Here is a 144179-nt window from a genome sequence, read left to right on the forward strand (position 1 = left end):
TGTGATTATGTTGTGGTCACTCACACTTCAAAAGCCTTGACATTGCTGTCAAAAATTATGGTCGCTTACCGCATTTTAAAAATCTATTTCTGTAACCCTTTAAAGTGGCCCTGTTTACAACCGAGGAATATATGTATATTAATGCAAGTATGCTATATATTTTGAGTGGAACAAATTTGGATTTTTGGTTTTTCCTTACTAAGTATATATGTACTATGTTTGGGATTCTTTTTAGCCGATGTGTATTTGTAAAATGTTTTTCATTTAATGTTTAGATATATTAAAGTTTCAAAAATGCTCAGAAGAGCCTTTTATAGTGGCAGTTGAAAATGCTGTGTTGTTTCTTGTGTTGAGGTTGATCTTCTGTGTTTCTCATTGTTTTGGCATGCTCGTTATATGCAATCATATTTCAACCAGCTTATGCAGTGAGAACAAATTAAATTAGTTCTAGAAACTGATTGACTGGTGTCAGTATCACCTATTGGCATTTCTTTAATCATTTTGTACATCTATTATCATCTCATGATGTGAGACCTAGTCCAGCTCCTTACTATTATCCTTTATCAATCTGTAAAGTGACCATTTTAGTTACCAATTCTAATAGCTGCTCTACTCGGTACACTATGTGTAACCTTTTACATACATGTTGGTCAACTATGGTTATTGGCTACAATTCATCTGTAAAATGAAGATACCTTTTGCCTGGTGCTACCTTGCAAATTTCCAGTTTTTGACTAATGACTAGATTTTTGGTAAACCATGGTCAGTGGCTACAGTTTATATATTGGATTGTTTTAGTTACTATTTTTGCTTTGGTGAGGCTGATAGTTTTCTAAAGGATTGTTGAAGTTGAAGTTGAATGTTGTTATTTAGTTCATTTTCTTGCTAAATATCCAGTTAATGTGACTCTTTACCATCTTTATATTTAATTGATTTTGGTCATGAATAGCATCACAAGATTAATGTTTTCTTGTTCACTGTTGAGATGTCACCTGCTGTTATACTGCATATGTAACTTGTTAACCTGGTTAATGGTTATTAGGCTATAAGTTATATGACCTATTTTAACCATTGATATTATTTTAAGGATTCAACTCCTATAAACTGTGGGATGCACCAAAGAGGGGCAGTATAGAGTTATAACCACTGATCTTAAAATCAAGAGAGTAGATTTTAATAACCTTGTAGTTTATTATGCATATGCGTGTATTTTTATCACAATTTCAATTGTTGATTTTCCAATCAATGGTTATAAATTATATCCACACTTTTCCATCAAAAGTTTGCAATCCTGTCTGTCACCTGAGGTCAGAACACCAATGAACCCTGGACTCCTAACTTCTTGAAGTTTCTGTCTTGCATCACTTCTTAGTAAGACCCATTGACAAAGAACTCAATGGAGCTTCCTCTTTTTTTCCGCTGTTCTTATAGTTTGTTGTTTATTTCTGAAAAAGATAATAGAAGTAACTTTTTGAGATATTATCTTTGACAGAGCGTCTCCTTCAATTTGTCATATATTCCTAATTTCCGATCTGTGAACTACTAATTAGAGAATGAAGAATAAAATCAAATTAAAAGAAATGCTTAAAGGTTATCAGGACCAAGCATTAATTCAGCCTTCAATTTCCCCCTGAAGTCATATTTCTAAACTTTCTGCTATATTATTAATTTACGGTTGAAACACAATTATGTGACATAAAAACTCAAGTCCACGATTACGGTGCAAAAGATTAGTCAAAAACCATTTTCCTATCATCTTCTATGGAACTGCAGTAAATCACAACCTTGATATCAACATGTTGCACAATATTTCCCTTTGATTTATGGTCCGAAAACATCTGAAAAGAGGTCTGTGAAGGATTACTAGTCTCTGAACATTGTGCAATTGTGAAGAAATCTATAACTAATCAGCATTAAATTGTGGAATTGTGCAAAAACTAAAGGTCTTGGGGTGAAATTCATTGAATGCTCTTCACGCTCGATTTTGGTGGTGTTGGGGTGGACTTTGGGAGAGAAAATAAAGGAGAGAGAAGGGATAGGTTGAAAATCTACTACAATGACCTGTGGCCCTTGTCAACCTGACGTTTGAACAGGGATAGGTTCCATACCAAATGTGCAATGACACCTTGTGGTCTTGCCAATAAATAAATGAGAAAAGAGCTGGAAAGGAAACTAGGAAGGAAGGAGTGAAGCAAAGGTCCACATGATGAAACAATATTTTGTTGTCTCTGAAAATGAATGCTTGGTTTAGAACACCCATGAATTTCAAAAACAAAAAAAAATGAAATTACTAATATTTAAGCTTGAGGCCCTCCATGTTGTTGTGTTGATGTGTGACATGCTTGAATTGATTGAAAGATAATCTTGAAAGTTGCTGCCTGCATACACTGGAAAGTTCCTTTCATACCCTGTCGAATACTTATATTTTCCTTTCCACAAGTGATTTTTTTTTGTTGTGTGCTATTTATTCTATTGAAGTAAATTTGTCATCATTTAATTGAAAAATTAGTCAGCCATTACAAATATCGTGTCTGTCAATTATCAAAATCTAATGAAAATTTAATTGCTGCAGAGGAAGAGGACAACATCATAGTTTCAGCCCATGCAATCCACGGAAACAAATGGGCAGCAATTGCTAGGCTTCTTCCAGGTAGAACAGACAATGCGATCAAGAATCACTGGAATTCTACGCTGAAGCGCAGGTGTATGGAACTGGGAAGATATGTCCCAGCACATCCTGATGTGATTGAAGATGGTAGCTATGAAAAAGCAAAAGCATCCTCTGAAGAAACCATGTCAATTGGGGATATCAATTCATTGAATCCTGCAGAAATCAGAAATGTCTTGATGGATAATGAAAATAAAACTCCAAGAGAAAATGATGCTAAAGTTGAGGAACATCCTACCCTTTATAGACCAGTAGCACGTATTAGTGCATTTAGTGTTTATAATCCTCCAGGCAGGCCAACAACTGGATCATGTTCAAAGATATTCCCAAGGCAGAGCCCTTTGATAGTATCCCCCAAACCAGACGTAGGATCCTGCAAGTTATTTGATGGTATTGATTGTGAGCCCATGGTTCCATTGCAATGTGGTCATGGCTGCTGCGCAGCAGACTCAAGGGAAAGCCATTCACATGGTTCACTTCTAGGTCCCGAGTTTGTTGACTATTTGGAGTCACCTTCTTTCTCTAGTCATGCATTGATTTCAATAGCCACCGACTTAAACAATATAGCTTGGATCAAGAGTGGCCTTGATAATTGTAGTGCTGGAGTAACTGATAATACTGCAAACTTGACAGCATCTCAAGGGGTTGCCACTGCTTCGCAAACAAACTTCTTACGACAAGATCTTAGGAATGGCTACGGGCAATTTGAGGAGGGACCAAGCAATTTTTTGGGTGCGATGCAAGAAGTGTTATCAACAAAGATGGCTAGGCAACATTTAGCAATGCCTGCGGAAGTTTGACTCTAACTAAGCTTCCTCGTGGGATTTTTTGTTGTTGTTGTTGTAAGTTTTGAAAAAGCAAGTAGATTTCAATCTTCATCTGTAGCATTTTGTGGTGGGTGGATAGATCGATCATAGATGGTATAAGTCTGTTTCACTAGAGTCAATCGCACCGTATATAGAGCATCAACTTTATTGAGTGAATAGCTCTTTTCGGCTTTTATCGACTTGCAGAGTTTCCTTCAACTACTTCCTGGTAACTTAAATCTGAAAAAAAAGAAAGAAAAAAATAAAATAATATATATATATATATATATATATATATATATATATATATATATATTATATACCAATTTGATCTAGTAAATACAATTACCCTTCGATTGCTATGCCCGAAATAGCCAAGAAATAAAGTAGAGAGACAAAATAACGAACAAAAATAATTTGTAATTGCTTGACATCGAAGAAATTTATCAGAAAAAAAAAATGTGATCCCATATCTTTTTATTTCACATTTGAATAACACGTTACCAAAATGGTTACTCACGCGAAAAAGTTTTTATTTATTTGAATATATTTTCTTTGAAAAACAAGCTTTTATTCGAATATCTAGACTTTCATTTAAATAGAATTTAGTTTACTCAATTGAAAGTTTAGAATTTTATTTACTTAACTAGACGTATTATTTTAATCAATTTTTAATCTAAAAATATTACTTTAAAATTGTCTAATTTTAATTAATTATTTCTTTTATTTCAAAATATTATTTATTTAGTTATATAATTTTTTATTTAAATAATTTATAAAAATTAAATTTAAGAATATATTTTTTGCTTTATTATTTGTTTATTTCTCTTATGTTTTTTATATACTTTATTTTTTATCTATTTTTTTTTTCTATTTCTTACTATACATACATACATAATATTATTTTTCTCATATATTTTTTTTAACTAAACAATCAAATTTCTATTCAATTTTTTATTTATTTTTTTTTCATCTATTTCTCTCCACTCAAACTTTCACCTATTTCTTCTTTTTTTTACCAAATTTGGGTCATCTTGATCGCAAGCAAGGACGGAGCCAAGGGGGGACCTACGGGTGCCACGGCCCCCCCAACAATTTTAATTTTTTTTATATACATATATATTACTATATGGCACCCTTATTTTTAATATAAACTCATATTTTTAATATAAACTCATATGTATATTACTATATGGCACCCCCTATATGGCACCCCCAGTATTGAAATCCTGGCTCCGTCCCTGATCGCAAGGAGATTAAGTTTTTTATTATCCTCGAGCAGGTATATTGTTCAAAAATCAAAATGATTTAAAGTTTTCCTTAGCTAGTTTTGTTTTGATTTTTCTGTTAAGAAAAAAAAAACGGCACTAAAAACATGTAAATTAACACTGAATTTTATAAGATATTAATACAGTATAGAAAAGTTGCATGTTATTCTTAAAAAAATTAAATTAAATTAACAGTATTAAAAATAAACTCATATCAGTACGAGAAAAAAAATCGTATTTTATATAACATCTACCTTAAAAAAAAAAGTGATATGATAGTAAATGATTAATAGTAAAGATAAGGAATTTAGGAGTGTAAATAAAACTATGTAAAAAATAACTGTAAATAAATTGAATTATTTGAGCTTAGTCCATGCAATATTTATTTAAACTGTTTGTTTATAAACGAATTTGTTCAAGGTTATAGTTAACACTAAATATTTAAACCCTAAAAACGTGTAATTTAGTAGTAAGGGTTTATCTACGCTTAAGTAAGGTTAGGAGTTCGAATCCTATCTTGTGTATGCAGCCGCGTTAAATTTAGTTATCTCACCCTTTAAAGTGCCTTCAACCTAACGAAGAGGAAAAAAAAAAAATAATGAATATTTAAATAAATAGTTTATACATATTTGTCACACACACACGCCATTTACCTAGTAAATTTTCAAGAGTCATATTTTAAATAAATGATTATTTTTGAAAGAATTTCATTTCACTATTTTCATTATCATTTTTTATTCCAATATTAAATCATCTTTATACATACAAAATTATATAATATTACTATTTTAATAATTATTTATTATTAGTATAAAAAAATATACTCACAGTTCATTAGCGACTAATTCTGTCAAGAATCTTGAATACGAAAACTGTACTTTTCATCATGAGTGATTCTACGTCTTTCGAAAAATACAACAAAACATCCTCCGAATACACATTAAAAAAAATTATATTTAAATTATTATCTGATATACCGTATTGGAATATATTTCAGACAAAATTTTTGAAAGATGAATCATTTTTCTTTCATCATTTATGATTCAAGTTTTTTTATTCAAATTTTAAAGTTATATATTTTATCATTTAACTTTTAAAACTTTATATCCTTTATTACATTAATAATAATTGATTATTGATTTAACACTTGACATATTATATTGATATGATATATATGATAAATTTAATTTAATTTTTAAAACATTACTCTTTTTTGAATAGTTGTTATTAGAATCATGTTATTTAGTTAATTAATTATTTGAAAAAATAAATTAATCCTCAATATTAATAAAATACATTAATTAAGAGACTAAATTAATAAATACTTAATATTTTAAAAATTCATTATATAATTTCATTAATTTGAAAATTATTTATAAAAAAAAAAGATGATATTTTAAAAATTAAATTGATGATTTATTCGATGATATGACATAATATATTGCATTAATAATTAACGTATAATATTAATAATCAATTAGTAATATTGTAGTTAACTAATAAAGTAATAAAATAAAAAAAATGTGATAATAAAATACGTATACCTTAAAAAATTGGTGACGAATTTTGTAAATAGTAAAACAAGAAATATATTACTAAAAATGGAAAATACATAAAAAGACAAGAAAATGTATATAAATAAAAAAGGGAAAGTGAAAGCGGTGAATGTGGAAGAGGACAAGGAATTTTGTGCTTTTCACAGTTTGATCTGTTGGTGGCAGCGGCAAAAGAAAGAGCTTTTTAGGTGACCTCTATGGCTCTGTCTATCAATCACTCTTCAAATTCTTTCGCCCTTTTCCTTCTTTCTTGCATTCTCTGCTCTGTTACTGTTACTGTTACAGTAGAAAAAACCACCGTATTTTCTCGCCAAACTCAACAAGAGAAAGAGAAACGTGGGTCCCACTTATCTCATAACTCATTACACCATGTCACTTCACCGTTCACCCTCCCCGTGTTCAACAATCTTTCCCGTGTTAAGGTTTCTTTTGCTTGTAATTATGGTAACGACATCGACATGGAGAAAATAAGACACATATTAAAACACTATGCTTTGAGTCATCGAGACACTGTTAGATTTCCAAGACCCTTTTTTTTTAACATAGAAACAAACAAAAAAGAAAAAGGTTTTTTTTTGTGGATAGATTTCTCCCATCAGATCACTGCATTATTCATAATGCTGTTTCCCTTATATCATCTTTTTTGATCCATTTCTCTCTCTCTCTCTCTCGCTCAGGTCCTTTGTCAGGGACTCAGAAGAGAGAGATCGCATACCTTGCGCACAATTCACACAACTCGTGCTGGGGTTCAGAAAGACTGAAACTTTCTTCTTAAAAACTTGGTGGGTATTAATGTTCTTTGTCTTGCTCAGTCATTACATGAAGATTCTCTACTTGGGTGTTCAAAATGTTGGTCACTACTGAGGACAAGTCTCAATCTCATGTTGTTGTTGACATAGACAATGTTTGCTGTCACCGGAGCTCGGCCGTCGGCGAGGGGTGCTCCGACGCCGGAGACCGGTCAGATGAAGAGCAAAGGTCCTCCCATGGCTCTGGCACTGAGATTGTGGGAGTGTGTGAGAAGAAGAGAGGATCCTCTGCATCAGAGTGTTCAGTGGAGGTGGATCTGGAGGAGGGTGCAGCTCCTGAGGTTAAGGTGCATTTGGCTAATGTGGAGAGGGATTGTAGGATTTGCCATCTCAGCATGGATATGACCAATCATGAATCTGGAACTCCCATTGAGCTAGGATGTTCTTGTAAGGATGATTTGGCTGCAGCTCACAAGCAGTGTGCTGAGGCTTGGTTCAAGATCAAGGGCAACAAGTAAGTACACTTTCATGTCTTTGGAAAAGTATTGTCAATTTGTAAGATTGAAGAGTACTACTTACTAGTTACTACTCGCCATTTTTAAATTGTGTGTTTTTCTTTTGGAGTGAAGTTATGCATTTGGTACTCTGGTGGCCTTGCTTTAATCTCTTTTTTCCAAATCTGGTGCTATTTGACAGTTCGAGTTGCCTATTTGCTGTTTTCTTGCCCTGAGCAATTTAGCGCATGTTTATGATGCGAGAGGCTTTGGGTTAATAATGCGGGTTAAAGGATCACGCTTGATGAAGTGTCTTTTCTATTTTTGAGGAAAGAATGGAGTGTGAATCTGATTCTTCTTTTGCAAACAGAAGGACATTCTGTGAGCTAAATTTAGCTACATTATTCCAAAAATGGTTTAGGTAAAGATTAAATGCTTGAAGGAAAAATGTTGGAGGGGGGCTGAAAATATCCCTATTTGCAGGTCTGACTGTTCAAGCATATGTATCAGCTTTTCCAATATTTGTTTGATTTGCTCCTCTACCTCTCTATCCTGTTGCTGGTGAACAGATGGTATCTTTGGGATTTGGTGGAAAAGGGAAGGGAAAACAATTTTCATTTCTAATAAATATTTTATAATTTTGGTAATTTTTAATATAAAGAAATAAAATGATATCCTAATCTTTTGTTTATTTGTATAAACAATATTAACTCTCTTAATTAAAAAATATCAACTTTGCCCACCCTTTTCTTTTCCTCCAAAACTTCACTTGCACATGTCCTAAGTCAACTGATATAGTTGTTGCTGTCAGGATCTCTCATTTATTTTTGGGATAATTACACAGATCTTCTTGAGGTTAGTGTTAATCACATTGAATTGTTGAAACCTTTATTATTTGAAAACAACTCTTACCTTATTTGCTTTGTTATTTTTAATAAGACTGCATGAATGGTCCATAAATAAAAGTTGGAGGGTTATGAAGATTATTTTGTAAGTCAAAGTGTAAGGACAGTCCACATAGGGAGGTGGGTGTAGTTTTCAAATGAAGAAAGCTGTCGGTGCAATTAACGTTAACTTCAAGGGTGTTTAATATAATTATCCCCTTATTTATTATTGATCAGGACACCGTTATTCATTAATTCCTTTTTTTTCTTTCCTTAAAAGAAATCATGAATAGGTGAATCATTCACATAGGACTTTTGTGATACCTGTATTTCATGAAGCAATAGTTTCACCTATTGCCGACCAGCTCTAATAATTTCCAAATTCAAAACTTAACTAAATGATTATCAAACTGTTGGGGTGTGCCAAGAGAAAAATACTTTGAGAAATTAAACACAGTTTTATTATCATCTATGGGTCTTCTAGGTTCAACAAGTGGAAAAAGGAAATTTTTGAATGAAATCACTTTACATTAACCTTGGTTTAACAAAAATAAGAGAAAGTAGAAACACTGAAGATTGGTATCTTAGTGGGTAGATATGCAAAAACAGTTTAGTGTTTCGTACATCTATTTATCACAGGTGATTTTATGGTGGAATGCATTCTGAAAAAATTGCACTACATAGTCAATCTGTACTCATTACAGATCTAATTTGATCCTTCTTTTCACTACCGCTCAGCACTAAATAAATTACACTGCTGCAAGTATGAAACTTGGTTATATGATATTTTCTTTTTTCTTGTTCATTCTTCATTTGCCAAATTTAATTTCTAGTTATTCATTTTGCTCTGTGTTTTTTATCTGAACTGAAGCCTGCAAAATAAGCCCCCCTATCTTAGAACAAAAAACGGTAGCAACATCATATTTTCCTATTCTTGGTTCCTTTTTCACCTTCAAATGAAAAATGATGCTTGTTTAGCCTGTTCAAATTCTGATTCAGATAAAATCTTCTTTAATTTCCTTTTTTCATGGTTTTTTACTAGGTTTTAGTTGACCATATCATATACGCACAAAGTTTCTACTTGATCTTTCGTCTTATTTGTAATCTTTTAAAGCAGAAATTAGTTGCAAGATTTGAATTTCAATTGGGTTAACTTAAATGTTTTTAAAACAGTAATGCGTTAAAAATATTCATACATTCCGAGGGCATGTGGATTTTCAGGAAGACTTACAGCAAAGCCTGTGTCTCATATCCGTTGATCATTGGCTGTATTTCTTAGGCTGGCCAACTGTCATGTACAATCTGGACCATGTTAAAACTTAGAAGTAATTTTGCAAGGCTGAGTTTTGATGTCGTTTTTGAACTTTGGGATTGTATAAGCATAACTAAGTTTCTACTTTGTACAATTCCACTTAACTTTTAAAGCATGTGTTTGTTTTTATATCTGCATTAAATTTCAGAAAACCTGGAGATAAGCAAAATAAGCATAAATGTAATGGTTAAACCGTATGAAGAAACATGAAAATTTGTTGCATCTAGATTGTTCTCCTTTTTACTGTTATAAACTTGTATGAATCACTGGTGTTGTAAACTTGTATGACTTAAATGTTAAGTTGAGCTTCATACTTTCTGGCTTCAATTTTCCCTTGGCTGATTTTCTTAGTTAAGAATATTATGCTCGGAATTATCTTTTCTTATCAGACATGTAGTTTGTGTTGGATCAATTATACCGTTTTACCTTTATCTTTATGTTTGGAAATTCTCTAGTTATGAAATCAAATCAGGAACTCTGGCTTCTGGCACAATAAATCATTGTTGGGCATTGTTACAATTCCGTGTGTGATTGTTGATCCATATTTTCCAGGATATTGAAGATAATCTAATTTAGCTTTCAATGGATAAACTCTCATTCGTGTCCTTATCTTGATTGTTTTCCTTATCCTTTTTCCCTTGTGTACTGTTCCCTGCCCAAACACAGAACATTAAGAAGTGACAACGGCTGGGCAAATCAATTATCATTTGCTGTTATTTATGAGATTATATATTCTAAACATAGATTTGTTTTAGTGAACTGGGATTGCAAAGCATCTCAGAAACTGCTTTGTATGGCTTTCCCTGTTTTTTGCTAAAATGTGGCTCAAGATCAGTAATTTTCCATATATATATATATATTCATGGTATATATATATATATATATAAATATATATATATATATATATATATTTGCATTGTTTTTGGTGGGATTTACTGCACTGAGGCATTACTTGAATAGGCTTGTTAACCTTGCTAATTATTTGATTTGTATGCTTAACAGAACTTGTGAAATCTGTGGATCAATTGCACGCAACGTAGCTGGTGCTATTGAAATTCAAATGACAGAACAGTGGAATGAGGCAAATGATGGTTCCACGGTACCACCATCTGGACCGGCACCACCGGCAGAAATTCGAAATTTCTGGCAGGGTCACCGTTTCTTGAATTTCCTTCTAGCCTGTATGGTCTTTGCCTTTGTCATATCCTGGCTTTTTCACTTTAATGTGCCCTCTTGAATTCCTGTGTAACTTGAGGATGAAGCATAGCAGGTTAAGATGATGGGGGGTTATTAGGCCAACCTATGCCTCTTAACACAGGTATCAAACTCAATACCTGTGTCTTCATAGTTTATTGGGATATGTGTCTTTCGTTCCATATGATGTTCATATGTGTTGTATTCTTAATTTTATTTTGCTCAACTTAGAATAGCCCCATGGATGTTATTGAATTTTCTGAGGTAAATTTATATATCATTCTCGCTGCATCTTGTAGGTATGTTTGTTTTTCAGTTCAAAGTAACCCAAAAGCAACACATTATTTGCTTGAGCTTTTTTCATCGGAAAGTGAAAAAAGTCCGTTTAACTAGTTTTGAACGGATTTCTAAACACACGTAGAAATTGTACTGGAATCGTTACACAAACAAACTTGGAGGGTTTCTACTTTCTAGTTTCTACAATCTACAATGAACCTATCAATTTTGGGTACATTAGTGCACCACCTAGTTTTAACCATGTAGGGTGAGATCAGATCCTATGCAACACTTCAATAGAGACATTGCTCCAAGTGGATACAAGATAACCTTAGGCTACTCATAAGTTCCATCCATCTATTACTCCAAACATTGATTTTGAAGTAATGTGTGATTCATGTTTGGATGTTTTTAGTTTATACTTGCAACCAATCGAAAATTAATGATGTAAATACGACAAATTATCTTTCACCTCCTGTACAGTCTATCTTCTCGTTAAATATTTTAAAAAGTTATGATCAAAGTTTTCGTACACTTCCAAGTGAACTTTTCTCGATTGTTAGACGATTATAGTATGTTAGGGAGAGCGTTTGTAATGATATTGAAAGAAATTGTTTTTTATTAAAATTGATTGTAAAATTACATGATTTATGTTTGAATGTGTTTATGCTAAATATAAGTCAATAATTTTTTTTTATTCAACGTAAAATCTGTCTAATATTATTTCAACATAAAATTAATTTGGATCTAAAATCAAATTTCACCATAAGATTAAGCATATGAACATATATTTAAATCATGTTAGTTGATAATTTAACGTGATCGTAAATGATACATTCCAAACACTTACACTCATTTTTTTGTTAAGATAAAATCGATACTAGTGCTATGTTTTTTTATTATTTTAAAAATAGTCATTAGCATAGAGATAACTCACTAGTTATGCGTGTATAATTTCATTGCAGTGTCAATTTTTTGAGACACACTAAGGTTCTGTTTGCTTTATCATTGTTTTTGTTTGTTAATAAAAATAAACATTTTAATAATATTAGTTTTTATCTAATTCTACTTCAACGCTGTATCAAACTGATATAAATCCTTCGAATAAATGGTGGGTAATATAGTTTATTATGTATAAGAAAAAAGAGGTAATATAATTTATCATTATGGCACAAAACATAAATTGACAAATAATCTCACTCCTTAAGTATATGAAAAGAAAATTATTATTACATATAAAATTGAGGTTAGAGTTACCATCTCTAGCTTCATGCATATTAAAAAATTAGGGAGATTGCATTTACTTCTTTTAAAGTAAGTTTGCCTAAATGAGACAAATTATTCCTCTAATTTTTAAAAAATAAATATCTCTCTTAATGTTAATTCTATTTAACTTAGGTTAAATTATAAATAAAATTAAAAATTATTCAGGCAAAAAATAATAAATCTTTAATGTATATAACTTTTTTCTTTTTTGTTCATTAAGAGATTTTCTTTTCACTATTATTTATTCTTTTCAGTATCTTTATTGAAAACAACTCTTTAAGTTGTCTTCATTTTAATTTATGCCAACAGAAAAGTAGTTTTATAAAAGATACATAATTGTTTTTTTATGATTCCGATATATGACAGAGAAATATACTATTAAAACTATAAAGACATATTCTTTATTGATACATCTAGAATTATTTAAGTTTCTTAAACTTAATTTTTGATGATTAATATTATATATAGAATTTTTTAGATAGAAATAATTAATCACTTATGTCCTTGTGCAGTCAATTAGTAAATGATATTATTTTTATATTTATACTATGTCACAATGGATTGAAGCTAAGAGCATAAATACAATACTAATAATTCCCTGCACTTTTTCAACCATAGAAAATAGTTCAAATTGTAAAACATGTATATAAACTAAGATTATGGAAATGGGTGGTATGTGAAAGCTAAATTATAAAATAAGGAAATCCCAAGCGTGTGGTTCAGCAGTAGGGATTGATCTACGCTTAAGTAAGGTCAGGGGTTCGAATCTTGCCTTGTGTATGCAGCTGCGTTAAATATTGGGACCAGTTATCTCACCTTTTGAGGTGAGCAAGGACGGAGCCAAGGGGGGACCTACGGGTGCCACGGCCCCCCCAACAATTTTAATTTTTTTTATATACATATATATTACTATATGGCACCCCCTATTTTTAATATAAACTCATATGTATAATTAAATGAATAACCCAAATTTATTTTTTTATTCAACTTTTGGACTTCTGGTACGGCCTGCTATGTGGTATCACTTTGGAAATTTTTTTTTTTTTAAAAATGTAGCGCCTCATTTGATCATTCCAATTCTCGGCCCCCCAGTATTGAAATCCTGGCTCCGTCCCTGGAGGTGAGGTGTCTTCCACGTAGCGAGGAGATTAGTCACCACTATCGGTACTGAGTGACGAACAAAAAAAAAATATATAAAATAAGAGAAGTAAATGTCAACTAATAAAATAGAAGGAAGATTGGTGTCATTTTGACAAATCTCAAGAGAGGTTATAGCAATTCCCCCATAAAAAAAACTTTTTATGAAAGATTATTTTTATAAATAAATTTTTTGTACTTCAAAAAATTTATCCTTGATTTTCGACTAGAGGATATCTTGGGCTCACATAAAAAATAACATAATTTGATCACATACAAATAATAATATTTTTATTTCTTATTTATTTGTTTGTCATTATGGTTAAGAATAAAAATTTTCAATATTAACTTTTAAATTAAAATAAATAATTAAAATTAAAATATTATAAATAAAGTTATAATATATTACCATTATTGTAGTTATTTTTATTGTGATGGTAAGGTGGCAATGGTGGTGGTGGAGATGACAACGGTAACAACAATTATAGTAATAATGATAACAAAAATAATAATAAATACAATTATGATGATGACGTTACATGATAATTTTATTTGTAATTTTTAATTTAAATCGCTTATATTATTTTAAGAGTTAAGATTAAATAATTTTATTCACATATAAAAATGACAACACTAATATTTGAATTTAGAGTCACTACGTAGACATGCTACTTCAATCTCTGATCAATCTTAAGATTATCCCTTTCTTCCATAATAAAACTCATCTGCTTGTAAAAAAGATAAGGTATAAAGAAAAACAATTAATAAGACTTTAGCTTATAAAATATTAATAATTTTGAAAAAAAGAAAACACAAAAACATTGATAGATAGTGAATCAGGGTAGTATTTTCAAACATTGGTCCTTTCTTAGAAGAAGTACGCTTTCCTTAGGGGACTAAAGTAAATTGAATCCAAGATTATAGCTAGTAGGGACAAGATTTGTCCTTGAGCCTGAATAAAAAATTGGACATTTATAATTATGTTCAACATTGATAAAGACTTAAAAAGAAGGAAGAAAAAAAAATAGATTGATCGAGACTTTATCTTCTAAGATTCGTACAATGATTTTATTCCCGTGTCAAGTAGGACTAACTTAGGAGCATGGTTAACAATGAGTTTTTAAAGACACGATTCGATCTGCTGAATCTATAATTTTATTCATCTAAGAATATATAATGATGTTTTGGATGATTGTCACATTACTATTTCATCACTAATCATTTCATGATATAATGCTTTATTTTCTCTAGTGCTCCAAATATCATTATAAAGATTTTGAACATGTCGAACATAAAATCTTATTTTAATATTTCAGTCCCCCTTCTTTTAATTTTTGTCTTTCTGTTCCCCCTCTCCAACCCAGACAAACCATTTAGATCCATGTATACCCCCTCCACCAATAAATAAATAAATAACAAATCTATGCTAAATATATAGCTTTACCAAGAAAAATAGATGAGTAAGAATATTACAATTTGCTATCCACGATATTTATTGATTAAGTAATTATAATTAAGATAATATTAAAATAATTTTAACAAAGGTTTTGTTGCCTTTTGTATTTTATATATATATATATATATATATATATATATATATATATATATATATATATATATATATATATTTAACTATACCACTACTAGAATTTCTCTTATTACATGCGACTTTTCTTGCGAATTTTTCATAAAAATTCGCAGGAAACGTTGTTCTTGCAAATTTTCCTGCGAAATTTTATCTGCAGGTAATACCTTCGTGGATAATATTTTTTTGCGAATTTTAAAATTCGCAGGAAATTTTCCTGCGAAATTTCTTGCGAAAAAAATTCGCAGGAAACTTTCCTGCAAAAAAAAATTTGCAGGAAAGTTTCATGCAAAAAAAAATTCGTAGGAAAATTCGCAGGAAAGTTTCCTGCGAATTTTTTTTGCAAGAAATTTTGCAAGAATATTTTTTAAATTACTATAAATTCTATCAATAATTTTTCAACTTTCAAATGCTCACAATGAATTCATCCGAAGAATTTGTTTCCATGCCTCCAACATGTGAATGTGATACATAATCTTTTAAATTCTAAGATTGTAGATTATAAGCCTAACACTCAACCATATAAGTCAACTTGTAAGGTAAGTGTTGCCCCAACTTATATACTCTTTAATTGCTTTATTTTCAATCGATGTGGGACTTGAAGTTTTTTTTAAAATATTAAACTTATAAATTTAATTTTTTTTTAAATTTTTCTTGCGAATTAAAATTTGCAGGAAAATTCGCAAGAAAAGTTACCTGCAAAATTTTTCTACCATTTAGTAAAAATTACTTGCGAATTTATTTTTGCAAGAAAATCTGCAAGAAACAAAATAAAATTCTTACAATATTTTCTGCAAATTTTTATTACCATGGAAAAAAATTTCTACGATTATTAAAATTGTAGCAAAATTTATAGGAAATATCTATAAATTATTTTTCGCAAATAAATTCGCAAAAAATTTCTATGAATATTTTTTTACAGGAAAATTCGCAAAAAATTTCTACGAATATTTTTTTGCAAGAAAATTCGCAAAAAATTTCTGCGAATATTTTTTTGCAGGAAAATTTGCAAGAAAATAACACTTTTCTAGTAGTGTACCTATAACTAATGTAAAGTTTATTAAAAAAAAAACAAAGAAAAGACAAGAAAATGCGAAAGGCAATACGCATTATTTGAAGTGTTGAATGCCATGTGCTGAGTCAGTCATAAATTGTCCATATCATAAATTTGGTTTTAAGAAAAAAAATAAGGAACTTGAATATATGGGTAAATGTATTTTACATTTTTATGGTAACTATTTAATCACCCAACATATAGATATTTTAACATTGCACATGATATACCGCAGAGAATCTCAAGGACATAAAGACAGAATTAAAATGAGATTAAGAGCATAAACATATAATTAGACATAGAGATGAGATATATATTGCCGTATCTATTCACGATTTAAAAGATGGAGAAGTGATCGATAGATCTTTGAAAAAAAAAAATTTCGTGATATTAGATTCTTAAATTTTAACTCTTTAAATTTGGAAGGGAGAATAAATGTAAACATGATATTTAATTACTAATTATTTAAGAAATTAATAGAGTTAGTAATTGAAAATAATAGAAAGATTAATTTGTATAACAGAGTTAAAATTTAGGAACAGAGATGTCATAAAGAATTTTTCAAAAACTTATCAACCACCTTTACCATTTTTTAGGAATCAAATTAAGTGTTTACTCCATATCTATTTGTCAATTTTTAAGCAATCTTCAATTATATCTCTCCTCTATAAATTGTTTTACACAATTCACCTTCATTTATCAATTTTAACCTAAATTAACATATTTAATTTTTCATTTTTATATTGTCCAATTCTCATTTCACACCAATCATCATAGAAAATCCAAAATAGCATTCTTTCTTCCTCTTTTTTCACTCTTAATTTTTTTTCCTCATATATGATTTGAGATTTGATAATTCATTTTGCAAAAAAAAAAACAAGAAGAGAGAATTATATAAGAACCTTCGAGGCATCAAATTTTGGGACACAGAAAATCTAAAGTATATATTTTTTTTACTGTTTTCTTTTATTTTGCTTGTGACTTTTTTAGAATCTCTCTTGAGTGAGATCTCTTAGCGTTTGACTCGAACTTCTCTTTTAAAGGTAATTTTTCATCATCTTTATTCTCCTACTAACCATCAAATTTCTTCTAAAGACATGCATCTTTATGCTTTTTACTTGTATTTTCATCTATAATTGACTCATCTTTCACCAAATTTAAAGCAAAACTCTTGTCATTTATATAAACATTGAGCACTTCTTTGTTGTTTATATGTTTAATCAGACAATTTTTATCTTCAAATAACACTTTGTAGCCTTTTTCTAACAACTGAGCAACACTCAACAAATGTTGATTAATATAAAGAACGTATAAAACATCAAATATTAATTTAAAATCTAAATGAATTTTAATAGCAATTATTCCTTTGCCTTTTGTTGCAAGATGTGCTTCATTCCCCATTTGAACTTTAGAGATATTAGTTTTGTTGAGTTCTTTGAAGAGTTCTCGATCATAAGTCATATAGTTTGTGCAACCACTATCAATAATTTAAGCTTTAAAGGATTTTTTGGCCATAAAGCATGACATTGAGAGTCTTGTTGATTTTCAATAATGTTGACTTCTTATTACTCGTGAGATTTGCACACATCTTTCACATGCCTTAATTGTCCGTACTTGTAACATATTTCTTTAGGCCTCCATTAACATCTTTGTTGTGGATGACTGGTCTTTTTGCAATAAGGATATGATGAAAAGTTTTGAGTACTATTATTTTGATTGTTCTCTTGGAATGATTCCTTTCTTCTTGTTTTTGCCACCATTGTTGTTTTTCCATTTAGCTAAATATACACCCTTCACAACTCCTTCTTTCCTCATATACCTCATTTGTTTTATTGCTTACAATGCATGTAAGACCTCTACCAAAGTGATTTTACTCAAATCCTTTGTTTTTTCCAAGACTATTATTGAAACTTCATATCTCTTAGGTACAATTTCTAAAAAAAATTCAATTCTAGAATTAATAAATCGTGTTCCTAGTAATTGTACCTTAATTAGCAATGCCAATAAATTTCTTTGAGTATTGTTTGGTTGTCTTAGACTCCTTCTTTCTTTGTAACTCAAATTCTCATTAAATTTAGCACTTGCATGTTTTGAATCATTTCATCTTCAACATATTCTTCCTTCAAGCAATCCCAAGTTGCTTTTGGCAATTTGAGAGTTACAATCTTGATGAAAATATTTTGTGAGACACAACCAAACAAACAATTATTTGGCTTTGCTTTCTTGATTTTCTTTTCTTTGTGAATTTTGATTTGAGTTATAGTAGGATTGCCTAACAGCGTGAAAACATCATAATTGTTTTCTATGATTTTTTAGAGATATAAAGTCTCTAGTTATATTTGCATTCTCATCGCCTAAAGATCATATTTTTCTTAAATTATGATTAATATATTTATTATGTGATTTCTTTCTTATTTTTATTGAGTATTTTTTGTCCGATTTTTAACCATCAATTTTATTTTATTTAGGAATATTCATGTTTCGGGAATAATTATATAAAAAAAATTCTATCACAATTGGATATACAACAATTGGATAAACGAGACATATAGATGAAAAACCATTGTTCGAAGAATATTATCATATTTTTTAATACAGTTTAAAATAAATTTCTAATTACAAATTAATGATTAATATCTAATAATTGTTGATTAAATGTAATTTATATCAACATATTATTGATTATCAATTACAATAATTAAAGGTGTTTTATAACTATCGATTACTCGTTATCTCTAGATTTTAAAATTTTATTATGGAAATTGTGTAGAGAAATAAATATTTAGTAAATGTTTTATTGATTGAATACAATGTGTTTTGATTAAATTTTGATAAATGAAAACATGTAATTTAAAACAAGATAATTTTATATTTTAAATTTATAATTTTATAATATAACTAAACTTAAAAAGACTAACACATAATCTATATTCAGTAAAAAAAAATACACAATCTATCAATAAAATCTGATTTAAATTAATTATTCCAATCATGTAATTTAAAACTATGAAATTTTATCATTTGAGACATGAAAAATATTTGTTTTTAATCGATATATATATTATTACTAGATTTATTTTCTTATAATGTAATATCATTTTTAATAAATATGAAATTCATCTAATATATTTTCGATCCTATTGATATATCAAATAATTTTGTAATGCATAAATTAGATACAAAAATAAGCATTTTACAAATTAAGTGTCATTTAATTTTTTTCTTTTAAATTCAAATGTTAATTAAAGTCAACATTATATTTTAAAAGTAATGTATATATATATATATAACTGCCAATTCAATATTTAAATCCTTTAATACCTTATCATATTAAATTGATTAATTTTAGGAAATTTTACAAAAATATAAGAAGTTATAAACTCAATTTACTCCACTTTTTAACCCAAAAAGTAGAAGAAATTAAAATGAAATATCAAAATTTTGATGTGTGATATTTATTTATTTATCGTTTCGTGCATCAGACGTATGGTTAATATCTAGTTAGTGATTAATTTGAAGAGTGATTAGAATCCTATAATTAATAATAAATTGGAAGGGAAATTTAGTTGAGTCAGTGCACGAGTTGCTGCCATTAACTCGGCGCGATTAACGCTCATTAATCTGCATCATCTCAGTTCACCACGTGGAACTATAACTCCCTCATTCTTTTCCTTTTGCCATATTATTATCAACATTAATAGCTACAAACATTTAAAAGACTAAGGAAATAAACTCGCAATATTTGAACTCGCTATATTTTCACAGAGAATATTTAATTTAATCCGGTATGATTTTGAAATATTTGATTTATTAAATCAGATATAAAGATAGAGATAGGGATGTGTATATATTTATGTATTTATATTTATTTAAAATTTATATAATTTTTACTTAATTTTAAATTTATGTTAGTTGAATTTTAATTAATATAATTTTATAATTATTATTCTATGTTAGAATTCTTTTTTTTTATATATAAAATATTTAATTAATTTTTAGATAGATATGAAACGAATACGAATATATCTAATATTCGATATGGATAAAGATAATATAAAACTTGCACCCGTTCAGCTTGCTATTATCTATAGTTTAAATTAATATTCATGTTCTCCGAGTGAAAAGTAATTTTGTATCGATATTATCAACAACTTTTTTTTATTGATATGATGTTTTATATATTATAAATGGTGGTTTGTGATTAAATGATTATCATGTTGAAGTATCACTTATTTCTTTGTATATTGTTTTGTCCTACTATGAGTATTTTTTAGTGTATTAGGCAAAAAATTAATCACAATCACAATGTGTCGACTAATGCCAAACTCATGAATGTTGACAATTGCAGCAATGCATGTGTTGGTGATGTTGATAATTGTGGAATAGATATTAGTAATAATTTTGTAAGAAAATTTTCATAATTGAATTTTTATGTTGACCATTAATTATTTTTATATATAATTTAAAAATTGTAAATTACTCTTCTCATATAATTGAATTTTTATCTTGACCATTAATTATTTTTATATATAATTTAAAAATTATAAATTACTCTTCTTATATTAAAATATGCTCTCATTAAATATGTTTCTTATGTATTTGTGTGTGAATATATAGATAGATAAATAGATAATTAAATGAATCACTAAAATTGATCTAATGATCAAAGTGTTAAAATAACATGTAAAGTTTTACATTCAAATTTTGTTATGGTTGTTATAATTTTTATAAATTAAAAAATAAAGATAATTATGTTTGACTTTTTTTAGTTTAAAAAGTTATTTAAAACTTTTACCCTAGATGCAATAATATAATAGGTATGTAGATTATTATATTTGCTTTCTTTTTATACAAAGGATATCTCAACCAAGTTAGAGACGAATTTCATTGAAACATAAATATCACTAGATTGAGTATTGTCCTTTTTAATAAATTATTCTTTACAAGTCGACTGATGGGAAGAAATATTTTTATTATTCTAAAACTGTTATTCTAAAACTCTATGGTTCTCCTTTCTGACTCTAGAGGTAATTGAAAGGCTGGTAATAGTTAACCTTAAAAATAGCGCATCAATTTTGATTTGAAAACTTATATTCTATGTCATTCATTATTAATTTTATAAAATTCTAAAATTATTTAAACTTGTAGAAAAATACTAGCAGCTTTTTTGTATTGCTCTTCTTTTAAAATACACCCTTTTTATTGGATATCTATCTATATCACTGTATGTATTGGAATATCTATTTATCTATATAAAAGAAAATTATACTTGAGAAGAAATATTAATGTAATATTTAATAATATTAAATTAATATTAACTAAATTACACATTTGGTCTCTTAATTTTTATTAATTTACAATTTTAGTCTCTCTATTTTAAAATATTAAATTAATATTTAATCTTTTTAATTTTAAAAATAAAAAATTTCATTTTTCCATCAAATTAACATTTATTAATCATTGAATTTTAATGTTTATTTATATTAAAGTGATGTGACATTTAGTAATAAGATATTTAAAAAAATTATAAATAAATTATGTGAGTAAGATTTATTAATAGAATAAATAATAATCACTTAAAAATATATATAAACAAACATTTTTATATGTTATATTTTAATTTATACATTTATATTTCATGTTATTAAATATTATATTACTTAAGTGGTAACAGGTTATTAAATAACATAAAAATTTAAAAAATAACAAATATTAAATTAATGATAGGATCAAAATTTTGTATTTTTAAAAATAAAAAAATTAAATATTCTTATTTTAAAATAGGGTAATCAAAATTATGAATTAACAAAAATAAATAAATCAAAAGTACAATATATACTTCATAATTTTATTAATAATTACATATTTGAAAGTGCTTTTAATATTATTATAATCCAATTTAACTTTATTTTATCAACCAAACTTTTTTAAAAAATATATATATATCCAAACAAAATTATACTATATAAATATTTAACTTAATTTTTACCAAACTTGAACTTACGATATATTTTTAATTTAAACTTACATTTACAGATTTTAATCTAAACATCCAATATTTTTTTTTCTTTTCTCAATCTCTTTATTGTGTCTATGTCTAATCATACACTTCTTTCTTCATTTTATATGATCTCTTACCTATATAAAAAGGTATAAACACATTTCGTATTAATAAAATTTTCATAAATATAATAAAAGTCTCGATTGTTATAACAACAAAGTTACCCTCCGTGGCCAATCCATGTCTCTTACTACAGCATTTTTCATGAACATGCATGAAATGTTTCAGAATTGGGAAACGACAACATATATTTTGTCGCTTAATACCTTCCTTGTCAGCTTAACCAGACCAATAATCAGAAATAGGATGAGACCACAGCTCATGTGGCCCTGTTCATCGGAGACATGAACAGATTCATGTGATCCTAACCTGTAACCAGCAACCACCAATGGTGCCATGGCCATGGGCTACCATTATCAATTACAATTAGAATTAGAATGTTGGTCGCATCTTGCATATCTTATGTGGTTGGGATATGCATGCATCTTTATGTTCTTTGCATATATCATGTTGCCGACATAATCTCAAGTTAAAAAGTAGCGTATCCTCAATAACTATGATCTTATCCTTTTAACTGGTTCGTAATTATTGGTAATAAGACAAAGCTTATAAAAGTATAACAAAGTTTGAATTGTGGGGTAATCCACTCTCTTTGGAGCTCATCCTTATTATATGTTTCTCTTTTCTTTTTTGTTGGTTTCACTTTTAATGTAAGTTGTTTACCTCTTAAATCAAATTTACTTATTGTGTGTGTGAAGAGAAAGTATCTGAATTGTGTAGCGGACACACCAAGTATATATATTTCACCTCACAATCACATACGCTACGATGTCAATTTTTGTATAGTTAATTAATCATAATATTACTACGTGAAAAGGAAAGGACACCATATTGTTACATCATTAAATTTGTATGTATGTTTTTACTTATAAGTAAAAAAAACATTTTATATATTTTTGATTGATGGTTAGAATTTTTTTTTATGCATACCATCCAGTTTTATATTAGTATAATATTTGATCAAGTCTATATTGATATATTACATACCATCTATTTTTTTAATATTAATACTGTAAATTAAAGTTTAAAGTATCATATAAGTGGAATAACTGAATTAGAAAAATTTACGTTCGGCAAAATTAATTTACACCAATTTCACTGATATTTGACACATTAGAAAATACAGTCAAATTTCCAGAATTTAATACTCAAATCAATTCGGTGAAATCTAGGTGGTTAGTGATGAGTTACGAAAAAAACTTGGACTAATAATTCACTTAATTAAACATTTATGTAATAAATTCTTATATATTGGGAGTTTATTATTATAAGCTTGATTATAAAATTATTAAAAAAAATTTAAAAAAATTATTGGGATAATTTGTTCATAGAGAGTTTGTTAAAAAAATAAACTAGAAAAATATAAACTGCTTATATTAATATAAATTCTTTCAAGTGAGTGTAGTATATGTGGTAGTAGAATAATTAACATGTGAAGATTTGTTACACTATTTGCTATCGTAAAAATAGGTAGAAAATTGATGAGAGTAAAATTTGGCAGCAAATTAACAAGTTGAGTTGTTTAATAAAGATAAATTAGAAGGGAGATGATTTTAAGAAATATAACACCAATATCTATTTTTTTTTCATTTATCACAGCAAGCAAAAATAAATAAGAAATAAGTTATTTATTTATGTATGTGAGCACTTTAACTTCATCTCCAACACTCTATTGTGTCTTTATTGATTTGGTTTGAGACCAGATTAGTGTTGTTGGTTTGTTACCAAAACATTGCATATGTTCCTTTATTAATCATTTACAAAAAAAAAAATTATACGATATACACGTGCTTTTATTCTTCATTAAAATAGGCAGAAATAAGTGAAAAATCACTAGTAGAAAAAAGACTTTTAAAATCGGTTATTTTTTACTTTTAAAATTGGTTCTGTAACCGATTTTGAAAGATCCAATTTTAAAAGTTAGACTTTTAAAATCGGTTAAACAACCAATTTTAAAAGTCAACTTTTAAAATCGGTTGTTTTATAACCGATCTTAAAAGTCTGGTTGTGAAAAAAAATTAAACTGGAACGGGCCGTTCCAGTCGGATTAAAAGACCAAAAAAATCACTTGGAGAACGGTCCGTTCTGCAAGGAGTACGGGTCGTTCTCCTAGGAGTACGGGCCGTTCCAGCTTCAAAATTTTCCCAAACTGCACCTGCAACGAAAATTGAAACGAGAAAAGAATGAGAAACACAAAAAGAACATAAGCAGACGAAAATGAAAATGAAATTTACCTGGAGACTTTAGAAAATGAGAATGGAAGGGAATATAAAAGATTTCTGACGATACTTTTAAAATCGGTTAATTAAGAACCGATTTTGTATACCACATACAAAATCGGTTATGAGATAACCGATCTTAAAAGTGGCACTTTTAAGATCAATTCTCTCATAACTGATCTTAAAAGTGCTTTTAAGATCGGTTGTTTTGTAACCGATCTTAAAAGTACCACTTTTAAGATCGGTTCTTTTATAACCGATCTTAAAAGTACTTTTAAGATCGGTTAAATTTTAAACCGATCTTAAAAGTGTTCATGTTATTTACGAAATTGCCACCGCGTCACTTTTAAGATCGGTTAACTTATAACCAATCTTAAAACTCCGATTTTAAATCCAATTTTTGCACTAGTGAATGAATTACTCATTTATATGTATAAGTATTATAACTTCATTTCTAACACTTTGTTTTATCTTGATCGGTTTGATTTGATAATTAGATTGGTGTTGGTGATTTACGTTAGTAAAACTTTGCATATGTTACTTTACTAATTGATTACATATAGGAAATTATGAGACTCACGTGTCTTTTTTTTTTTCATTAAAACAAACACAAATAAGTGATAAATGAGTTACTTATTCACATGTGGGAGTGTTTTTTTATCTTTACTATGTTTTGTCTCTGATTGGTTTAATTTGAGAACCAAATTGGTATTAATAATGTTCGTTACTAAAACTCTGCATGTCTACCTCTATTAATCTATTAGGAAAAGAAAATTGTAGGACCTACATTTCTTTTTTTCTTCACTAAAACAAGTAATAAGTGAGAAATGAATTACTTATTCACACGCGTGAGCATTTTAACTTCATCTCCAACAATTTATTTTGACTTGATTCATTCGATTTGAAAATCATACCGATGTTGGTGATGTATGTTATCAAAACTTTGCATACGTTCCTTTGTTAATCAGTTATGGAAAGGAAATTGTAGGACCTGAATGTCTTTTTTTCACTAAAACAAGCATAAATAAGTGAGAAGTGAGTTACTTATTTACTTGCGTGAGCGTTTTAACTTCAACTCTAACACTTTTTTTCGTCTTGATTTGTTTGATTATTCAAGAACCATATTAGTGGTGGTGTACGCTACTAAAACTCTGCATAGCTACCCCCAACTTAGAAATTTGTTTGTCCTCAAACAAAAGGTCTTAATTGAGAGTATAATATAACTAACTTATCTATCCAGTGAATACTAAAAGTTTCACCCAAAAAATATGTTAATGCATTTACATGATTTCAAAGATTCCAATAAGGACTTGTTTGCAAAATCCAGTGAGTACATGCTACAACAAATGGTGCCCACATGATAACAAAAATTATAAACCTCAAGCACACTCAAGGGCAATATTCACTCATCTTCCATTGTTTTCAGTCAAGAGCACTAAAATTCCTCATCAAAGTGTATCTCTCAATGATATATTGTGAAGGGTGAGTGTTTCTCTCATTTCATGCACTAAAACATGCTAAGTCTGTTTTGTTATTCGTCTCCCACAAATCTATTGTTAAGACTACACATGGATCACTAAGGACTTAAGAGGGTTGTAGTGTGGCCTGGCTATCAGAGATTTGGTTTTTCTTTGGGAATCTGAAGGCCTGTTTGACAAGAGACATTCTCACTCATATGGGTTAATTCCAAATTCCTGCACTAGTTTAAACTCTCTTGACTCTTTTTTTTTTTTTTTGTTTCATCCCTCTTTTGATTAAGTTTGTTAGTTCCTTCCCTTTTAGACTATTTACAATTTGATGAACTGGTAACAAGGAACTTTGAGCATAAAATTAACTCTTGAAATTTTTATCTTTTTTTTTTTTTTTTTTTTTTTTTTTTAACATCAAGTAATTGATTCACCCAAGAAACAAACTTTGCCTGTACAACTCAGCTCCAACCAATGATTTCTTCATGCAAGCTACCCCCAACTTGGTTCAAATCCCACTTGTTTCATGAGAATGTCTCTTACCAAAAAGGCTAGGGACAATCATGGTTTTTCTTCTTAAGCTTAGGGGTTCTGTTTAGGCTCACATTGGCTGATTAAAGATCAAATATAATTCAAGGGTTGGCTATTTGGTTCCTGGCTAAGTAAAACAATTGCCTTAATGCATTCCAGGCTAGCTTAACTACAACTCATGGGAGACTCAAACAAAACTGACCGCATGAACCAGTGATGACTCTCAGAGATTGAATTTTAACTGTTTGGCTCACTCCCTCACACGACTTGGTTAAGTGCCCTAGACATCAACAACTTCAGACTCATTTCAACTTCACTTGAACATGCTTGAAGCACATACTTAAAGTCAAAAATGTACAATCACTTATGCAACAATGTAGATTTCCAGATTAGCAAACAATGCTCATTGAAAACTTGAACCATGAAAATGCTCATTCCAGAAAGATTATCAATTTGATTCCCAAAAAGAATTTTGTCATCACCACAAGTGGACACAAAACACATTAGATACTAATACAATATTTGCATGAAAGCACAACAGAAATCAAAAGAGAGAACTTAAAACTTACCTTGAATCAAAGAGAATGATGGTGTGTGTGAAAGAGAAGAAAGCGAGAGAAAGGGATAACTTCTTTTCTGTTCTTGGATTGGTCTTTCTCAAATTTTTTTTTTGAGGCGCTCAGCCATTTGGGTACAGAGAGCATTATAAAGAAAAGCGCTGAGCGCTTTGAAAACGCTCAGCCATTTGATGCAGAAATCTCAACTAAAATGTTTTGCTGATATGAACGGCTGAGCGCCTTGAAACGGCTGAGCCGTTTACCCCCTGTGAGGAAAATTTATCTACAAAGTAGACACTGCAGCCAAACGACTGAGCCGTTTTTAATGGCTGAGCCGTTTTGTCAGTTTTGTAAACTTACCTGGAAGAAGCACATTTTGTTCTCCTTTCACACTCCCACTTCCAGTTACCTTCAATAAACTATAAAAAACATAACACAAGAGAAGAGAATGTTGAAGGAACAAAACATTTGATAGAATGCATCATCAAAACATCAAATCACAAACTCAACTCTTCAAAAGCATAACTACATATGTAAAGTATTAAACTAAAATGAAAATGAGAATTCAAACCAAAATAGCTGGGTTGCCTCCCAGTAAGCGCTTCTTTATTGTCATTAGCTTGACACTTCCTGTATGACCATGGCTCCTTCAGATAAGTAATGGTGGTGAGTCTTTCACCTCGCCACCCAAATATTGTTTGAGCCTTTGACCATTTACTACCCAAATCCTTCCAGTGGCAGGATTTTCAAGTTCAATAGCCCCATATGATTTGACTTGTAAATATATAGGTGAGTCCACAAAACACAACAAAACAAATATATCTATATATTATAAATATTCACAAACTAAATTATTTACAAAATTACAAAATCACAAGAACAAGAATTACTAAATAACACCAAATCCCCGGCAACGGCGCCAGAAACTTGATGAAGATTTTCGCAATCTCTCCACTTGGCAAGCGGACCAAGTTTCGATGTAGTATTTAAGTATCGTCCTCAGGGATTTGAGAATTTAGTAATTCTTACTCTAATGATTAATATAGAGATGTTGATATGATTGGAAGTGAGCTAATGTGAGGCAAAATTAAAACGATAATGTAAAAGTTATAAGAACAATTATATGAAACAAGGATTGGACCCTAGAGCACTTGCTAACTCCTAAATTTCCTTAAAATAAATATGATTTCATCTTCATGACTTCCACGTTCATTTAGTAATTCAACAAGATCCCTCAAAATTGAATCCTAAAGTAATTAATCTAAAACATGATTCCTCTATGTTTTATGATTAACACTTTGCATTAAGAGCAATGACTTGAACAAGGTGACTAAACAAATCAAGTCTATTCCTAGAGCAAGAGATGTTTAGGTGCAAGATTCAGTTCGGGTTTTCAAAAACGTTTTCCAACCGGATTCAAAAACCAAAAATCATACAACGGGTGATCAAGCCGATATAAGCATTAAGAGAAGAATCAAACACAAGTAATGAAAATGAAATGCATATATATATTTAAGAAGAAGAAGAGTTAGTAGTTACATCTAGACCAATCCTCAAAGATTTAGCCCCTCATGGCCATTTACAAGATCAAAGGAGTGGAAGAAGAAATTACAAAGGAAGAGATGAAGAAAAAGGAGTTGATCCTCGTTCCCAAGTGATCCAGCCTCCAAATCTTCGTTCCCACTCTGTTCTTTCTTCCTCCTGTGCTCCCCGCTCTTGTTTTTCTCTTTGTTTTCGTCTCTGTTCCCCCTTTTCTCTCTCCCCTGCCCTTTTATAATTGCTAGAATTAAAACAGAGTAGGCAGGAAAGAGAAGAATCCGCTCAGCGCCTTGAAACGGCTGAGCGGTTTGAAGAATTCTTCACCATGAAGTAATCTGAATGGCTGAGCCATTCAAATCCGCTGAGCGCCTGAGAGATTCTTCATTGTTAAGCAAGCACAAGGGGCTGGGCGCTTCATATCCGCTCAGCGCCTAGGAGGCAGAGAGCACTCCTTCTTCCAGGGCCAAATCCGCTCAGCGCCTTATAGTGGCTGAGCGCCTCTCTTTTGCTGCATTTGTTGAGCTCTCTGGCTTGAAGGCGCTCAGCCGTTTCAAGGCGCTCAGCCGTTTGCCTCCAGATTTCAAAACCTACAAAATAACACAAAATTTGATCAAAAGATTCATCGCTTCATGTACTAACATAAATCAAAAGTCCCTATTTGATTCTAAGTATTTATAAACCAAAATTATATCAATATGTACAAAATTTGTGCTAGATAAGTGTCTCAAATTCATATTTAATCAGATTAGTTAGACACTTATCAAGCTAGAAACTTGATGAAGATTTTCGCAATCTCTCCACTTGGCAAGCGGACCAAGTTTCGATGTAGTATTTAAGTATCGTCCTCAGGGATTTGAGAATTTAGTAATTCTTACTCTAATGATTAATATAGAGATGTTGATATGATTGGAAGTGAGCTAATGTGAGGCAAAATTAAAACGATAATGTAAAAGTTATAAGAACAATTATATGAAACAAGGATTGGACCCTAGAGCACTTGCTAACTCCTAAATTTCCTTAAAATAAATATGATTTCATCTTCATGACTTCCACGTTCATTTAGTAATTCAACAAGATCCCTCAAAATTGAATCCTAAAGTAATTAATCTAAAACATGATTCCTCTATGTTTTATGATTAACACTTTGCATTAAGAGCAATGACTTGAACAAGGTGACTAAACAAATCAAGTCTATTCCTAGAGCAAGAGATGTTTAGGTGCAAGATTCAGTTCGGGTTTTCAAAAACGTTTTCCAACCGGATTCAAAAACCAAAAATCATACAACGGGTGATCAAGCCGATATAAGCATTAAGAGAAGAATCAAACACAAGTAATGAAAATGAAATGCATATATATATTTAAGAAGAAGAAGAGTTAGTAGTTACATCTAGACCAATCCTCAAAGATTTAGCCCCTCATGGCCATTTACAAGATCAAAGGAGTGGAAGAAGAAATTACAAAGGAAGAGATGAAGAAAAAGGAGTTGATCCTCGTTCCCAAGTGATCCAGCCTCCAAATCTTCGTTCCCACTCTGTTCTTTCTTCCTCCTGTGCTCCCCGCTCTTGTTTTTCTCTTTGTTTTCGTCTCTGTTCCCCCTTTTCTCTCTCCCCTGCCCTTTTATAATTGCTAGAATTAAAACAGAGTAGGCAGGAAAGAGAAGAATCCGCTCAGCGCCTTGAAACGGCTGAGCGGTTTGAAGAATTCTTCACCATGAAGTAATCTGAATGGCTGAGCCATTCAAATCCGCTGAGCGCCTGAGAGATTCTTCATTGTTAAGCAAGCACAAGGGGCTGGGCGCTTCATATCCGCTCAGCGCCTAGGAGGCAGAGAGCACTCCTTCTTCCAGGGCCAAATCCGCTCAGCGCCTTATAGTGGCTGAGCGCCTCTCTTTTGCTGCATTTGTTGAGCTCTCTGGCTTGAAGGCGCTCAGCCGTTTCAAGGCGCTCAGCCGTTTGCCTCCAGATTTCAAAACCTACAAAATAACACAAAATTTGATCAAAAGATTCATCGCTTCATGTACTAACATAAATCAAAAGTCCCTATTTGATTCTAAGTATTTATAAACCAAAATTATATCAATATGTACAAAATTTGTGCTAGATAAGTGTCTCAAATTCATATTTAATCAGATTAGTTAGACACTTATCAAGCTAGAAACTTGATGAAGATTTTCGCAATCTCTCCACTTGGCAAGCGGACCAAGTTTCGATGTAGTATTTAAGTATCGTCCTCAGGGATTTGAGAATTTAGTAATTCTTACTCTAATGATTAATATAGAAATGTTGATATGATTGGAAGTGAGCTAATGTGAGGCAAAATTAAAACGATAATGTAAAAGTTATAAGAACAATTATATGAAACAAGGATTGGACCCTAGAGCACTTGCTAACTCCTAAATTTCCTTAAAATAAATATGATTTCATCTTCATGACTTCCACGTTCATTTAGTAATTCAACAAGATCCCTCAAAATTGAATCCTAAAGTAATTAATCTAAAACATGATTCCTCTATGTTTTATGATTAACACTTTGCATTAAGAGCAATGACTTGAACAAGGTGACTAAACAAATCAAGTCTATTCCTAGAGCAAGAGATGTTTAGGTGCAAGATTCAGTTCGGGTTTTCAAAAACGTTTTCCAACCGGATTCAAAAACCAAAAATCATACAACGGGTGATCAAGCCGATATAAGCATTAAGAGAAGAATCAAACACAAGTAATGAAAATGAAATGCATATATATATTTAAGAAGAAGAAGAGTTAGTAGTTACATCTAGACCAATCCTCAAAGATTTAGCCCCTCATGGCCATTTACAAGATCAAAGGAGTGGAAGAAGAAATTACAAAGGAAGAGATGAAGAAAAAGGAGTTGATCCTCGTTCCCAAGTGATCCAGCCTCCAAATCTTCGTTCCCACTCTGTTCTTTCTTCCTCCTGTGCTCCCCGCTCTTGTTTTTCTCTTTGTTTTCGTCTCTGTTCCCCCTTTTCTCTCTCCCCTGCCCTTTTATAATTGCTAGAATTAAAACAGAGTAGGCAGGAAAGAGAAGAATCCGCTTAGCGCCTTGAAACGGCTGAGCGGTTTGAAGAATTCTTCACCATGAAGTAATCTGAATGGCTGAGCCATTCAAATCCGCTGAGCGCCTGAGAGATTCTTCATTGTTAAGCAAGCACAAGGGGCTGGGCGCTTCATATCCGCTCAGCGCCTAGGAGGCAGAGAGCACTCCTTCTTCCAGGGCCAAATCCGCTCAGCGCCTTATAGTGGCTGAGCGCCTCTCTTTTGCTGCATTTGTTGAGCTCTCTGGCTTGAAGGCGCTCAGCCGTTTCAAGGCGCTCAGCCGTTTGCCTCCAGATTTCAAAACCTACAAAATAACACAAAATTTGATCAAAAGATTCATCGCTTCATGTACTAACATAAATCAAAAGTCCCTATTTGATTCTAAGTATTTATAAACCAAAATTATATCAATATGTACAAAATTTGTGCTAGATAAGTGTCTCAAATTCATATTTAATCAGATTAGTTAGACACTTATCAAGCTAGAAACTTGATGAAGATTTTCGCAATCTCTCCACTTGGCAAGCGGACCAAGTTTCGATGTAGTATTTAAGTATCGTCCTCAGGGATTTGAGAATTTAGTAATTCTTACTCTAATGATTAATATAGAGATGTTGATATGATTGGAAGTGAGCTAATGTGAGGCAAAATTAAAACGATAATGTAAAAGTTATAAGAACAATTATATGAAACAAGGATTGGACCCTAGAGCACTTGCTAACTCCTAAATTTCCTTAAAATAAATATGATTTCATCTTCATGACTTCCACGTTCATTTAGTAATTCAACAAGATCCCTCAAAATTGAATCCTAAAGTAATTAATCTAAAACATGATTCCTCTATGTTTTATGATTAACACTTTGCATTAAGAGCAATGACTTGAACAAGGTGACTAAACAAATCAAGTCTATTCCTAGAGCAAGAGATGTTTAGGTGCAAGATTCAGTTCGGGTTTTCAAAAACGTTTTCCAACCGGATTCAAAAACCAAAAATCATACAACGGGTGATCAAGCCGATATAAGCATTAAGAGAAGAATCAAACACAAGTAATGAAAATGAAATGCATATATATATTTAAGAAGAAGAAGAGTTAGTAGTTACATCTAGACCAATCCTCAAAGATTTAGCCCCTCATGGCCATTTACAAGATCAAAGGAGTGGAAGAAGAAATTACAAAGGAAGAGATGAAGAAAAAGGAGTTGATCCTCGTTCCCAAGTGATCCAGCCTCCAAATCTTCGTTCCCACTCTGTTCTTTCTTCCTCCTGTGCTCCCCGCTCTTGTTTTTCTCTTTGTTTTCGTCTCTGTTCCCCCTTTTCTCTCTCCCCTGCCCTTTTATAATTGCTAGAATTAAAACAGAGTAGGCAGGAAAGAGAAGAATCCGCTCAGCGCCTTGAAACGGCTGAGCGGTTTGAAGAATTCTTCACCATGAAGTAATCTGAATGGCTGAGCCATTCAAATCCGCTGAGCGCCTGAGAGATTCTTCATTGTTAAGCAAGCACAAGGGGCTGGGCGCTTCATATCCGCTCAGCGCCTAGGAGGCAGAGAGCACTCCTTCTTCCAGGGCCAAATCCGCTCAGCGCCTTATAGTGGCTGAGCGCCTCTCTTTTGCTGCATTTGTTGAGCTCTCTGGCTTGAAGGCGCTCAGCCGTTTCAAGGCGCTCAGCCGTTTGCCTCCAGATTTCAAAACCTACAAAATAACACAAAATTTGATCAAAAGATTCATCGCTTCATGTACTAACATAAATCAAAAGTCCCTATTTGATTCTAAGTATTTATAAACCAAAATTATATCAATATGTACAAAATTTGTGCTAGATAAGTGTCTCAAATTCATATTTAATCAGATTAGTTAGACACTTATCAATATGTTCCTCTGTTAATTGATTATGGAAAGAAAATTGTAGGACTCACGTGTCTTTCTTCCTTCACTAAAACAAGCATAAATAAGTGAGAAATGGTTTACCAACTCACATGTGTGGGGGTTTTAACTTCATCTCTAACACTTTATTTTGTCTTGATTCATTTGATTTGAGAACCATATTGTTGTTGGTGATGTATGTTACTAAAACTTTGCATGTTGCTTTGTTAATCGATTATGGAAAGGAAATTGTAGGATCCCCATTTTTTTTTCTTCACTAAAACAAGCAATAAGTGAGAAATGAGTTACTTATTCACCTAGGTGAGCGTTTTAACATCATCTCCAACACTTTATTTTGTCTTGATTCATTCGGTTTGAAAATCATATTGGTGTTGGTGATGTATATTATCGAAACTTTGCATATGTTCCTTTGTTAATCAATTATGGAAAGGAAATTGTAAGACCCGCATGTTTTTTTTCACCAAAACAAGCATAAATAAGTGAGAAATGGTTTACTTATTCACTTGCATGAGCATTTTAACTTCATTTTTGACACCCTATTTCATCTTGATTTGTTTGATTCAAGAGTCATATTAGTGATGGTGTACGTTACTGAAACTCTGCATATGTTCCTTTGTTTAATTATGGAAAGAAAATTGTAGGACCCATATGTCTTTTTTCTTCACTAAAACAAGCATAAATGAGTGAGAAATGAGTTACTTATTCACATGCATAAGCGTTTTAACTTTATCTCCGACACTCTATTTTGTCTTGATTTGCTTGAATCGAGAGTTATATTGGTACTGGTGATGTACATTATTGAAACTTTGCAAATGTTCCTTTGTTAATCAATTATGGAAAGAAAATTGTAGAACACACATGTCATTTTTTCTTCACTAAAACAAGCATAAATAATTGAGAAATGAGTTGCTTATTCATGTGCTTAAGCGTTTTAACTTCATTTCCAACACTTTATTTTGTCTTGATTCATTTGACTTGAAAATCATACTAGTTTTGGTGATGTGTGCACGTTACTAGAACTCTGCACATGTTCCTTTGTTAATCGATTATGGAAAGGAAATGGTAGGACTCACATGCCTTTTCTTTCACTAAAACAAGCATAAATAAGTGGGAAAGGAGTTACTTGTTCACTTGCGTGAGCGTTTTAACTTCATCTTTGACACTCTATTTCATCTTGATTTGTTTGATTCAAGAACCATATTGGTGGTGGTATACGTTACTAAAACTCTACACAAGTTCCTTTGTTAATTGATTATGAAAAGAAAATTGTAGAACCTAGTGAGAAATGAGTTACTTGTTCACATGCATAAGCATTTTAACTTCATCTCTAATACTCTATTTTGTCTTGATTCGTTTGATTTGAAAACCATATTGGTATTGATGATGTACGTTACCCAAACTCTGCCTATGTTTCTTTGTTAATTAATATTGGAAAAGAAATCGTAGGACTCGCATGTCTTCTTTTCCTCACCAAAACAAGCAGAAATAAGTGAGAAGCGAGTTACTTATTCACATGTGTAAGCGTTTTAATTTCATCTCGAAGACTGTTTTGTTTTGATTAGTTTGATTTGAGAACCATATTGGTGTTGGTGATGTACGTTACCAGAACTCTGCATATGATCCTTTATTAATCAATTACAAAAAGGAAATTATTGGGCTCACATGTTTTCTTTTTTTTTTTCAGTAAAACAAGCATAAATAAGTGAGAAAACGAGTTATTCATTCATGTGTATAAGCATTTAACTTCATCTCCAAACATTATTATGTTTTGATTGATTTGATTTGAGAACCATATGTATATGTTACTAGAACTCTACATATGATCCTTTATTAATTAATTATGATAAAGAAATTGCAAGACTCACATATCGTCTTTCCTTATTAAAACAAACATTATTAAGTAAAAAATGAGTTACTTATTCACGTGTGAATAATTTAAAATCGTTTAACTTTATTTTCAACACTTTATTTTATCTTTGATTAAATTAATATGAAAACCAAATTAATATTTGTAATATAGTTTATCAAAATTTTGCATATGTTTATTTATTTATCGATTACAAAAAGGAAAGTATAGGACATGTCTTTTTTCTTTGCTAAAACAAACAAAAATAAGGGAGAAAATAATTACTTATTCATATGCCTAAGTGTTTTAACTTTATCTTTAACACTATTTTGTCTTAATTGATTTTATTTGAGAAATAAATTGATATTGGTGAGGTACAATACTAGAACTTTGCATATATTCATTAATAAACGGATTACCAAAATAAAATTGGTGTGCCTCTAAATTACTTGATAGATTAGTATCATTTTTTAATGAAAAAATTTTACTAACCTCCCTTAGAATCTTTTTAAATGAAACATCTCTTTAGTTTTTAAGTGAACACAATCTCCCTTATTTGTTTATTTAAGTGACATATACAACCTCTTATATAGATAATATTATTTATCTGAGATAACAAATTATTAATTCAAGTATTAACCATTGAATAAGATTTGTTCTCTTAGTCAATATTATATCCTAAATATCATACTTATTGTGATTTAAAAACTATAACAATTTCAAGAAACAGTTTTAATAAAATAAAAATTATTATTTTTAAAATTAAAAAATAGTAACAAATTTATAAAGTTAACAGTGCTATAAGTAGTTCAAAATAAAAGATGGACACATATATAATCAATTTTTATTTTTTCTCTTTTTTTTCACTTTAAATAATAATGTTATTTTAAAGGAGATAAGTGATTTAAAAAAAATTATAAATTTATACCGAGACATATAATTTTATGCTTAAAGAAAAGGAAAACTAACAAGGTATGAACTGGAGGACTTTTATAACGATTTTGGGCTTTCATTTTCTGCCAGATAAATAAAGATAAATGCACCAGACTTTACTTAATCTCAACAACCTACCTTAGCATGTCCCCTTTAGAAAAAAAAAATTAAATAAATAAGCTGACAGTGGAATCTTAAAATTATACTAGAAACAAGTACCTTAATTTAAAATGGAAACCGTAAGTTAAGTTGGGCATAACAAGTTATATAGTGTGAGAAGCGTGCCAACACGACGACATAGACAAGTGAGGGTCCCTTCCCCGTAGTTTGGTTGTTAATCTTTTTCCAAAGTTACATACTCAACACCAAATAACTATTACCAATACCAAGTTCCTTCTCCCTTTTAATTCAAGATTTTTCCTCCCTTTTTTTATCTCCAAAGTCTTTCTTGGGTGCATGCTATTTCCAAAATCCACCAAAATACGTTTTCTTTAGTTTCTGCTATGAGGAAACTCTGTCCCAATCTTACTCGCGAGGATGGGCTGGAAACGGTGCTTGAGGTTCCCATCCCAGAAGAGATTTTCACTATCAAGAGCGGACCCAGCAGAGCTTGGCATAACATGAAGTCATGGATGAAGCCAAACGTTGAATCTTCAAGATCATCTTCACTCTTCGGAGACATCCAACTCTTGCTCGGTGTTGTGGGAGCCCCATTGATCCCTCTCCCCATCACCTCTCACAACCAACCCATCAACGTTAAATCCCACAACATTGTTAGTAATGACTAACCCAACACCAACACTCTTTTTTTTTTCTTTTTTACAAAATTTAGATACATTTTCTTATGGTATTTTCCTATTAGAATTAAAGTTTCATCTCAATTATCTATGTTGATCTTTAACATAAATTTTTATTATCCTAAGTTTTTCCCTTTTTTTTTTTTATAACAAAGATTTATGATAATTTGAGTAGATATATGTGTATGTATCTGAATTTTAACTCTTTGATTGTGTGTTGTGAAGGAGGCTTCGATGGCGAAATATATAGTGAAACAGTACGTGGCGGCTGTGGGAGGGGAGAGTGGTTTGAATAGGGTGGAAAGCATGTATGCAATGGGGGAGGTGAGAGTAGGGACTTCAGAGTTTTCAGCAGGGGAAGAATGTGTGAGTAGCAAGAAGATGGTGAAGAAGGTGCAGATGAAGGGTGAAGTGGGGGGGTTTGTTGTGTGGCAGAAGAAACCAGAACTGTGGAGCTTGGAGCTGGTTGTTTCTGGCTACAAAATCAGTGCCGGGAGTGATGGGAAAGTGGCATGGAGGCAAACACCTTGGCACCATTCTCATGCTTCTCGTGGCCCACCAAGACCACTTAGGCGTTTACTTCAGGTAATCCCAATTTTAAATTCACCTTTCCTTTTTTTCTTCTCTCTCGCTTTAATTAAAGCTATGAAATATACCAGATGTGTGTGTCTAACGTGTGTTTTTATGTTTTTCATTATACAACATGATTAATTATGATTAGGATTTGGTATCATATATGTATATTTTGCCTGTGGGAACATTGGGGTTAAAGATGATTCGCCCAACTTTACATTTTTTTTTTCTTTCTCAATCTCATACTAAATTCCTGCTGTCGGCTAAGTTTGTTACGTTTGAACTGAGAAAATGCATGACTTTGGTTTTTTTTTTCTCTGTTTCTTTTACATTTATGAATGCGGCAAAGGGATTCAAAAAACCGTGTTCTTGTATCAATTCCGGTTACTTTAACCTGATTTACTCTGATTGTCAATTGAATGCATTCCCATATCATATAGTATGCTGCATTCCCACTTCACTCGTTTTTTTTATTTTTTGTTTATAGCATAAAGGTATAGATAGCTTCCGATAACACGGAAAAGCTATTTTGCATGTTGTCAGCCTCCTCAAACCAAACCAAACGCTGCCTAACCAAATCCACCCTCCCAAAACCAAGTGCTTCCCTTTTCAAAAACAAATAACAGGAAAAAAAATATATAGAAAAAGTCAATTCACTTTTCTAATTGTTTTTCATAGTAATTAATAACTTAACCCTCCCTGAACGCGAAGGTGTCTACTTCTAATAACAAGTCAACAATTTCATATGCAATGCAAGAAAATTTCTTCCTTATTTAGTCTATTCAGTCCGAAGCCAAATGTATAATTCCTCCAATTCAGTAGTTAACAATATTTATCGTCATTCCTAGAAGTCAGCAATTTGCTAGACCCTATAAGTCAACAATATTTATCTTCATTCCTCAGTGCATGACAACTTGCCTCCGTTTTTCAAAATACCATTTTTTTTTTCTTGTGTCCTCCCAAACCTTCTAATGGTTGACAACCAAGTTAATCGCATTAAGGCATCTTTTGCTTATTGCTATGACATGAAGTTTGGCTAGCAAAAAAAGGCTTATAAAGAAGGGCATTGGTGTCCTCCCCATCACTAATTTGATGCACCCAATTCCTTTGATAAATGATTTTTAAAATACTAGCTAATGTCAAATAATAACACATACACATTACTATATCCACATTATGAGTATGAAATATATAGATATATAAATAATGTTGCCTATTGTATAGATCTCTCAATAGTTTATGCCATTCGAACAGGGTCTCGATCCAAGGTCCACAGCCAATTTGTTCGACAACTCCGTATGCATTGGGGAGAAGACGGTGAATAACGAAGAATGTTTCGTACTAAAACTCGAAGCTGATTTCACTTCACTCCGAACAAGAAGTAGCAGCAACGTAGAGATTATTCGCCACACGGTGTGGGGCTATTTCAGCCAGAGAACGGGTCTCTTGGTCCAGTTAGAAGACTCTCACTTGCTCAAACTCAAATCCTCAACAAGTGACGCCATATTCTGGGAAACCAACATGGAGTCTCTAATACAGGACTACAAAACCGTGGATGGCATTAACATAGCACACGCGGGGAAGACTTGGGTGACATTGTCAAGGTTCGGTGAAGGCCCTGAGAGCCATTCCAGGACCAGAATAAACGAGGTTTGGAAAATTGAAGAAGTGGATTTCAACATCAAAGGGTTGTCCATGGATTGCTTCCTACCCCCTAGTGATTTGAAGAGAGAGGAAGAGAAGGGCTTAGCAGAGTGTGGGGTGGCTACAAACAATGCAAAGTTGCCCCATAAGATTCAATCTGCTTCTTTTAAGATCAGTGTTTCCAAAGTAGCTGCGGTTAACGTGGATGATTCAAGTGTAAGTGATCAAAGTGATCATGATGATGACGACGAAGAAGTGTGAATCTGAGCCTTCCATTTTGTATGACCATCCATCCCATGTTCCCATTTCAGGGGCTTGTAGGGGATATATGGTATATGTTAAGTGACTTAATTCCTTCACTTCAAGGTGATTTTCTTGCTACAAATGTAGAACGTAAAATTTATAACGCTCATTGGAAACTTGATGTAAATAAAAAAAAAATAAAAAGTGTAAATCCTAGGATAATCTAAGGGTATGTTGTGATCAAGTCAAACGTAACTTGATCTAGAATTTAGTTTGATGCTCAAGTCGAATTCATTGGGTGTAAACGCGTTAATTGAGATTTATCTTCAAGTAAAAAAGGACTTTTGATGCTATCTTACATTAATTGGAAGGGGAAAAAATGATGCAGAAGGTTTTCTTCTAATACCATGATAACCTACCAGATTTGAATGTCTTAGTAGCCAATCTTTTTCTCTCTGATGTAATTCCAAGTCTCCATATTTGTAGATGATCTACATAGATCCTATTGGTAATTTTAAAAACTTATATCGCCCATATACTGTTGCAGTTGCAGAACTCTTAACTAGAATATTAAGAATGTTGTGTTGATTAATTGGTGACTAGTATCTTGTATATTTGAGTAGCTGTCTCCCTTTGAGGAAAGACAAATGACGGGCTTTTTTCTTCTGCATCTGCCTATAATTTGTATGTGAAATAGGTATCATCCTAGAGTTCCCCTTCATAACGCCATTTGGCCTTGGAAGGGTGCAGACAGGATTGAGATCATTCCCTGGAAGATTGCTAAAAATGGTTTGCTTACTAACAAAGCTTGCTTCTCTGGGAAGCTTGATTGTTCGAGATATGTCTCATGCACCATGAAACTACACTTTATGTGTTCTGCTAATTCTGTGGTTGAGAGACTTGTGGTCAAATGCAGAAATGTCTAAATAGTAAATACTTATCCCGATAGGACTGAAATGAGAGATTTAGATAAAGCAACAACAGTTTATTGATACATAGGGAAAATCTTACAATAAGCAGTGGAATTTAAAATCCAGACATGACCACAATACATAAGGTGACATAAACACACAGAAGACACGATACTTGTTTAGAAGGCGGAACATGGATGCGGCAAGGGAACAAAAGATCTAACCAGAGATTTGAATAGACTTGACCTCAGGCTTCTTCTGTTCTTCCTTAGGAACAGTAACAGTTAGCACCCCATTCTCCATGGCAGCCTTAACCTGATCCATTTTGGCATTCTCGGGAAGCCTGAACCTTCTGACGAACTTGCCACTGCTTCTTTCAACGCGGTGCCATTTATCATCCTTCTCTTCCTTCTCTCGGCTCCTCTCTCCACTAATCTGCAGAATGCTTCCATCTTCCACTTCCACCTTCACCTCCTCCTTCTTCAGCCCAGGAAGGTCCACGTTGAACACGTGCGCCTCCGCCGTCTCCTTCCAGTCGACGCGCGTGTTGGCTATGGCACTGCCTTCACCACCCGAGGAAGGCGCGTTCCCAAGAAACCCCACGAAAGGGTCCCATACGTCAAGAGAAAAAGGGTCGAACACGTTGCTTCGTCGACCACCCAAGAGGCTCGGAATAAGAGACATGCTACTGAGATGTTATTTCGATCAATGCTTCTTCAGTTCTATGCTCTCTTCACAAGCACACGTAGCTTTATATACCCAACAAAATCAACTCTCTAGTGTTTTCCAGGATTTTCTTATGACACGTAACACGTTGCTTTCTATAACTTTCTACGTCTTTCCACTAAACTCTCTTTGCTTCCCATCATTTTTCATCCTCAACATTTATATACTAATATCTCATTATGAGTTGGTATTATATAACTAAAATTAGTTAATTAATAGCTAAAAAATACTTTTTATTAATGTGTTTAATTAAACTAAAAAAACAAAATGAGGGCACACCACCTCCACGCCTCTCATCTAAACATTTGTGTCTGATGTGGCGTTCAGTGGCAAAACGAATGAATGAGGTGTTGCAATGGTGGCACTGAGTGTTGATGCCACGTCCCAAAGGTCGTTTTCATCCATCACAACATGTTTGTTCACTCAGCTCCCAAGGAATCGTGATTTATAATATCATTGTATTAAGTTCTGATCATGAAATGGAAAATTTTTGCTACCTTTTTCCATTGAAATCTTACTTTACGTACACAAAATTTTATTGTTCCTAATCAATTGTTTTTAAATGATTTTATTTTAAAATGTAGAAATATATATCTTTATCAATAATTTATTTAAACTTTATATTTGTATTTTAATATTTGTTTCGTTATTAATTAGTTTAACGTTCAAACTTTAAAACAATAAATTTATATACAAATGTAAATATTTCTTTTACAAGTTTTTAATTAGAATAAGAAAAATTATAAAATATTTGACAAGTCTATGTGGATATAACACTTGTATTTCAAATATTCTATAGTAGATTTGGTAGGCTTACCAGAAAATTAAATACCAATATTTTATATTTAGAAAACATGATTTTCACTAATCAAGTATTTTTTTATATTGTAATGACATGATTAAACTTATTTTTTATATTGTGAGAATCAATCCTAGCACTAGGTCAACCCATTATCATGTAAGTAATTAATTTAAACATCTTTTAATTTACATAGTGTTTGGTTAAAGAGGAATGGATGGCAAGGAAGACAAAAAAAAAATCATTTGATTTATTTTTTAGGAAGTTATGATAGTGAGATCGTAGCTAGTTTTAGCCCTCACTTCAACATTGAGAGAATTTGGAGGGAAAAGATGAATTATAAAACATTGTTAATATAATGTCCAAAATATCTGTTGATTTTAAAAGTCTTTCTTCCTTCTTTATGAATAAGAAAACATTTACTTTTTTCTTAATTAAACAAAATATCTTACTCCTCTTCTTCCCTTCCCTTCATTAAAACCTCTCTCATCTTTTAATCAAACAAACCCCTAAACGCTTTTCATTCTTATTTAATGAAAAGAAGCCACAGAAACTGATAAAGTCAAGTGGATAGACACATGGGCATGGCTATGCATGATAATCTCAATTACGTAGATTTATCTTCTTCTTTTTTTCCTTATCTGATTGACACACATCAACTTTGATTCGGATTTTGGAGCCTAGCCATTCTCCATTGGGATGTTCCCCATGATTATTCTTCACCTATCTATTTCTCTCCCACAAAACAAAAGTTTAGACTTTAGAGGCTTCTACACAATGTTTCCGAATAGATAAGAGGATTCGAGAATGAGGGCCTTCTTCTTCTTTACAATTAAATAATACTGTAAAATGGCTGTTTAATTAAATTATTTTCTGAGGTGAACTAGAAAGATAGAATTAGAATTTACACATTTAAAAATAAATATGACAACCTATTGGATGGAAAGAATTAAATAACTTTTGTATACGTAAAGAAACATGTTAATCGAGGAAGGAGACAAAAAATTCCATTTCATGAATGCTATGATTTTATAAATCAGATGTTATGAGTTATGAGTTACCTTTCATTAACGGAAAAAGGCAGTCTCTGTTATTAAACAAAAATGTTATTTAAAAGTGTGTTTTTCTTTTTAAAAAAATTAATAAAAAATAAAAGTAAAATAAGATAATTATTTAAAAGGTGTAAGTAATTTATAATTTATAAAAAAACAATTTAAATGTAAAATTACCACTAAAATATATACCCAAAAAAGTCCTACTACTTTTATCATAACTTTTGCTACTGAACGCCACATCATACCCAAATGTTTAATTGAGATTCGTTTAGCTAAAAAAACAAAAAACGCCACATCATATATACGTTATATATGATTTAGCCCTTATATTTCCATTTTACAATAGTTCTACATTCTCACCAATTTAACAAGAAACAAAAGCAATTAAAACATAAAATGAAATTTTATATATATAAATTAGAAGAACGTAGAATTTTTAACATAGAGAATAAACAAAACAAAAATGAATAGAGGTATAAGAAACAAATAATTGATTAAAGCATAGATTTGTGATAACAGAAACAGACTTTCATTTGGGATCGATTAGCACTCACATGCCTGCCTTCGCAATTCCACGGGCTAACCCAGAATTAGTGTCTCTTAGTTGGGTTTTTCTTTCTGGGCCATAGGCTTAGGCCCTCCTCTGTACAGAAAATCAGGGCCCATAAAAAATTTAAATTAAAACGATTAAAGAAGTGTAATAACAGCGCGAATTAATTTATCTATCTTCAACCTTAGGAGTCTTTGCCATTTCTTTTGGGCCCTTCGGGGCCTATGATCCATTGTTCTGTTGAAAAAGATATATAATACGACCCACAAAAATTAAAATATTTTTTTAAAATTAAATCTAGGAGCATAATATTAATATGTGAGTTGGATAAAATTCAAACTGAATTATAAGGGAGGCGGAAAAAGATAATTATTAATCTATTTATTTTTTCTAAATCGTTAAAGTTTTATTTAAAAAGATAATAAAAAATTGTCCATTTTATCTATTAAATTCTTTTATGTATAAATCTCTAGTCATTCATTTAAAGCATATTTTATATTTTATAAAAAGTATACTTAATCCAATTATATTATAATTTAGTATGTTAAAATTATATACGTATAATAACTAAACTACTGACTTTGTATTACTACTTTTCATGAATTATCAAGATGTTAGATTAATGTCTAAAATCTTTAAGTTCAAATCTTATTGTCATCATTGTCAAAAATGTATTAAAAAATAGTTTTTACAGTTAATTGAAATATAACATTTTAAATATATTTTTTAATGAGAGAAATTTTAAAAATTATTTTTATCTATCATATATTTGAACTTGTATTTTTATTTATTCAAAAAATATTTATACAAATTTTAAATATAATTTTATTATATATATATATATATAAATTATAATAGTTATGCTGAAGTGTTATATTCATTTATCTATTATCTTTTTTGGGTATTAATTTATCTATCATTTAAGAATTGATGTTAAAGGTTTTTTCTTTCAAATCATCGTCCATGGGAAATAAATTGCAATACTTATTATCATTTAATTAAAATATATATCTATGAAATAATACATATATAAAATATTTTGAGAAAGCATTGAAAAAATTAATAAAAAAATATAACATGTTGATTCTGTTTTTATTAATTTAATTGAAATATATTGATACTATAAAAAAAAATTAATTTGCTTTCATTTGTTTAAATTTTAAAAATAAATATCTGTAAACAAGTGCTTTTTTTGAAAAAGTAATTATTTAAGTAGATAAAAGTTGTTTATTAAAAGAATAAAATTATTTATTAAAAAATTGAAAAACATTTTAAAAGCGTAAAAAAAATATTAAAAATAATAACAATTTAAAAAGAAACAAACGAACTCATAAATTATCAATTATCATATCATTGTTGACATTTTATAATATTTATTTCAAAAATCATATGTAGATAGATTTCCATTCTGTCAACGGTGCCATAATCTTTATACCGACTGTTCAGAAAAATTTGTCAATTTTGAATCTAAGCATAAATCACTGTAAGTGATAATAGACAAGAAGAAAAAAATGTATAAATATTTAAAATTAATCAGGGAAAAATGTATTTTCAAAAATAAAAATATTTAATTAATCTAAATTTTACTACGTACATCCAAAATCTTAGATTAGTGAGAGACAATTTTTAAAAAAAAAATTAATAATCATCACCATTATATATATATATATATATATATATATATATAATAATTATTGAATTTAATATATAAAATTAGAGACATAAAATATAATATTTTTAAATATCTATTAATGATTAGATTAAAGTGAAAGAATGAGTGCATTTATCCACCATAACTATAATGCAGGTTTGTCACCGAGAATCCAATTAAAATTTAAAATAAAACAAGAATGATTACCAATTTATTAAAAAAAAAAATAACAATATTATCAGGGATTATATAGAGTGAGAAAATTACTTATTTTTTTATCTTTATTTTATCTGTGTTTTACATCAAATTTTAACAATTCAATCATTAAATTAAAAATTTTTAATATATGGATCAAGTTTGGAAAATTTTAAAAATTATTTGATATTTCATTATATAAAATTAAATTAATATATAAAATATTTTTAGAATTATTCATCAATTTAAATTAATAAAATGAAGTATCAAACAGTTTTTCAAATTTTTAAAAATTTACAAATTTATGCATTAAAAACTTTTAATTCAATAAGTGGATCGTTAAATTTTTTTGTAGAACATGAGTTATTGATTCGAGTAAGTCAATTCCTCTTCTTGTTATATATAATTCAATTTTATATATATTTATATACATGTATATATATATATATATACACATATGTGCGTGTGTGAGGAGAGATCCATTTACTCTAAGAGTAAACATACCTAAACTTATTTTGTTTAATAATTCATACTCTATATCAAATATCAACAATTCCAACCGTTGAGTTAATAAAGCGAAGTATCAAATAATTTTTAAATTTTTTAAAATTTTGCAGATTTAATCTGTGTATTAAGAACTTTAAATTCAACGGTTGAATCGTTGAGATTTGAAATAGAGCATGAATTATTAAACGAAGTAAGTATATGTAAAATTATTACTCCTAAAATAAACGGATATATATATATACACACAAAAGAAGAAGAGATCTATTTATCCCAAAAGTAAGTCTTTTCTGTTCTGCATCAAAGTTAAACCATCCAACTGTTAAATTAAAAATTCTTAATACAAAAATCAAATCTACAAATTTTTTTATAAAAAATTGATAATTATTTGATATTTTATTTTTTTAATTCAAATTGACACATAATTATAAAATTATTTCATACGTTGATTTAAATTTATATTACAGAATATCAAATAGTTTTCAAAATTTTGCGAACGCTGTCTATGCATTTAAAGCTTTTAATTGAATGATTATATCGTTGAAATTTAATATAAAACATGAATTATTGAATGAAAAAAATATCTCTCTCAATATATATATATATATATATATATATATATAAAGACAAATTCGTTTACTCTAGGAATAAGTCTACTTATACTTATTTCATTCAATAACTCATGTTCTACATCAAGTTTCAATGATCCAACCATTAAATTGAAAATTCTTAATGCACAGATCAAATATACAAAATTTAAAAAAAAATTGAAAACCATTTGATGCTTCATTTCATTTTATGATTTTATGATTATTTGAATTAAGAAAATAAAGTATCAAATGATTTTTAAATTTTCTAAAAATTTGCAAACTTGATCTATGCTTTAAGAACTTTAAATTAAACTGTCGGATCGTTAAAATTTGATGTAAAACATGAATTATTTAAATAAAATAAGTTTAGGTAGACTTAGTAAACAAATCATCCTTCTATCTATCTATATATATATATATATATATAGTACCATCGATACAAAATCTTAACAAAAATATCCATCCGTCTAGAGTCGATTCCCCGAATCGCTGGGCCATAATTCAATTATCCATCGTTGCGTCTATAATTTGCATCTACATTATTGACAAAAGCTTTAGAAACCAATAACTTTAATTAAATAACTAAAAGATAAAATAAAAATGATAATTAAAAAAAGGCAGAAATCAAATATCGCTCATTATTGAGGAAAGCTAGAAATGCGATTACTTTCTCTCTCTTTTTAATCGATTAGTAGCTGCGAATGATTAAGTTATGTGCACGCTAGTGACTGATAAGGATCATGTGTGCATTCATCATAAACGATCCATAGTAGTATTAACAAAATTGAATCCATGTAGAATGTGCGTGGCCGTGGGCCTTCGACCAAATCAATCATTCCATCACTGTAGTACCTAGCGTCATCAAACTCCATTAGTATTGTTACACACTCTAATCAATGTAACCCAAACATGCACTACCTTAATTTGGTTACAATCATGTACAAATGTATTTTGTTTTACCTCGGTGTATTGTCCGTGTAGCAAAACCACTTGTTTTACGTACGTAGCTGTTGCTTAAAAGTGTATATATGTAGATGCAAATATATTAGTAACATTTTAATTTGATGTAATGTTGTTAAACAAGTGTTGCTAACTGTCTTAATGCAAGTTATGATGCTTGTAGATAGGATGAGCAGAAAAGTGTTAGAAAAATAAATGGAGCCATAAGAAACGTGATTGACGGCTAGATATGGGCCAGAAATTAAGCAATAGAGAACCCATCGTCAAAAGCCGGAAGGAAATAAAATAAAAAGAAAAGAAAAGTAAGAAAGAATGATGAGCCATGATACTATCACACACAGGCACAGCCACTCCTAATGGCATCTTTGTGACCCTCCACGTGTTGACAACCCATCTCTTCTTGCATGTTACTTTAAATTATTTTGCAGGCTTTGCTTGGTATCTTGGTAGCAAAGACAAGTCCATTATAGTGAATGAATACGCACAAAACTTTGATCAATACTATACTATACTATACTATACTATATATCTTTAAAGAGAAGGGGCTATTCTCCACCAAGATTGAGCCGATATGGGCGTGCAAGCGATAAAAATAAAAATCATAAATTAGTTGGAAATGATAAGTTATATGGTTCAATTAATTAATAGGCTTAAATGGCAATAATTGACTTTTAATGGAGACAGGAGTCGGGTGTTTTGTTTTGTTGCACCGTATGGACAAATCTAACACACCTATTGGGTTTGATTAAGAAGTGAGTAACGAAACAAAAGAAAGGAATTAATGGTATGCAACAACCGCCACCGACCTGGATCTATTTGAGCTTTTACTAGTACCATCTATCTATATCTCATAGTAACCAACTCATGTATTTGATGTAAAAGACAAGGACTAAGAGCGGCAATTAAGCAAAACGGAGAACAACAAAACTATGTATATATATCTAGTGTCTGAACTGTCACCAACTCACTCACTTCTTTGGATCCCCTGAAAAGACACCTATATGCTTATTCTCCCTTCAGTATCAACCACCTTAGCTAAATAACCTATTATGCTTCCTAACTCATTATTATGGCGGGTAAGAATAGTGAAATGTGTCCAAAATAACATAGTTAGTAGGGAAGTGTAAAAAAATATAAATATAAAAATAAAAAGAATTGGGTGTTGATCTAGCTAGGCACACGTGACATAGGGTAGAGGTTTGTTTTATTTGTTGCTTGCATAAGTTGCAAACACCAAATAAGTGAAGTGAAGATCGTAACCCCACATGGACGCACAGGCAGAGGCTGAGGAACCCTAATCAAAGAACCAACTCATCTGCCCTGGCTCTGTGACAAACTTTATAGCTGTACTCCACTACGCCACCACCAGTCAACCACTAGGATTAATATAAAACAAATCTTACGGATTTTTACGTAGAAATTCCATGTATCAATCACAATCACAATCACAATGACCCTTTTATTCAACTTCTTCGCCTTAATTACATTTAAGTCGTCCATAAATCTAACCAAATACTTTTTTATATACTTATGCCTTTACGTAATTTTAAGATTTATATCATCAAATATCAATACTCTTATTACTATAGTCACAACCATAATATACTATACTTATTATTAATCATCATGAATTATTATAATTATTGCTTTATTTCCCTAACTAGTTTGTTCCATCAAGGTTAACAAGCTTTTTTAACATCATAAAACATCAATTTTGGGCTAAATAAGTTGTAGACTTTAAAATTAAAATCTTTAACTAAAATTAAAATTTAATAAGAATGCACTTATATATGGTATAGAAGAAATTTAAATGGTAATTTAATCATAAATTATTATGTGTATTAGTTTATTAAATATTCACAAGGTAAAAAAAAAAATAGATGTTTACGCCTAATCATAATTGTCAAATACGATAAAAAAAATATATATATATATATATACATATATGTTCCGGTCAAGGGATGCACTAGGGTTTTCTTCTAGGTCGAGCCTCAAAGCAAAAGCATTCAAAGGTGTAATCTGGCCCCTCAACTCTAGGGTTTTGGGTTTTATAGTTTTTCGTTTACAGGCCTTATGGGTCCCGAGAATATAGGGATCTCTTTGGTCGTTCCAATCTGGAAAATACTTGATGAGTGAGGGTGGGACCTCGCCATTACTGAGTATCCAATCGGATAACGACCGAGTTGGCCTTTATGGGTAAATGAGGTCGACATCTGGTTGTCGTGTTACGAATCGGCTATACGCCGACTGACTCTAAGAGGGCGAGTCGGTATACGCCGATTGACTTTGAGAGGGTGAGTCGGCCAAGGTTACAGTCGGATGATTGCGTGAGGAGAGATCAGGTTGTGATTCAGCCTGGGTAGTACACGGGTCTATAGTCGGCCTCACAAGCATTGTAGCTCTTATCTTCCGAGACACCACTCGACCTACGATCGAGACGGTCCAATATATATATTGATTTTTGTAATAATTATTAATAATATTGATTGATTGACTGTAAAAAGTTAATTGCTGTAATCATATATGAAAATTAAACTCATAAAGTTAAACTAAACCAAATTTAATCTGAATCGGCCTAAAGTCCGAACAAATTACCTCGTGTATTTCCATATTTAATAGCATTTATTCCATGTTTCATACGTTTGTCCATGAAAGAAACAAGTTAATACACGTAATTTTGAAAGACAATTGCAATAAAAAAACAAATTATGCAAGAAAATATTTTAAATGTCATGAATTAGACATGTCTTTCCTTTATGCACAAAAATAAATAATAATAATAATAATATATATATATATATATATATATATATATATAAAATAAAAAAAATATTAAAATAAAAAAGAGAGAGAGAAGAAGAAGAAAAAAAAACTATGTACTGAAGGCTTCTCTAGATTCTTAAACAAGCAAGCAGAACAAGTAGTTAACTAGATAATTTATTAAGCTGATGTGTTCTAGATGCTAACGTGCCGTCCATGAGTCGTAACTACTATATCTATAAGTCGTTTATTTTTTAAAAACAAAACATATTCACAAGGTCACTTCCATCTTATTCAATCTATAAAGTAATGGTGAGAGTATTTTAAAGGTATCCTAATAATTGTCACATAGCTATATTTATTTTTTATTTTTGTTTTTTATTTTTTTTGTAAATCAATGTAATCAACACAAAAGTTATTATTTAAAATAAGGCAACTTGAGTGTACTTTCTTTTGTGAAGACAGGTTTCGCCTTGTTTACATGTTTTAGAAATTATCAAATTAGTTTTTTAGAAATTTCATTGTTTTTATTGAGTTTTTCATACATTTAAAATTATTTATATTCTTTTATTAGTAATTTTTAAATATATATATATATATATATATATATCTTTATACTTTAATCTAATTAAAAGGTGTTTTCTTAAAAAAAATTGATCTCTCCTGTTAAAAGAATTTATACTACTTTTATTTATAAAAAAAAAAACAATTTTATACTAAATTAATTGTCCATCTCATTTTAAATTAATTATTCTTTCATTATATTTTAAATTTTTCTTACTATAATTTCAATCTTTTACATGAATAAATTATACATACTTTCATCTATTATTTTCTTTAAATTTTTATTTTCCAATTTAAATTCGGGTAGAAAAAAACATCAGTACTGTACAACTTAGGGCTATTACTAAACGTGAGGGCACGATCTTTGGATCAACTTCTAAGGAACAAAGTGATCTGGAACTACTCTGTCGTGAAACATAAATTCATGAATATTCAGCCTTTCGGGTTTCGTAATGAAAATCAAGATTCCATTTCCTGTACAATGCCGGATTAGCAGATTCTATTAAGCAACAGTAATGCTTTTATAAATAATCAATACCAAAAAGCGATGGCCGATAGAGACACCACACTTTAGAAAATAAAAAACATTAAAATAATAATAATAACCTAGAGATACTGTTAAGTGTTGAGCAACAAATAATAAATTCTTTTTAAATTTCCATAATAATAACTCTTAGTTTTTTCTTTTATGATAAATATACAAAATATTATATATAAAAAATAGAGAAACCTAATTGAGAAATAAATTTAATACTTTTTTCACAAGTTAAATTATGCACTATGGAATACTTTTGCACTATTAAAGATATATTACCAAAAGAAAAAATTTAAAGATAATTTCTTGTCTTTTAATATATAATTAATGTTGTTTTGGTCATAATTAGAATTTAATTTGGATAGAATCTGTAAATATATTTATTAGTGAACCCTAAACTAAATGAAAGAACTTTTAATAAGAAGATAATAATAATAATAATAATAATAATAATAATAATAATAATAACTATCGCAAACTAAAAATAATTAAAAAATTAAAAGCCATTATCTTAGAAATAGACTAATAAAAGCGAGAATAATGTTTAGTAATGCAGATGAGTGGGGTTTGACCAAGTCAAAACCAGAAGAGAAATGCTCCAAATCAGATCACGACTTTCAAAATGACAACTATTTGGGTTGCTTTTTTTGATTAAATTAGAAAAGAAAAGAGCGGGAATGCGGATGAATGGGGCAGTAACCAAGAACAGAGGACACTGAGTTCAGAGAGGGACCCATCAAACGTACCCTCCAATTTCCACAATCCATCTCCAGAAAACAAAACCTGCCCCCAATGCCTACACTCTGCTTTTCTTCCTCTCTTTGTGCTCTATTCAACTCTCAATCACTATTCATTCCAGCGAAAATATCTGCCTTTATCCATTTCCCTATCTTACACTGTGCCCTACAGTATCATTAACTATTATTTTAGGTATTGCGTTAATAATTCATTTTTTTTCCTTTCCCAATTTAACTTTCAAAAAAAATCTCTAAAATTATTCTCAGTCAAACATATTCATGCACAAAAGCACTACCGAGTCATGTAACAATTACGCATAATTAACTTTGCTTATTTGCCCACCTTATCACCACACATTCCACAAGATAGTAATCAGCAAAAGCTTAAAATGCAATCCTTGAACAGGAAAACAGAGACAAGGAAAATTTTGAGGAATTACACGAGTTGCCTTTACTACATATAGTATAACTTATTACATACTATTCTATAACGAGTAAGGGCTTTTACAAAGAGTTATGGGCAATATTCCAACGCTTTCTTGCCAGCTGGACTTGAACCATCTTCCAACACAATAAGCCCTTTACCCTTCTTCCATCAACATTAATTTAACATGGAAGAAAACGAACCCCTCAACCTTATTAAAATTAATAAATATATTCATAATCCATAATAAACCCTTCTCCTAAACTACTATCTTTCACTGTTTCTTCAACTAATAACAGATCCCAAAAGCTGCATCTCTCACAAAAAACCGGATGATTTATTGCCACTAAACTACCCAAACACATTCTTGAATCTCATCTTTATATTATAAATAAAAGAAAAACTAAAAAAAAAAAAACAACTTCCCTATCACAAGCCTACTAATTTCACTAGCTTTCTTTCTCCATGAAGGTTTTTAACTTGTAGCAATTGAATCTTCTTTGAACATTTATCAGAGGAGTTAGTACGTCCATTCCTGAGGCAGGCGAAGAACTTCATAGTTTGCTGCCTCGTCTCGTCGCAAGCTTAACTTCTGCTGCAAGAGAAGAGCATTCCTCCTTGCTATCAAAGCATCTACAACAAAAAAATAAACCCAAGACACAAATTAGTCAAGAATTCCGCTAAAGAACTTTACTCTGTAACAAAATGTTTCTCTTTTGTTAAACACCCACTTACCATAGTCCACGCCAAAAGCACTAGAGAAACGTGGTTGGCTAGCTGCATTCAGGTCATCCATGTTCAGGTTCAGTGCATGAATAACCTTAGCCGGGACCAAAACAGGTGCAGCACAGCCTGTAATAACACATCAAAACAAAACACAATCAGGTAACCACCAAAAAAGCCGAAACAAAGGCTTAAAACCAAGGAAAAAAAACAAATTCGGCGATTTACTTGTTTTCTTGCGAGATTCAGGGGGAGGGGGCCCATACTGACGAGGCAAGAAAACCCCTGTACCACCGCAGCCCCTTTTCACACCAGATCCAGTTTGCAACCCGGGTCGAGACCCGGATCCGAAATTGGCAACCTGGTGATTCTGGTGCTTCACTTGAAGAGGGTGCCATGCAGAATGAGGCAAAGGACGAGCACACTTCAAACCTTCGTAGTCATACCCAAACTCACGCAAATCACGCACTCTATTCTGAACTTCTGGACATGGATGCTGCTGCTGGGTCACCCAACTAGCCTTCCCTTGCCTCCCCCAAACCGAACCACCACACTGCACCTGCTCCGGCCTCACCTGATAACGAACCTAAACAAAAAACAAAAACAAAACACCCCATTTAAACATGCAAGTTCAGCTACGCATTTTCACAAACGCCTTACACACGGTGTTCAAAAGCACACCTGAGAAACACCCTGGTTGACGAAAAACGCATTCTCCGCAACAACGGGTGGAGGAAGCCCACCCAGCACCCCTCTATTGTAAAAATCCATCTTCGAAGTAGCCTCGTTAATCTTCAACCTCGCAACTTGCCCTGCAGCCGCGGACAACACATCCCACGCGTCATTTCCACCCTCAAACGGCGTCGTCGTTGGCGAGGGAACACGCGAGGACCCGTTGGGACTCCCTTCGCCGGAGCCACCGCTCCGACCCGACCAGCTTCCGATTCCACTCAGTATAGACTGAGGCGACCCGGCCAAGGCACGGGTCATCTTCTGACTCTGCCAAACAAAACCAAACAATGTTAGCTTCACCGAAAACAAAACCACAAACATTGTTTACTTTACTATTATTATTACCTCAGTTCTGGCACTGTTGAAGATGGGAAGAGTGAGCTGTTCCTTTCTTGTCTCGTTGAGCGAGGTGTGGCCGAGTCGACGAGTCAACCCGGCAAAGAAGTCCTCCTCGTCGCTGCTCTCGGTCCCGGTCGAACCGGACTCGAGCGGTTCGGTTCCGACGGAGTGGAACTCGTAGGGGAACTCCGAGGGGAAGGCAAAGGCGGGGTCCAAGTGGGTGTTCTCCTTGTCGAACTCGGCGTCCTCCATGGGCAAAGGTTGAAGCTTGAAGGAAGGAAAAGGGGTTTAAGAGAAAAGGGGTGCGAGGCCGTTACGAGGGTAATGAAGGGAACAAGGAAGTTGAAGTTGCTGGTTGAGGAAGATTTAATAATGACCCAGCTGTGTGTTCAGACGTAGGGTCCCAGCCAAGGGCGAAACCGAAAAAGCAAAAGAGAGAGAGAGAGTGTGTGTGTGTGTGTGTGTGTGTGTGTGTGAGAGTTGGAGGAGGATAATAGAATGTAAGAAGACAAGTTGCTTTTATTAAGGTTTCAGGGTCCCTTTGAGACAGTTCAAAATCAAAATATTGGTATGAAAATGAAAGAGAGAGAATTTTTAAACAACTGGAACATTGGCCCAGTGGTTGGGGACATTTGTCCTTGCATGCAACCCACCTGCCATTTGTCTACACTATTGCTACTAATCTTTCAAATTAATTAAGCGGCACAACAGTTTTAGTGTTTTACATTACATAACATAACATATCATATGATTGCTAATGTTTCTTTTGGGATGGGATTTTTATTTTTTACTGCTTCTCATTCTTCTACTTCCTTCGCTAGGTCCTTTCTTTGTTCTCGTGTTTTCAAATCAGATTTCAAAATTTTGGACTCAACGAATTGCCATTCACTCACCTAACTCCACTCCACTCCTTTTTTTGTCCCTACTTGCTTTTGGTAATTTTTGGACTTTGCCCGGATTCACTTTGAAATTTAAATTTTGAGTTCCAAGTTCTGACCTTGTTTTAAAATTCTTTCTATTTTATTTTTGTGGTGACTAGATCTGCCGTTGATGCTGACCTTGAGATGAAGGCTTTATGTAAATATGGAAGACGGTGGGGTCGTTTCTGTAATGTTTCATAGGACAATTTTCAAATGTTGGCTCAGTTGCTAATTACTCATCTCAGTGTTTGTTTACACGCGTCTTCGAAGTTGGACGTGCGTATCCGCTCACATTTTTACATCAAAAATTTATATAAACATACCATACGAGTTACAGTATGTTGCTTCGGAATTGACATGGATTTTCTACATCATATGCTAAACCAAACATATGCTTACTGTGTTATAATACTTCTGATTTTCTTTTCTTTTTATTTGGACATTATTCATCCAATATTTTTAAATTAACAAGCAAAATTTAATCTACACTTAAAAAATGTAGCTTCTATTCATCAAACATTAATTAAATATGACAGGAATCAAATTTTAAAATGTTAACTTGACTTCTAATAACACAAAACAGATTTTACAATTACTATATTAAAAGGTTTAATTATTTCCTTATTATGTCGGTGACAAAAAAGGAATAAGTATATTTTTTGAGTTTAAAATTAAGAATTAAGTTCTAATATTTATTTAAGGAAATTAATTTTTTAATAAATATTTTTTCATAGTTAATTAAGATTCAAATTTTGACGAATAAAACTATCTATTAATCGTGTACTTTTTTATTAAAAAAATTCAAATTAAAGATTTACTTTGTTTGGTTGAAAAATGCATAGGGTGTAATGTGATAGAACTTGATGATCATCATGCGTGCATATCGAAGAAAACAAGTCCCAAGGTTAATTTTTATTTTTCAAATTTAAATTTCGAACTTGGCTTATTTAGTTAATTCAAGATTATTTTCAGTTACACTATTAACTTCCAAAAAAACACATAACAACAAGGCATCAAATAAGAGGGGATAAAAACTAAACGATACATTAGCAATTTACTCGTACTTACGCAAATCAATTATTCCCTAATTATTTTTCAAAATTGATATTATTTATTCACCTTACCAACGCGAGTATTTATAATTTGACTGTCTATAAGAGTATAACCATCAACATCTATTACATTAATAAAACAGAAAATAATCAAAAATTGAAAAAGAATACTATAAATTATTATATCCATTGATAGAACTAGTAGATTAATAAAGATAAATTATTTAAATTTAAATTAATAAATAGATACTATTTTAATTTAATTAAGTCCTATGTTTTAAATACAATATTTTATCTTACATTAGTGTTTTGTAGTTTTTTTTTTCAACAAAAGAGTTTGTAAAGATTTTTTAACTTTTATCTAATTCAATTTTTATTAATTATAATTAATTATAAATTAAATATTAATATTTTAAAAATATTTCAATAAATAAAAAATATCACAATATAATTTATATATTTAAAAATATTTATGTATACTAATTTTAAATATAATTTATATATTCAAACATAATATTGATGTATATATATAATTTATTATAAATTTTAATTATATATAATAAATATATTTGTAGGATAAAATACTTGTATAATTTGTTGGTACCTATCAATAGATAAGATATAATATACTATTCGTGCCTCCTGATTAATTTAAAACAAAATCAAATCTATTTATTTTATCCATAAGTACTTGAGTATGAATAATTACATGTGGAGTTCAAATTCTCCCGGTAAGTGTTTGTAATTACAAATTCTCATCTTAATCATGGTATACAAAACTAACAAACATTACATCATATATTAATAAATTCCCAAATACAGTATTTAAAAAACTTATGATTGGCAGTATATATTAGATAGTCAGTCGAAAATGTTTTTTCTTATATTTTCTTAAATATGATTTCGCAGAATTTAATGTCTTTATAAAAGCTTTTAACAACTTTTCTACCTTTGTTTTTTCATAACACCGTTGGTTTAATATAATATTGAAAAAAGATTACCCTCACATCTTGAAATTTTAACAGTCTTTTTAGTGCTTCCAAAATTTATGCAATAATATGAATTTTGTTGTGTGAAATATTTTATATCATAAAATTTTATTAATTATTGTTTTTTTAGTAATAATTGTGTATTTCGGTGTTTTAAGGTGTGGTGTTGAAAGACTCATAAAGTTAATAAATTCTTAATGAGTCTTTAAGTATTTTAGAGAATATTTTTTGACCGAGATCCAGTTTGACTCTTAAAAAAAGAGTATATAAATTGTTATTTTTTACAATTAAGTTTCATAAATTTAGTTTTCAAAATACCTTAAAGAGATTATAGAGAGAAGAGTTTTGGAGATTCTAAACCTTCTTTCTTTCTAGATTCCCTAGAAAGACATTAGATCTTTGTTGGTCAGCAATGTGTAGCACTCATTATCGCACTAGGCACACCTTCATGACCCCTAACATGATTCAATTAAGGGTATGCAAGATTGGTGGTGATGGACGTGAGGAAAAAAAATTATCTCAAGTTGAATTAGCATCGAGTGTTGTTTGAATGTCATTGGATGAAAGGTGAGATAATTGGCTTTGCCTCGATTAAAGGAGTAGCATCAAGCGTGAGGGGGGGAGAATCGTATCAAGTTGGTGTGAGGCTGGCATGGAATTTAGTCATGATAGGAGTGAGGGCTTGAAGGTGTTGTACATATATGATATTCCAAAATAAAATGAGATCTAGAAATATTGTTATTTTGATTACATTAAATTAATTTAATTAATTAAGGAAACCTTATCTGAAAAAGATAGTTTTTCATATTTCAAATTGAAATTTGATTCTGTCATTAAAATCTTACCGTTACAAATCCGAATTAATTTTCTTTAATTATCCAGATTTATTATTTTAATTAATTCGGGTTAATTACTTTAAACGGTCAGATCCTATTAGGGTTTTTGAGACTCTATACATACAGGACACGACAATTTTAATTAAGAGGACCCCGAATACTTTTCTCTACCTCTCTCTGAGTTCTCATAGTCTTCGACTGCCAGTTCTGCTCCTCGTTACTGAGACGACCCTGTTGTATCCTGGGGGGCTTGCGCGTATACCGCGAATAAGTCCTTAAGGTCAGTGCTATCACACGCCTCAGGGAGAATTTTACTAACGTCATTGTTTAGTGTTTCAGGTTCCAGGTTTATACGACTTGCGTCCACCAATTATTTACAACAGAAGGTTCCCTACCTCAGCCATGCCAAGTGCGAGTTGAGTTGTACCGAGCATGGGTGGCAAAAAACTCCCTACCTCAATGATATTAAATATAGGTTGGATAGCATTAGGATTTAGGAATATATTATCTTATTTGATTGTGTTGCTTATACTATTGTTTGGTGAGCATGTATATTATTGCTTTGGGAAACTTTCCAAAAAAATGTGCCAGTGGGGACAAAACATGCTAAAAAGTCTTGTGTTGATTTATGAGATTAGTCATTGATCCTAAAAGCGGACATACATCTAAAAAAGGACTACCCACATAGGGTTTTGACCAATGAAGAGTTATAACCAACAAGGGATTCTATGATAACATTTCTTTATTACAAGTGTTATCTAAATGGGTCCTATGACAACATTTATTTAAAACAATTGTTGTTTAAAAATGGTTTATAATAACACCTTTATAAAATAAGTGTTGTAAAGGGTCATACAATAACACTTGTTTATTACAAATGTTATCTATTTATATCCTATAATAACACTTTTAGTGTGCTATTAAAGGTAAATCCCCTTTAATAGCACGAACATTGACAACTCACAAAAATATTTTTTAAAAACCTTATTTAAATATTATTAAAGATCTTTTTTTTAGTAGTGTAACATTTTTGTTTTCTTAAAGTTATTTTTTTGGTTGCTTAGATAATCTTAAAGTTCCTCTTAAAAAAAAGAAGATAATCTTAAAGTTAAAATATTTTTATAGTCTTTATATTAAATACTCAATCTTTTAGTCTTTATAGTTTAAAATAAATATTTTTAATTTTTATATACATTTTTAAAAAAATATTTTTAGTCTTTATAATTTAAGGTAATTTTTTTAGAGCTTATGCTTATAATTTTTTAAATCTTTTTTTAGTCTCTGATGTTATTTTTTTAATAAATTTATATCTTTTGTGTTAACGTAAAAAAATTATTAATTTAACTTTGTGTATTTTATGTTGAATTTATATTATTAAAGTTATTGTAAATTAGATATTTCGATACTTTACACTTTTTTTATCTTTATTTACTCATTATTGAAATATTTTATTTAATTCACAAAATTGAATACTTGTACCATATCAACAAAAAAAGCTAACAATTAAGACTAAAAAATTAAAAAAAATATTGTATAAAAACTTAAAAATCTATTTTAAACTACAAAAGACTATAATAATCAAAGAAGATAAACAATTTTTTATAAAAAAATATTTTAAACTATGAAAAATAAAAGATAAAATAAATAAAACTATATGACTTAAAAAAAAGTATTTTAAACTAAAGTGAAATTAAAAAAAGTGGCCATGGCCATAGAGTATACATTGTGACGTGGGATTATTGCTTTAATTAGGCAACTAGTTTGGTGATAAACAAAAGATGAGACAAAATGATTGTGACATTTGACCCATAAGTATGCATTATTACTGTTTATTACTACTAGCTTTGCTTTATTGCTTTCTGGTGACATTGTGAAGGCAAGAGGGTCAAGACACAGTGACATGGTCAAAATCAGAAAATATCCTTATCCTCTTCACTGACATGCAATAATAAGTTGATCTTATTTGCTTAATCATAACATAAAGACCCCATCACCATGCATGCTATTGCGCATGCTCAGCTCCTCCCTCATTCCTCGACATGCCAAACAAAACTCACCTCTTGCATCTTTTTATTCGCTTTATATGGGTCAAGTATTTCCTTCCTTAATTCAATTCTTTGTTTTCCAAAATACAAAGTACAAATCACTTCTTGGATCAGTTTGGCAATTCCATCTACAAATTTTACAGTCTTAATAGACTGAAATAAGTTTAGTTTGTGAAATAAGCTGTGTATTTTTTTTATATTTATGCCTGCCCTTCTAAATTTCCAAATAAATGTGAGGGTTTGCACACCTCCATTAATAAAAATTTGGAATTAAAAAAAACAAAAAATTGTCTAATTCAAAATAAATTGTTTCTTTATTTTTTTTTTAAGTTATGAAAACATGAAAAAATAATAATAATTTTTAATATAAATTTATAGAATACAAAAAAATTTAACATGTTAATGTTTACATATTCTAATAAAAGCATTAAAATATTAATTTCTTAAAAATTTAAAAATCTAAATATATTAACTAAACATCTAAGTCTTAAATTTTAATATTTTAAAATTTTAAATATACTAATCAAATAGCAAGCCCTGACTATGGTGGACAACCCTACAAAATGGTTCACCTCTAAACCATGAAAGAAAATATACTATCATCTTTGTTTTTATCTTTAAGATTCAATTTAGAATAATTGTTTTTTTTATAAAATTAAATTTATATTATCTTTTATATGAATTATTTTTAGACTAAAATACCCACAATCAAAATATATTCTCTTAATTTAATAAATTATATTAATTACATATTTTTTAAAAAAACTTAAAAAACATGCACTCTAATTGATTAGGAGAAGGAAAATTGTTAACTAAAAAAGATAATTAATATAGAATATGAGTCTAATTAGTTAGAATATATATATATATATATGTGTGAATATTAATTAGGAAACAAAAATAGTATCAAAGTAGTTTTAGAGAAAAAAAAATATATAAATAGGACAAATTTGTTTCGATGAAGGATTCACTTCCTCTAGATTAAGTTTCGTTAGACTTTTTTTTTTTTTTATCAGCTAAAGTTTCGTTAGACTTTATTCAATAACCCATGTTTTATATCAAATTTTAATGATACAATTATTGAATTAAAAGTTTTTAATGCATAAATTATGTCTATAATTTTTTTTAATTTTTTAAAAACTATTCGATATTTTGTTTTATTAATTTCAAATTGATGAATAGTAATAAAAATATTTTATACATTGATGTGAATCTATATATTTAAAATCATATAATTTTTATTTATTTTTAAAAAATTATAGACTTGATCTATTTATTACAAATTTTTAATTTAACAATTAAATTGTTAACATTTAATGTACAATATCTGTTATTAAATAGAGTAAGTCTATTATGATTTACTCTTAAAGTAATTAAAATATTTTTCATTTATTGTTATCGATTGCATTAATTATTCTTCTTAATTCGAATGAATTAGATAATAAACAAAACTTAGGTACAATTTTTTAAATGTGGTTGATACTATTCTTCAATAAAATTTAAAATTTTACTTCGTTAGTATACACTTACATTTAATAAAAATCCCATTAATATACATTTATTATATGTATTATTGATAAAATTTTAATTAAAAGAAAAACAGTAATCACAACTAAAGAATAAAAAAATTAGTGATAAATTTTGTACTTAGCTAATTAGTCTTTTATGGAAACGGAGACAGTAATATTTTTCTGTTTATGTTATTTTTTATTTATTTATTTAAAATTGTGAAATGGCGGGGAAGTCTTTTAAATATATGAGTGTGGATAACTGGATTAGAGGATTTGTGACCACAACCACCAACAACTCCAACCACCTCACCGTGCTTCTTTACAGCAGTTATATTTTCCAGAAACTAAACCTATACAACACTTTCAACAATAACCACCATAAATATTATAATAACTCCAAACTCATATGGTAATTAACAACACCTCCGTCATTTTGAAAACATGAAAAGCCTCAAACCAGTGTGAAAGCACCAAATAGAAGCAATAGAAAATCACTATTCAGTATTCACAATTGAAGAACAACACTGCCCCGCCACTGTCCTATAACCTTAATGTCATAGGGCGAAAACAAACTTTTCCCTAATATTAAATTTTACCATGTCTTTATCTTCAACCTTCATTTTCTTCAAATATATCTAACTCTCTAGAAAAATTGCTTCACTGCTGATCTGTGTCTCTAAAAACATTTATCATTTGTTTCATAGATTCAAAGTACATTTTGCCTATATATCAAAGTTTTGATAACAAATATTATTAAGTAAATAAGCTAACCTGCGAGCTCCATAAATTAAACTTCCTAAGTCCCTAGGTTTTATGGATTGGATAAAAATGTATTATAATCATACAATTTTTTAAAACAAATAATGAGTCTATTTCTGCGAGACCCATGAGTTAAACGCATAGATCTGCGAACTTTGACTAATATACTGGCTTCTACTCTTAACTACTATTTTCTTTATAAACAATAAAATTTCATCAGTTAAGTATTTGGTATAAGGTGGAGTGAAACATGTGAAAAATAAAATATATGGAATTAAAGAAGTGAAAAGTAAATAATATATATATATATATATATATATATATATATATAAATGACATAATTGTGTTTTTCAAATTTGTCATAATTAATTAAATGAGAAAAATACTTTTAAAAATAGATATTTAATACTCTTAATCCGGGTAAACTTTCACATAATAAAAAAATCTTAATTTAAATTATAATTTATTTAAAAGAGCGACAATAAATGAGTATCTAACTTTACAAGAGTTTAGTGACTATACAGATTAAACCTCAAGTGTGTGATTCAGCGTTAAGGGTTGATATATGCTTAAGCAAGGTCAGGGATTCGAATCTTACCTTGTGTATACAGCCATGTTAAGTTTTTTGGCGAGGAGATTAGTCATTGCTATCGGGAGTGGATACTCCAAGAACGAACAAAAAAGTGACTATACAGTTTAGTGTAAAAAAAAACAAATACTCTTTACGCCGCTTTTTACTTGTCTTTATTTAGTAAAATTTTATTTTATTTTATTTATTATTATTTTAAATTTCAAGATAACATTAATTATAATTAATTAATTTATACATAATAATTAATATATATTTATTATGAAACAAAAATAAAATAATGTATAATAGAGTATCAATTTTTTCATCAAATTATAATTAAGGTAATTGAATAGTTAATGAAAACACAAATTAAGAAAGAAAAAGTTATAAAATTTAAATCAAAGTACGAGCTGGACTCATCTTGGGTGGGTAGAGGAAAGTGTAATAGTATAGCTGTTCCCGATAATTGCATTATGTTACAATACTTTTATTTTTATATAAATAAAAAAAGAAATACGTACGTGTGCATTTATTGCAGTTAATTTTGGGGTATTGATCCACAGAAATCCCGTGAATCAATATTTAAGAAGTGGCTGACGTGGACCATTCGTACGTGGCCATCATCGGATTTCAAGGCCATCATCCAATTTCATCTAATCCGTTTCCCGCCAAACCCATATTGCAATATACCATGCATTTTTCATTTCTCATCAAAATTCAACAAATTACCTATAAAACCATTATTATTATTTATTAATTACACGAATAACAATTTTTACTAATTTTATTCTTTATTTTATAAGCTATTATTATATTTTCTTTTTTTACATTCTGATAATTTCAAATCACTATACTTCTCTCCCCTCCCTCTTAATCCATTCTAATTCTTGAGCACCAAACACATCGTGAAAGTTAATTTTCACACTTCTTTCTTATTTGAAGCCAAAAAAATTGAAAACTTAATTTTTTTAATTCATGAAAATTACTAAGTTTTTTTATATTCGTAAGAACAACATTTATATATAATAATAAATATAATATTACATTAATAATATTAATTGATGATGTCTGAATTCATTACCACATCATAAATTTAAAGATTAATTATGAATTTTTATATTAAAATTTATCAAATAAACTCAAATCATTAACTTGGCATTAGTAGGTATAGGTGTCAAAATTGACTTAATTTAACAAGTTCTTTATTGTTAAGTATGAACAAAATCATGGAAAACAGGTCCAAATAGACCAATTAAAATTAAGTTTGAAGAGTACTAGGCTTAGGGTTAAAACAGGTCAAGTTGAGTCAAATTTATGAAGTAAGAGCTTGACTTGTGAAAAAAAATTATTTATAAACTTTGCTCATTTATTTAATTGAGCCAAAATAAAAACTTGAACTTTATTTATTATGAAGAAAAATTAAGTTTGAGTTTGACTAGTTTCACTCATTTATAATTTATTTATATATGTTTTTTTTTAACTTTATCAATATAATTTTTAATAGTTATTTTGATACAGGATAATTAGCTATACTGATAGAAAAATGTATTTAATATGTGATACGTGTAATTATTATTTTATGATTATTACGTTTTGTAATTTATTAAATAAAAAAGTATATCTAATTTACTATTAAGAAAAGGAAACTTCAAAATTAGTTTACATTTTTTACGAGACAACACTTCTTCATCTGGCAGAAGGTAGTGTTTTTTATAGTAAAATTTCAATTTGGGAGATTCGGAAAAAAAATTGTTTCGAAAAAGAAAAGGCCATAACGATGTTCAGTTACGAAGTAAAAAAAAAAACGAAAACAAAAACGAGAAGCTCAAAACAATTAAGATATCAATTGTTTTCACTCAGATTTTTTTAAGATTTAACTAAAAAATTTAAGTAGTAATAAAATATTTTTCTAATAAAAAATAATAGTAGAAGATTATGTAAAACTATTTTATAAAAGAAATATCATTATATATAATCAATTTATTTACAGGTCTTTAATATCAAACTTTTAAAGGTTAAACTAAGTTTATTTAAATAATAAAGTCTAATACTAAATTTGAGTTTGTTTATTTTATTAACTTGACGAATTTCAATGAATAACCGACAAATTTAAATAATTTACAAATAATTTCACTTATTTACATTTTGTCTAGACTTATTTGCTGATTTTTTTTTCTTTTTAAATTAGGCAATTGTTTTCGATAACAAATTTATTATATCTTGTGTCTATGATTAATTCATTATTGTGCCAAAACACGTATAATAAATGCTTGAGGCAATAAGTTGAACGAATAAAGTAATTATATTTCAATGTATTATATTATTTTAAAATAAGTGACTTATTTTACCTCAACTTAACAAATCAAGGGAAACACGTGGCCGAACTGCCCGGATTCTGACACCTAGTATGAGGAATCATATTAAACTCGACCATTTTCATAATTTTAATATATTAATTATTCTTTTGAAAGTTTTAAGATGTGTATTTTTACTTTTTAATGTATAAAATAAAAAATAATAAAACTATTGTTTTTGTGTCTATTTGGGAGTCCAATGACACGAATGATATTTCTACACTCTCAAGTACCAAATGAAGAAATGTCTATTTGTAACTTTTCATATAACTATATTTTTTCAAGTTAAACCACAATTTAAATATAACATTATTATCTCATAGTTTTGTTATTTGATTCAATAATCATTATTGAGAGTTTTGGGACATAAAAACACTCAGAAAACGTTGATTTTTAAAGGGTTGAACTATAGATAAGTGGACTCAACTCATAAAATGTATAAAAGGAAGTTGACAACCTAAGTTTTTAAGAACTTTGGATAAAAGTTAAAGAGATCCTTTCTTTCTTCTCCTTCCTTATCCGGGCTTTCTTTTTAAACTCTCTTCCTTAACTGATTCTAGTGTGTTATTAGCTGAAACCCGAGCTTGTGAAATCAAAAGATTCGAGTTAGTGTTGTACGAAGTTCTTTCTCTTATTCTCTTGCGAATTTGAGTCTCCAAAATGTAAAGAAAGTTGTGATTTGGATTATTGAGTATGTTGTGGGGGTGAAATGTTGAATATGACTTGATTCTTAAGTTGATAAATAGATTGGGTGGTAAACATGGTGAAGTTAAGTGGGTTCTTTTGTAACTTGAAGTGGTGCAAGAGAAATGGGGTTGAATTCTTGATGGATGCTTGTTGCATGTTGTTTCTGATAGTGTTCCTCAACTACATGTATTATTATTTATATGTTGTTTATACGATTGCATGTTGTTGGGATTACTAAATTTCAAGTTTGATTGGGTGAAATCAAATATTGTAGAAGTGTATAAATTAATATAAACATCGGGCACGCCTTAAAGGCACTGAGTGTGGTTCCAAAAATGGGCTTTTGTCTCACTTATGTTGGACATAGAATTGGTGGTATAAAGTGTGAGGAGAGAGACTCGTTTTGAATTGGAATATCATCGGGCATGATTGAATGGTGTCAGGTGTGAAAAGAGAAAATCATCTATGTTTGGGTTCATGTGGGGCACTAAGGTATGTGGCATTGAGCGTGAATCAGATATAGAGCTCTTTGTCTGATTGAGGTCATACGTGAATTTTGTCTCCTCTAGGTTCTATGTGGTATCGGTGTGTCGATAAGGCCAAGACACATGTATATAAATTGACCAATGGAGTAAAGTATCCAGGTTGAAGACTTAGTCTCTAACCTAGTATCAGAGAGTTGTGGTATTTGGAGGTAGCCTATGGACTAATCTCATGAGTGACTTAGTGTTGTAGATTAATGTTGTCGTAGACCCATATTCAAAATGTTTTACCATGACATAATACCATACTTCCTTGTTTAAGTGGTAAGACCCGAGAAATCAATCTAACTTATGTTAGCTGTTGTTTATGGTATTATACTAATCGTTGTGATTCGATAGTGTCAAGTTACCTAAACTGCTTAACTTTATATGTAGGAGATCTTCATAATTAATATGCGTGACAATGGATTAGATGATATAAATGTATGTATGTTGATATGATGAATATGTTGTGAGTTGTTAAGTTGTTATGATTATGATGTTATCTTGTTGTAAGATGAAATATTTTAATATAATGATGTTTTATTAGTTGTTATGTCGAATTTTTATCACTAACTTACCTTATGTTTTTATCGTAATTTGAACTGCGATGATCATACTTAATATGAAAGCAAAGTAGGATTAATAGGATGACTTATAAAGTTTGAAGGTGCCTAAATTTTTGATTGATGGCTACTTTTATGTTGTTAGGTTTTGTATAAACATTGTCTAACATTTATGTTTATTTTACAACTAGTATTATATTTTGTATATATATATAATATTAATTACTAGTTGTATTATACATTATAATTCTGATGTATGTTATCTAATTTTTTGCTATGCAATAATTGTTCAATAGCAAATATAGTGACATGTTGGATCGTTACATCAAATATATTATTTTTAAAATTAGAGTGAATTGAGTTGAACTCAATTTTTATCTTAACACACAATCTAAACTCTAAATATTGACATAAGCAAATTGGTCATTTTTAACACATGAGAAACCATATTACATTTGACTAGTTTCACAATTTCAAATATATTTAATTATTCACTTGAAAGTTTTGAAATGTGTATTTTTACCTTTTATTGCATAAAATAAAAAAAAAATTAGTGTTTTGTGTCTGTTTGTGAGCCCAATAAGATAAACAAGATTTCACACATAGGGATGACAACGGGGCGGGTCGGGTACGGGTTTCATGATACTCGTCCCCGTCCCCGCGAGTTAAACTCATCCTCGTCCCCGTACCCGTACCCGTCGGGTATGTGATTTTCATCCTCATCTCTGTCCCCGTCGGGTATCGGGTATACCCGTACCCGTACCCGTACCCGTCAAATTTTTTTTTTTTTTATTATAAAAAATATGATATTTTTAAATTATTTTTTTTTATTATATTATAATTATAATTAAGTTATTTTTCTATATCATTTTATAATAAATAATCACACATAAAAAAATATTAAATTTTTTTAATATAATTAAATTAAAAGTGGGTATTAAATTAAAAATGTAAACGGGGACGGGTACGAGACGGGTAAGTACATACCCGTACCCGTACCCGATTTAAAGTATCGGGTTTTACCTGTACCCGTACCCGTACCCGGTCAAACCGGGTATTCCCCGTCAAAGTCGGGACGGGTTCGGGTATTACCCGCGGGTACGAGTATATTTGTCATCCCTATTATCACATTCTCAAATATCAAATAAAAAAGTAATTATTTGTAATTTTATGTTGAACTAATTATTTTTTTTCAAATTAAACAGTAATCCAAAACACAATGTTTAAAATTAAGGTAAGTTGAGTTGGTCGTAACACATTCTATATTAGTTGGGATTACTAATTAAACTTTTGCTTTAGGTTTCATTTACACAATGAATGAATGTAATAGTTTATTTTGCCAGTGTTGATTATTGGATCCGATTAATAACATTGGTTAAAGTACTGTTTGTGCAAATTGCGTATTGTTTAACAAAATTAAGAAACACACTGTTTTCATCGTTTACCATTGTTCTAACATAAGTGATTTTGAAGTAATCGAGTTAAAGAAAAAGGAGAGGAGTGGTATTAAACAACTAAGATAGTATTGTTTTTGCAGAGAATTGGCGCGAAAGATGGTTGCCTAAAAAGAAGAGAGTGCAGTGTGCAGTGTTCTGATATCATTCTCTTAGCTATTGCCTATTCCTTCATTTTCACTTTCACCAATCACTATAAAAGCCTGACCACACCATACCACACAACCACGCCTTGCATTTTCTTGTTTTTCGATGACTCTTCTGTGTATTTATTTTTCACATTTATGTTTTTTTTTAATATATATTAATTAATAATTTTTATTTATTTATTTTTACAAAAATTGTTCCTACTAAACTAAAATCTTGGATCTACTAATGTATTTGAGCATTTCAAAATGTAATGTATTGTCGCACTCACTAATATACGATATTAAGAAAATTCTAAATAATTTTAAAAAATTCTCAATTATTTTATCTAAGTCTTTAAATTTTACCACAGAAAATTATTTATATGGCGATATTAATATTTGTACTTAATTCACATTTTTCTCCTAATTTAAGACTAATCTGATTAACGTATTACATCTTCAGTAACTTTTATTAAAATTATACTTGAATAACAATTTTTGGTAAATTTTCTTTATTATTTAATGAAAATCAATCTTGATTATGTAGTTTTTAATAAATTTAGCCATGAAAATATATATTAAAAAATGTATTTGAGAATTTGTTACTAACATTCTTCTTTCATATTAACATGACAAAACTTTCGGAGATTGAAATAATAATTACTCTTTAAAAACTTAAGCTTATACACGCCTTTAATAAATTATAAAGTGATGGAATAAGAAACATTTAAAATAAATCCATTAAACACATATTTAATAATTTAAATATTTTTATACAAATTAATTTTAATAATTTAAAGGCAAACATGTCCTAATCCATCATCAACCATCATTAAAGTAACTTGATTATATTTTTTTTTGTTTTTTTTTTATTCTATTTAACTTGATCATATGAATGAGAGATTCAAAATAAATAATCTTTTAAGGAATTAAAAATTGGCATTTTGACCACTATAAATAAAAAAGAAAATAAAATTTCAAAAAAAAATTTATAAAAAAAACTATTTACCAAAATAAATAATTTAGGACACGTAGGAGTGAGAAGAGTGTGAAAACGTCAAAGTGGTTGACGTTTTTCTTACACTGTGCATGCAGGGCCTGTGCTGGAAAATGTAAGTGGTGAAGGCGTCACACTGGGTGACGTTTTTTAACTGTTCATCCTTTTTCAGGTGCACAGTTTCAGTAGCTCAGGGAATCAGAATAAAACGCACTGTTCATGGCAGTTTGACCAGTACGAAACCTGCTTAAAAAACGTCAACGCAGGTGACGATTTCAGCATAAAAAATTTGCAAAGAAAACTTCAACTAAGGTGACGTTTTTAGTTCATATACCGCTGCTCCCCTTCCTTAAATAATGTGAAAGTGAAAGTTAAAGAATAGACTAACAGAGAAGGAGAAACGAAGAAAAGGAGAAGGTGTGAACGAACTGAAGATAACAAGAAACGAAGAGAAGGAAGAAAAGATGTAATTTTAACTGTTTTGAAAGCTTTGGACGTTGTTATTTCGTGCAGGTTTTTGGTAGTCAATGATTCTAGAACGGCCCGTTCTAAAACCAGAACGGGACGTTTTGAACCAGTTAATGTGTGTTAAATTTGTAACCGAAACGGCCGTTCTGGGAGCAGAACGACCCGATGTGGTTTCAGAACGGGCCGTTCTGAAACCAGAACAGGCCGTTCTAGTTTCAGAACGGCCCGTTCTGAAACGCCATTTCATTGCCATTTTTCTTTTGTTATATAATTTAAATTATTCGAAATTAAGTGTAATAATTTATGTTTGTGTGATTTTAATTATATAAAATTGATGTAGTAGTATAAGATTATTTTGTTTAAGATTTAATTCATTATTCGTTATTTAGGGGTAAACGGTATTTATTATTTAAATTCTATGTACGTATTTGTTGATTGTGTATATTTTCAGAATGTCTCGTAAAAGAGTTAATCCGGGACCCATTGATGATTCTTTATTGACTATGCAATCAATTCACGTGTCTGAGCACGTATGGAATGGTGAGGCTGATAGAGTTCTTCGTATTAGAAGAGCTACCAAAAGTGGTCATCGAGATGGGTCAATTCCTGACGAATTAAGACCTTATCTTGCACGAGCAGGGATGCTTGGAGTGGCTGAAATCTCATACTTTCCTATTGACCACCAGTTAATTTCAGCATTAGTTGAGAGATGGAGGCCAGAGACACCCACTTTTCACATGACATTTGGAGAGTGTACAATTACATTGGAAGATGTTTCAGTTTTGTTAGGTCTAAAGGTACATGGAGACCCAATTACTGGTATTTCGACATATAATTGGGTCCCACTTGTTCAAGATTTGTTTGGAATAACACCACCAGCAAATGCAATTAAAGGTGGAAGGCTGAAGATGAGCTGGGTTGATGAACATTTTTTTTATATTTCGATGCATGTGCATAACATTGAACAAATGGAACGATACACCTGAGCTTATATATTGCAGTTGCTTGGAGGTATGCTTTTCTGTGACAAGTCTTAAACTCTAGTACCGATGCGATATTTGGTCATGTTAATAAATTTAGACCAATGTGGGCAACTTAGTTGGGGATCAGCCTTACTTGCTCATTTATATAGAGAACTGTGTGTTGCTACTAATTATGACAATAAATAAATTAGCGGGGCATGCATTTTACTACAATTGTGGGCATAGTATCGGATGCCGTATTTTGCACCCTTCACGGCACCACGAAATATTTTTTGTGTTCCTTTAGGTGCAAGGTAATATTTTAATTTAAATTGCGTTATTAAATATTAGATTTAACATGAGACAAATAATTTTAATTAACTTGTTAATTTTTGATATTTTTAGGTGGAATAGTGCCTTGCAGGTTACACAAAGAAGTGTTGTTCAGATTCGCGATGCGTTAGATAAGATGAAAGATAAAGATGTACATTAAGAGTTGTTATTCATTACAAATTAAAAGTGGATATCTTCAAATTAGTATTCATTCATTTATGACTTTTTGTGTTTTTTGTTTGCAGTTTGTTTGGCAGTCATACCATCCATATTTGCATTCTCTACCACCATATTGTGTAGAGAACACAAATATTTGGAGGGCGGTAGATATATTTGTGCCATCACATGACCCCCCTACAGGTAGTTATTATGCTTATCCAATGACACCATCAGGGGGTTATAGTCAGTATGTTTATACTTCAGGTGATACTACTGGAGAAAGTCCTACTTCTGCTGCTTATGTTTCATCTCCATTTGATACACATTTACCACCTTCATCTGGTACCTATGTTCCTTCTCAATCAACACAGACTCCAGATCCTTATACGAGCAACATGATGACCCCGTCAGCACCTTATTATCCATTTAGATATGGCGGGGATGATATGCATGGTACTTCTTTTGGAGGATCTTCTGTTCGACAAGGTACTTCTATTGGACAGTCTGGTTTTGGACAGTATGGATTTGGACAACCTACTTCTGTTGGACAGTTTGTTTTTCAACAACCAGGTTTTGGACAATCTACTTCTTTTGGACAGTCTGGTTTTCAACAGCAAGGTTTTGGACAACCGACGCTTGTTACAGAAGAGGTAGAAGAGGAGGACCCTGTAAGAAGGAACCCAGATCTGGATGCTAGGCATCGTGGTCGTCAATGTATTTTGTCACCTCATGATCCGACAAATCCACGATGGAGGCGTAGGAGATGATTAATTTGTTTATGATATATTTTTGTTTTTTTAGGACTTTGAATTATGTAATGAATTATAATTTTTAATCCATGTTTAGTCATTATTGTGTTTAATAATCATGCACCAATGATTTAAAATAATTCATACTTAATTAGAAAAAAAAATAATTACTTAAAATATCACACATAACTGAATATTACATGATGAAAACTCCATATAGACATTAATGATTTAGGTTATCAATGATATTTGATGCTAGTTGCGGACAATTTGTTCTATTATGACCTTCAACCCTACAATGTCCACAACGTTGTGTTTGTTGTGACTCTGTCCAATCCATGTCATTTCTTATACGCGTTTATTTCGGACGGCCTTTACCACGCAACATACTTTGGTCAGGGACAATGTGAGGTCCGTTGGTAGGACGAATGTTGTCATCATTGCCAAGCGGGTACCATTGGCCAAAATATGCCTCTTTGATATATGCATTTGAATAGGCAACATCAACATAGGTCAACGGATCTATGCGAACATAAGCACATGCGGCAATGGCATGTGAACATGGATATCTATAAGCTTAAAAGCTCCACACTCACATTTTCGTTCATTAAGAAGTACTGTCCAAGTATGACCACCTCTTTGTGTAACTGGATTAAAAGCTTCTTCCACGTCGAATCTGGTGGCCTCATAGTCATATCTTTGAACAAAATGAGATGTTGCCTCCTCTTGGTTGTTTCGCATAGCATCCATTAACTTTGTACAATATCGTTGACCAATAGCAAGCTCCGCATTTGCTTGACCTAACCTTTGCACAAAATACTCAACTAACCTACCATATGTACACTTTACAAGAGCTGTTATTGGTAGGTTACGGGCACCCTTTAAGATCTTGTTGACAGCCTCAGACAAGTTTGTAGTCATGTGGCCGTATCTGCGACCTTGGTCATCATGGGCGAGGCTCCATTTTTCTAACGAAATCCCATCAATCCATCGACGAATTTCTGGGCTTATCTCACGAAATTGTTCAAGCCTCCTAGTAAAGTTATGTTTGCAAGTTGTGTAGCCTGTCCAAATATTAACATTAGGGTTTAGCATAACATATTATGTACTATAAAAATATAGAATGTAAAAAGGAAATAATATTTTACCCATGTGAATCAGCTCTTGTTTGAGTTTGACATTTTTGAACCGGTGGTTGAAATTGCTTGCAATGTGACGAATACAATGCACATGATACCCATACGGTGGTTGCCAACCATTATTTTCATTTGCCACAGCTGATTTGATGCTTTGGTGTCGATCTGATATTAAAAAAATGTCTTGCTTTGTAGTTACGTATCGACGAATGTTTGACAAGAACCATGACCAATCACCTAATGTTTCACCTTCGACTACAACAAAAGCAACTGGTAAAACGCGAGCATTACCATCTTGTGTTGTAGCGATTAATAGAGTTTCGCGATATTTTCCATATAAAAATGTTCCATCAATTTGTATGATGGGTTTTGTGTAGTTGAATGCATCACAAGCAGGTTTGAATGTCCAAAACACACGGCGAAACTTGCGAAAACGTGCGTCGACGACATTATTTGAAACATAATTTGTTGTCTCAAGTCTATAAGCAGAACCAGGACAACATTCTAGCATTCTATCCAACCACCTTGGCAAAATGTCGTATGAATCTTCCCAATCACCAAAAACTCTTGAAATGACTTTTTGTTTTGCTTTCCAGGCCATTCTGTAGGAAACCTTATAATTAAATTGTCCACTTATTCTTTCTTGAATTAAGGATATTGACACGGAAGCATCTTCCCTAACCATTCCTGAAATGAAATGTTAACAACAATACTAACATTATTATGAACAATACCTTTATTTAAATTTTTTTGAAAAATATGTATAAATAAACTTACCTAATATGCAAGAGCAAATGAATTCTGAGTCCAATTTGTTGTGATCTTGAGACAATATTGCATTAATACATGTGTGTCGACCACCCCATTTCTTTATGACCCACTTGTTATTGTACTTTGTGGACATACTAGCCTTTAGTTTCCAAGGGCAACCTTCATTACTATTAGGGCATCGTACAGACAAAACCTTTAATCCAGACTCAAGAACTACAAATGTCTGATGAGCATTCATAGAGTAGTGTTTAACAGCCATTTGGACATCAGCTTTTGTATGAAAACGTAGCCCAACATACAACTCATCTCCAACGTGCCAAGAATTGGGAACATCTAATCCACCATACCACATTTCTTGATCTGGATGAGACCAATCGATGTAACTATAATGTGGAGTATTGCTCCAAAATGGAGGTTGTGATGGACCTATACGGTTACAACAGGCACAATATGAATAATAAATATTACTAAATCAAAATCAAACTACAAAAAACATTTATAATTACCTGATTCGTTCATTATGGGAGGCTCAATGTTACCTTCGTCAGATGAGCTATCATGTGCAATTTCATCATCTTCTTCAACATTCATATCATCATCGTCACTTAAGTTTGTTGCAAAATCAACGTTTGAATCAAGATGATTTGTTGGTGGCGAAATTGTTTGCTCAAACTCATGGTCACTACTCATTATATTTAACTGTGTCAAAACTGGAGGTTGACGTGCTTCTTCTGCTGTAGTTATTTCTTGTAAGGAAAAAGAAGATGTGCCAACAATATCAACAACAATATATAATTCTATCATACTCATATGACTTTGCTGTTGAAAATTATCAAACATGCATGCAACATCTTCATCGTCACCAATTTCTACAGCTAGATAAAAAACAGGATTCACACAATGCAAATATCTGCAAGTAATGCTGGAAACAATTTGGTTATGATGCAATTTCAACTTCACATGAATTTTTTTCTTTAAAGATTCAAAATCCAATCCACGATTTACACGAATTGTTTTCGTGTCACCTGTAAAAATACAACCTTGCTCGTTGTTAATTCTACTACCATTATAATATAATAAGCAAATGAAAGACATTTTCAAAATAAAAATAAAAATATGCAAAATCAATATACAAATATGATGATAATAAAGAGAAGAGTAGCAGAACTATAATAACATCAGTCGAAGACTTATACAATGCATAATGGTCGAAGCTAGCAACTCATTCATCTATATATAACAAAACTTCTTAATGATAAACGTTATCCCTGATGACGTTTTCATGGTCAAAGAAACAGTCCCTGCTGGTTCAGAGAGAGGCACATTAGGTTCATAGAGGGCAGTGACAGTAGGTTCAGAGCAGAGTCAAACAGAAAACGTTATTAGTGCGTACAACTAAAAACGTCACTGGTAGTGACGTTTTCAGTTGATTAAAAAAATTACACTGAAAACATCAGGGGTATTGACGTTTTCAGTTGTTGAGTCAAAAAATTACACTGAAAACGTCAGGGGTATTGACGTTTTCAGTTGTTTTCAATACCCTTGACGTTTTCAGTGTAATTTTTTGACTCAACTGAAAACGTCACTACCAGTGACGTTTTTAGTTGTTTTTTCCCATGCGGATCAGTGTGAACAATACAGTGAACAGTACAAACTCGTCACTCAGGTCGACGCTTTCCACAAATCGTCACTCATCTTGACGCTTTCTTCATCCTACGTGTCCAAAATTATTTATTTTGGTAAATAATTTTTTTATTATTTTATTTTAAATTTTTTTTATTTATTTATTCTGGTTCTTAAGCCTTAAAAATTATGATATTTCTAGCTATAAAAAACATATTTAACTTTAAATTGCTATATAAATGAAATGTAATAATTTTTTGGAATTAAATATTTTCAGTGTATGAAAATATCAAATGTCATATATATATATTAATCTTAGTCCACAAAGATTTTTTTTTTCATTTTTAATCAATACATTTAGTGAAATAATGTGATTTAATCTTCCACCAAATGCGATTTTATAAAAATAAAAATAAATAATTTTTAATAATAACTACAAATTATGATTTTTATAAATTAAAAAAAAATAATAAATAAATATATATATATATATATTTTTTTTTTAATATTATACTAGAGCACCTATACCCATGTATTGTAGGATGTAGTCTATTGCTTCTTAAAGATCTAATGGGGTTTTCTAGCCCACGTACTATTTGTTTGTAGTTTGGGCTGTAGCCCTTCTTCGTACAAAAAGGAGAAAGAAGAAAGCTGTAGTTCATCAATACATCATGTCATTATAAATATGCTCATGATATATATATATATATATATATATATATATATATATATATATATATATATATATATATATATATCCTATTTTTCTTTTTTAATTTATTTAATATGATTTATGCATAACAAGAAGAAATAACTGGTTGAATTTTTTTAGCGAGTTACGTGCGTTGATAATGTATATAGTCGAAGACAGAGGACAGGAGTATTTGGTTGAATTTAAATTTTGTTTATACTTCCAGAATTTTTTTCTTCAACAGTTTGTTTTTAATGTTTCAAAAAGTAATTTCTGGAATAATAAAATTAATATTTTATAATGTATTTTTTGGAAGTATTTTTTTACATGATTTCATAAATTTATTCTCTAAACAATAAATTTAGTGTTCTCGAAAATATTTTCAAGAAACAAGTAAAAAATACAATAATAAAAAATACTTTTTAGAATAATAATTTTGTTATTGTGAAAAAATATATTTGGGAGCACTAAATCTAATGATATACATTTTTTTCCTTCAGAAATATGTCCACAAAATAAGTTAAAATCGACGAGAATACATGAATGTTGACGAGATGGGTGCGCGTGAAAAAAGAGGAAGAGTTTGAAAAAAATGCGTATTTGACTCAACTCTATCAATATTGTCTTGAAAACCACATATACCTACGATATCTTCACGTACTAATTGCTCGTGTATGTGTGAAAAGTGAAAGAGGGAGAAAGGGTAATAATATGAAAAATAAAAGAAAGAAGAGAGTAATGAAAAATTGAAAGAATTAAAATTATCTATCTATCAAAATAAGTAAGGGTGGGAGAGGGTAAGGGGTTTGCATATGAAAATTGAAGGGAGAAGAAATAAAGATTATGGAAAAGAAGAAGAAAATGTTAAATTGAACTTTTGGAGATGTAAAGTTACAAAATAAAAAGAAAAAATTTATTTTAATAACTTAATTGTTAAAAAAGAAAATAGGAGTGTATTTATATATAAAAAGGAAATGTATATGTGACGAAACTTGAATATAAACGAAAACAGATCGTGAGTACGCATGCAAGTTGAATGGTCTCATTTTCAAAATTTAGGCCACTTGAATGCTCTCGCGTCTTTTTTTCTTCGGATGTATAATGAGTGGGCTAAAACACAAGCCTGGCCCATTTACTTATTCCTTTTCCTTCTTTTTGTTCGCCATTGTTTTAATCTTCGGCCCGGCCCGTTCTTTTTAAACTCACATTTCTGTTGTATTTGGTCCATACGCTTGAATCCCTTAATTTCAAATAAGCACAAGAGCCAATCATTCCAATAATTATTAGATTAATCCAGTTAAAATGTTTCATTGGGTGGCACTAATCAAATTAACTCCCGAGCCCTCTTTTGATTATATTTTAATAGTCAACGCTTATATCAATGTAGTAGAAGAATTAGATCCTAGTAATAAAAGTCATGCCTTAAATAATAAATAATAGAACCGGCCACCAAAGTAAATAGTTGTTTCATTTATTTTGTGACATATGTAATTTGGATTAAATGTACTAAATATAATAAAATAAAAGAGGGTGGACAAGTGTCAGGCTGAGATATGGGAGATGGTTTGTAGCTATAACTGGAGATTATTAGCTGTGTTGCCACTGAATGCTCACAACATCACGTGCTGAGACAAGGGACACCTTAGTTCGACTTTATTTATGTTTCTATCTTATCTGAATCATTTGTTTAAATTTGAATTCCAAACATAAGAAATGTAATTGGATTAATCCGATTGTTCAAATATTTTTATTCTTTTAAACTATAAATCATTAATTTAATTGATCTGTTGCACTTGCTGCATTGCATGCTAATTAGCAAAGAGACAAAACAGGAAATGTTGTTTAGTTGTTAAGGGGTGATGCCATGAGTGTGAGAAGAGCAATTAGAAAGGAAATAGTTGAAAAAATGGTAATGGTGGGGACCAAGTGTGTATAAAATGAACTTTGGAAAAATAGCATCCCAGCACAAACCAAAGTTCAACGGCTAACAGTACTTGTGCTTTTCCAAACGGATATAAGAACACCAACTTTTATGTTTTTACCTTTGCTAGCCGTTGTTTATTGGCAAAAAGTCTTAGATCCTTTTGTTGCTTGGGAACATGGATGCACTAAGAGGGAGACACATTTGAATTTTTAAAGCATCAAAACTACTATCACAAGCCTTATAAGTTATACAAAAAGCAGAAAACAACAACACAAATACCAAAAAGGAAAATATATGATTTCAATTTAATAAGAACCGTAATCAATCAAGAAACTACATCATATTGCAACAATTCAATTTCTCTCTTGGTCTCTAGCTTCTCTTCTTTTATTCTCAAACTAAGCTTTCTCTTTCTTTCTCATGTGGATTGGCTTAAATGATAGCCTCAACACTACCCCTAGCTTGCAACTTATAGCTACTAAGAATTGTGGTTCCTCTCCTTTGTTTTCAATTTAGAGTTTAGGGTTTAAAATTTGGTGAAAGAAGAATTAACACTCTACAAGGAAAATACATAAGATAATATTAATATATGTTTAGGAAATTTTCTTTTTTTTCTCTTTGATGATCATATAAGTATCCTTGAGGCGAATATAGAAGAGGACTTTTATTTTTCCGAAAAAATATTTGAAGAAGCATTTGACTTGAGTATTTGTTGGACAAAAATGGAGGTACGACATGGGGTACGTGTTTGAGGGTGAGATAGGTTCTTTATAAGCTTCACTTTTAAACGGAATTACCGAATTACAAATGTATTATATTTGAATCAAGTGCTCTCTCTATCAATTCACAATTCTATTCAAATATATACCTAATTCAATTGTTTCATTCATTACGCATAAATTTTAATTATTAATTTGGTGTCTATAAATATTAATTTGGTGTCTATAAATATATTAAACGATTGAATTGATGTTCACTTCAAACTTTTTTCTTTTTGATATTGATGACGGTTTTCACCAAGCACGCATTTCAATTATCCAAACCCTACCTCAACAACTCTACATTTCTCATTTAATTACTTAATTTCAATTAATTAATGATGCCATTTTACGGTAAGAAAATTTGTACATGAACTTTATTAATATATCTTTCTAGTTTTAGCACCACTCACAAGGTACTCAAATTTGTTTATTAAGGGGCTCTTGCATATTACTCTCACTAATTTTTTTTATATGTCTGGTTTTTAATTAAATTTTGTTTCTATTTATTTGTTATTTATAAATTTTAAGATAATATTAATTACTATATTATCAATTATATCCTTATTTTTTACTTAAATTTTAATTAATTTACACATGATAACTAATATATATTTATTGTGAAACAAAAATAAAAGAGGATTTAATAGAAAACTTCATTATTATTCTATAGAAAATAAAAATATTGTTATGTTTAATGGTACGTGTAAAATAATCTTAAACGATTATTACAAAAGAAATGAGGTAGTAATATTTATTTGTTTTAATTAAAATGAATTGCAGTTATCTCCAAATATAGATACATTTTAAAACACAAATTGTAAAATATATACTGTATAAGGTAAGATTTTATAAATTATAAGAGTTATGCACAACAAATCTAAATAATAATAATGGACTATGTTTTGATTGTTTCAATATTCAATGAATTATTTCAACAAAAAAGTAAGTTAGACTAAATTAGTTTTAATATATTTTATTATTTCAAATTTAATACCTTTTAATTTAAATAAAGTAAACGTTGATACAATATAAAACTGTTAATTTATTTATAAAAAATTATTTATGATAAATTTTAAAATTACACTGCTAGAGAGAATAAAATTTCAAATTATATAAAAAGATATATTATAATGAAACCCATATAATAGTAATAATTAAAAAATAGTTGAAAAGCTGAAAAATATATATACTATACCAACTTAAATATATTTTTAGTCTATGTAAAATTAATGAGTAATTTTTAATTTTAGTCTTTTGCAGTTTTTTGTTTTTCATCACTTTAAATTTAAAAATCATTAGTTTTAATTCTTGTATATTGAATACATTTTTTTTAAATTTTGGTTTCTATAAAATGTTTTTTTTTTAATTTTATAATTTTTATCTGGTCTAAAATTTGAAATTATCATTCTCTGTTAGCCAATAATTATTTTAAGATAAATAAATAAAATTTATCTTAGGATTTATAAATTTTGTAAGAGGTGTCATATATATGTTAACATAGTAACGTAGACATTAATAAGTGTGACTTGTGAAGTTGCAACAATGATCAATTAACTTTTTAGTTAAACACATGTATACTATACAAATAGTATGACCAAAAACAATAATCTTATATTTTGAGAGATAAAAATAATCATTCTTGTACTATCTGTATTGTGAAGCCGAGCTCCGAGCTCGGCATCACAGCGCAGGACGACTTCGGACACGCGCTGTGTGACGTCAGCTCGTCATCCTAATCAGATCATAACTGATCTCGGGCCCAAGGCCCAACAAAACCCTAATACACACAAAGGTACGTGCATTACTTATACGAGACTCATACACCCACAAACACTAACTTTAGCATCGGAGTCTCTTTGCAGGTACCACCCCCATCTTGGAGCAACAAGCGTACCCGTGAAGGAGGCTCACCAATCTTACTCGGCGGATCACCTCTACGGCAGATTTCCGGTAAGAACATTTGGCGCCCACCGTGGGGCCGATTAAGACAGCTCTTAGCGGCCATGCTTATGGTATTCACCAGAAGCCATAGCAGACGCGCAACAGACGACACAAATCACTCAACTACCATGGACAACGAAGCCACATTGAGGAGACTGATTGACCAGGTCAAACAGATGCGGCAGCAACACGACGCCGATCTGCGAAACATGCGTGCCCAGCACGAAACTGACCTAGCGGTGATGCGGACCGCCAATGAAGCTGATCTAGCGGCGCTACGCGCTGAAAACGAGCGGATTCACGCCCAGCTCCCTCGGTGCCCCTCTGATCATCCTCTTGAGGCGAGCAACCTCCACGAGGAAGAAGGGCACTCGGTCTCTCAGCCCCGAACTACGACTAGGGCACCGACTCCACGACTTGCCGCGCACTGGTCTCATGTTCCGACGAACAAGTCGGTCCATGAAGTCAGCAAAGCCCCAACTCATGTCACAGGGGGTCAAGCAACCTTCCGCCGTCATCCCTTTGTGGATGGCATCATGGAGACACCACTCCCTCAGGGTTGGAAGCCTCTCCACCTCGATCGCTATGATGGCACGACGGACCCCGACGAGCACATCGACCTATATACAACACAGGTAAACCTCTACACTAACAATGATGCTATATTGTGTAGGGTTTTTCCGACCTCGTTCAAAGGGGCCGCGCTCAACTAGTACACCCAGCTACCTGCCGAGTCAATTGACAGCTTCGGCACCCTGGTCAGACGGTTCACAGCACAATATGCGACGAGCCGACCTCATCACATAACATCAACTGCCCTGGCCAGTCTCAGACAGAGTGACGACGAGCCACTCCGGACGTTCATGGAACGATTCGCCGCCATCTCGGTAAAGATCCGAAATCTAAATCCCATGGTCGCACTACACTCCATGCTCATGGCGTTGAAGCCAGGACCTTTCGTCGATAGCCTTTGCTGACGACCTCCTCCCGACATGGACGAGCTCCGAGCTCGCGCTGCTGGGTACATCTAGATGGAGGAGCATGCCGAGTTCCGCAAGGCAATTCGCGACAAACCACAAGGAAAGCAAGACCAAGGTCAGGCCACGAACATTTAAAGTTGGCGACCGTGTTTGGCGATTACGGGGAGAAGCAAGAACAGACCCCTCCAAAGGAAAATTTGGAACTTGAAATTCCACCCACCTCAAATTTTATTTCTCTTAACTTGTAAATTCAGGTGATGTACTCTTTTTTCCTCCTCAGCCTTTTTTCCCACTAAAGAAAAGGGTTTTTGGCCAAGGAAGGTTTTAACGAGACACACCTTAGAAATAAATCAACAAAGCAACTCCATTCCCATACATTTTCGGTATTGGCACATTAACCATGACGACTTGCCAAGGTCGAGTCCGAACCTTGAGACTACATTTTCTTAACCAAGGTCAAGTTCGAACCTTGATATGCCAAGGTCGAGTCCGAACCTTGAGATCATATTTTCTTAACCAAGGTCGAGTTCGAACCTTGATATGCCAAGGTCGAGTCCGAACCTTGAGATCATATTTTCTTAACAAAGGTCGAGTTCGAACCTTGATATGCCAAGGTCGAGTCCGAACCTTGAGATCATATTTTCTTAACCAAGGTCGAATTCGAACCTTGTTATGCCAAGGTCGAGCCTGAACCTTGGGACTACATTTTCTTAACCAAGGTCGAGTTCGAACCTTGATATGCCAAGGTCGAGTCCGAACCTCGAGATCATATTTTCTTAACTAAGGTCGAGTTCGAACCTTGATATGCCAAGGTCGAGTCCGAACCTTGAGATCATATTTTCTTAACCAAAGTCGAGTTCAAACCTTGATATGCCAAGGTCGAGTCTGAACCTTGAGATCATATTTTCTTAACCAAGGTCGAGTTCGAACCTTGATATGCCAAGGTCGAATCCGAACCTTGAGATCTTATTTTCTTAACCAAAGTCGAATTCAAACCTTGTTATGCCAAGGTCGAGTCCGAACCTTGAGACTACATTTTCTTAACCAAGGTCGAGTTCGAACCTTGATATGCCAAGGTCGAGTCCGAACCTTGAGATCATATTTTCTTAACCAAGGTCGAGTTCGAACCTTGATATGCCAAGGTCGAGTCCGAACCTTGAGATTTTCTTAACCAAGGTCGAATTCGAACCTTGTTATGCCAAGGTCGAACCCGAACCTTGGGACTACATTTTCTTAACCAAGGTCGAGTTCGAACCTTGATATGCCAAGGTCGAGTCCGAACCTTGAGATCATATTTTCTTAACCAAGGTCGAGTTCGAACCTTGATATGCCAAGGTCGAGTCCGAACCTCGAGATCATATTTTCTTAACCAAGGTCGAGTTCGAACCTTGTTATGCCAAGGTCGAGTCCGAACCTTGAGATTACATTTTCTTAACCAAGGTCGAGTTCGAACCTTGATATGCCAAGGTCGAGTCCGAACCTTGAGATCATATTTTCTTAACCAAGGTCGAGTTCGAACCTTGATATGCCAAGGTCGAGTCCGAACCTTGAGATCATATTTTCTTAACCAAGGTCGAGTTCGAACCTTGATATGCCAAGGTCGAGTCCAAACCTTGAGATCACATTTTCTTAACCAAGGTCGAGCTCGAACCTTCAAACAACAAATTTTGGAGCTCCTCAGAAGCCCCTTCGCTCTTACATCACTCGGTGCTTGGGGGGCAAGTGTACTGGCCAGCCAAGTTGCCGACTTGTCCCTCACCAATCTATTGACTCAATCAAAGGTTTACCAGCCTGACCAAGCAGTAAACTCATCATTGCCGAGTTCCTCAGCTCGACCATGAAACATGGACATCGGAATACCACATCAGCCCAAAGAGACAACGTCATCAAACAGATAAAAATACAATCTTGTTACCATGCCGCCTGCATGTTCTCGAGAACGAGGCGACAGTTGCAACACATGGCATCTTGACAGGCAAGCATACGCGAAAGGTCACTGCCCCCTGACGAGCTCGGTCTTAACTCCTCGACCTACGGTCTTCGGAGCTCGGGGGGCTAGTGTACTATCCGTACTACGAAACCGAGCTCCGAGCTCGGCACCACAGCGCAGGATGACCTCGGACACGCGCTGTGTGATGTCAGCTCGTCATCCTAATCAGATCATAACTGATCTCGGGCCCAAGGCCCAACAAAACCCTAATACACACAAAGGTACGTGCATTACTTATACGAGACTCATACACCCACAAACACTAACTTTAGCATCGGAGTCTCTTTTGCAGGTACCACCCCCATCTTGGAGCAACAAGCGTATCCGTGAAGAAGGCTCACCAATCTTACTCGGCGGATCACCTCTACGGCAGATTTCCGGTAAGAACAATTCTTATAAGGAGTAAAAACAAAAACTCACTCAATTTTTATAAGAATTAATATTATATTATAAAGAGCCATTTACTTAATTTAATAATCTATATTTTATGTCAAATTTTAACAATTTAATTATTAAATTAAAAGTTTTTAATATATAATTTATAAATTTTTTAAAAATATTAAAATTATTTAATATTTTTTATATATTTAAATTAACAGATAATTATAAAAATATTTTATATATTTATTTGAATCTATTAATGCATAGTATATATTAAGTTAAAGAAAAGGTCAAAATAATTATGAGCTAACGATAAATTATGTGAGCAGAAGAAAAGGTCAAGCAAATAATTTTGTTTTTTTCAATGCGTAAAAAATAATAATTTTGGCTTCTTGTCTCTTTATATACATTGGTACAAGATTTAAATTGTTTATTATTATTTTGAACGTAACCATAAATTTGAGTTTCTCTGAGAGCGAAATCCAGAGAGACGTTGGTATGTCATGTGGCATTTGACACTTGAATTTGGATTTGGAATTGGAACAGAGAGAGAAACAGATGCTCAGTGTGACAAACCTTTTCCCAAAAAGCCACATTGTTCTTCATTCTTTCGTCTTTTCCATGATGCTGTGCCCACAGCAACCTCAACGGTCGCTTCATACACGATAATCTATAAAACCCACCTCCCACGTACCTTGTGGCTTTCAAACTCGTTCACTGTTACTGCAAAAACTGTGACTGTCGCTATGTTGGAACATGTTGGAGGAGAGTGAGTCATTACTTTGGTGATTTTCGTTCAAAAAAATAAAGGCTTTGCTGTTGAGGGGAGGTTGTGCAAGATGGAGTCTTTATGCAACAAGGGTGAGCATTTTGAAAAGAAAAAAGATGGGTTTCCTCCTTCTGCTTCTGCCGGTAACGGAGCTAAGAACAAGTCTAGTGATCCAACTCAAGAAGCCAAAGGGTGTTCTTCTCCTCCTCTTGGTTGGCCTATTCGGAAGGCTGCACTCTCCAAATGCCGCAAGTCAGATGAAAAAGAAAATGAACCTATTTCTCATTTGGAAGATACAAAATTTACTAGCATCAGTTCAAAAATGTCAGGTAAGTTAGAAGTAGAAATTTGGAATACAACATACTTGGCAAATTTTGAATTTTGATGCTTCTATGAAGTTTGGAAAAAGAAGAGTGTTAATTACCTGTTATTAGTATTTTTTTTAAAAAACTAAACACTTTTGTGGGTTTAGTTATTAGTATTTATTATTTGGTTGTTGTCTAATTACTGGGAAATAATGTTGGATCAGGAATTGATGCGATGAAGGAAAGGTTTGCAAAATTACTACTTGGGGAAGATATGTCAGGATCTGGGAAGGGAGTGTGCAGTGCTCTGGCCATCTCAAATGCCATAACTAATCTGTGTGGTATGTTTTCTTTGTAACACATGTATTGAAGAAGTGTTACCTTTTCTGGATTGGATTTTTTTTCAGATTCCTGTTATGGTTTGAATTTAATGTTGTTAACTAATAATGATGTTTTGGATTCTGATTTCATGCAACATGTAGCCACTGTGTTTGGGCAATTATGGAGACTAGAACCTGTGCCTTGTGAAAAGAAAGCAATATGGCAGAGGGAAATGGAATGGCTTCTTAGTGTTAGTGATCACATTGTTGAGCTAATACCTTCTTGGCAAACATTTCCAGATGGAAGTAAGCTTGAGGTATAATTGATTAATTACTCATCTGTGACTTCAATTTTTGTTTTAAAAAGAAAATAAAAAAATTGGCCCAGCGTTCTATTTTATTTATTTATTTTTAATAACAATTGTGATGTTTGTAATGTGGTGCATTCTGCAGGTAATGACTTGCCGGCCAAGGTCAGATCTTTTTATGAATCTTCCTGCTCTGCGTAAACTCGACAACATGCTTCTTGTGAGTGTTAGATCTTATTCTTTCATGGTATGCTAGTAAAGCAGTAATTGTTAGAGAAACCGCCCTGAGGTTTTTACGTAAACTTCTCTTTATTACAGGAAATTTTAGATAGTTGCAAAGACATGGAGTTTTGGTATGTTGATCAAGGAATTGTAGCCCAAGATGCAGATGGTTCAGCTTCATTTTGCAAAAGAATTCAACGTCAAGAGGATAAGTGGTGGCTCCCTGTACCTCGTGTCCCCCTTTCTGGCCTCAGTGAGAACTCAAGAAAACAGTTGAATCACACAAGAGAATGTGCAAACCAAATACTAAAAGCTTCCATGGCTATCAACAATGGAGCTTTAGCTGAAATGGAAGTTCCTGAGTCATATTTGGAAACCCTTCCTAAGGTATGATTTTGCACATAAATAGAAGTTGATGTCGTTATATGATTAAGACAAAAGCTCAAAGATAGTATATGAAATTGATTATAACAAAGCAAATGAGTTTAATTTTTGATACACAATCGTTATAAAGACTTTTAAACTGTCAACTAATTAGAAGCTGCTTTGGATATAACTAAAGTAATTATTATAAAAATTAATAATCTTATTATATATGGTAATCTATGATTGAATGCCAATCTAAATAACTTTTACATTGTTTGGTGTCTTCTAATTAAATTCCACTTTAAGTTTAACTTTTACATTGTTTGCTGCATATGAACTCGAGGCTAATACACATCTTTCTTCTAAAATATATTTATACCATCTGCAATGGTAAAATCTAGTTAAACTTCTATGGTGATTTAGATGACATTATGATTGTGAATTTTAAATTTGGTTTTCGCAAAGAGTTGTTCCAACATGATGTATTGTGTGAACTTTCAGAATGGAAGAGCTTGCTTGGGGGATTTTATTTACCATTACATCACATCAGAGAAATTCTCTCCAGAGTGCTTGCTTGATTGCCTAGACCTCTCCTCTGAGCATGTTGCACTTGAGATTGCAAACCGTGTGGAAGCCTCAATATATGTGTGGCGTAGAAGAGGTCACTCTAGACCCCCACCTAATCCTAACCGTTCAACTGCAAAGTCATCGTGGGAAATTGTCAAGGACTTCATGGCTGATGGAGATAAGAGAGAACTACTAGCAGAAAGAGCTGAAAATGTTCTACTTTCACTGAAGCAACGGTTTCCGGGTCTAACTCAAACTACCTTGGATACTAGCAAGATCCAGTGCAACAAGGTTCCATTCCATGCTTATATTTCTTTATTTTTAACAATTTTTTGCAACTTTTTCTCTCAAAGTCTTTCATATTGACACATTTCATTCAAACATTCAGGATGTAGGAAAATCCATATTGGAGAGTTACTCAAGAGTTTTGGAGAGCATGGCATTTAACATTGTAGCTCGCATAGATGATTTGCTATATGTGGATGACTTAACTAAACATTCAGATAGGTTTCCATTGGTTCCAATGTCAGTGTCTGTCTCAGGCACTCCTCACAAGGCAGTTGGCAAACCAAGCTTGTCACCTAAACCGCCACTAATTAGTCCTGCAAGGGGAGAGAGATCTCCTTTTCTCATCAACAACATCAACGTTAAACCTCTACGTCGCGGCTTTGGGGTGAGAAGAGTATTGTCAAATTATCTAGGGGCAGAATCCAAAGAAACAAAGACTTTAAGCAATTCAAGTGTGGTGAGTGGTTCAAACCCAAGCAGCAATAAAGCAGAACAGCCAGAACGCCAAAAGAAGTCACATGCCATGAATGGAAAGGCAAAATGACGGGTGGGGTTGTATAGTAAAGCCAGCCATTTCTTTGTATCAATATCATTTACTAGTATCTGTTGTTGGTTGAGTTCTACAAAACTTATGTTGTTAGTTGAGAATGGAAATTCATAGTTGTTGTGTAACTAAAAAACAAATCATAGTTGTTGGGGGGTTGTTATTACAGTCTTTAACTGAAATCTGACACGGATCAGTTCAGGACCATTTGTATCAATTAGAAGATTGTTTGGAGAGTAAGATCAATGATATAATGTATTTACTATTTAAAGGGCATGGTATTGTGTCTGCCTTCAAAATTATGTGTTTTAACTTTGCCTCTGGGTTTCTCTTCCCTATCAATTTGGGAAGAATTTTGAAGCAAATTGAATTGTCACAATAATTAAGAAACCAATATTTTTATCAATTGTGTTATATTTTTTTTGTTGAATGAATGTTACTGATATGCAGTGTGTATCATATCACTTCTTTTCATTATTTAGGTGTTAAAATAGGATATTTAAATTTTAGCAAAATTACTTGTATAAGCTTCGTTGCTTAAGAAAAAGAGAGAAAAAATGCTGATTTGGCAAAGCAACCCACGCGATACCCTTAGTTCTATACTTTTTTTTTTTTTGTGTGTATATATGCATCCTAAAAATAAATTAAAATTGAGATAACAAAACATAAGTACACGTAAGCAAAATTCAATTTAATGTTGAACACACGTTTTCTCTTTATTATAAAAAAATAGAGAACACAAGCAGATTAAACACTAATAAAAATAATAATGAAAAAACCTTATCTTAGAATTGTTCAATTAACAATTCGTGGGCAAGACATTAATCTGTCAAATTAATATTAGACTTAAAGCTAACATCAAAAGTCGTTGTAGTATAGTGGTAAGTATTTCCGCCTGTCACGCGGACGACCCGAGTTCGATCCCCGGCAACGGCGTTGACTTGTTTTTCACGGGTTTCACCATTTTTCACTAGTTCGATCCCTGGTGACGGAGTTTCTATTTTTTTATTATTTTATTTTAAGCCTGGTAATATTACAAGAGGATACAATCTCAAAATTTGAACAGTTTAGCAACACACGTTGATTGGGATTTCAATTGCTTTTCCCAGCAGAAGTGGCTCCCATGTGTCTTGTGTGAAGTACATCCATAAATAATGATGCCATGTTAAGTAACTTTTCTTTTTCATTTCTCTTGTGATTTTTAGCCTCGATGTTCAGTTTCTGTTAGGTGGTGTGGTCAAATACACAAAATAGCTTGGCCAGAAACGTGTTTGCCTCTGCATTGTTATGTTAATTAACACTGCCAATAAGAATGCATGCTGGAATGAAGCCAGAAAACCATTACTAAACGTTGCGGTATACCCCACGGTTACAACTTACAATATTCATCCAACATATTCTTAATAAAACTCAAAGATAATAAAATCGACTTTTAGTAAAATAATTACAAAATATTTTATCAATATTTTCATGCTAATCATTCTATACAATGTTAGTTAAATATTTACCGATAATTATTCTATATATTGGTAAAAATCTTTATAATGATTAAGAAAAATATGAGTTTTTATGACATTTTTGTACTAATATTTAATATATATATATATTTTTATTATTATCACTAAAAATTTAAGAAATGATTCCTAACTTAATTATATACTTTTTAATTATCTTATATCTAGTCAAGGTGAAGACTTATAAGGTGAGGGTTGTCTATTTGTATACTCTTTATTGAGTTTTTTTAATTGTTGTATTTTTAGTCGATGTAAAATTTATACTTTTCTCACTATATATACCGTCAAGTCTAGAGTTTAGTATGTGAATAAATGGTGGGTGATTTGATATCATCTTAAAATAATAAGTTATGAGTCCATTTTAACCCTATAAAATAAACTTTTAAGATAAGAATTGTCCTTCACTTATATACTTTTTAAATATCTTATCTCTGATCTATGTGAGATTTAAGTTTTTCCTAATAAAATGAATTAAAGGTTACTTTTATTTTTTATCAATCATTTTCAATAATTACTCTTATAAATATTTTTTTAATGATTATTATTTAATAATCATTAAATTTTTTATTAAATAATAAAATAAAGATAATTAATTTATTATTATTAAATAAGAGTTAATCACCTATATACTGTTAGTGTAAAATTTTTTTATATTAGCAATTAATTATATCTTTTAATTGTGTGTTATGTCACTATAAACACATTTACTTTTAACAGTGACATGACACAATTAAAAGATATAATTGGTTGTTAATGTTAAAAAACTTTATACTGACAGTATATAGATGATTAACTCATTAAATAATTATCGTTAATAATAAATTTTGGTATAATTTCTTAGTAGAAAAATGAATCAATGAAAAATCCTATGTATAGAATCGTTTAATATTATAATGATGAACGAAAGGTTAAGATGAAACCCGGGAAAATTCAAACACAGGGATAAGATATTGGATATATATGCCCGCTTTGATTCAAAAGTAAATCATGCATGAATTGAGAATGTTAAGCAATAAATTAGAGGTGAAATGATAAACTCGCTCTCTCTTGTACAATATTTGATCATATTTTAAACTAATTTTGATATATTAGCACAATAACCATTTACTCAAAAGAAAGGATCAGACATGCGTTATTTATTACTTGTGATAGAACAATATCACATCATTATAATAAGCCAAAAGACTACAAGGTAACCAATATAGAACCTTTTTAATATAAAATATAAAATATAAAATAAAATTAATACAAAGCAAATGATAGTTTTGGCCCCAAGCTGTTGTCGCGATTTGACTGCTGTGGAGTAACTTACCAGATATTTGGGACAAAAAAGGACCCAATATGTGGACAAATGAGTACTAAACTTGTAGGATATATGCCCTACCATGACTTATTTCCATAGATTTAATTAGGGTAGACTACACCGCCCGTGCTTGATCTTCATCCTACAACAGTATCAACTCAGTTATGTTCAATTAAAGGCTGAAGAGGATCTTCTATGGACTTGTAAACTAAACTGCATGGGGTGTGCAGTACTAGAATATAACGGTTAAAATTATTTTTAATTATGTTCAGTGTTAACTTTTTGTCATAATTACATATACATTAATGGCTTGAATGCGTTGCACTTCATTTTATCTAATAGTAAAATTGTTACCGATGCTAACCAATCAGTTTTAGCTAGTCTCACCACCTTAATCAATTTGAATTTACTGTGTTAGTTTTCTGTGAAATGTTAATCTGTTGAATTCTATGTATCTAGCTAGGCAAACCAAAGACGATAAAGAGTGAGGAATAGATACCTGGTATGCAGAATACTGGTTTTTGTTTACTACATAGTGAGATGTTAATAATAAAGGGAACCTGCAGAAACAAAAAATAATAGAGATGCACAATAAGTCATAAGTGATTAAATTAATTGTACGTGTTTCACTTATAATATCTTCTTAGATGACATTTTTAATTCCTTTAGCTACTGGTCCAAGACTGTCCTGCTCCTACCTTGCCACCAATTCCCCCTTGCAGCACTGTTTGAGTCGTTACCATTGGAATCGCCATCATCCTTATCTTTCTTGAACTGCAAAGGTCAAAAATATAAACATTATATTTCAGAGAAAATTTCATACAGGAAATTAAATTTAGAAAAAAATTACGGATGATCAATCAATCAGAAGAGGGAACTTATTTTTTATCCACTTTTTTTTTATAAAAATATTAAGTTTCCTTTTTTATTATTACATAAGTATCACAACTGTTTATGGGGGACGAAATGAAAATTTATTATAGTTAGAGCAATTGAAAACACCAACAGACAAAACAAATGAAAAGGAAATGACAATAGATGAAGTTTGTATAGGATGCCTTTAATAATGAGAAAATTGATAGTAGTAATATTGAGAAGGCTTAAAAAATATATATACGTAAACTAATGTCCTGAAGTTATTCTCGAAAAAGTGATAGATATTTAGGCAGTATACAAGTAAAAAACATTGGATGGTGAAGTATGGATGACTTTATAATATATAGTCCTTAACTTAAGAGAAAGAAGGGCCACAGAAAATAAGGATGAGAATTATGACATGCACTCACAACATGGTGGGGTTGAGTGGTCCTGCTTGTAGGGGAATAATTTTCTTGACCACCATAGTAGATAGAAGAGCTGAAGTAGCTGCTGGGCTCCACTGTCTCATTCTGATAATTGGTATTCTTGCGACTACTGTTTTCACCTTTATTACTCTGAGTTCCTATATAGAGAATCCAAACTGAACCATTACTAAATAAATCCAGACAATATTCAAAGTAAGGTTTAAAGCCATATATGCTCCAACTACGTAGACAACATTTTAGATATGTGCAAGCTGAATTGGAAAAGGTACGTAGCAATATATATATCATGCAATCAAGTCAAAGTAATTAACATTATTTAAATACACGAATATATATAGCAGGAAGTTTTCAAGGAACCTGATGCTCCAAAATTTTTGCTTCCCACTTCTTGCAGTCTTGATTCTCTCCCTCCAACCTTACAAGTTAAGGAAAGATCAGTAACAGGTTCAGTACATGTGACTGATATGTCAATTATAATATTCACCAACGGGTATATACTCCCCTCTTCTCCCTTTATTTATATTTTATTTATTTATCATCAAAGCATTTTACTTTGTTGATCAAAGAGTCTGACTGAAAAAAACTATGCTCTATTCACACACACAAGTCCTAATTAATGTCTGGCATGCTTTACATACTTCATGCATGTTAATTTTAAAACCGGTTGAGAGTCTAAGATGCAAAAAATGTAACAATAATTAGAATTAATTATTAGCTTCTCACTTAACACGAAAAATTACATCCATGAATCAAATACACTATTCAAAATTTCAAATAACTATTTAGAGCAAAAACCGAAATGATCTACCTATTCATGACTCTTCAAGGTAAAAGAACAACTTTAAACCTAGGACAAAACCTGCAATTATTACAGAATGGACACACAACCTTCACTTCAAAAAGATATCTACTAAAAATTGTGATTAGTTTTACCATAATCCCCTCAACAGCTACATGCTGTTATGTTTCCTTAAATGAACATACAACCTTCACTTCCAAAACTACGTATGCAGAAGTGAAGTCAGAGAACAATACATTTAAAAAATTAATAAGTAGCATGGCCTGAGAAAAATAGAGCAAAAAAACATGCATATATATAGATCAAACAGAATTGATCAAGTGTTGAGTAAGCATAGATGGAAAATTGAGAAGGTGATGGTGCATACAGATGATGGAGGTGGAAAGATGGATCCAAAGAGGGTGGATGAAGATGAAGTAGAGGAGGAGGAGTCTCTGGGGCCAAAAAGATGGTCGAAATTCATGGTTGATGAAGAAGACCCTGCTTGCTTTTTGTAGTTAGCCATGTCAACAAAACTTTGATGATTTTGGAGAGAAAAATTACTATGTTGACGAGTATTCCCTGAGGAGCAAAGACACAGAAAAAAAGGGTGTGTTGGATAGAATTTGAAGGGAACTAAAGAGGGAAAGTAATAAGGGGAAAGGCAAGAGAGGAAGTGAAGTTAGTAGATGTAGGAAGGACAGAGGGTTAGTGCTATTTATAAGCACAAAAGTGTATGAATGCTATCATTCCATTGACTACTACAGAAGGAGAAAGCTAGCTAGAAGGATAAGAGAAGTAAGAAAGAAAAGCAGACAAATATTATATGTGATAAGCGATGTGAGCATAAAGGAAAAAAAGAAAAAAGAAAAAAGAAAAAAGAAAAAATAGAAATGAAAAGTGAATATATAATTAATTATTTCATTCACTTTCTACTCATTTACACCAGTTCCCCGATTCATAATTTAATAAGTACATAAATGAATCACTACTGCTAGGGGGGAGTTGGAATAATAAGTACAGTGTCTTAAATTTAAATATTAATTTTATCATTGTAGTTTTGATGAATGAAAAAAAAAAAAAGCTGATGAATGTTATAAACCTTATAAAAGTTTGTTTTACATGAATAAAAAAAATTCCCACCCCTGTGCTTCAAAAATTCTTTACAAAAGATCAATGTTAACAAATGACTACACAATTTTTTTTAATGTATAAATGTTATTAATATGCTTTTTTTTTTTACCATTATTCTTAAAGCAATATTATCACCATTATAATTTTTTTAATTAAGTTTAGTTGTTATTTTACTAATAAATTATTATTAATATACTTTTAAAAATAATTATTATAAAAATTAATAAATTTATCATATATAATAATTTGTAATTAAACGATAAAAGTATAACCAAAATGATAGTAATTGAAGTTGAATTTATTTAATTTTAAAAATATATATTTTAATAGAATAAGTAGTTTTCGATTTTTTTAATGTTTTCTAAATTGGTTATCTTAAAAATAAAATTATCTATTTTTAAAAGAAATAATTCTTATTTACTTAAAAATATTTGTTTAAAAATACTATATTTTATAATTTTTTTAAATTAAAACAAACGGCTCATTCTCTTACATTCTGAACACAAGATACATAAATAATTTTTTTATATAAAATAAATGGACAAATCAAAAGCATAAGAAATAAAAGAATAAAAATCATTTATTTGAAGAATTTCAAATTCCTTGAGGTAAAATGCTTTGTTTGGATGAGGAATTTACAAAGAATTTGAAATCCAAGCATTTGTGAAATTCCTTAAAATAGTAAAATTTCAAATTCTCCCAAAAATGGGAGAATTTGAAATTCCTCATATTTATTTTTCTTATTTCACCTATATATTTTATCTTATCTCTTTATTCTTTTAATTATTGGATATTCAAAAATATTTTTAAAATTATTAAATATTATCTTATATTAATTTTTAAAATTATTAAATATTATCTAATATTAATTTTTAAAATTATTAAATATTTAAAAATGAATTAATATTTATTTTTATAAAATTTAATTTAAAAATCTCAACATATAAATATATTTTTAAAATTAGTTTTACTATGATGGAATCAAATTATCATATTCAACCTAACAATTTAAAATTTAAGAAATTTGAATTGACTCATCCAAACAAAATATTTTAAGAATGATAGAAATTGAAATCAAAGTAATTCAAATACCAAGAATTTAAAATTTCTTGAATTTGTAAAATTTCTCATCCAAACACACCCTTAAGTCATTCACCGCTTTTATGAGAAGCTCTCCGACATATAGGATAGGCACAATTGGCTCTAATTTTTTTTTTTTTTTGTTGAAAATGGGTTCCATTTGTTAATATTGATTGATAGATATTTATTGGATAAAGAAAAGGTATAAATATTAATAGAGAGAGTTTAAAATCTATGCATATTGTGAATAAATGTAAAAGCGTTTTAAACTATCAACTAATAGTAATTATCGGTAGAGTATAATATTTAGTAAAATTATAGTAAAAGTTGACAAACTTGTTATCTATAATGATTTTTTTTATCATAAGTTTTTTTTATTTACTTTCCAAAGACTAATTTAAGATGTAATATCGAGACTATTGTTAATTTGACAAATTTTTTTTACATAATAAAGATTAAACACAAATTTTTTATTAAATAAATCATTATCACATGTGAATGTAGAATACCTAACAACTACACAAATTCATCGAATTTGTCATATATATAATGATTTGTACATAATTGAATTAGAAATATTTTACACTTTCAATACATACACCACTATTTTGTAGATAAAACTTAAGTATAATATCGTATACGATATTAATATTATTTTCTAGTTAAAACTGAAATTTCACCTTAATAATATGTATTTATATTTGATGTTAATTTGATTAGTTCAATACATTAAATTTAAATACATATTACCGAAATGATACTTCAAATCTAATTGAAAACGGTATAAAAACAATAGTAATGCATCTAAGTTTTATTCTTTATATAAACTCAAATAATAATAATTTTATAATCAGCTATAGTTAATTTTAAATAAAAGGTGTTGTACTAACCGTACTTCGCACCCGGGTTCCGAGCCCGGATTAACAATACAAAACAACCCCGGGCACGCGCTGCGCGACGTCAACCCGGTATTTGAGCAAATCACACCCGAACCCGAGGATCTCGCCCCAGACCAGATCTGCCCTTCAACTATATCATATCATATTGCAATATATTATACTATAACATATCTTATCTCAGGCCCAAGGCCCAAGGCAAACCTAAACCACCCTAAGGTACGTACATTATATATATGAGACTATTATTCATGCAAACCCTAACTTTGACATCGAAGTCTCTTTTGCAGGTACCTCCCCCATCTTGGAGCACCAATACATCAAGCAGAGGAGGCTCGCTGATCTTACTGGGCGGATCACCCCTACGGTCAAATTCTGGTAAGAACATTTGGCGCCCACCGTGGGGCCGATCAAGACAACTCTTATCGGCCACCTGCATGGTTTCTACTAGAAGCCACATCAGATGAGCAGCAGACGACGCAAGCCACTCAACTACCATGGACAGCCACGCTGCAACCCTGAGGCGGCTGATCGACCAAGTCGAGAAGATGCGACAACAGCACGACGGTGACCTCCAGAACATGCGTGCCCAGCATGAGAATGACCTCGCAGCAATGCGAACCGCTAATGAAGCAGATCTCGCAGCGTTATGCGCCAGGAATGAGCGCATCCGTGCCCAGCTCCCTCGACATCACTCCAATCAACCTCTGCACGACAGTGACGATCATGAGGAGGAGACACATTCAGCCTCCCAATCCCGAGCGACGACTAAGGCACCGACTTCACGACCTGCCACGCACCAGTCTCATGCATCAACGCATAGAACAGGGTAGGGTACCAGCAGGGCCCCCACCCACGTCTCCGAGGGCCAAGAACCCTTCCGCCGTCATCCCTTTGTGGATGGCATCATGGAGACCCCGCTATCCCGCGGGTGGAAGCCCCTCCACCTTGACCGCTACGACAGCACCACGGAACCCGACGAGCACATAGACTCGTACACAACTCAAGTAAACCTTTACACTAACAGTGACGCTATATTGTGTAGGGTTTTTCCGACCTCACTCAAGGGACCCGCGCTTCATTGGTACACCTAACTACCAGCCGGATCCATCGACAGCTTTGCCACCTTGGTACGGCGATTCATGGCATAATACGCCACCAGCCGGCCTCACCACACAACCTCGGCCGCCTTGGCCAACCTCAGGCAGAATGACGATGAATCTCTGCGAGCTTTCATGGAGCGCTTCTCCAACATCTCGGTTCAGATCCGGAATCTAAACCCGGAGGTCGCCCTGCACGCCATGCTCATGGTACTCAAACCCGGATCGTTCATCGACAGCCTATGCCGCGACGCCCCCCGCGACATGGATGAACTGCGTGCCCGCGCCGCCGGCTACATTCAGATGGAAGAGCACTCAGCCTTCTGCGACCAAGTTCGCGGGAAGGGCCCCGCAAAACCGGAACAGGGCCACAAAGATAAGGTAAAAGTCAATAATGACAGCCAATTCAATAAGCTGGCCAGAGCCAACAGAAGCGGGAGGTATGACTTCTACACTCCCCTAAACGCCCCGAGAGTCCACATCCTGGAAGAAGCCAGTAACAATAACCTACTAGCCCTTCCACCACCCAGCCACACCCCCAACAGCGTCGATAAGTCCAAACACTGCCGGTTCCACAGGAACTACGGCCACACCACTGACGAGTGCCGCACGCTCCGGGACCGCATCAAAGAACTCATCCAGGCAGGCCACCTCAGCCACTACATCCAGCTACAGCCAGGTTCCCGAGGTGGCTCTGGAGGCCGGGGACGCGGGAGAGGCCGCGGGTCAGAAGCTCGCACAGACTTACCCACAGGGTCCCAGCAAAATACTAATGGCGCGGTACAGGCCGAAATAAGTCAAGAGACAGACTCAGCCCCCTTGCGGGGATTAATCAACACAATCGCAGGCGGCTTCGCTGGAGGAGGCGCCAACAGCTCGGCCCGGAAAAGACACCTTTGAAGCATCAACTGCGCCCACTCCACCGCCTCGATCTCGCACAAGAGCTCGCCACCAATCTCCTTTTCTGATGAGGACTATGCGGGAATCAGCCCTAACCAAGATGACCCCATGGTCATCGTGGTAGAGATCGCCAACTGGGAAGTAAAAAAGACACTCATCGACCAAGGGAGCTCGACCGACGTCCTGTACTGGCCAACATTCCTCAGGCTCGACGTCCCCCATTCTCTAATCCAGCCACACACAGAGCCCCTAGTTGGCTTTGCCGGCGAACGGGTCCACACCCGCGGATACATGGACCTGCTGACAACCTTCAGAACACCTCCGGATACAAGGAGGATCATGGTTCGATACCTCCTCGTGGAGGCCAACACCTCCTACAACATCATCATCGGGAGGCCGACCCTAAACCACCTCGGTGCGGTGGTATCCACTCCGCACCTCACCATGAAGTTCCCAGGGAATGACGGAAAGATTATCTTCGTCAGAGCAAACCAAAAGACAGCTCGGCAATGCTACGCCGAAAGCCTAAGGATCTTCTCATCCGGCAAGGAAAGCAAGGGGAGTTCCTCCACCGCTCCCCATTAGATTTCGTTCCCCCATTAGTGCAAACGAAACCGTGCACTCTTTTCCCGCCTCAGTCCCAAACTGAGAGGGTTTTTAACGAGGCACGCAGAATCATTTAATAACATTCTCCATTTTGCTCACCTATTGCTTCCTTAACTACTGCTTTCTTACCTACTGTAAAAATCGAAATTGAACCACCCTCATTCGCATAAATTCGAGGTCGAGCACGAACCCCGGTATTCCGTTGAAGGTCGAGTACGAACCTTAATCCAATCATTCGCGTAAATCCGAGGTCGAGCATGAACCCCAGTATTCTCGTTGAAGGTCGAGTACGAACCTTAATCCAATCATTCGCGCAAATCCGAGGTCGAGCACGAACCCCAGTATTCTCGTTGAAGGTCGAGTACGAACCTTAATCCAATCATTCGCGCAAATCCGAGGTCGAGCACGAACCCCGGTATTCTCGTTAAAGGTTGAGTACGAACCTTAACTCAATCATTCGCGTAAATCCGAGGTCGAGCACGAACCCCAGTATTCTCGTTGAAGGTCGAGTACGAACCTTAATCCAATCATTCGCGTAAATCCGAGGTCGAGCACGAACCCCGGTATTCTCGTTGAAGGTCGAGTATGAACCTTAATCCAATCATTCGCGCAAATCCAAGGTCGAGCACGAACCCCGGTATTCTCGTTGAAGGTCGAGTACGAACCTTAATCCAACCATTCGCGCAAATCCGAGGTCGAGCATGAACCCCAGTACCCTCGTTAAAGGTCGAGTACGAACCTTAACTCAATCATTCGCGTAAACCCGAGGTCGTGTACGAACCCCGGTATTCTCATTCAAGGTCGAATATGAACCTTAAATCAAACACGTTAACCCGAGGTCGGACATGAACCCCGGCACTCTCGTTAAGGACCAAGTACAAACCTCGACGCCTTCGTAAAAAGTCCGAACATGCAAATCCGAGGTCCAATACGAACCCCGGTATTCCCATTCAAGGACGAATGCGAACCTTAATCCAATCGCTCACAAACCCTAGTCAAATCAAACATGTAAAACCGGGGTCGAGTATGAACCTCAGTATTCTTACCTAAGGTCAAGTCCGAACCATAACCAAATCAGTTTGCTTGAAGAACTCGAGGCCGAGGTCGACAACAAACCTCGACGCCTTCGTAAAAAGTTGAGTCCGCACTTTCACCCACCTGAGTTTGAGGTCGAGTAGAACCTCAATATCCCCACTTAAAGGATGGAGTCGAACCTCCGTTAACCAGTTCACCACAAAGTGAGGACAAATGCGAACCCCCAACACATAACCCGGAGCCGAGCACGAGCCTCAATATCCCCACCTAAAGGTCGAATTCGAACCTTCATTATGTCGCTCACCTCACACCGAGGTCGAAGTACAAACCTCAAGCATGAAAATCCGAGGTCGGATACGGACCTCAAACATGTCACTTCGGGGTCGAATATGAACCCCAATATCATCACCTAAGGTCGAGTTCGAACCATAACTAAATCATCCACTCAAATCCAAGCCCAAGTTGCGATACGCCCCATTCCCAAGTCAAGCATAAACCAAAACCGAGGTCACGCACGGACCTCAGAACCTTCGTGAGCGGTCAAGTCCGTTTACACAAATACGAGATCGAAGGCGAACCTCAAGCAAGTAAAGCGGAAATCAAGTGTGAACCCTAACGATCACGTCAAAGGTCGGATACGAACCTTAATGAAGTCGCCCCACTCAAATTTACAAAAGGAATACAAGCCATAAGTGCACCTAAGGCCAAGACTAGAGCCATCACTAACCCGCTTCACTTAAAGCCGAGGTCGATCTCTAACCCCGACCCGGCCAACGCAAGGCAAAGACACCACCATGCACAAAAAACACACAACAGACGCCAAGTGAAGGCCTAAAAACAAACATACAAGTAAAACACAAGACAAGTCCAGAGCACACCAGATGCCTTAGGACACACAAGTGTCGAAAAGTCAAACGCAGCCGCGAAGGAAGAAAAACACATACATATATAAATTCAAATTTACAACCAGTTCGACACATGAAAAAAGAAAAAGGAAACAAAAATTACAAAGACAGCCTAGGCGGAGGCATTTTCACTAGAACTGTCGTTCACATCGTCCTCCTGAACTAGCCTCCCAAAGCGGACCACCTTCTCCACATGCATGGAAGAAAAGTCGAACCCGGGAGCAAGAAGCCGTGCCTGACGAGCAGCCTTCTGAAAGCCCCTCTTATGCTCCACCACGACGGAGCACTCCACCTCGTTGAGCCGCCCTTCCACGGCTGCCTTCCCCGCTGCCAGCTCCGCGAGCTCTACCCTCAGGGCAGCAATCTCGTCCTCCCGGCCGCCCAGAACGACCTCATTGCGGAGACGCTCCTCAGCTGCCGCCGCCAACTTTCCCTTGAGAGAGGTCACAACATCCTCCAGGGTCCGCACCTGGTCACGGGAGGACGTCACCTCATCCTCCAGAGAGCAGGCCCGCACCCGGGAGAAAGCGGCGAGCTCCTGCAGCTCCCCCACCTGAGAAGCGTAAGTCTCATTAGATCGCAACGCAATCTCAAGAGACTTCTGCACCCGCGCAAGGTCACTACGCACAGTCTGAAGCTCGGCTTCCCGCCGCTTCGCCTCATCAAGGGCCGCGCTAAGAGCCTTGTTATCCTCCCTCAGGATCTTATTCGCCTCTTTCCACGGCTGGAGTCGGCCTCTCACCTTAGCTAGCGCCAGCTCCTGCTGCTGCTTGGCCAGGTCTTCTCGCTGCTGACCCCACTTGGGCTTCCAATGGCTCATTATGCCCATCACCCTCTACAGCATGACCTGGGCAGCATCGACCCTGTCAATCAATCCCCGATCCTCGAAGCTCAGCGATTCTTGAGGGAAGAACCTCTCCGCAGTCACCCCCGCGCTCCACAATGAATCCATGTCGGCGGAGGCACTCACGTGATGCAGCCGCACCTTATCCATCCCCTTCCCAAAACGATGGGATAGGTATTGGGTCCGGGCAGGCCCATGCGACGAGCCCGCCTGCGGCGCTAAATCCGCAGTAGAGGACGGCGCTCCCTGCTCAGCACCCAAAGAATCCACTTTAGGGACCCTCGACCCCGCCTGCAAAAAACAAATCCCACGTCAAAAAATAAACAACGTGACATACGAAACCACGGAAACAAGAAGACAAAACTTACCTCAGCAGCATGGGCGACCAGCCTGGCAACCTGCACCTCAGGCTCAGCAGCATTCCCCGCCTGTAACCCAGGCTCAGCGGCATTTCCTGCCTGCAAAAAATCACCTAGGTCGGACAGCCGGACAACATAACAAAAAATAAAGGGAAGGTCCGGGAAAGACGATACTCACCACCTTGGCAACTCGGGCAGCTTGCCCGGCAGCCCGGGACTCCACCTCGGCAATGCCAGCCCCGCCCAACAAGGGAATCCGTACCGTCTTAACAAGCTAAAATGAAGCTAATACGGAAAATGCGGGTAAATAGATAGAATACTTACCTCGGCGTCCCGCGCAGCAGGCCCAACACTCTGCGTCGCCTCCCCCATAACCACCGGAGAAGCCTCCGTAGCCGGAGGACTCTCGGTGAGATCCACCGCATCCACAACCCTGGAAGTTGCCTCCTCGGCATCGCAAGGGGCGGAGGTCCCTCCGACTTCCTTCTCCCCCTTTTCCTCTTCCGGTGGGTCTTCAGGGGGGTGGCATCCTCCTCCGGAGGCTCGGGAACCTCGAGCTCAGCAACATTGTAGCGATGCTTAAGCTGACGCCACAAGTTTCTCCCCATAATGCCTGCAGAAAAGAAAGCAAAGCACATCAATAAGAAGCAACCACACAAGCCCCAATAACCTACCAGAATGCGTAATACTCACTCTCTAGGCCCCTCTCCCTGTAAGGCGAATTTGCAAGCGACAAAACAAGCTTGCAATCCAACGGACGAGGGAGCGCGACAAGATTTTTAATGGCAGCCGCCTCCGCGGCCGTCACCTTCAGATCCCCCAAACCGTGAAACCTAGACGGCTTAGGACACCAATAAAACGGAAACCTCGGCAAACCACCGAAGTAGAACACCTCATCTTTCAAAGGGTCAACACCCACAAGGGCGACCCGGAAGAACTCGGACTTGAAATTTTTATACGATTGGGAGTAGGAAGAAACAAACCCCCATCCCTACTCCCGCTCAAAGACAGAATACCGTAAGGCGGAGCGCCCATCTTCAACTGATAAAAATGAAGAAAGACGCGAAGGGACACCTCTATACCCAGAACTGTACACAGGACTTGAAAAGCCCTAAAAACACCCTAACTATTGGGATGCAACTGGCAAGGAGCCGAGTTGATAAAATTCAAAAAATCACACTCAAGTTGAGTGAAGGGAAGACAGATACCCAAATCCCTAAAAAAACATTGATACACATAGAAATGGGGGGGATCAGTAGACCTCCCCATGTACACGCCCTCATCGGCCTGACAGGGCTCCAGCCGAATCATATGGGAGATGGAAGAATCGCAAACCCTATGCGTTCTCCGAAACACATTTACTTCAAGGAAAGAGCGAAAAATGCTCTGAACCTCAGCCACCTTGCGTTTAACCCAGTCGTAACCAGGAACGCCTGGCTCCGAGCCTCTAGGCGGCGGCGGGTCTTTCTTCTCAACAGTGACCCTTCCGGCGGCCACCGCCTTGCCACGCGCCTTGCCCCCGACAGGCGCAGAAGATTCGACACCACTTCCACCAGCCATAAAGTAAAAAGAGAGGAACACCCAGAAAGGTCCTGAGAAAAAGAGAGAAGAAACAAATAAAAAGGAAGTACCTGATACTCCTCCTCAGAAAATAACCCTAACGAGAACGTGACACCCTCTACCCCATTATTAATATACAACAAATGTAACAATAAAATTTTTCTTTTCTTCTTTTTGGGTAATTAAAATCTTTCATAGTTTAATAACATCTTTCATGTATAAAATAATTGTTTCCAATATTATAAGGTAGAAGGTTCACATTCGTAACTCATAAATCATAACTCCAGTGTAGAAATTATAAAAGAAAAGAGGTTAAGACTTTCAATACAATTTATTGGAAAACAAGAAATCATATATATACAAATAAAGGAAATATAAATTAACTCCAGTAAAGGTGGCAGTGCCTCCTAGTTAGGAATTAATTTATAACTTTAAAATCATATAATAAAATAGTATAACAAAGATGTACATTTTGATCTTTCCTCAAGAACGTTCAAAATTACATAAGAAGAGAAAATTAAAGCTTTTAAAACAATAACATCCCAAAAACAAGCCTAGCTATGCCCGATGTCACATCCTATCAGAGCATGCCCAACTGAAGCCTTAAGCCTCATCACCAACATCCCCATGATGCTGATTATCTGCAACATAATTTAAAACATATACAAAAACAACAAGGGAGTGAGAAACATCTCACTCAGTTTCAGATGCAGAAATAAAGGTTAGATAACACACACACACAACAAATACAAGTCATATGTAAATAATACACATAAATAATCAATATCACATATATACTCATTTATCATACTATGATGTCATGAACTCAACTCATAAATACATGCATGTGGCGCCATAAGGAAGTTTCACATATCATCACTGGTGACCCTAAGGCACACCTGCACAACTGTCGGTGACCCTAAGGTACACCTGGTTAGCATATCATCAACTGTCGGTGACCCTAAAGTACACCTGGTTAGCATATCATCAACTGTCGGTGACCCTAAGGTACACCTGGTTAGCATATCATCAACTGTCGGTGACCCTAAGGTACACCTGGTTAGCATATCATCAACTGTCGGTGACCCTAAGGTACACCTTGTTAGCATCAACTGTCGGTGACCCTAAGGTACACCTTGTTAGCATCGTTGGTATGCGGCCTCAGCGGCACACCTGGAGTAATATATGCATATGATGCATGTCATACATTCATTATTTCATGAACTCAATATTTAACTTATTACAAGATTTCATCAAGTATATCATGTCATTATTTGTCATAGTCTCATAATCATATCATGTCTCAATAGTCTATTCATATGTCTCATGTCATTTGTCCATATTTCACAAGGTCATGTCATAAATACTCCTCTTAAGGTCCGCATAGGTATTCACAGAGATCCAGAGAGCATTTTTATTCATATTAAAACTCATTTATTGTTAACATTAATTTCATATTCATTTATTACTTTCAATAAAGAACAAGGTAGAAAATCGGACAGAACAACGACACCTTCAACAAAGAACAAAATAGAATAAATAAAGAATCGGACAGAACAACGGCACCTTTAACAAAGAACAAAGTAGAATAAATAGAAAATCGGACAAAACAACGGCACCTTCAACAAAAACAAAGTGGAGTAAATAGAAAATCAAACAGAACAACGGTATCTTCAACAAAGAACAAAATAGAGTAAATAGAAAATCAGACAGAACAACAGCAAGGGATTGGGGGCCAATCCGACAAACAACTATCCAACAATTATCCCCACACTCCTGAGCGAGGTTCTCACTCCCCCCTTACCTGGATAAGCGGAGTTGGAACTTGGGTAGGGTCTCCTCCTCTGGATTATCTCTTTCTTCCCTCTCTTTCTTTCTTTCTTTCTCTTTCTTTCTCTCTCTCTCTCTCTCTCTCTCTCTCTCTCTCTTCTCTTTCTCTCTCTAAAATTTCACTTTCTTCCTCTGTATAAAAATTTTCACCCCCCCTTGGCCCTATTTATAGGCAAACTGGCGCAACCGGAACGGCCGTACTGATTTCGGAACGGCCCGTTCCGGATCCTTCAAACGTGGGAAAATTTCTCAACTGGAACGGCCCGTTCCAAAATCGGAACGACCCGTTCCAAAATCGGAACGGCCCGTTCCGAGACTTAGCAGAACGGCCCGTTCTCCATACCAGAACGACCCTTTCTCCAATTGGAACGGCCGTTCTCCATCCAGAACGGCCCGTTCCAGGCCCGTTCTGGAACTCGAAAAAAACAGCATATTCGCTCTTTTGGAACGGCCCGTTCTGCATTTGGAACGGCCCGTTCCGATACCCAGAAATACCCTTGTCCCTTTATTAAAATTACGAAAATGCCATCAATAATTACGAAAATGCCATTACTAATAAAAATATCCTTTTAAGGAAATTGGGGTGTTACAGAGAAAGGGGTCACCGGAAACAACGACGGAAGCACAAAGGAGAAGGGTGACGAAAGGAAGCAAGAAACCAAGAAAAACTCTCTCATACTCGAGAAATCAGAAGGAAAGCAAAGAGTAAAGACGAAAAGGCGCGAGTAAAAGAAAAAAAAAAAGCTTTCCCCCAAAAATCAAAACCGACGCGACACGTGTCGGTCGAAGGGCACACCTAACGACACATTTATTGCAAAACCATCATTACACAACCGTCACTGCCCTTAATGCGTCACTCAAACGTCTCCAGGACACAAACAGTTGCGACACGTGGCAGACCTTCAGTTAGTGTATGCGCAAAAGCCACTCCCCCCTTAGCGAGCCCGGTCTTAGCTCCTCGGCCTACGGCCTTCAGAGCTCGGGGGGCTAGTGTACTAACCGTACTTCGCAGCCGGGCTCCGAGCCTGGATTAGGAATACAAAACAACCCCGGGCACGCGTTGCGCGACGTCAACTCGGTATTTGAGCAAATCACACCCGAACCCGAGGATCTCGCCCCAGACCAGACCTGCCCTTCAACTATATCATATCATATTGCAATATATTATACTATAACATATCTTATCTCAGGCCCAAGGCCCAAGGCAAACCTAAACCACCCTAAGGTACGTACATTATATATATGAGACTATTATTCATGCAAACCCTAACTTTGACATCAGAGTCTCTTTTGCAGGTACCTCCCCCATCTTGGAGCACCAATACATCAAACAGAAGAGACTCGCTGATCTTACTGGACGGATCACCCCTACGGTCAAATTCCGGTAAGAACAGGTGTATTTATTCATGTGTCTAAGGTATGGTCGTACAGGGAGATTGCAGTTCTTCGGTGAGTTCACTACAATAAATGTTACATATAATGACATATAAAAAGTGTCACTATAAATATAATATATGTAGGTATATATCTATTTGACATATAACTACACACAATTTTAGTGTTGATTTTGAATGAGATTTAACAACATATTTTATGTGTCACTATAGCTTATATTAACATATATTATATTTATTGTGTAAGTAAAAGTAATTTTTAGTAACACATATTGTATCACTATAGGATGTGTGTCACTATATATGACAATTTTCTTGTAGTGATTGGAGTTGCAAAGTGCAAATTACGTACTTAATATATATTTTCTTAATTTTTTAATAAAGTATTTGCTTGCTTTTTATGTGGGAAATCGTAAGTATCATAAAATGTTATCCGAATTTCATTTTGCTCAACGCATATTCGCATTTGCAACATGAAATTCAGATCCTACTTCAAAAGTAACAACTAATATCAGCAAATTTTAGTGTTTAGCATAATGAAAAGAAAGGGGAAGCGGAAACTAGATCTATCACGAGGTTATGATTTACCAATTGAATTGTACTTCTTTTAAGTACATAAAATAAGTACATTTTGGCGTAAGAAACATGAATTTAGAAATTCATTATTAAATATTATTTGCATGATATCCCCCCTTAAGTTTACTTCAGCAATTGACTGTTTTACTTTATTATGTCATTTTTTTTAATCTATTTGTACTATACATGTATTTATTTTTGAGTGAATGCTATACATGTATCCTATACCTTTTTTTCATTTTCTTATTTTTATTTTTTTATACTATACATATGTATTATTTACAAACAATCATGTACAATTGAAATAAAATTATTATAAATGACAATGTTAAAGCAGTTTAGTTCTTAGAACTCGAATTCAGATACCGTTTAAATTAGAATAACATCTTGATAATTAATCAACTCACTTTAAGTGCTCTATCTTCTTTGATAACGTACAATTTCATCATTTTTTTTTATCACCGACATAATTTAAAAAATAAATTATTAACAAATTTTTTCCTTTAAGATTTTATAAATATTAAAATTTATTTCTATGTTAAGATTTTAAATTCTCAAAACTTACTTTTAATTATTTATTTTTATTTTTTTCTTTCCACTCAAATCTTAACCACATTCATGTATGACTTTGTGTTAAAAACTTGCGTATTTTAAAAAAAGACATCAAATGGCACACTGACGTAGAAGCTACTCACAGTAACTTTGGGAGAGATGCATGTAGATCCGTTCTCTCTCGATGCAAATCTAAACATACTATATACTTATACTTTAAATATTTTAATTTTTTTTTAGCATTTACACTTTTGTTTCCAAAAATTTAATATACTTGTAAATTTTCTATTGAAATAAAGTATTCATATAATACACGAATGCATGCTAATTAATAATTATAATATAAAGATAGAACTACAAAAACAAAACAAAATAAGTCCTTTATGATGCAAACACACAAAACTTATTCACATGTTGTTGTATGTTACTATTTTGGTGTGAAATGGTTTGTTGATGAGTTATATAGAAGATTGATTACATTGCATGTGGAAATTTTGCTGAGTTTCAAGTGGTGTGGGTGAATCCATGAGTCTATTATAGGTAAAACTCATTATCGTGATAGGCTCGTCTTCATGGTGTTGGACGTGGTTCAATTAGGGACGCCTTGTTTTGCTCATGTTGGACATAGGTTTGGTAGCGTTAAACGTAAGGGGAAAGAATAGCCTCAAGTTTAACTAGTATCAAGCGTGATTTGAATGACATCGGAAGTTAGGAGAGAGAATCATCTTGGGTTGATGTGAAGCCAAATGTGAAATTTTTTCATGTCAGGTGTTAACTCTCAGGGGTTCTTTACCTCAGTTATGCCAGGCGTAGGTTGAGTGAAGTCAGACGTGGGCGAGACATAATTCCTACCTCATTGGCACCGAGTGCAAGATGTGTAGCATCGGATGCAACTTGCCTTGAAAATACTTGTTATTTTTGTAATTAAATGGTAAACATGAATATATTAGATGTGTCTATTGCTTGTGGTATGTGAAATGATGATGTTGTTCTATGTATATTGATATGGGATGATATATGTAGATGTTTGTATGGTTGGCTGGTTGATATGCATTGATATGCTATAAATTAGTGATGTTGTTAAATCTCTAAATCCATTGGCCTAGGGTAATACATATAGTGATATGATGCTAAAAAAGTTATAGGCATTAAGACATGTTAATTTACTTATGACTAGAGAAGATGTTTTTGCGAGTTGAATATCCCTTAGTATGGATATTGGTATGACGCTTTAGGAGACCATTTGTTGAAACCCTCCTTGAGTAGGTGATAACTCTTGGAGAGAATTGTTGAGTCTCCTCTAGGTCCTTAGTCAATATTAGAGTAAGTATGAAGTCGAGGGCTATTATCTGTAACTGATTATTGGAGAGGTGTGTGATATCGTGGGGATAGTTAGCAAGTTAATCTTAAAATTTACTTGGTAAATGCATGACAAGGTTGTGGTAGGTTCACACCCAAGTTATATTATACTTGACGATGGTACTGAACTTTCCTAATTTAAGTGACGACATTCGAGAAATCAAATGATAGAGATTAGTATCCTAATCTAGTTATTGATCTAGTAGGCATGCAAGGCGTGAAAATGTTTGAGTTGGTTTGGTAAGATCAAACTACTTAGACTGCTCAAGTGTTATATGAGTTTCGTAGGTGAATGGGTGAGACACATTAGTTAAGATGTATGCATATGATGTAGTGATGGAAGAGCATAGGCTAAAGGCCCAACCACTAGAGCAATGGCCAGGAGGTTACTTGAAGATTTGACTGCTTCAGAGCTTAGTGGGCCCAATGGGCTTGGTGGGCCTAGGGTGCTTTTCACTTGGTCTTTGATTGATTGAACACCATGATTAATTGTATTTTCTTAGTATAGGAATTTACTTTGATGTTGGTCTTGTATTTTGACCATAGATTAGGGTTTAGGTATCTTGGGCTTAATTTTGAGCTTCTTGAGCTTTGGGCTTTTGATACCCAATATTGGGCTCATTCTTCTTCTTATATTTTTTCCTATTCATTGTATTCATTAGACCAATGTATTTCGGTCATTAGATTAGGGTTATATGAAGAATACATTAATAGGAGAATTAGGCTTCATTTATGCATCATTTAGAAGTAATTTGAGTTGAATTTGAGTCACATGGATGGCATGGAGTGGTTCCGGCCATGTGAGCTCCAAATTCACCTCAAATCACTCCTAAATGACACCTAAATGATGGTAGCATCCGGTGTGAGCTTGTGAGTTGGCCAAAGTTTGAATTTCAAATTCAAATTTGAAATTCAAACTTGGCGCCAACTAGGTTTGCTAAAGGTGCCGTCAAGTTTAACCTAATTCCTTCTTATAAATGTAACTTTTCCTACCATGTTAAAACACTTTTGAATATATGATAATCTGAATTTACTTCAGCCAATTCTAAAGTCACCGAAATCCCCAAGAGAGAGCTATAGAGAGTGCCTTCATAGTTTCTTAGGAAAACCCTAGTTTCCTTCACTTTGAAGTGTGCAATCCCTTGAGGCTTGAGCTTGGATACTTCCTTCAAGGTCTTGACCTTGTTTTCAGCTGGAGAACTTCGTCCAAGAAGTTCAACAACTTAGTTCCATCTCCATTGAAGAGGATCCATGCCTAGAAGGAGCTTAGGAGGAGCTTGTTCATCACTTCTCCTACTCTTTCTATCATGTAGTGTAGCTTGATGTTCATATGCTTAGTGTTTATATGATTGAATAACAATGATTGTGGTACAAGCTAATTATGCTTGAATTGTTTATTTTTCAAACATGTTAAGGTGCTTTGATGTGATGTTGTGTTGTGAACCATGAGGTGTATTATTGTTGGTTTGCATGTGGAGTTGGTGATTAGTATAGTTTTAACTTTTATACTTGCTATTTGTTTATTCTTTTGAATTTTAGCCTAGCCTTACATGTTTCTCTATGACTGGACTATAATGAACATCATTATTTATAGGAGCAGAGTAGGGCTAGCAGGAGGAAGGTTCTTGTTTTGATGGATCATGTGGTGGGTGTGTAGCCTAGTGCTACTTTTGGAGAAAACTATTAGTAATAATTGTTTGACTGACAACATAAAATTTATATTTTATACTTAGATTACTGTACACACACATATATATATATTATATATATATATGATATAATGTACATATCTAGGTGATGTGAATATTTTAATCCTAGGTGCGTTAGATTTTTTTTATTTTATTTTTTTTTACTGCTACGTGTTGGTTTTATTAAATGAGGAGAATATGACGAGTCATAACGATAATTAAAAAAACTTTTAAATCGTTTAACTTCTTTTCCTAATTTGACATGGTTAATTGTACCCACTTATTTCAAGAGATCTTCATATCAAATGGTTTCATTTAATTATCATTTGTTAGTTTGATTTGGCTCATGTAGTCGAGGAAATATTTTACTATTTGATTAACAATTAATTCTTTGATATAAACAAGTAGTTGATAACGTTGATAAATATTTCACATTAATAATATAATACATTTTTTTAATCGAGAGTGTTACCTATCATGACTGGTTAGTGAGTATTTTAATTAGTTGCCATGAAGTCGATATACATGAGTAATATATAATATGACTAAATTATATTTTTAAAATTTAATTGTTATTTTTGTCCAAATTGACATTAACGATGTTAATAAAATTAGGTGAATGAGTAACATTGAATAACATTTAAAAAAAATTAATTAAAAGATTAAATTGAACATTTTAAAAATAATGGGATCAAATTGAATATTTTAAATAATTTAATTTGATCATTTAATTTTTAAAGAGTGTTTAATGTAATCCTTTTATTAGATTTTATTAATGTCGTTAATGTCAATTTAAATAGAAAAATAACATTAAATATTTTTAAAAATTAGAGAAAAAAATTGAACCATTTAAAAATAGTAGATTAAATTAAATCGAAAAAATAAATAGAGAAAAAAAATTAACTTATTCAATCATGTTTGTTTGCGGAAATGATGGAATCACTAAAGGCAATATGATCTGGTCAACTTTGTGTCCTCAAGAATGATTAAACGGATATAATCTCAGAAAAAAAAAATTGGATGGATTTGTTAATTAGATTCCATTTTAATGTAATATTCCTAATAGGTCACATAATGGGAATGCTGATAAAAAGAGATAAAAGTAGAATTGGAGGAAGATATATATATGGAAAGGGATGTGAAAGAATTTTATTTATGGTGAACATACGTACCAAAAAGAATTCCCTTCCTTCTCTCGGATTCCTTTTGGATAAAAGCAAGATAAGGAAATATGCATATATCACAGAATAATATTGAAGCCGATACTCCCTCCATTATTTTTTATTTTTAAATTCTTGTATAGGAGTTTAAAAGAATCATAAACTTGGTAGGAGTTTTAAAATCAATATTTATCGTTGACTCATAAATTAAAGTTCATGTGATTAAATTACTTTCATTAAAATGCTCAATAATTATTACTATTATTATTATTAATAACAAATAGTGGATTCCATCTCTTACTTATCAAGAGTAAGTAATATTTTAAGTAAACAAACTATAAGGGACTGATAAAATAGAACGGAAGGAACGTCTTCAAAATCAAGATTAGAGTACTTTTTGCATTAAGTTAATAAAAACAGTCGAAGCTTTCCAATTGGTCGGTTTTCCGAATGATAAGCATGCAACTTGTGTAAAAAGTGGTATTATACATAATATAATTATACATAAATTTAATACTAATTTTGAATAAAATTTAACAATATATAATATGTTATTATAATTTATATTTACATTTTCTTTAATAATATTATAATTTATATTCACATTTTTTTAATAATATATATATTATATCTATAATGTAAATAAAAATAATTTATAATGATATTCCCTCTCGATCTTCCTCATTTTTTCGCAAGTAAAATAGATAGATGAGCTTTTGAGTCTATTTGAATAATTTTTTGTAATAATATTTTCAGGTGAAAAAAAAAGAAAAAAAATTAATAAAATTAAAGTTTTGAGTTTGAATCTTATATATATTTGATAAAAAGACAATGTTGAGATGAATAATTTTAAATGTAATTAAGATTCTAAGAAAGATTAATTTTCGATAGTATAAAGATTAAAATTAACTTATATACAGTTAGCAAAATATATTTTTTAAAAAATAATAATTTTTTTTATAAATTAATTTTAGTTTTGGATAAACTTATTATTTTTTTCTTCTTTTATAAGTGTTTATTTAGAAATTTATTCAAATAATCTTTTTACATTATAGAAAAGCACTTCGAACAATTTTTCCAACTTCCGTATTACTTAAAATAGTAGTAATAAAAATAGTAAAATACCCAAAGTCTTAACTACAAGAAAAAAATTTCTATAATCTTTGTATTGTCTTTTTGAATGAAAAATGTGGATATTTATATCTAATTGACATGGAATTTGAATTGTTAAATAAATTGATTATTACATGTTAAACGCCCACCCCATTTTGGGGAGGAATATTGGGATTTAGGGTAAAAGGAGATCGAAGAGATATAAAGAGAAGGAATAAATGTATATTTAATAAGATGAAAAATATAGACAGATTGGGAGAAAAATGAGATGGAAGAAGAGTGAGACGTATGCTTATAAGTACTAAGATAAAAAAAAAAAAGTTACTCTAAAATAAAAATATACAAATATAATAAATAAGAATGAATGGATGATAGTCATCCCCACATGAATTATTTAGCATAGTCCGCATAGGCCCTATAGTTTTAATTCACTACATGAAAAAAAATGCAAATTGGTGTCAATTCTACTCATCAAAAGCTTACGCTAATGATTTAAACTCATAACAACAAAAATTGTGACTAATATGTTTGTGTTGAACAAAACAGACAGTTGTTTTCTAGTATGAGCCCAAATCAATGCTCAAAATAGAGGAACACATTTTTTTTTTTTGTTTTTTACTCTTGCCGACAATGTGTCACCATTGGAGAATCACATTGAACGGGGCAAGACCAGAGATGTGTGCTTCATCCATCGTATTCACATAGCCCTACCCTTATATTCGTCATCCCAAAGTGGTGCCAAACCTACTCTTGTGCACCGGGAGTCCAACCCTCAAACTTGGATTCACCTGTCAGCCATCATACTCGTCGAGCCGGTTACCTGATCAAACCTTTACCTGTCAGATACCACTTGTTGTGCACCGGGAGTTATCACACATATACATGTCTTCACATTGAAGAAATATTGTCCGCTTTGGGCCTAAAACTCACGATTTTGTTTTTGGATACCACTCAAAATGTCTCTTTATCAATGGAGACAACTGTATGTATATAAACTCATGTTTATCTTCTTATTTGAATGATGTAAGACTTTACTTGCATCCCAACACCTACTTTACCTTATTCTCTTAAACTTTACCATGCAACAACTAGAATCTCATATGAACCACTAGAGCCACCGAGGACTTCCATGGACTGATGGACTCTATCTATAACATACTTTTGTTCCGTTAAATATATACTAACTTGAACATCATGAAAACCTACCTTAATCTATTCATTGGACTAACATTTTCACAATTTTAGAAGGTCCTTAGAATGTATTCCCTTCTAACTAAATTATAAACAAAATTAACTAAATTTTGTGTTAATTAAGAAAATTAGTTAGCATCATTTAATTTTTTTTATTGTTTGGCTTTCTATTTTATTAGATCTTATCTTTTGTAACCACCTCAATAAATGATCTATGCATGGTAGCTAAGATTTGTATAACTACTAGATTAATCTTAAAAAAAACTTATGTACACAAAATCACATATGAATATTTCTTTCGTCTGCCAACAAGTAGGCATCACGGCTCCAACTTTGGAACTTACTGTTCTGTTAGACGAATCGCGAAGTCAATTGTCGATTGTAATTGCAACTTCGCCTTAGGCCTCACTTGCTTTCCAAGCCCTCATACTCATAACTAGAGTCTCTTTCTTCAAAACCTTTTTTGCTTACCCAATTTTATGCATGACCTTGAGCACTTGAAATTTCTCTACAAGGCAATATACTTTTGAGACCTTTTATCAAATATAAAATAAATCTTATTTTACTAAATACTTAGATTTAATGTAATATAAATGGTGCGACCATTTATATTTTATTTTTATTAAATAATAAATCTTATATACAAGTCTTTTAAATTTTATTTTTATTAAATAATAAATCTTATATACAAGATCAAATAAGACATCCTAAATTATTAGTTGTTATCAAATCTAAATCAAATTTTAAAGTTTATTTATCTTAAGTTTTACTATATAATTATATAATTATATATAGTTTTTATGTGTCATTTTTTTTATTTAATGTGAGATTTAATTTTAAGAAATAATCAGAAAAAATAATATTAAGGTAATAAATATTACTCTACCTATAATAATATTTTGACTTTTTTTTACAATAACTTATGAGATTAATTTATAGCAACATTTTGTTGGAAACAAAAAGATATTTCTTCTTTACACATAAGGATGAGAAAATATAAACAAGCAAATGTCATGAAGAAATAGGAAAAAATCACATAAAATTTATTTAATATTATGGTTTGACCCCTCATGCTTACGTTTACAAGAATATATTTATGAAAATCTCTCTTTTTAAAGTTTTATGAGTGAAACTTAGAAACTCTTTTTTCATAAGTTTTATGGGTAAAACTTGAAAACTCTTCTTTCACAAGTTTTATGGGTGAAACTTAGAAACTCTTTTCTCAAAAGTTTTATGGGTAGAAATTGAAAACATCTCCCTCACAAGTTTTTTTAGCAAACTCTTTCTCCCTCAAAAGCCTGTATTTATTAATTTAATATCATAATCTTAAAAAAGAAAATAAATATATAAAATAAATACAATATATTTTAATTATAAATAATAGTATAAAAGAATTAATATCTTTTAAAATCTAAACAGTATATAAAAATTCGAGTTTGAAAATTTAAATTATTTTTTCAAAAATTCTTCTTTCAATTGAAATTTTCACATTTTTTTTTTGCGATATTTCTTGTCTCCATTTTATAAGTATTAAAATTGTCTTATATCAATCTTTAATACTTTAGTAACACACGATTAAGTTGCATGAACTAGTTCTAATAGTAAAGGGGACAATATAAAATATATATATTTTATGATTTTTTTTTCATAGTTCATGTTATACTTTATTTGTTTGTAGATCAACATATTTTAATAAATATAAGTAGAGAAATACAAATATGAATAGTGGATCCGCAGTCATCATCTCTTTCTCAACCACCTGAACTCAATGCAACAAAGGAACGCAGATATCGTCCCTTTAATTAACCACATGAAATTTGGTCTTTTGCAATCTGCAGTGCCACTTATTCAACTAATCATCTTCCTACTCCAAATCTCAAATCTTCAACATATGACGTCATTCACAAATAACTTACGTGTGCTTTCTTCACTAATTACGTACACTTTATCATTCCAAATTTCCAATTAATCAACATATATCCTTCATCATCATCATCATTGAATACAAAATATTTAACCAGAGGCTCCCTTGTGCTTCCTTCCTTCCTCAGCTTATTCCTTGTATCATCATCGTCATTTAACACCACTTATGACAACCCTAACCTTCCTCGAATAAGGCACCATATGGTGGTGACCAGATTATTTTACAACCTCAAAAACATCCTCATCCAGAAAACCTGAAGCCTAGCCTCTATAGTATGAGAGAGGCAAGCCTTAGCAGATATTTTGATGCACTCATTAAATGACACTTTGGCTCTATTGAACCTCCTTCAAAATATATATCAATATGTCCTCGTAGCTCATTATTAATTACAAAGCACGCTTAGCAAAATGTTTCACAATGGTATTGATTTTCAAGAAACTTTTGCCACTGAGGTTTGCCCACAAACTAACTATCAAGTTCATGTAAGATAATTATGTCTCATGTGGAAAATATGTAATATATAAAGGGACTAATAAATAAATAATTAAATAATTAAAGACTAAATCATAAATGGGTTTAATGGAGCATTTATGAGAATAATTGTTATTTGATGGAAATAACAATCTTTAGGGATTATAAATATCCACTAATGTGAGACAAGGTCCACACCCCTGACAGAAAGTATTCTCTCAAACCCTAGCCATCACGAAAGATAGAGAGAGTAGAAAGAAAAGTCAAAGGGAGTGAAATCTTGGTTCTCTTCTCAAGAAGATCAAAGCGCTCTAAGGATCAAAAGAGTTTTCTACTATGGAGAAAGGTACACACTTTCTTATTATTATGTGAGTATCATGAAATTCAAAGATCCTCTAATTTTCTATAATTGATGTATTAGAAAATTATAGATTTACAGTTCATACTCCTCACTTTCTCTTGCCAACTCTTGGTCCATGCATCAACTTGCCAAATATGAACTCAAAGCATGTGACTCACCAAGTTTTAGCAATATTCATTATCCGATCATACATTTGAATATTCTTGAAGCTGACTTGTATATACTCTTTACTATTTACGTTTCTATTTGCTTAATTTTGATCTTATCTTTGTAACAGCATCTAGGTCATATTTACCTTTTCCATAAACCTGATTTATGCATTGTTTATTGAATCAATGATATTTGCATCTAGGTCATATATATGTACCTTTGTATATGTGATTTATTTATTTATTCATTTATTTTGTGTGTGTGCAAGAAAAGTTTCAAAAGAAGGGGAGAAAAGAGAGAGAAGGCTTAGGGAACATTATAAAAGAAAATAAATTTAGACATAATTATTCATGTTTTACAATTTAATTAATTGAATTAAATTATTGAGAGATAAATTTTTCTAAGACACCTGAAGATATTAAATGAAAGTTTATTTAGTATATTATTGGACAAATGTTCTATATGCACGTATATAAACAAAGTCACGTCAAATTTATTCACAGCATGTTTGGATCGGTGTCAATTTTGTACAAACAACATCCATTCTGTATTTGACATATAAAAGTTAGTACTAACAGCTTCAGATTTTGTATGTCGTCACAGCAGGGATGAGTTTTCGCTTGTGTACGTGGAACCAAGCAAGCTATCAATGTTGCATAGATCAACTATAAACCATTGCTTCCGGTGAAACGCACTTAAAATCGACATTTAATTTAGTGATGCAAAAATAAAGAAGCTATTAATAAAGTGAATTTTTATTATGGAGTTTTTATGTCTTGACAATTTGAAACAATGACATTTAGAGTGTGTTTGGTAGAGAGGAAAAATATGTGAGAAATAAAAAAAAGAAACAAATAGGTAAGTAAAAATAGATAAGAAATAAAACAGAAATTTGATTCTTTGATTTTGAGGGAAATAAGGAGGAAAGAAATTAAAAAAAATCATTCAAATTTTTTAGTATAGTGAAAATTGTTATTGAATAAATATATTTCGATCAAATGTAATTTTTTTTAATCAATTAATACTTTCTGACAATTTTGAAACCCCAAAAATGTGTTTAAAAATTAAAGAAATTAATTATGGTAATTTCTGATTGCAAAAGCTATAAAAAAATTTAATTAATGTTCATTTTATGACGATTCTAAACCCGTGGTAATTTTTTTTTTTTTAAGATTCACACTTTTTTATTTCTCATTCGACACATTTTTACTCGATCAAATCATTCTCATTTTTTTATTTCTCATTCATTTCTCACCTTTATCTCATTTTTCAGCGTATTCTCCTCCTCTAATGCGAGTAAAGAATGTCTCTATTTTTTTATTACTAAAATTTTAAAAATATAAATATGAGTCTGTTAGGATCACTCGAAGACTAGGTAACTCGAAAAGCACATTCAGGAGTTTCAGGAAGTATCAAAAGCTCAAGCTGTCCGTATTCAAAATATAGTCGAAAAAATGAGTCGAATCAAACCGAGAAGTGCTCGAAAGATGGAAATTACTGAAGGTTTCCAAGTAGTGAGTAGTTATCTCAGAACGGTTAACGGAAAATGGATCGAAGTGAAAAGAAAAAGAGTGGAACGAGCGGTTACGAGAGGTTACATTCTAAAACCACCTATTGGGCATAGTGGATGGCGCTTACGTTTCCATGACGCACATGCACTAAAATTAACCACCTTCATTTGACTCTATAAACACGAAGAAATATGTACTTTCAAGGGGTCGGAAATTTCATACTCACATTTCTGTAAGCACTCTCTGCCTGCGCATATGACTTTCGTGCACGCATCTGGTGGGTATCAATTTCTTGACCACTTTTCTTTGCTTTTTAGGAGTAGAATTAACGCAGTTTTCTTAGTTTATCTCGTTTAAACCCACGTAGTTATATTACTTCAGCATTGTAATTCTGGAACGTTATGTAAGTTGAACCATGATTTGTATTGCAAATATCTCAATTATTCATTTTGTTCATCTTTACATTTATATGTCTGGAAATTATTGCTTGTTAATTATTGAAGAATCTTTAGAAACAAGTAATCACTAAATCTTCCTACTACTCTTCTTCTCGTTTTATAAGACTAAAACTCAGAAACATCACATATCTAAATTGAAACGTTTTTCGTGCTAGTCTAAATAAAAAGAGCCCATAAAACTTGATTCTACTGTAAACAGAGTCTTTGTTAAGTATGTATAACTTTGTTGTATTAAATTTCTCAAAAGTTTGAGAAATAAAAAATAGAAGTATAAGGAAATTGAGAGGATCCCTAATGCGGCAACGTAGTTACGTAATTTACGTAGATATTTACCCACCTACTTATATGGGGCTGGTAGCTTCCTGTCCACTATATATCATCACTCTATCAGCAATATCAGTATCACATGACGTAGCAAATTTATGCTTCCGATTGTCAACTTCATCAACTTGCATGATGAAAGAATAATATTTATATCAAAATTAGTTTTTAAGTATAAAAAAAGTGATTAAATTTCATTAATAAATTATTTAGATTTAATTATATTTTAGTCAATGCTATGACTCAAACAAGATTATTTTTGGTGGAAGATACATGTAGTTTATACTAAAAAAAAACTGTCGATTTACACTTAAATTGAGAAATAGTAAGTAAAAAAAATATAGGTATAATATATGATATAATGTGATATAATATGATAAAAAGATAGAAATGAAGAAAAAATAATGAGTACTAACTGGCTATATATATGTTTCTGTTTCATATATATGTACTTTTTTTTTGTCTGTAAAAACTTAACAGTTCAGTTGTTTAGAATTGTTTCCTAATATTGATTTTTAACGAAATTTTACATTATATATTTTACCCCACTATTTGATGTCGAGAATACTAGCAATTTGCAGGGTCGTTTTCCAGGTGTCTGGAAATATCGCTTTGTATAACAATAATTGAATTTGGCCCACAAATAATTCGACCTGTGCTTCTAACTTTCTTGTCAATAATGGGAATATGGGATAGACGAATCAAAGTGAGAGAAGAAGGAATTTCGGAAACTGAACACTGAAGAAGCATTTAATTAGACCTTTTAAAGAGAAGTCAAAAAATCAATTCTTGGAAGAGGTTTTTAATTATTAGCATTTGGTAAACGGTCTTAAAATCGTGATTATAATAGAAAGATACAAAAACTCATTCAATAGCTTAATAAACACATTCGGTATATATGCAAAAGAGATAAGATAATATATGTAAACGACCATAGTTGAAGTCATCAGTTTCCTTTAATTAATTGCCGTATATTCACTAGTACAAAAGACCCTTTTTACGTCGGTTATTTAGGGGTTTTTACGTCAGGGAAACGTCCGACGTAGAAGCGGGAGACGTAAAATTTACGTCGGGGGTCAAAAACCGACGTAAATTTACGTCGGACATACCCAGGTCCGACGTAAAAAATCGTAAAAATTTTAAAAAAAAAAAAGAAAAATAATGCAGCAGAACGGCCCGTTCTGCTTTGAGAACGGCCCGTTCTGCTTGGAGAACAGCCGTTCTCCTTGCAGAACGGGGCATTCTGTTTGGAGAACGGCCCATACTGCTTGGAGAACGGGCCGTTCTCCTTGCAGAACGGGCCGTTCTCCTTTCAGTACGGCCCGTTCTGCTTCCCAGAAATCGCTTTTCTTCTGCGTTTTCCTCCCAGAAATCGCTTTTCTTCCCAGAATCGCTTCTCTTCTTTGTTCTCCTCAGGCTTGGCTTCAGCCACTGGTTGTTCCTACTCAAAATATATAAAGAAACACACATAATAAGTTCAAAATACACATTTAGTCGTATGAACGCAAACTGCTTGTTTTTGTCGTATGAACGGAGACTGAATGATAGAAAAATTATAAGGAAGGAAGGACCGAAGGAGTAGGAGGCGGAGGGATTTACACAACGAAGAGGAAGAGGGTTTACAGAGAAAAAAATGAAAAGTGAATGCGCGCGGTGTGCCTCGCGCTCTCTTATTCAAATTTGCGTCTTTTTTACGTCGGACCTGGTAGGGTGCGACGTAGATTTACGTCGCACCTGGGAAGGTGCAACGTAGATTTACGTCGCACCTGGGAAGGTGCGACGTAGATTGGACTTTTTACGTCGCACCTGGGAAGGTGCGACGTAGATTGGACTTTTTACGTCGGACCTTACCAGGTGCGACGTAAAAAAGTTCGCAAAAATTACAAAAATGCCACCACATTTTTTTTACGTCGGATTTTCGTATTTCCGACGTAAAAGGGGTGACGTAATATACTTATTTTCTACTAGTGATTATTTTTTTTTGACTAAATCGCACGAACATAAAGTTGACTTAAATTACGATTATACCAGAAGCTTACCTCTATTAGCACTTTTGCATATGGTCTAAACTCTAAACTTTAAATGGTGATATTATTTACTTCATCTTTTATTTGGCTTGGAATCTTATAAACATTTGTTGTTATTATAGCTTCTATATGTATTTCTAAAGAAAGATATATAAAATTGCACCGTGTACATTTGTAGAACTTGATTAAATTCCAAGAAAATTTGATCAAGAGTTTATATAGACTTCTGTCAAACTTTCGCAAATTAAAAAATAGCGCCACTAGTGAGGGTTTAAATGAAAATATAATTAATCAATTGACACCCCATAAGACGTATACATGTATCTGGTGTGAAAAAAGAGATAAAATTGTAGAAATTTAATTAAGGTTTGAATCTCTACAAGAAAATGTGTTTTCATTTAGTGCATGACCATGTTTTAAACAAATTGACTCCACAAGACGATACTTAAAAGTAATAAATAGAAAGGAAAGAAAATATATATAATAATAATAAATATGACATGATCGATATAATGAAAATGAGAATAAAAATAAAAATAATGATAATTAGGATGTGAAAAATTCTTAGTTATTCAAATAACTTGATATATATTAAAAAAATAATCAAACTTAATTTATGGAATATATATAACAGATGAGATAGAGTGGTAATTTAATTAACTGGATCTCCACAAATATACAGAGAATTTAGTTATCTCCCTTTTACACGTACGCCACCTTTGTACCATATCTTTTTATTATAAAAAAAAATGTGATAAAAAACACACATGTTAACAAAAAGATCTCATATGTTTTGATAAAAGACCCAACATAAATCTCTCATTTATTTTATTTTTTTTTATAAAAAAAATTGCTTTAGGCTCTACTTATTGTTGGGTAGGGCTTGCATGCATGTTTCCATATGAAAGACTATTATATCATATTTGATTTGCCAAAACTAAAAAATAAGTGAACATGGTTTTTCTTAATTGGTATGTGACCACTAATTAATTTTAATATTGACTATTCATGTATGATTAATTGAATAACTCAAATTATAGTTTTAATTAATTTCTCACAGTAACCAGCAAGAGTGTCTCACTCGATTTACCTTATCTTATCTTATATATATATATATATATTACTTTATTTTATTTCCAATTTTTCCTTAGAAAAAGGAAATTGAGCTAAATTCATTTGTGATTTTATGTTGATTGGATCACGTATGTAACCCTTTATAAACTAATTCAGTGTATATTTTGCATTCGAAAAAAAAGTGATAAATTATTAGTTCTTTTAATAAGTCAATAAAATCTAAATTAACATTTAAAGTCAAGATTTTTAAGGTTAATTGTTTTTGTTTGATCTGAAATATAAAAAATAAATGTAATTAAACTACTTGGTAAGTTTATTTTTTTGGTTTATTTAATTGAATCCCTACCAGGTTACTAAAAATTAAATATAATATATGTGCATGTTAAATATTGTTTTTATTTTTAAGAAAGACAATGCTGCTATAAAGTTAAATTTGTATTCAAATTCTTTTTACGGTTAATTTTTACTTGAAATTTAAACCATTCTTTATCAATTATATTCTATACGTGTTATTACATTTTAACGTAATTTATTACTATACTTTTTATTTATATAAATATATATTTTTGACCACAACCACGAATGATAATACAGTATCATATTTTCATTTAATGTTGGCCTGCTTGTGAGATTCTTGGGCATTTCGCTCTTTGTAAATTTCTTTACTTTGAAAAAATTTCAGCAGTTATCGATTAAGTGTTAACTCCCAAACACCTTCGGGCTCACATAATTTTCAGCAGTATCATACTTTTTTTTTTTTTTTTGGTTCTAGAAGCAAACGAAATTTCATTAACTATTAAGGGTGTGTTTAAGTTCATATCAAGAAATCTAGACTGATACATATGCTCACCATCATCCAACATCATACAATCACCTATATATTTCATATCCAATCAACATATATAAACAATCATCATACACCATACAACATGCAATACAATAAAACAATCTACTCATGTTCATCGTATAAGTTCACCAAAACATCAACATATCATTCAAGCATCTTGCACTCGATGCAACATACCTCGCATCCGATACCATTGAGATAAGGAACTTTTTACCTTTGGGGGAACTTAGAAGAATCAAGGTAGAACATTCAAAATTTCAGAACTTCTCACTCTACTCTCTCTGAGGTCTTTGAAAAGTTGAATTTATGAGGCTTAAATCTTAGGAGAAACATTATATATATCATTCTACCTAAGATCAACTAAACCTCTATTCCAAGACTCTCAAAACTCACCCAACCCACCTAGGTATAGTGTTACATGTTGTGAACGGTTAATGCATGCAGTTGTGTTGTGTTGTTGACTTAGAACTGGAGGAGAGATGTTATTTTAAAAGATGAATATCCCGTAGTGAAGATATGTGTTATGGTGCTCTAAGAACCCAATTATTAAAAAACCTTTATTGAGTATAGTTGTCTCTTAAAGTGGTGTGATGAATGTCCTATAGGTCTTTATTTTGATGGTGTTCTATGATTTGCTTCTAGGCATCCAATTTACCGAATACCAACTGGTCCAACACTAAAAGATCTAGATGCTTGTTTTCTAACATACCATCATCTTTGTATACCTATGGGAGGTAAGATGGATTTTTGCTTCATTTGTGCTGTCGTGGGTTTTGGGCTTTTTGATCATAGTGGGGCTGTTTTAAAAATATTTTACGCAAATGGGGCTGTTTTGTAACTAATTACATCTTTGGGGCTGTTTACAACGGTGTCGCTATGACTCATAGCGACACCCATGACACGTGACATTTTTTTTTGGTTTAGATTGGGCTAGAATGAGCCACATCAGTGTCGCTATAGGCTGAGGCAACATACTTGATGGACTAAAGAAAATAATGTAGCCCATAGCGACACTCCGTAAGAAAAGAATAAAAATAAAAATGAAAATAATAGAAATGTAAAATAAAAATAATAAACTGAGTTATTTATTATATATTTATAAAAATAACCTCCTAACATATCAACCAACACTTAAGCTGCTTGTTAATCTGTGCATCAATATGAACACATTCTTAAGTAGCCTCAACATTGCCCCTTGCCCAAAGCTTCACTGCTTTATTGTCATTACTTTTCTAATTCTTTCACTTATTACGAAAGGAAACAATGCCGCGAATTGCCAAGAACACCAGTGCTTAACATCTTTTTTTTTTCCATTTTTCTTTTTTCCTTTATCAAATAGGTGATTAACTCCAACTTCATCATTATAAGATCTAAGAAATAAACCAAAAGAGGAGGGATTGGAAAATACTAACGTCTGGTTCTTAAATGCCCAAACTATAAATATTACAGTCAACCTATCATCATCGACGACTGAAAAACAAGAAATCTGGGTGGCTGACTTGAAGTGGTCATAACCAGTTGTCAGCAGCTTGCAAAAGAGAGCTAATTGCGTTCATATCCACCATTAGGACTCCACACAGATCCTTTTGAACTTGTATGAAGCATGACAAACAACAGGTAAAGACATTTTATGGACGCTATCCATCTCAGCAGGATATGAAGGTAAAGTAGGAGGCCTACACTCTTTGTGAACTTGAGGAAAAAAAAATGACATGTCTCAATAAAGCAACTAATGCAAAGTAGAAAACAGACTATAGTTATCTTGTGCAGCATCTCACTAGAATTTCATTATTATTATGCATGCACCTATATAATTGACAATGTGTGCTTAAATAGAAACATGTTCCCATGTTAAAAGACCACATATCTTTGTAGTAGAATATTAAAGAACCCTAACTAATCTAAAATGAAATATAATTTTAAACAAGACAAACACATTTTACAAATTTCTGAAAAATGTGTTTGGTCAAATAAATTTGCTAAAATCACTGAAAGCAATAAAATAATGCACAACATATCAAGACATAAGCAATAAACTCATGATTGTAAACTAAAGAAGCTTGTGAACCCAAATATGGAATATAGACATGAGTATACATCATATTCGTTGCATGAGGAGAGGTTTTAAAATAACATAGCATAAGGAAAAGTTATAAAATAACATTAATAGTGTGTTTGGATGAAGAATTTTATAAATTTAAGAAATTTTAAATTTTTGGTATTTGAATTACTTTGATTTCAATTTCTATCATTCTTAAAATATTTTGTTTGGATGAGTCAATTCAAACTTTTTAAATTTTAAATTATTAGGTTGAATATCATAATTTGATTTCATCATAGTAAAATTGATTTTAAAAATATATTTATATATATGTTGAGATTTTTAAATTAAATTTTATAAAAATAAAATATTAATCCATTTTTAAATATTTAGTAATTTTAAAAGTTAATATTAGATAATATTTAATAATTTTAAAAAATAATATAAGACAATATTTAATAATTTTAAAAATATTTTTGAATATCCAATAATTAAAAGAATGAAGAGATAAGATAAAATATATAGGTGAAATAAGAAAAATAAATATGAGGAATTTCAAATTCTTCCATTTTTGGAAGAATTAGAAATTGTACTATTTTAAGGAATTTCACAAATGCTTGGATTTCAAATTTTTTGTAAATTCCTCATCCAAACAAAGCATTCACCTCAAGAAATTTGAAATTCTTCAAATAAATGAATTATCCTATATAAATTCCTCATCCAAACACACCATAATGGTATTCAATAAGTGTATTTTAAGATGCACGTTGATGTCTCTATTCCATACTTATGGTGCATTGATACATGTAGTAATTAACATCCACAAGATAGAAATTTATGGCGTCATATACAGTGAGAAAAGGCTTAGTTGTTGTTTTACTTTTACATAATAACATATGACAAACAAGCTTATGATTTAATTCTAACATCCTAAAGCAACAATCTCAAATTTATGAATTTATTCATTTAAGGAGACTTATTTAATTTAATACACTATCTTATTTTTTCTTGAACTTTGTTTTAAAGCAAAACGAGCGCACTATGGCAAAAATAATCAAATCAAAATCATCCTACCTCCCACGAGCATGTAAAGATAATCAAGAATCCAACATCTTTCAATCTTGGACCGATTTCTACATTGTAATATCAGCCGCCGTAATCACCACTTGAATTGAGTCCATGAAATCACGGTCACAATCCTTCCCTAAGTGCATATTTAAATCACGGTATTCTAACGTCAATGGAAAAAAAAAATCAGTTATAGAACCCATTTTAAAGAACAAAAACAATCAATTATTTAAACAGTTTTTTTCACTACTGGTCATCCATAAACTCGTAGTTGGTTTGGGTTGATGCGCCACCGGATGATTTGCTGCCTTTGTTTCTAAATAATAGTTTAGAAACGCGATCACTGTGCAGGTAATTGGTGCAGTTGTCTTCCTTTTTTCTTTTTGTTGCTTTTTCTTTCTTTATGTTCTTGTAAAAACAAAAAAAACAAAAATTGACTTCCATGACTTTCTCAGGAAATTTTTTTAGCGTGAAAGGAATAAATACAAAAACAAAATTTACCTATCAATTATGCTGATTCAGTTCTGAGAACGACAAACAGAAAGACAACAAAAACATGCTTATATAACCACCACGAATGGCTTATTATATAGCCACACAACCGTCTTTAATTAGTTTTTAAATTTAAAATAAAAATACCATCATTTTATTTAAAATTAAAATTTTATTTACTGTACGTTATCTATAAAAAAATAATTCTATTATAACTAATTGAAAAAGATTTTACCTACTCAATAAAACTAATTCTGTTATATCTAATTGAAAAAGATTTTACCTAATCTATGAAAATAATTATAAATAAATTTTGTTGCTAAAAAATTAGTTATATTTCATTCTTTATAAACGTTAGTGGATAGAGATAATTTATATTAAAGATAAAATAAAAATAAGAATAAAAATTAAGTAATAAAAATATGTTGGCTTAATTAATGTTATGATTAGTCTATTAATTTCAAAATTTTAAATTTAATAAAAAAATATTATTTAAAAAAAAAATAAAAAATAAAAAGATATAATAGTCAATAAAATATAAAGATCAAGGTGGTTACTAAAAAAGATATCTTCTCTTTATATTAGTATAAATATATTTATGTTATTTTATATATTTATTTTATTTTTCATCAAACATTATAAAAATTAATATAAGAAAATGATGACGAGCTTTGAAAGTGTAAGCACGTCAGATTAGATTGGATTTAGATGAATCTATTATTCAATTCAATCAAAATTTAACAGATTAAATTGAGTTATATATATATATATATTATATAATTCAACCCATCCAATTCGATGTGATTGGATTGAATTAGGTGAATTGAGTTAAACATGATTAAATTTATTTATTTTTGTAAAAATTTAAATATTTCATAATAGATGTATTTTATATCTTGTTTTGAATGTAATGTTACTAATTCATAAAGTATAATGATACAAATTAAATTCTAAAATAAGTTTGTTGATTTGTTATACTGTTATCGGCTCAAACAATTAACATTAATAATTTAAAATAAATATGTTATATTATTATAATATTATCAACCAAAAAACACAAGATTTGTTGCTAATTAAGAATAATAAAAAGTGATAAAGAGTATTGTCCTTACCAAATGATCATCCAAAATACTAAAAACATAAAACACATTACCCAACTTGTATAATACTAGACTTTGGTCGGATTAGATTAGGTCTAATTTGAATACTAAAAAGTTTAATCTAAACTTATTAGATCAATTTGAATCAATTCACATTCGCAAATTATTTATACCCATTTACACTTTTAAAATAAAGTATGGTCCATATGAGTCAATGTTTCTTTTAAAATAAGATTGAAAGAAAAAGATAAACAAGCTTCCTTTATATAAAATGACAAAATATTTAATATATTATTTAACTATTATAATTAAATATTGGTTATCAAATAAAGTTAATATTTATTGTGATCAAATATTGATAACTATCTTTTATTTATATATATATATATATATATATTTTATGAGACTTAATATATAATGTTAGTTATATTTATACCTATTTATTTATTTGTTATAGATAAATGATACGATATTTTTAATATTATTAAATGTATATTTATAAATTTATTATTAAAATTTTGATAGTAAATTTTATATAATAAACATTTTTATAAAATTTTATTTAAAATATTTAAATCATTTTTAAATTTGAAAATATAATTATATACATACATTACTAGACACCGAACTTATTGAAGTGGAATGTTGAGAGCGAACGAACACTCAAACAGTGAAGTGTGAAACGAAAATGATCTCAAATCTTGTTGAAAACTTAAAAAATACACCTTGTGTCCATATTATATACAAGAGTTTGATCGACAGTTTCAAACACAACTAACATAATTTTATAACTGAGATGTAACTAACTTGGTAACTATTTCTGATGTTTTTTATTTATTTTCATTTAATGAGTTGTTTTCAAATTCTTTTATTTGAACTAGCTAATTCGAACTCAAGTATCTCTTTAATTAATTATAATTTTAAATTGTTTGTTGATTATCACTATTATGCATATATCATCTACAATACTGTTTATAATAGAATTCGTTTATGAGTCCTTTTTATTTGAATTAACACGAGATTATTTCAATTTAGGTATTTTACGGCTAAACTTTCTTAAAGAATGGAAATAGACGAGATGACTAATAAACATTTATTTCCAGATTTTCGTGAACGATTATCAAATAGTAATTTTCATGCATATAGACACTCAAATGAACAGAATAAACAATAAATATATTAACAATACAAATCATGATCCAATTCCCATAATTCTCGAGTTACAAAATGATAGTTTTAAGAACAATAAACTATGAACTACGGAATTAAACTAAACTACACTAATTCTATGAAAAGAAAGAAAAATGTGGCCAAGAAACCATACCCAACAGCAATCCCATGCACGGAAGCCATATGCGCAGGCAGAAAGTGCTTACAAAAGTGCAAGTATGAAATTTTTGACCTTTGTCAAGTACCATGTTTCTCATATTTATAGAGTTAGTTGAGAGTGGTTGTGTAACGCCTGATTCTAACGCCCAATTTATATAATAATAATTATATATTTTCTTATATAATATTTTCACAATTATATCGTTAACAATATTTTTTTTATAATAAAGATAAAGGTAAAAAACAATCATATTTTGTGAATTTAATACATGATATATCGTTCTAAAATATTTACAATAATGTATTATTTTACACAATATATTTTTCTTTCACTTTTATTACAATATTTACATTGATAGTGAAAATAAATTTACAAAAATTGTAATAAATTCATCAAATAGCCTCCACATTCCAATTCCTTCCAAGGAATACCACAGCTATATCAACTGCAAAATGATCTGGAATCCAAAGTAGATCCATCTATTTTATAATATATTTAATTTATAAAAACAAAGAAAAGAGAGGAGTAAGAACAATATCCAATAAATACAATAATTCAAAAGAATAAACAAAATTATTTGTAATCAATATTAAACATATATATATGTATATATATAAATATAAATATATATACAACTCATATATTAGATTTTCATGATACAATAAAATTTGAATTATACTTATAGTGACTAGTCAGGATAAATGAGCATCAACATAATATCAACCAATAAAAGGATATTTCACCTTAATCAACAATAGGATATTTCACCTTCATTTCTTACTCATTTAAATCCCCAAGGTCAAACCTCCAGCTACAAATAATTCAAACTTTATCTTCTATGTAAAAAGAATATATTAAGAATACCAATGATATAAATAAAATGACAATCATTATAAAATAATTAAACAATATAAAAGATGAACACCTTAATAATTATTATAGACAAAAATAATCAAAGGTTAAGCAAATAAATGAGGTTAGGGACACCCCACTAAATAAATATACATAAAAAATAACATAAAAATAGTAGTAGACAAAATTTTAAAGAGATAAGGTTCTCCTCCCCCTTACCTGGATAAGTAGGAGCTAAAACTTGAGCAGAACCTCCCCCCTCTGGATTCCCTCTTTCTTTCCCTCTCTTTCCCTCTTTCTTTCTCTTTCTCTTTCTCTCTCTCTCTCTCTCTTTCTCTTTCTCTTTCTCTCTAAATTTCCACTTTCTCCCTCAGTTATAATTTTTCTTCACCCCCTACCTCCTATTTATAGGCATTCTGGCGTACCCGGAACGGCCCGTACTGATTTCGTAACGGCCCGTTCCGGAGCCTTCAAACGTGGGCAAATTTCTCAACTGGAACGGCCTGTTCTGAAATCAGAACGGCCCGTTTCCAAAAAGCAGAACGGCCCGTTCTAAAATTAGAACGGCCCGTTCTGGAGTTCACTTTTACACAGGTTGACCATAAGGAGAACGACCCGTTTTCAACTTTAAATTTTAGGCCATTTTGTTTATCTGGAACGGCCCGTTCCACTTTTTGGAACGCCCGTTCCGCTTTTAGGAACAGGCCGTTCCGCTTTCTGGGAACAGCCCGTTCCGCTTTTCGGAACAGGCTGTTCTGGGCCAAAAAAAATCAAAATTAATTTTTTATAAATAATTTAAATTATTACAAACCTTTAAAATATTCTATAAAGCCCCTTTTAATTAACTAAAATAATAATCTTCATAAATATAAAAATAAATAATAATTAGTAGCCTATTAATAGAAAATTTGGGGTGTTACAATTCTCCCCTCCTTTTAGAAATTTCGTCCCCGAAATTTACCTGAAAACAGAAATAGTTAAGTTTCTTGCATCTTGCTTTCTAATTCCCTTGTAGCACTCACTACCTTATTGATGTACAACTCTATCAATCTTTCCCACTTGATTCACTAAGAAAGAATTTAACTCCTGGGTCCTCTAATCACATTCATTAATCTATTAGTCCTTTCAACAGACTCAATTCAATGTTCCTAAGGGTGAGCTTACACATCACGCTTAAGTTTCTAATCTCCTCAATCAAATTCAACCCTTACATTATCAAAATGATAGATGAATGATCATCCTACTTAAGGCATTTGTCACCATATTACTTTAATTTTTATGACTCTCTCCAAGGATCAAGTACTTAAGCATAAGTTTACTAGGTACGTATAATCAATCTCTAAGTCTTACCACCTTATCTATACCCAAGGCAACCTCATATTTACTACCTTGTCTTATGGTCTCATGTCTTGTCATCAAAATGAATCAATTAATGATATTTTTCTAATTTCCTTCAATAGTCCATTCTTTACTCGAGTCATACCTAGTCTCATACTACTATGAATAATTTCACAAGTCGAACTTAAATTTCTAATTTGAGCCAAAAGATACATCTCTTTAACCATAAAGAAAGATAAATATAGATGTTTTCTACTCAAAACATTGACCACTATTTTAGATTTACCCAGATAACAACTAAGATTAAAATCCCAATCCTTACAATTTTCAACTATCTCTTCTGTCTCATATTCAACTCCTTCGGATTAAACAGATATTTAAGATCCTTATGATTACTAAATACCTCAAACTTAGAATTATATCAGTAATGTTTCCAAAATCTCAAGCGTAACTATCACAACCTCTAATTCAAGGTCATGGGAATAATCCACCCAAACCTGTCTTCAAAGCATCACTGTATACCACATAAGACTTACTAGAGTCTAGTAATGTTAACACTAGTCAATTTTTTTCTTAAGAGTTTGAAAAATACTCTCACACTATTCCAAAAAGGCAACTATCTATTTCTGGTCAATCCAGTCAAAGGTAATGTTATCTTAGAAAATTTTCTCAATAAATCTCCTATAATAATAAGTGAATTCAAGAAAACTCATCTCCACACTAATTGACTTTGGTATCTCCCACTTAAGCATCCCTTCTACCACAGATAGATCTACATTATATCTTCACTAGAAATTACACAACCTAGAAAATTCACTTCATACAATAAAAATTCATACTTAAATAACTTGGTGTAAAGCTATCTTGAATATATTTTCATTCTCAATTCCAATATGCTGATATCACATCCTAAGGTCAATCTCACTAAACACACAAATATTCATTAATGGACCCCTAAGGTCATCTATCCACATATCAACATACATGCATATCAGTTAGAATGCCTACTTTAAACCTTCATATATACCATCCTTAAGCATGTATGAATCAAATACCGTTTACTACGTATAACCTGTACATGAATAGCCTTTACCACATAACATCATACAACCTTAAAGAAACTTTTGATCCACAAGACAACACCTCAGAACATCAGAATAAAATCGATTTCCTAATAACTCACAAATATCATGATAACATATATATATCCCTTTAACAACTATCAAAGAAAATGATACATAGAAAATTATACAGGCTATCACCAAATGATCTCAAACCTATTACGAAAAGAAAGCTATCAAGATAAGTTATCACTCTTATGAAGACTTAAAATTCTAAAATGATCATATACTTAGCTAAAAATTCCAAAAAATGTAATAGATATAATCAGCGCTAACAGCTAGACCTTTATTCAATAAAATAATTATATCGGAAGTTCTAGATCTCCATTGAACCTGATTTTGGTGCCCTTAAAAAAATAACATTTCAAGACTACAACTCTTATGAAGATCATAAAATCCAATTCTGACAATATAATAATTGTGCTAGCACAGTAAAATTGCAGCTAAAACATTCTCTGCACTAACCACTAAAAGAGCGCACCAAATTCTAAGGCCACAAAAATACCTTAAAATATTTCATAACCATTATTTAAGCTTCTTCCTACAATTCTAAACCAAAACAACTCATATATTTAACACAAATGATTTAAAAGTTGAAATAGAATCCTCATGTAACTTAATAATAATTAACATGTAAGCATCAAAACTCAAAAATCATATTAAAACAAATTTAAAAGTAATAAAGAAAATTATAAATTCATTCCAGTAAAGGTGGCAGAGCCTCCTAGTTAGGAATAATTTATAACTTCTAAATCATGTAAAAAAAAAAAAAAAATAATAATAGAGATGCACACTTTAGCCTTTCATCAAAACATTTAAAACCTCATTAGATTCAATCGTTAAAAATTATAGACTTCGTCTACCATACAAGCATAGTAAACTCATAACTCACGGCCGATTAAATCGACTTGCTCTGATACCACTTAATGTAACGCCTGATTCTAACGCCCAATTTATATAATAATAATTATATATTTTCTTATATAATATTTTCACAATTATATCGTTAACAATATTTTTTTTATAATAAAGATAAAGGTAAAGAACAATCATATTTTGTGAATTTAATACATGATATATCGTTCTAAAATATTTACAATAATGTATTATTTTACACAATATATTTTTCTTTCACTTTTATTACAATATTTACATTGATAGTGAAAATAAATTTACAAAAATTATAATAAATTCATCAAATAGCCTCCACATTCCAATTCCTTCCAAGGAATACCACAGCTATATCAACTGCAAAATGATCTGGAATCCAAAGTAGATCCATCTATTTTATAATATATTTAATTTATAAAAACAAAGAAAAGAGAGGAGTAAGAACAATATCCAATAAATACAATAATTCAAAAGAATAAACAAAATTATTTGTAATCAATATTAAACATATATATATATATGTATATATATAAATATAAATATATATACAACTCATATATTAGATTTTCATGATACAATAAAATTTGAATTATACTTGTAGTGACTAGTCAGGATAAATGAGCATCAACATAATATCAACCAATAAAAGGATATTTCACCTTAATCAACAATAGGATATTTCACCTTCATTTCTTACTCATTTAAATTTCCAAGGTCAAACCTCCAGCTACAAATAATTCAAACTTTATCTTCTATGTAAAAAGAATATATTAAGAATACCAATGATATAAATAAAATGACAATCATTATAAAATAATTAAACAATATAAAAGATGAACACCTTAATAATTATTATAGACAAAAATAATCAAAGGTTAAGCAAATAAATGAGGTTAGGGACACCCCACTAAATAAATATACATAAAAAATAACATAAAAATAGTAGTAGACAAAATTTTAAAGAGATAAGGTTCTCCTCCCCCTTACCTGGATAAGTAGAAGCTAAAACTTGAGCAGAACCTCCCCCCTCTAGATTCCCTCTTTCTTTCCCTCTCTTTCCCTCTTTCTTTCTCTTTCTTTTTCTCTCTCTCTCTCTCTCTTTCTCTTTCTCTTTCTCTCTAAATTTCCACTTTCTCCCTCAGTTATAATTTTTCTTCACCCCCTGCCTTCTATTTATAGGCATTCTGGCGTACCCGAAACGACCCGTACTGATTTCGGAACGGTCCGTTCCGGAGCCTTCAAACGTGGGCAAATTTCTCAACTGGAACGGCCTGTTCTGATATCAGAACGGTCCGTTTTCAAAAAGCAGAACGGCCCGTTCTAAAATTAGAACGGCCCGTTCTGGAGTTCACTTTTACACAGGTTTACCATAAGGAGAACGGCCCGTTTTCAACTTTAAAATTTAGGCCATTTTGTTTATCTGGAACGGCCCGTTCCACTTTTTGGAACGCCCGTTCCGCTTTTAGGAACAGGCCGTTCCGCTTTCTGGGAACAACCCGTTCCGCTTTTCGGAACAGGCCGTTCTGGGCCTAAAAAAATCAAAATTAATTTTTTATAAATAATTTAAATTATTACAAACCTTTAAAATATTCTATAAAGCCCCTTTTATTTAACTAAAATAATAATCTTCATAAATATAAAAATAAATAATAATTAGTAGCCTATTAATAGAAAATTTGGGGTGTTACAGGTTGATTTTGTGCAAGTACATCGTGGGCGCATAACCGCTGTCCACTACGCTAATTATGTGGGCTAAAGATGTAATTTCTCGTAACCGTTCGTCCCACGTTTATTTTCTCGACTAGCTTAGTAACCTCTTGATGTAACTGTCCTTCAACTGCTCAAGCATCATCTATTATATTCGATCCACCCTCGAGCACCCAAATTCCTCTAGTCTACTATCCCTTTCGATACTTTCCGAGCTGATTTCAAAAGGTTTTGTTTCGATTACCCCCAACAAATACATGCGATAACAATGCAACATTTAAACCCTAAATCCTAAAATTCATTATGTAAAAGTATGTCCAATCAAGCATAGATTAAAATGAATAAATAAATGAAAAAACAAAGACAAAGGGATAAAAACAAGAAATTACACTAATTAAAATAAAAGTGGTATAAAAATGCTTACATTCCCTCATAACCAAGAGCCATAAATGCAAGGATAAGATGTGTTTAAAGATTTATGCGAAGTGATTCCGACTCCTATTCATGATCCTAGTTCAAATATTTAAAGGAAAAATTGTGACAATTACCTTGATTATGATTCTACCACAATGCATACCTGTAGAGTCTAAAATAATTGTTAAAAGATCAAATAACTACTTCTTCAATTTAATCTCTCAACGCTCAAAGCTTCATGGTAGATAGATTCTCTATAGCTCTTTTGTTCTTCCTTCGAAAATCAAAAGAACGCTTGTAAATAGACTCTTTGCAACTTTTTTTTGATAGTTGAAAAATGCTGATCACAAATAGGTTCTCCTTCTTTGCTTTTCCTTCTTTGCTTTCCATTATACTCGAATGTCTCCTTTCGACTCTTGAATTTCTTCCACTATCAAATGGCTAATAGTAATAATTTTCCGCACACAAGTAGGATTTATTGGTGTAACTATTGATTGGAATGCAATACAAATATATCACTATTATATTTTACTTCTTTAGCAACATTTACCTATTTATATTTGTTAAAATATTGTTATAGATTGAATATATTGGTTATTTTGCAACATATTTTTTTTTATAAAAAAATGTCACTATAAATAGAGTTACATTTTTATCTCAATATTATTTTTTTTCTAATTGTTTATAAAATCAAAATCTTATATGAAGTAAAAAAAATGTCACATAAAGAATATATTTCTCTCATCTTTAATTTATTTTTAAAATTAAAGTTTTTTTATCGAATAAATGAAATAATATATATAATCATAGAATGATATTTAAAATAAATAAGTTTTGATATATTATATAAGATTTGATGATAACTAACTAAAATTGTCTTTAACCTTAAAGAACTTATAGAAGTTTAGAGTAATAAAATATAAGTGAGATCAACATCTATATTAAAAATAATTATTATTTTATAAAGTAAATTAGAACTTAACATCATTAAAATAATGTTACAAAAATATCACTTTAATAATATTTTAAAAAATATTACTTAATTATATAAAATTTTTATTAAAAATCTTAATACTCTATATTGTATATAATATTTGATAATATGTTACAAAAGTAAATTAATAATATTTATACACAATTAAATAATATTTTTAAATATTAAGAAGAAAAAAAACTCTTTTTGTTATAATGACTCCTCGCAAAACATGTTTTCACTAAAAACAAAAATTGAAAGTACTAAAATGTTGGGAGGGTTAATTCCATTTAGGCGACAAAAATCGAAAGAACAGACATTTTATAGTCACCTCTTCTTTTATTTTTACTTTTCTTTTTATTCGCTACTATCAGATGGAAATAGACAGGTACAAGCAAATCAAATGCGACTGTTGGTACTGGAAAATGAATCCGGAGGCACTCGAAATACAGAGGTGCTCAAAAATCCTAGGTGATCGGAAAATGGCAAAGAAGTTTCTGAAGAAGGCATACGAAGCCTGAATAGAATCAAGAGATACACGAAGACACTTTTCGTGAAACTCTCGAAATCATTGAACTAGGAAGGACACGAAGACACTTTTCGTGAAACGCTCGAAATCATTGAACTAGGAAGGACACGAAGACACTTTTCGTGAAACTCTCGAAATCATTGAACTAGGAAGGACGCTGCTCAGGAGAAAGGCTCACAGCCTCGCAACCTCTCAAAGTACAAGAAAAATCAGGAAACACTCGAGTAGTATATTTTTCGTTGGTTACTCGAAATCCCAAGAATCCGGACATACACGAACACACTTCGCAACCTCTCAGAATGAAGAACTTAAAGGAGACACGATTTAAGAGCGGTTGAAGTAAATCATGGGATAAGTGTCAAAGGTTGCAGAACAGTTTGGGGAAGTTAATGAGCAGTTCCAAGAGTTATCCAAAGACGTGCCCGGGAATAAGCCACGAGGTCGAGGTGGAAGTTTAGAACGGTTATGCACTTCCGGGGCACGTCAGAAATAGTTACCTTTCCCAAATCTTTGTCTATAAATTAAACGAGCCATGCTCGTAGCAGGAGGTCGAAAATCTAATTCCCACAATACCTCACATGCACTCCGCAGTCTGTGCATAAGGCATACTGTGCGTACGAGACAGCTTTGGGTACGATTTCTCGACCACCTTTCTTTTTCCTTTTTTAGGAGCATAGCATAGCGTAGCATAGCATAATCTAGTCTAGTGTAGTGTAGTCATTCTAAACACGTTTCGTTATCCTTACGAATTGTAATTCTGTTACCATTTAATGAAAACTCTATTTCTTACTTGTACGATTTTATTTTTTCACTGAAAGTCTTCAATTCTGTCATGTCACGAACACGCATAAATTGAAACGTGAAATCGTGCTAGTTCAAATAAAAAGGATCCATAAAACGAAATCCACCGTAAACAAATTGGTACGCCCGGTGGGACCCGTTTGATGAACTTCATTGAACTAATTGAACTAGTTTTGTGTGTGCTTCTATTTTTATGAGACTTAGAAGTGAGAGAACTATGTCTACATCCAGCAGAAGAGATGCGCTTAATGAAGAACAGGGTAATGGAGAAAATCGGAATACAAATCAAGAAAATGTGCCAAATGAGGCCAGGGGGGCAATGTCTCCACCTCCTGTAAATATTCCGAACTCTGCGGGATTTCTGAATGCATCACAAGAAATGGTGAACGCTACCCGCGAATACCCATGGGGGATGCCTCCGAATTGGAGAAGTACCCAGCCCATGAGCGTAGAAATGCCAATACCATATTCTGGGCACAATTCTCAAATGCAAATATCATAATATGGGTATAATGCAGTCCCAAATGGGATGGGCTTTATCATGCACGATCCTCACCAGCATGTTGGCACAAGCCAAGAAGGGTCATTGGTTCGACAAAGTAATCATATACCCACGGGTATAAGCAATGAAGCCATGATAGCCTTTCGACAACAAATGGATCATAGTAACCACGATATGGTAAATTTGTTGTCTACACAAATGTACAACACATTCACACCCCTATACGAGCTGATGAGCAAAATAAGAGATAAAATTAATGATAATCGGCTCTCGAGAGATACGAGTGTAAATCTAAACGGTCTCGAAAATCCAACCGTCAATGAGACGAATATTCGAGAAATTAGAAATCGTATCAATCTCAATCAAGGGGGACCTCTGAGAAATGTCGAGAAAAATTTGGATCATATAGTCGAGAGGGTACTGAATAGGCACGGATTTGAAACGGGGCGAAATGAGCACCCTTACTTTGTATCTGCCTTTCCTGACTATATTACCCAATCTGAGCTACCCAGGGGGATGAAAGTCCCGAAATTCTCAAAATTCGCAGGAGAGTTAGGTGAATCCACCGTAGAACACATAGCGAGATATCTAGTCGAGTGTGGAGACCTAGTGGGTAATGAATATCTGAAAATGAAATATTTTCCAAGTTCACTAACCAAATATGCTTTTACGTGGTTTACGACTTTGCCATCTAATTCGATTATTACTTGGGCACAATTGGAAAGGAGTTTCCACGAAAACTTTTTTCGAGAGGAAATCAAGGTGAGCATAGTTGATTTGATGAATATAAAGAGGCAACATCATGAGACATTGGACGAATATTTGAATAGATTTAAGAAACTAAAGCCTCGATGTTACACGAATATTCCTGAGCATGAGTTGGTAAAGATTTCCGCCATTGGGTTGGATTTTTCGATTCGAAAGAAACTTGTGAATGAACAATTGAGAGATATGGCTCAACTAGCAGAGAAAGTGAGACGAATTGAACAAATTCGAGCAGAGAAAGAAAGGTTGGGAAAATTGACAAGTTTGTTCGAAAAGAAAAAGTGACATATTTAGACAATATGGACGTTAACGATGATAATTTCGAATGTCTAAATGAAGAAATGAAAGTGAACTTAGCCGAATTGCAACCCGGGCCAACCTATCAATGCCAATTATTAAAACCTGGGAAAAATAATAGAGGCCGGATCGAATAGAAAATATAGTTTCGATATAACGAAAGCCGATAGAATATTTGATATTTTACTGAAAGGGACATGGTCGAGAAAGCGATTCCTGATGGTCGCTTGGCTTTCGAGGAGAAGAAAATGAAAATTGATACTGATCCATTCGTTGCACAAGCAGGATATATGGAACCTTTCCCTATGGGGATCAATGTAATGTGCGTGAAATCGATATGGTTGACCTGGTTGCGAACGAAGAGGAAGTTGTCAAACTTATTACGGATGAAAAACTGGAAGAGCTCTTAGATGAGTTCGCAAAATATCAGGAACCTATGTATCCGAAAGAGAGGGACAGTTTGCTCGATTTTCTTTCAAGGAAGAAAGATGATGATCGGGAAGGTATGCTTTATCCGAGATGTAGCGTTGTGTTTGACAGATCAGCAGCTAAGGCTTTCGAGGAGTCTGAAATTATGAAAAATTATAAAGTTGAGAAGGCTCGAAGAAAATTGAAAGTCAACAAAACATACCTCAGGACGTTCAGGAGAAGTTGATTCACGAATTTCGATAACATCCCGAGAAAATGGAGCAGCAGGTACGAAAAGGAGAAATTCAAAATTAAAAGATGTCAGGGGCATTTAATTATCGCGAAGAGTACAACGCTCTAGGGTCTTATCAGAGAAAGAGAGTTGAGGCGTTGAAAAACATTCTTTCTCAGTTACTTCGAAACAAATGTTTTCCAGGGGGCATTTGTTGGTACCGGAAAATGAATCCGGAGGCACTCGAAATACAGAGGTGCTCAAAAATCTTAGGTGATCGGAAAATGGCAAAGAAGTTTCTGAAGAAGGCATACGAAGCCTGAATAGAATCAAGAGATACACGAAGAAACTTTTCGTGAAACTCTCGAAATCATTGAACTAGGAAGGACACGAAGACACTTTTCGTGAAACTCTCGAAATCATTGAACTAGGAAGGACAAGAAGACACTTTTCGTGAAACGCTCGAAATCATTGAACTAGGAAGGACACGAAGACACTTTTCATGAAACTCTCGAAATCATTGAACTAGGAAGGACGCTGCTCAGGAGAAAGGCTCACAGCCTTGCAACCTCTCAAAGTACAAGAAAAATCAGGAAATACTCGAGTAGTATATTTTTCGTTGGTTACTCGAAATCCCAAGAATCTGGACATACACGAACACACTTCGCAACCTCTCGGAATGAAGAACTTAAAGGAGACACGATTTAAGAGCGGTTGAAGTAAATCATGGGATAAGTGTCAAAGGCTGCAGTTTGGGGAAGTTAATGAGCAGTTCCAAGAGTTATCCAAAGACGTGCCCGGGAATAAGCCACGAGGTCGAGGTGGAAGTTTAGAACGGTTATGCACTTCCGGGGCACGTCAGAAACAGTTACCTTTCCCAAATCTTTGTCTATAAATTAAACGTGCCATGCTCGTAGCAGGAGGTCGAAAATCTAATTCCCACAATACCTCACATGCACTCCGCAGCCTGTGTATAAGGCATACTGTGCGTACGAGACAGCTTTGGGTACGATTTCTCGACCACCTTTCTTTTTCCTTTTTTAGGAGCATAGCATAGCGTAGCATAGCATAATCTAGTCTAGTGTAGTGTAGTCATTCTAAACACTTTTCGTTATCCTTACGAATTGTAATTCTGTTACCATTTAATGAAAACTCTATTTCTTACTTGTACAATTTTATTTTTTCACTGAAAGTCTTCAATTCTGTCATATCACGAACACGCATAAATTGAAACGTGAAATCGTGCTAGTTCGAATAAAAAGGATCCATAAAACGAAATCCACCCTAAACAGCGACATAAATCCAAAATAAAATACGCTTAAATTTTCTTTAGTTTAATTTTCTTTGTTTTATTATAATTATTTTGTGACAAATGTTTAATGAACCTTGAGGAACACAATTATTTATATGGATAAAAATACGTGAAATTTTGGTATAGTTAACAAAAAGTCAAACTGAAATAAAAGCAAAAGATAAAGTATTTGAAACCTAAACATCTTTATATATTAAAAAAAAAGTGAAATCACGAGGTAGCGAGCAACCGTGCAACACACATGTATTATATTTTGATAATCATTTTTTATTTCTGAATTAAAGACTTTGTTATATTAGTTACTAATACTAAAAAAAATTAAATAGGTTTTTAAAAATATAAAATGATAATTATTATTGTCCACCTTTCTTTGTTTTAAATATAACTAAAATGACAATATTAATATATATTTAATGACTAAAATGATAATAACGTTAAAAAATTAATAAATAGTTAAATTTAGAGATATATAAGTAGTTCAATTAGAGACAATGTTAACATTTTATAAAATTATTTGATGTTTTCTTAAAGTTAAAAAAATAGTATGACAACGTTTACTATTTTCAAAAACAAAATATGACTATTTACTCTTTATTACATTATTTTTCTTAACATTATCTAGAAATGAACTACATCTCTTGTAGTTAATAATTATAATGCAACGCTGCACTGCACAAGTTATGAAAAATAAAATCATACTTTATTAATTTCTGATGGAAAAAAGGAATATATATATATATATATATATATATATATATATATATATATATATATATTAATTGTTTAGATCTTTTGCGAAAATGTAATCGTAGAAAATCTTGACGCAAGATGGTTTGAGTTACATACTTGCATTAAAAAAATCATTCGTTGCAGTTCCTTTTTATTTATTTATTTTTAACTAGATATTATTTTAATTTATGTAATACGCAAAATAAATATTTATTTTATATAACTAAAATTTATAATAAATAAATATTTTAAATATGTAAATTTCATTAAAAATAAAATTATAATAATAAATATTTTTAAAAATATAAAATATACATTAAATTTATAATGAATAACTTATATTATGATCTAATATTAAATTTAATTATTAATAAAATTTTAAATTATTAATTTTTTAAAAATGTAAATTTGAAAAGAATAAATTAAAAGTAAAATAAATATTTAAAAAATATATAAAATCATTATAATTAAATAATATATCTTTAAACCTCTCTTATTGAAAAATAGCTCTTTAAAACACTTCATATATTAGATCGAGATTTTAAAGAAGTTTTAAAAAAATTATCATAAAAGGTTTTGTGATATTTAATTAAGATTTTTTTTAATATAAAATTTTATGTGACATTCAATTAAGATAATTATGATTTTTTAAGAATACATCAAAATTTGATTGTATTTAATTAAGACAATTAAAATATTTTTAAAATTATATTAAAATCTAATAATATTCAATTAAGATTAATGTATTGGATTTAGATTTCATAAAAAAAATTTAGTACAAAAAAGTCTTGTGAGTTTTAAATTAAAAAGACTTTATAGGAATTTTATATTTTTAAAGATTTTTTTTAAAAGACTTTGTAATAATGTAACGATTTTTAATTTTTTTTGAAAATTTTTTTTTTAATCAAGATTTTGTAATATGTATTTTAATGAATTTACATCTTAAGAATTTAATAAGATTTGAAACGATTTTATTAGATTTTAAATGAAAATATAATTTTTTTAGAAAAACAAATCAACTAATAAAAAAATAACATAAATGACAAAGTTTGATTAAAGAAAAAAAATCAATAAATTTTAAAGAACAACATAAATTTTTAAAAATATTAAATGCTAAAAAAATGAATAAAAAAATAAATAATGAGTTTTAAATAAGGAGAAGTAAAATCAATATAATTTTTTAATCTTTTAATAGATAATTAATTCTAGTTCTATGTCATGTTAAGTAACATTTTCTCACATATCTAAAGTTATACCAACCTTACATATATTATCATATTATCATTCATGTTATTAGGTTCGAATAATATGTTTGAAATTATAGTGTTTGTTAAAAATGAAAATTGTCTATTGATTTTATATTAGATAAAACACCTTTTCACAATATCAATATCCTACATCTACTTTTTTTTTTGGACAACAAAAGAAGATATGCTTATATTAATAAGTTGATAAATGGTACAAGAGGTACCTAATCCTTATAATAAGTCATAGACAATTATAATACTAATCCGGATTTGTGATTAGCTAGATTGAAGGTATAAATAAATAGTGGAGGAAAGATATAGGACTCGACAAAAGATAAGGTTAAGTAAGA

At 31.9% G+C, this 144179-nt stretch overlaps 7 protein-coding genes, 1 long non-coding RNA gene and 1 other non-coding gene across 10 annotated transcripts in view; 5 read left to right on the forward strand and 4 right to left on the reverse strand.

Moving 5' to 3' along the window:
- Positions 1-3693, forward strand: part of LOC109813885 (transcription factor MYB1) — a 4568-nt gene extending 875 nt beyond the window's left edge. The window contains exon 2 of the mRNA XM_020378157.3: positions 2573-3693. Within this exon, the coding sequence (XP_020233746.1) occupies positions 2573-3468 (896 nt within the window). The 3' untranslated portion in view covers positions 3469-3693. The remainder of the gene's footprint in view (positions 1-2572) is intronic.
- A 2852-nt stretch (positions 3694-6545) lies between these two features.
- Positions 6546-11222, forward strand: LOC109813901 (uncharacterized). Its single transcript, XM_020378190.3, has 2 exons — positions 6546-7561; positions 10740-11222. The coding sequence occupies exons 1-2, from the start codon at positions 7146-7148 to the stop codon at positions 10972-10974; spliced, it is 651 nt and encodes a 216-aa protein (XP_020233779.1). The 5' UTR covers positions 6546-7145; the 3' UTR covers positions 10975-11222.
- An 18791-nt stretch (positions 11223-30013) lies between these two features.
- On the reverse strand, positions 30014-34329 carry LOC145951626 (uncharacterized). Of its 2 annotated transcripts, XR_014429431.1 has the most exons (3): positions 32838-34329; positions 31453-32039; positions 30014-30654 (listed from the first exon to the last, which is right to left on the reverse strand). It is a non-coding gene; the product is annotated as an uncharacterized LOC145951626 (long non-coding RNA). The 2 variants fall into 2 exon arrangements; XR_014429430.1 differs by lacking the exon at positions 32838-34329 and having other exon boundaries at positions 31453-32736.
- Positions 34330-36571: 2242 nt separating this feature from the next.
- LOC109813890 (uncharacterized) lies at positions 36572-39873 on the forward strand. The gene is made up of 3 exons (XM_020378171.3): positions 36572-37168; positions 37418-37777; positions 39020-39873. The coding sequence occupies exons 1-3, from the start codon at positions 36899-36901 to the stop codon at positions 39668-39670; spliced, it is 1281 nt and encodes a 426-aa protein (XP_020233760.1). The 5' UTR covers positions 36572-36898; the 3' UTR covers positions 39671-39873.
- Positions 39874-40616: 743 nt separating this feature from the next.
- LOC109813891 (18.2 kDa class I heat shock protein) lies at positions 40617-41302 on the reverse strand. Its single transcript, XM_020378172.3, has one exon. It carries the CDS (start codon positions 41245-41247, stop codon positions 40783-40785), a length of 465 nt encoding a protein of 154 aa, XP_020233761.1. The 5' UTR covers positions 41248-41302; the 3' UTR covers positions 40617-40782.
- An 11313-nt stretch (positions 41303-52615) lies between these two features.
- On the reverse strand, positions 52616-54901 carry LOC109816426 (uncharacterized). Its single transcript, XM_083063633.1, has 5 exons — positions 54414-54901; positions 54018-54335; positions 53565-53922; positions 53349-53465; positions 52616-53246 (listed from the first exon to the last, which is right to left on the reverse strand). Exons 1-5 carry the CDS (start codon positions 54657-54659, stop codon positions 53134-53136), a joined length of 1152 nt encoding a protein of 383 aa, XP_082919759.1. The 5' UTR covers positions 54660-54901; the 3' UTR covers positions 52616-53133.
- Positions 54902-85130: 30229 nt separating this feature from the next.
- LOC109795472 (rop guanine nucleotide exchange factor 5) lies at positions 85131-88631 on the forward strand. Its single transcript, XM_020354991.3, has 7 exons — positions 85131-85764; positions 85965-86081; positions 86223-86377; positions 86514-86588; positions 86687-86977; positions 87458-87814; positions 87912-88631. Exons 1-7 carry the CDS (start codon positions 85506-85508, stop codon positions 88353-88355), a joined length of 1698 nt encoding a protein of 565 aa, XP_020210580.1. The 5' UTR covers positions 85131-85505; the 3' UTR covers positions 88356-88631.
- Positions 88632-89219: 588 nt separating this feature from the next.
- On the forward strand, positions 89220-89291 carry TRNAD-GUC (transfer RNA aspartic acid (anticodon GUC)). The gene has a single exon. It is a non-coding gene; the product is annotated as a tRNA-Asp (tRNA).
- Positions 89292-90987: 1696 nt separating this feature from the next.
- Positions 90988-94034, reverse strand: LOC109795543 (uncharacterized). The gene is made up of 6 exons (XM_020355080.3): positions 93643-94034; positions 92834-92891; positions 92459-92613; positions 91871-91946; positions 91672-91732; positions 90988-91314 (listed from the first exon to the last, which is right to left on the reverse strand). The coding sequence occupies exons 1-5, from the start codon at positions 93778-93780 to the stop codon at positions 91716-91718; spliced, it is 444 nt and encodes a 147-aa protein (XP_020210669.1). The 5' UTR covers positions 93781-94034; the 3' UTR covers positions 90988-91314; positions 91672-91715.
- Positions 94035-144179: the final 50145 nt, after the last annotated feature.

This window comes from Cajanus cajan, chromosome 9 (assembly GCF_000230855.2).
Source record: "Cajanus cajan strain Asha chromosome 9, NIPB_CcT2T_4, whole genome shotgun sequence".
Classification (NCBI taxonomy): Eukaryota; Viridiplantae; Streptophyta; class Magnoliopsida; order Fabales; family Fabaceae; genus Cajanus; species Cajanus cajan.

Excerpts from the sequence above, each read along its gene's own strand:
- LOC109813901 (XM_020378190.3), top strand. The coding sequence starts at position 7,146 with ATGTTGGTCACTACTGAGGACAAGTCTCAATCTCATGTTGTTGTTGAC. Across the intron at positions 7,562-10,739 it reads TTCAAGATCAAGGGCAACAA|AACTTGTGAAATCTGTGGAT; the intron begins GTAAGTACACTT and ends TATGCTTAACAG.
- LOC109813891 (XM_020378172.3), bottom strand. The coding sequence starts at position 41,247 with ATGTCTCTTATTCCGAGCCTCTTGGGTGGTCGACGAAGCAACGTGTTC.
- LOC109813890 (XM_020378171.3), top strand. The coding sequence starts at position 36,899 with ATGAGGAAACTCTGTCCCAATCTTACTCGCGAGGATGGGCTGGAAACG. Across the intron at positions 37,169-37,417 it reads ACGTTAAATCCCACAACATT|GAGGCTTCGATGGCGAAATA; the intron begins GTTAGTAATGAC and ends TGTGTTGTGAAG. Across the intron at positions 37,778-39,019 it reads CACTTAGGCGTTTACTTCAG|GGTCTCGATCCAAGGTCCAC; the intron begins GTAATCCCAATT and ends CCATTCGAACAG.
- LOC109795472 (XM_020354991.3), top strand. The coding sequence starts at position 85,506 with ATGGAGTCTTTATGCAACAAGGGTGAGCATTTTGAAAAGAAAAAAGAT. Across the intron at positions 86,589-86,686 it reads AACTCGACAACATGCTTCTT|GAAATTTTAGATAGTTGCAA; the intron begins GTGAGTGTTAGA and ends TCTTTATTACAG. Across the intron at positions 86,978-87,457 it reads ATTTGGAAACCCTTCCTAAG|AATGGAAGAGCTTGCTTGGG; the intron begins GTATGATTTTGC and ends GTGAACTTTCAG.
- LOC109795543 (XM_020355080.3), bottom strand. The coding sequence starts at position 93,780 with ATGGCTAACTACAAAAAGCAAGCAGGGTCTTCTTCATCAACCATGAAT. Across the intron at positions 92,892-93,642 it reads TCTTTCCACCTCCATCATCT|GTTGGAGGGAGAGAATCAAG; the intron begins GTATGCACCATC and ends TTAACTTGTAAG. Across the intron at positions 91,947-92,458 it reads CCACTCAACCCCACCATGTT|TTCAAGAAAGATAAGGATGA; the intron begins GTGAGTGCATGT and ends TGACCTTTGCAG.
- LOC109816426 (XM_083063633.1), bottom strand. The coding sequence starts at position 54,659 with ATGGAGGACGCCGAGTTCGACAAGGAGAACACCCACTTGGACCCCGCC. Across the intron at positions 54,336-54,413 it reads TCAACAGTGCCAGAACTGAG|AGTCAGAAGATGACCCGTGC; the intron begins GTAATAATAATA and ends TTTGTTTGGCAG. Across the intron at positions 53,466-53,564 it reads TGAATCTCGCAAGAAAACAA|GCTGTGCTGCACCTGTTTTG; the intron begins GTAAATCGCCGA and ends GTGTTATTACAG.